Source organism: Papio anubis, chromosome 14 (genome assembly GCF_008728515.1).
Source record: "Papio anubis isolate 15944 chromosome 14, Panubis1.0, whole genome shotgun sequence".
Lineage (NCBI taxonomy): Eukaryota > Metazoa > Chordata > Mammalia > Primates > Cercopithecidae > Papio > Papio anubis.
In genome coordinates this window covers 26,749,323-26,883,723 of record NC_044989.1, presented here as the reverse complement: position 1 = coordinate 26,883,723, position 134,401 = coordinate 26,749,323, and the positions used below count along the sequence as shown (strand labels likewise).

The window sequence follows — 134,401 nt, the reverse complement described above, 5'->3', positions numbered from 1 at the left end:
AGGCACCATAACTCACGTCTGTAATCCTAGCACTTTGAGAGGCTGAGGTGGGCAGATCACTTGAGCTCAGGAGTTCCAGACCAGCCTGGCCAACATGAAGAAACCCCATTTCTACTACAACAACAACAAAAATTAACCACACGTGGTGGTGGTGCACGTCTGTGATCCCAGCGTGAGCTGAGATCGCGCCACTGCACTCCAGGCTGAGCAACAGAGCAAGACTCTGCCAAAAAAAAAAAAAAAAAAGGAAAAAAGAAACAATACAAAAACAACCCCAAGCTGGAGACAACCCAAAAGTCCATACAATGTAGTATTACGTGCTTACAGGGGTGCTATGTAGCAATGGCAAACAAATTAACCACAACCACACACATTGACAGAACAATGTTGATCAAAAGAGAGCAAGTCACAGAAGGAAACACTGATTCTCTTCGTTAAAGTTCAACATGGAAAAAATTAAGCTGTATTATTCTTGGCCCCATAGGAAGGTGGTAAAACCATGAAAAAAGGCAAGGCAATGATTAACCCCAAGGTCAGGATAGTGGCTCCTTGAGGGAAGAGGGTTGATGTTGTGGTCAGGGATTTGCTTTAAAAGTACCAGCACTATTGTAGTGGACATCATAGCGGTTCACTTTATTTATTTATTTATTTTCTCTTTGAGACAGAGTTTCGCTCTTGTCACCCAGGCTGGAGTGCAGTGGCGCGACCTCTGTTTACTGCAACCTCTGCCTCCCGGGTTCAAGCAATTCTTCGGCCTCAGCCTCCCGAGTAGCTGGGATTACAGGCACCTGCCACCATGCCAGGCTAATTTTTGTGTTTTTCGTACAGACGGAGTTTCACCACGTTGTCCAGGCTGGTCTCGAACTCCTGACCTCAGGTGATCCACCTACCTCGGCCTCCCAAAGTGCTGGGATTATAGGCATGAGTCACTGCGCCCAGCCTAGAGGTTCACTTTAAACATTACAAATGTGTATGTATTAAATGCGTGTATCTCATGGTAAATATTTTTAATCTATTGATATCATACGATGATCATTGGCATTGCTGTCTATTTTCAATATATTATTAAGGAGAAAAAGCAAGATGCAGAATAACATGTAATATGCCACCATTTCTAGTAAAAATGATGAGCAAAAGAATATGTCAGTACTTGTTTGCATATGCATAAACTATCTCTAGAGTACTATGGAAGAAACTAACAATGATGGCTGGCTGAGAGAGGGGCCAACAGGAAGGGAGACAGGGGTAAGAGGGGCCTGATCTCTTATCTCTCTATGCTTTTTTTTAAAAAAAAAATCTTTTTGATTTAGACATGGCTATCACAGAATTTCTATGCCTTTTTATACAATTTATAAAGGATAATATTTTAGTATTAATAATACAGGAACAATTCCTGTATTACTAATACTAAAATCCTTCCCTCCCTCCCTCCCTTCCTTCCTTCCTTCTTTCCTTCCTTCCATCTTTCCTTTTTTCTTGAGACGGGGTCTCACTGTGTTGCCCAGACTGGAGTGCAATGGTGCAATCATCACTCACTGCAGCCTCAACCTCCTGGGCTCTAGTGATCCTCATACCTCAGCCTCCTGAGTACCTGGGACTACAGGTGCACACCACCACTCTTGGCCAATTCTTTTGAATTTTCTTTGCAGAGATGCGGGTCTTATCTTACCATGTTGCCCAGGCTGGTCTCAGACTCCTAGGCTCAAACAATCTGCCCGCCTTGGCCTCCCAACGTGCCAGGATTACAGGTGTGAGCCATCGCACCCGGCCAAAGTATTTCTTAAAGCCCTATACATCTGGAAGTTTAAAAATACTCCTAAATAGGCCGGGCGCGGTGGCTCAAGCCTGTAATCCCAGCACTTTGGGAGGCCGAGACGGGCGGATCACGAGGTCAGGAGATCGAGACCATCCTGGCTAACACGGTGAAACCCCGTCTCTACTAAAAAATAAAAAATAAAAAAAATTAGCCGGGCGAGGTGGCGGGCGCCTGTAGTCCCAGCTACTTGGGAGGCTGAGGCAGGAGAATGGCGGGAACCCGGGAGGCGGAGCTTGCAGTGACCTGAGATCCGGCCACTGCACTCCAGCCCGGGCGACAGAGCGAGACTCCATCTCAAAAAAAAAAAAAAAAAAAAAAAATACTCCTAAATAACATCTGCATTAAAGAGAAAATCACACTGGAAATTATAAATCCTTTAAAAATGTACTGCAGCAGCCTGTAATCCCAGTACTTTGGGAGGCCGAGGTAGGTGGATCACCTAAGGTCGGGAGTTCAAGACCAGCCTGACCAACATGGAGAAACCCCGTCTCTACTAAAAATACAAAATTAGCCAGGCGCGGTGGCACGTGCCTGTAATCCCAGCTACTCAGGAGGCTGAGGCAGGAGAATCGCTTGAACCCGGGAGGCGGAGGTTGCGGTGAGCCGAGATTGTACCATTGCACTCCAGCCTGGGTAAAAAGAGAGAAACTCCGTCTCAAAAAAAAAAAAAAAAAATGTACTACAGCTAGAGCATCACATAGCAAAAACTGTAGCTTTAGATGGACTATCTTAAATGTTGAATAATCTGATGGGCAAAAAAGAAAATCTCATTTAATTTGCTTTGTTTGATTAGTATTGAGTTTGAGCACCTTTCACTCTTTTTCTCTTTTTTTCTCCTCTTCCTTTTTCTTCTTTTTTGATTTAGATTTTTCTGTGAACTTCCTGATCACATCCTTCATCAATTTAAAACATTGTCAGAACTCTGTGTATGTTTGAATAGTAATTTTGTGCAACAGTTTTTTCCCCTCACTCCCTTTTCCTTTAAATTTGCTTATTTTAGTATTTCTTTTAACGTAACTTTTAAATTTTATGAACGCAAATCTCTCAGTCTTTTATAGCTCCTGTTGTTTGTTTGTTTTTGAGATGGAGACTTGCCCTGTTGCCCAGGCTGTAGTGCATTGGAGCGATCTCGGCTCACTGCAACCTCTGCCTTCCGGGTTCAAGTGATTCTCCTGCCTCAGCGTCTGGAGTGGCTGGGATTACAGGCACGCACCACCATGCCTGGCTAATTTTTGTATTTTTAGTAGAGACAAGATTTCACCATGTTGGTCAGGCTGGTCTCCATCTCCTGACCTCGTGATCCACCCAGCTCGGCCTCCCAAAGTGCTGGGATTACAGGCGTAAGCCACTGTGCCTGGCCCAGCCACCGTGCCCAATCCAGCTCCTGGGTTTTGTATTTTGTTGAGGAAGGCGTTTGCCACCCCAATATTACTAAAATATTTAATATTTAAACTTTTGTCTTTAAATGTTTAATCATTTTACCACCTGTGTTTGATGTGATGGGGTATAAGATTCAATCTAATGTTTTTTTCCCCTTCCGTGGATAGCCAATTATCTCACACAATTTATTGAAAAAGCCAGTTTTCCTTCAAGGCCTTAAATGCCACCACTATCATAAGCTACATTTATATTGCAAAATCGAGTTATATTTATAAACTTTCTGTATATTTAGATCTACATTTTCATATATGGCAGGGAAAATTCCCACTCATAATCTTTTTAAAGATTTTTTTTTTTTTTTTTTGGCTGTTATTGAACATTTCTCTTCCAAAAGAGAATCAGAATTCTCCAATTCTAATTTTAAAACCCTATTAAGATTTTATTAGGATTGTATTAAACTTACAGACTAATCTGATTGTCTTGCATGACAAAAGCAGAGAAACTGCTTTTCCTGGATGACGTGAGTGCCACATCTGTGTGGCTTTCCATTCAATTTTTTATGTGTGAATTTTTGTTACTTGGTTTTGACAGGCAATCTCAGAGAGCCCTCGCTCTGTCTGAATTGTCCACAAGGGGTCCCCAATATCCAAAGTATGGATGGTGCTTATAGTGAGCTCCCCTCTGTCTTTGCATAGGCACTGTTATTTCAAAGTGGCAAGCAGGCTTGGATTATTAAGGCTCAATTAACTTGCATTATTTGCACGTAGAAATGCAGTAGTGATCCTAACCAACCTGGTTTAATCACCTTGACAGATTGAAAGAAGCTTTCCATTTACTCTGCAAAACATACTGACTAGTGGGCAAAGCCCACTGAAATCCCACAGCTAGTGGCTACTCTGAAGCAATCGCACACACATGACTCTCCTACCGTGTTGCCAAGAATCAGTTGTGTTTTTTCCTCAAATCTGGGTTTGCTGATTGTACAGGTATTCTAATCACCTTGTTATGAGGTGGGAGCAGAAGGCCAGGTTCCCCACAGAGCCCCCGTTAACACCCTGGGAAGAGCACCTCATTACGTTTGGGCAGAGGTGTTAAGTTCAGGCTCCCCACTAGTCTCTGCTGACACACCCTGGCTGGGGAAGAGTGCTTCCTACGTGGCCTCCAGTGACACTGTGGGTGTGGGACTGTACTTTCTGATGCTAGGGATTTCTATTCTGAACATTTTATGTAAATGGAATCATAAAATATGTGGCCTTTTGTGCCTGACTTCTTCACTTACCATAATGTTTTCAAGGTTTATCCATGTTGTAGCATACATCAGGACTTCATTCCTTTACAATGTAGATGTACTACATTTTGGGCCGGGTGTGGTGGCTTACGCCTGTAATCCCAGCACTTTGGGAGGCCGAGGTGGGTGGATCACCTGAAGTCAGGAGTTCAAGACCAGCCTGACCAACATGGTGAAACGCTGTCTCTACTAAAAATACAAAAAATTAGCCAGGGGTCGTGGTGGTCGCCTGTAATCCCAGCTACTTGGGAGGCTGGGGCAGGAGAATCACTTGAACCTGGGAGGTGGAGGTTGCAGTGAGCCGAGAGCATGCCACCACACTCCAGCCTGGGCAACAAGAGCAAGACTCCATCTCAAAAAAAAAAAAAAAAAAAGGTGTACTACATTTTGATAATTTTCTTTTTTCTGTTTTCTTTTTTTTGAGATGGATTCTCACTCTGTCACCCAGGCTGGAGTGTAGTGGCGTGATCTCGGCTCACTGCAACCTCTGCCTCTCAAGTTTAAGTGATTCTCCTGTCTCAGCCTCCTGAGTAGCTGGGATTACAGGCATGTGCCACCACGCCCGGCTAATTTTTGTATTTTTAGTAGGGACAGGGTTTCACCATGTTGGCCAGGATGATCTCAATCCCTTGACCTCATGATCCACCTGCCTTGGCCTCCCAAAGTGCTGGAATTACAGGCGTGAGCCACTGCGCCTGACTGATAATTTTCCATTCATGGATGTACTACATTTTGTTTATCTATTCATCAGTTCATGGACATTTGGATTGTTTCCATTTTTGGCTGTTACGAATAATGCCACAATGAACATTCATGTACCAGTTTTTGTGTGGACATGTTTTCATTTCTTTTAGTTATATACCTAGGAGTGGAATTGCTGGGATATATGGTAATTACATTTAGCCTTTTAAGGAATTAGCAGACTGTTTTCCAGAGTGGTTGCAAACTTTATATTCCCAGCAGCAAACTTACAAGTGTTCCTATTTCCTTTGGGAGGCCAAGGTGGGTGGAACACGAGGTCGGGAGATCGAGACCATCCTGGCTAACATGGTGAAACTCTGTCTCTACTAAAAATACAAAAAATTAGCTGGGCGTGGTGGCGGGTGCTTGTAGTCCCAGCAACTCGGGAGTCTGAGGCAAGAGAATGGTGTGAACCCGGGAGGCGGAGATTGCAGTGAGCGGAGATCCCGCCACTGCACTCCAGCCTGGGCGAAAAAACGAGACTCTGTCTCAAAAAAAAAAGTTTCTATTTCTCCAAATTCTTGTCAACTCTTGTTAGTGTCCATTTTTTTTTTTATCTTAGTAGGTATGAAGTTGTTCTCATTGCAGGGGTTTTCTTTCTTGTATTTTATTTTTATTTTTAGAGCAGTTTTAGTTTTTTGGTTTTTTTTTTTAATTGATAGGAGAGTACAGGGAGTTCCCATATACCTTCTCTCCCTGGGCACACAATTTCTCTTACTGTTTTTTTTTTTGGTTTGTTTTTTTGTTTTTTTGAGGTGGAGTCTCACTCTGTCACCCAGGCTGGAGTGCACTGGCATGATCTCAGCTCACTGCAACCTCCACCTCACGGGTTTAAGCAATTCTTCTGCCTCAGCTCCTGAGTAGCTGGGACTACAGGCATGTGCCACCACGCCCAGCTAATTTTTGTATTTTCAATAGAGACGGGGTTTCACCATGTTGATCAGGCTGGTCTCAATCTCCTGAACTTGTGATCCTCCTGCCTCGGCCTCCCGAAGTTCTGGGATTACAGGCGTGAGCCACCGGGCCTGACCTTTTTTTTTTTTTTTGAGACAGCGTTTCACTCTGTTGCTCAGGCTGGGGTGCAGTGATGTGATCATGGCTCACTGCAGCCTCAACCTCCTGGGCTCAGGTGATCTTCCCACCTTAGCTTCCTGAGTAGCTGGGACCACAAGTGCATGCCACCACGCCTGGCTAATTTTTAAATTTTTTGGAGATAGTTCACCATGTTGCCTACGCTGGTCTTGAACTTCTGCATTCAAGCCATCCACTTGCCTGTGGTCTATTTTGAATTAATTTTTGTATATGGTGTGAGGTAGTGACCTAACTTCATTTTTTGGCCAGCATGTATAAGGCAGTCCCAAAACCATTTGTTGAAGGGACGATTTTTCCCCATTCAATAGTCTTGGCACCCTCACTGAAAATCAGTAGACCATACACAAAAAGGTTGCTTTCTGAACTTTCAATTCTATTCTGTGGTAGAGAGGAAAAGGGGATGATAAGATTTATTTATTTTATTTTATTTTTTAAAGAATATCACTATTTATTTTCCCTCAGGTAATCTTCCTATGGCTTCAACATTTTCTCTTCAAAATCAGAAGAAAAATATCCCAAAGTTTAGAACTGGATCACTTGGCCCTTTCTCTTCTTATCTCCTCCCAGTTCAAAATGCTTGCATCTCTTAATGGCCAGCATCCTCTTGGATCTGCAGTTAGGCTCAACACATTCCAGCCTTAGCACAATCTTCTTTGTGGTCTTAGCCTTCTTCCGGAAAATTGGCTTTGTCTGCCCACCATAGCCACTCTGCTTCCGATCATAGCGCCTCTTTCCCTGGGCATACAAAGAATCCTTGCCCTTCTTATACTGTGTCACTTTGTGAGGCTGATGCTTGCCACACTTCTTACAGAAGGTTCTTCGGGTTTTAGGCACGTTGACCATCTTTGCAGCAGGGCTGTTGTCTATATGATGAAAACGAGAAACGGCGTCCCACACCCTCGCGTAGCGCAGCTCTCGCCTAACCAAATTTATTTTTGAATATCAACATAACATGTTTCCCTTTGGTTAGTTGTTTACCTGGTATGTTTTTCTAACTACTTCTTCTTCCTCCTCCTCCTCCTCCTCCTCTTCTTCTTCTTCTTCTTCTTTTTTTGAGACAGAGTTTTCTCTCTTGTTGCTCAGGCTGGAGTGCAATGGCACAATCTCAGCTCACCACAACCTCCACCTCCCGGGTTCAAGAGATTCTCCTGCCTCAGCCTCCCGAGTAACTGGGATTACAGGCATGCGCCACCATGCCAGGTTAATTTTGTACTTTTAGTAGAGATGGAATTTCTCTATGTTGGTCAGGCTGGTCTTGAACTCTTGACCTTGTGATCTGCTTGCCTTGGGCTCCCAAAGTGCTAGGATTACAGGTGTGAGCCACCACCACCGGCCTTGTTTTTTCTAACGTTTAATGCCACTTTGTCTTTATATTTAAATCTTGTGTCTTTTTTTTTTTTTTTTTTTTTTTTAAGACAGGGTTTTTCTCTGTTGCCCAGGCTGGAGTGCAGTGGCAAGAACATAGCTCACTGTAGCCTCAAACTCCTGGGCTCAAGAGATCCTCCTGCCCCAACCTCCCAAGTAGCGGGAACTACAGGTGCACACCACTACACCTGGCTAATTTACTTATTTAATTTTTGTAGAGTCAAGGTCTTGCTATGTTGCCCAGGCTGGTCTCAAATTCCTGACTTCAGGTCATCTGCCTGCCTCCACCTCACAAAGTGCTGGGATTACAGGCGTGAGTCATCATCCTGGCCATTCCTTTCCTTCTTTCTTTCCTTCCTTCCTTCCTTCCTTTATTTTGAGACAGGATCTCACTTTGTCTCCTAAGCTGTAGTACAGTGGCATGATCATGACTTACTGCAGCTTTGACCTCCTAGGCTCAAGCGATCCTCCCACCTCAGCCTCCCCAGGAGCTGGGACCACAAGCAAGTGCCACCATGTCTGGCTAATTTTTTATTTTTAGTAGAAATGACTCCCCCTCTGTTGCCCAGGCTGCTTTCAAACTCCTGGGCTCAAGCCATCCAGTGGCCTCAGCCTCCCAAAGTGCTGGGATTATAGGTGTGAGCTACTGCACCCAGCCAGGAAGTCCTTTCTCAGCTTGAAGCTCAGAAGTCATAAAATAAGTGATTTCTAAATTTCACTATATAAAAATTAAACATCAGACTAATTATTTTAGTATATAAAGAATTCCAACAAATCAGCAAGTAAAAGGCCTATACTTAATAAAATAATAGGCAAAAATGTAGACAGTTCACAGAAAAGAAAATACAGCCGGGCGCGGTGGCTCAAGCCTGTAATCCCAGCACTTTGGGAGGCCGAGGCGGGCGGATCACGAGGTCAGGAGATCGAGACCATCCTGGCTAACATGGTGAAACCCCGTCTCTACTAAAAATACAAAAAACTAGCCGGGCGTGGTGGCGGGCGCCTGTAGTCCCAGCTACTCGGAGGCTGAGGCAGGAGAATGGCCTGAACCTGGGAGGCGGAGCTTGCAGTGAGCCGAGATCGCGCCACTGCACTCCAGCCTGGGTGACACAGCGCGAGACTCCGTCTCAAAAAAAAAAAAAAAAAGAAAAGAAAATACAAATGTCTTTTAGTATATAAAAACTTCATCCCCTAGTAAGACAAGTGAAAAGCATACTACTATGAGATATTCCTTTCACCTCTCAGAATGGCAAAGTTAAAAAAATTTTGATAATACAATGCTGACCAGGGTGTGGCAATGCATTTTTGGCAGGAGTGCAAATTGGTAAAATTGCATTGAGGTCAATTTGGCAGTAGCCATCAACATCCCAGTATTTTTTTTTTTTTTTTTTTTTTTGAGGCAGAGTCTTGCTCTGTCACCCAGGCTGGAGTACAGTGGCACAATCTCAAATCACTGCAACTTCTGCCTCCCAGGTTCAAGCAATTTTCCTGCTGCAACCTCCCAAGTAGCTGGGATTACAGGTGGGCACCACCACGCCTGGCAAATTTTTCTATTTTTAGTAGAGACAGGGTTTCACCATGTTGACCAGGGTGATCTTGAACTCCTGACCTCAGGTGATTTCCCCGTCTTGGCCTCCCAGAGTGCTGGGATTACAGGCATGAGCCACCGTGCCTGGCCCAATATCCCAGTACTTCAGATGTGGCAATTCTGTTTTTAGCATTTTTATGCCACAGACTTACCCACACACAGGCACAAAGGTGTATATGGAAGGGTAATTATGACAAGGTTCTTTTTGTCCTAAAAAAATAACAAATTGGGAGGAAAATGACATGTCTGTCTCAGACTGTATTCTTGGTTGCAAGTGGCAGATGTGACTCTGGTTGGTGAGCTAAAAGTGACTTGCTATAAAAACAAGTGTTGAGAGGGATGAAGCATAGACTTGATGCTAAACCTCAAGAAATAAAGCCGCAAACCACACATAGAAATAGCCAGATGAAGAAAACACCCGGAATGTTGAGCTGCCACCAAGAACTCCAAGCTGCAATTTGGACTGCTGACAAGAACTTGACTGTAGCCACAACTGTAACTCATGCTGGGGCTACCAATAACCCTTCTGCAGCAGGAACTTGCTTTATAGCCCCTACTGCTCTCAAAGCTATAGCTTGTGGTGCACTCTTGCCAGCAAAATGGATGCCCTTCCCACAGCCCATTTCCTCCTAGGGACTACTTCTGATTTGGAAACTGGCAAGGGTGCAACTGGACAGATCTGGGGAACTTCAAAGGAGACTGAAGAGTGAGTTTTTCTAAAAACATTAGAAGCATTCCAAAGGAGCTGGTGAGGCAAGAAACATGACGCATGTCCATCACACTGTCTCTCAATAGGATATTGGCTAATACCTTGTCGCACATCCATGCATCAGAACTCCAGGCAGCCCTTGAACAGAATGAGATAGTTTTAAAAGTGATGATGTGTGAGAATCTCCAAGGTTTGGCCAATGCGTATTATGTTCTACCATTGGTATTAAAAAGGGAGCTATACATATTTATATGGTTGTCCACGTATACAAAACCCTAGAAGGATATGCAAGAATCTGATAATAATGATTGTTTCTAGAGAAGAAAAAGGGAGACTAGAAGGGAAGGGAGACTTATTGGTGTGAATTCTATATATGCTGTGTATATATATAATCTATGCAAAATTTTTTAAAATAAAATGTTTGTGGCCGGGCTTAGTGGCTCACACGTGTAATCCTAGCACTTTGGGAGGCCAAGGGGAGTGGATCACCTGAGGTCAAGAGTTGGAGACCAGCCTGGCCAACATGGTGAAACCTCATCTCTACTAAAAATACAAAAATTAGCTGGGCATGGTGACGGGTGCCTGTAATCCTAACTACTCGGGAGCCTGAGGCAGGAGAATCACTTGAACCCAGTAGGCAGAGATTGCAGGGAGCCAATATGGCGCCATTGTTCAGCCTGAGCGACAAAGCAAAAACTCCTCAAAAAAAAAAAAAAAAAAAAAGTTTGCCATATGTCAGAATTGTGCTGTTAAACATTCGATAAATTGCATTCATTTTAGAGTGTTTAGAAATAAAACAAATGAACAGTGGGTACTATCCACACTGTGATCAAAAGTGACAGCACAGATGCCATAGATGCTAATGATATCTCAGGATCACCAACCCCAGCTTCTGGGCTAAAGGTTGCCCTTCTAATGTCTACAATTGTGAAACAGCAGCCATCTGTCCCACAGAATTGGCCTGCCTGGCTAGCACTTCCTCATGAAGCCAGTTCAGATCTCTGAAGCTGTTAATGACAGCGAGGACACAGAGAACTGTTAGCAAGAACAGCCAATTCATCCTGTCTCCTGCCCACTTCTCAAAGTCTGTGGGAGGGTTTCTGTGATTCCTAAACTGTGAGAAGTTGAGACAGACCCATGCAACACTTTTGGACCAGTGGATCTTCTAATAATATAATTTTGTTTATTTGAGTGAGATAAGTTTCTTTAGCCGAGTTCTGGGTCTACTAACCACAGCAATTTAATACTTGTTGAGTGAGCTTCAAAAACTTTCAGCTAAATCATTGAGGGTGCTTTCAGCAGCACAAACAGAACACCCAACTAAAAGTGACTCAAACTGAGGACATTCATTATTTCCCATAAAAGGCCTGGAAAAGAGAATCCCCGAGCTGCCTAATTCAGAAGTTCCACAATGTCAGAGTTCTGGCTCAGTCTCTCTGACTTTCTCGTGACTTTCCCTTCCCGGTGACAAGATGATCTCCGCTGTTCCCAGCACCATATCTTCACGTGATGATCACTGAAGGCAGGAAGCATAAGGAACACACACTCTCTCTGTTTTTAATTAGGGAGGAAAATCTTTCCCAGAAGCCCTTGGAAGATTTCTCCTCTACTCCAATTGGTCAGAACTGTGTTATGAGCCCACCCCCAAACCAATCACTAGCAACGAAGAGAGGATTAACACTCTGCTCAATCGAAGTTCATCCTCAGTGCCTGGGGTTGCCTATTCATTGTTTATCTGAAATTCAGTTTTAATTGGGCATCCTGTATTTTTTTGTTGTTGTTGTTTTGTTTTGTTTTGTTTTTGTTTTTTGAGACAGAGTCTCGCTCTGTCACCCAGGCCAGAGTGCAGTGGCGTGATCCCGCATGCTCCGCCTCCCGGGTTCACACCATTCTCCGCCTCAGCCTCCTGAGTAGCTGGGACTACAGGCGCCCGCCACCGCACCCGGCTAATTTTTTGTATTTTTAGTAGAGACAGGATTTCACCGTGTTAGCCAGGATGGTCTCGATCTCCTGACCTCGTGATCTGCCCGCCTCGGCCTCCCAAAGTGCTGAGATTACAGGCGTGAGCCGCCCCGCCCGGCCAACATCCTATATTTTTATTGCTAAATCTGGCCAACCCTACAGGGGGACAACACTTCCATCTTTTCAAGGGAGTTCCAGTTTACACAGCCCAGCATTTTCACATAAGCATAAGGGTGGCTAGTATCGTGTGCGTGTGTGTGTGTGTGTGTGTGTGCTTTTTGGAGGCAGTGGTTGGGGGTGGGGTTGGAAGGGAGGCAGCAGGGTGAGATCAAAGATCACAGTTTTATAATATTACAGAATAAAATAAAAATGCTCAGAGTCGGCTGACTGAGATGAACAGGGACAGTGTTTTTAAAACTAAGATGTGTATAGGGCATGTTACCAGTTTACATTTGTGCCATCCAAAATTTTAAAAACCACCACCTAGTGTTCTTTAGCTTTGCTGCAGCACCCAAAAGAGAGTGAAACACAGGCCAGCTGCTTCCTGAGACCCTGGAGTTATCTCTGTTTGGAAGACACTTAATTGAGTATGACTGCCTTTTCAAAGACCCCTTGGGACTGAAGATCGAGGTGCTGTAGAAATGATGAGGAGGAAAGACAATGTTTCCTATGGGAGTCAATGCTATTTCAACACTATTTTTATGAGCTTCCATAAGGGGGTGATTACAATGTAGGTAATGAAAAGGCCTTTTTGGGTGCTGATTATATGTGTGAATACTGGGATGCTACTCATAGACATACAGAAACCCACAACCCTTTTGCCAGATCTCCAGCTTACCACTGTCAGTGGGCTGCCCCAGCTCTCACAGCCCCCACGTAAAACCACTTGTCTGTCAGACTGTGTGAACTCTGTTTCATCACAGCCCAAGTAGCACTGGCAATTCTGGCAGCCGGACTGGAAACCATGTGGCAGTCCTTTTAAGTGTGTCTCCCTTGGAACAGAAAAATCCAATGGCTTTCATGGAGACAATTATTGGGAACGTGACTGGTAAACACCTATATTTTCTGTCAGAGAACCTGGCCCCAGGCCGGGCGCGGTGGCTCAAGCCTGTAATCCCAGCACTTTGGGAGGCCGAGACGGGCGGATCACGAGGTCAGGAGATCGAGACCATCCTGGCTAACACAGTGAAACCCCGTCTCTACTAAAAAATACAAAAAAAAAAACTAGCCGGGCGAGGTGGCGGGCGCCTGTAGTCCCAGTTACTCGGGAGGCTGAGGCAGGAGAATGGCGTGAACCGGGCGGAGCTTGCAGTGAGCGCTGAGATCTGGCCACTGCACTCCAGCCTGGGTGACAGAAACAAGACTCCGGCTCAAAAAAAAAAAAAAAAAAAAAAAAAAGAGAACCTGGCCCCAGAGATAAACTTATATGCATTCATGAAAAAGTAGTATTCATTTCCTAAACTATATTTATGTTGTAGACTTGATTAAAGAAGAGCTTGTGGGCCGGGGGCGGTGGCTCAAGCCTGTAATCCCAGCACTGGGAGAGCCCGGGGTGGCCCGGGATCACAAGGTCAGGAGATCGAGACCATCCTGGCTAACATGGTGAAACCCCGTCTCTACTAAAAATACAAAAAACTAGCCGGGCGAGGTGGCGGGTGCCTGTAGTCCCAGCTACTCAGGAGGCTGAGGCAGGAGAATGGCGTAAAAACCCGGGAGGCGGAGCTTGCAGTGAGCTGAGATCCGGCCACTGCACTCCAGCCTGGGTGACAGAGCGAGACTCTGTCTCAAAAAAAAAAAAAAAAAAAAAGAAGAGCTTGTGTAAGTGAACACGAAAGACTGAATATGCATTTATCTGTTCCCTCCCAAATCCCCACTGTAATAACAGTAAAGAAATAAAAGGACCATAAACTCACAGGGTTAAAGAGAAGGGAAAAATTATGACAGGAGTCAAAATATGTCAACACAATTTTGGAAAATGAAAGCATATGGGCTGTCTTAGTCTGTTTTGAATTACTATAACAGAATACCAGTGACTGCATGGTTTATCAAAAGAAGAAATTTATTTGGCTCATGGTTCTGGAGGCTGGGAAGTCCAAGATTGAGGGGCCACCTCTGGTGAAGGCCTTCTCTTTTTTGGCTTTGTCATCCTGTGGTGGAAGGCAGAAGGGCAAGAGAGTTTGTGGTTGCATGTTTGTGTATGGTTGGGGAGGGAGGGAAGGAGCCAAGAGAGGGCTGAACTCGTTGAACTCTTTTTTTTTTTTTTTTGAGACAGAGTCTCACCCTGTCACAGGCTGGCATACTGTGGTACGATATCGGCTCACTGCAACCTCTGCCTCCCAGGCTCAAGCAATTCTTGTGCCTCAGCCTCCTGAGTAGCTGGGATTACAGGTGTGCACCATCACGCCTGGTTAATTTTGTATTTTTAGTAGAGACGAGGTTTCTCCATGTTGGCCAGGGTGGTCTCAAACTCCTGATCTCAGGTGATCCTCGCTGACCTCAGCCTCCCAAAGTGCTGGGATTACAGGCATAAGCCACCGCACCCAGCCCTGAACTCACTTTTATAACAAACCCACTCTTGGGATAATGAACCCACTCCCATGATAGTGACATTAATCTATTCATGAGGGCAGACTGTCATGACCTAATCATCTCTTAAATGTCTACCTTTTCATTCATTTCAAGAATGTTCACCTGTTCTCCTTGGAGAATGATTGTAATAGCAGCTTTAAAGTCTTTGGTAATCCCAACATTGGGGCTGGCATCTGTTGATTGTTTTCCCCTTGAGAACTGATAGAACTGATCAGATTTTCCTGGTTCTTTATATTCTGAATATTTTGTTCTGAGGCTCTGAGTTCTGTTATACCTTCTGGATAGTGTTGATTTTCCTTTTTCTTTTCTTTTCTTTTCTTCTTCCTTGTTTTTTTTTTTTTTTTTTTTTTGAGACAGAGTCTCGCTCTGCTGCCCGGGCTGGAGTGCAGTGGCCGGATCTCAGCATCTCAGCTCACTGCAAGCTCCACCTCCTGGGTTTACGCCATTCTCCTGCCTCAGCCTCCCGAGTAGCTGGGACTACAGGCGCCGCCACCTCGCCCGGCTAGTTTTTTGTATTTTTTAGTAGAGACGGGATTTCACCGTGTTAGCCAGGATAGTCTCAATCTCCTGACCTCCTGATCCGCCCGTCTCGGCCTCCCAAAGTGCTGGGATTATAGGCTTGAGCCACTGCGCCCGGCCTCTTTTTTTTTTTCTTACACAGGGTCTAGCTCTGTTGTCAGAGCTAGAGAGCAGTGGCGAGATCTTGGCTCATTGCAACCTCTGCCTCCTTGGCTACAAACAGTTCTCCCTCCTCAGCCTCCTGAGTAGCTGGGACCACAGGTGCAAGCCACCACTCCTGTCTAATTTTTTTTATTTTTTATCTTTTGGTAGAGATGGGAGTCTCACTTCGTTGCCCAAGCTGGTCTCTAACTCCTGGGCCTAAGCTATCCACCCACCTCAGTGTCCCAAAATGCTGGGATTACAGGCGTGAGCCACAGCGCTGAGCTGGTTAATGTTGATTTTCGTTTGTTTCTTTGTTTTAACAGGCCACCCACACAGCGAGATTCAGACCACAAGTTCTATGGATTCCCACATCAGTCAGTTCAGTTTTGGAAGACTTTGCTCTGCTGTTTGGGTCTGTCCCTCCGTGCACCACTCAGGGGTTGGTCTGGGACTTGGATGTTGATTTATATTTACATTTTAGTTTCATTCTCAGAGCCTTTGCTATGCGTCTTTGGGCATGTTCTGCACATGCATAGTTTAGGGGTGAACCTTGGAACTTAGATTAGTTTGTACACAGAATTTGAGATACTCTTCTCCAGCTGTCTCATGTCCGGGATTTCCACATCACAAATAAACAAATGAATAGAATAACATTTCAAATAATACCCAACAGGTTTTGGGGAGAGGGAGAGAGAACTGAACTAAGTGTTTTGAAGACTCACATGGAAGAATAAGTCTGAGAATAGATGGACACATTTTATAGAAGAATAGTGAGGTGGTCTTTGCCTTACTATATGGTAGAACAGACAGATGAGTAGCACACAGGAAAGTCCAGAAACAGATATAAACATGGAGAGAGAATGAGTATCTGACAAGGTAGCATTTAAATTCATGCCAAGGCTGGAAACAAAGCAAATAGATAAATGAAATAATGCTTAATGGAAAAATATATATATTTTTTTAGGGTCTTATTCTGTCACCCAGGCTGGAGTGCAATGGCGTGATCTCAGCTCACTGCAACCTCCGCCTCCCGAGTTCAAATGATTCTCCTGCTTCAGCCTCTGGAGTAGCTGGGATTACAGGTTCCCACCACCATGCCTGGTTAATTTTTGTATTTTTAGTAGAGACAGGGTTTCACCATGTTGGTCAGGCTGGTCTCGAAGTCCTGACCTCAGGTGATCTGCCCGCCTTGGCCTCCCAAAGTGTTGGGATTATAGGCATTAGCCACCATGCTCGGTCACTGTGCTGTTCTTGAAACATCTTTTAAAGACAGGGATCTTTGTGACAGGAGAAGTATATTATTCTTTATAGGTCAGGGGCATGCATGAAGCTCCACACCTGTGGAGATGAGGTTGCCACAAGCTCTTTCTCCTAGCAAGGCTGGACTAGACAAGCAGCTGCAACAGTTCAAAGTTCCTAGGACACACAGGGACAAGTTTTCAGCACCATTAGAAGTCAGTGTCAGGCTGGGCATGGGGGCTCACGCCTGTAATCCCAGCACTTTGGGAGGCTGAGGTAGGCAGATCACCTGAGGTAAGGAGCCTGAGACCTGCCTGGCCAACCTGGTGAAATCTCACCTCTAATAGAAATATACAAATTAGTTGGGCATAGTGGAACGTGCCTGTAATCCCAGCTACTTGGGAGGCTGAGGCAAGAGAATTGCTTGAATCTGGGAGGTGGAGGTTGCAGTGCGCTGAGATCACACCTCTGCACTCTAGACTGGGCGAAAGAGTGAGACTCTGTCTCAAAAAAAAAAAAGTCAGTTTCCCACGGGTTGACTTCCTGACGGAAGCCTGTTCTTGAGGCAGAGACAGTTGGCTCTTCCAAGTAGGAAAGATGGTTCTTGGGGAGTGTCTGTCAGATGTGGCCGAGTTCATGTCTGCCCACTAGCGTCTTTAGGTTCTTTCAGGCATCATGGAAAAGTAGAAATGCATCTGCAGATTGGTCCAGGGGGCACAAAGGACAAATCAGAGTCAACTGTGGTGGGTCTAAAGGTCTTGTTTTGATTTTACAAACCACGTATTTGGGATTCCTTCATTGATCATGTGGTGTCACTTGCTTGGCCAGAACATGTTTTAAGTGATGGAAAGGACATTAAATTCTGATGCTGGAAATGTTTAGTGAGAGTATTTTTCTTTCACCTCCATCCCCTCTGTGCCTTGCAGGTCATCCACAACAACCATGTTCATATATATTGCATGAGATAAACTCATTGTCTGTGTTGCCAGGAAGATTCCCATTAGCAGAATATTTGGGAAATGTGTGGTAACATTCTGAACGAGGGTTGCCAAACAGCCATTGCGCCAGATTATTTTTTCTGGCACTTTAGATACTTTTTTTTTTTTTTTTTTTTTGAGACAGAGTATCACTCTGTCACCTAGGCTGGAGTGCAGTGGTGCAATCTTGGCTCACTGCAACCTCCATTTCCCGGGCTCAAGTGATTCTCCTGCCTCAGCCTCCCAACTAGCTGGGATTACAGGTACCTGCCACCATGCGTGGTTAAATTTTGTAATTTTAATAGAGACGGGGTTTCACCATGTTGGGCAGGCTGGTCTCGAATGCCTGACCTCAGGTGATTCGCCTGCCTCGGCCTCCCAAAGTGCTGGGATTATAGGGGTGAGCCCCCAAGCCCAGCTAAATACTCTTTAATCACCTTTCCAATGTAAAAAAAATTCTCTTCAAATTAGTTTTTCTCCAAAATTGATAGTCATGCCAGGATATGGACACACACAAAATATTGCTTCAGTTGAACATATAAGGACTCAGTAGCCATAAGGGTGCATTTCAAAACTTTTGGATACTTTTTAAAAACAGTACTCTGTTTTTTTAGCCACTTTGTCTCTTTTCATATGTAATGTTCCTTTGTACATAACTATCTTTGTTGGTTCAGCTTCTCAAACTGAGCAGTGGTTAATTGCAGGGTCTTTCAAGCTGTCCAAATTGACATTTGATGTCATATCCAACATTCAAATAAGAATCCTTGTACTGGCTGGGCAAGATGGCTCATGCCTGTAATCCCAGCACTTTGGGAGGCTGAGGTGGGAAGTTCGCTTGAGCCCAGGAGTTTGAGACCAGCCTGGGCAACATAGTGAGACCTGATCTCTACTAGAAATTAAGCAAAAAATGTATCCAGGCATGGTGGCATGTGCCTGTAGTCCCAGCCACTTGGGAGGCTAGGGCAGAACAGGTCAAGGCTGCAGTGAACCGTGATTATACCACTACACTCCAGCCTGGGTGACAGAGCGAGATTTCTGTCTCAAAAAAAAAACCAAAAACAAAACAAAACAAAGAAAAAAGAAAAAGAAATTAAACCAAAAAAATAATTATTGTATATTGATCTTACCAGCTGTGATTTATTATTCTATGACTTAGGGCAACAGAAACAAATCTGAAGGTGTTCCCCTGCTGACATTTGTGAGTTCCCTGCCCCCTGCCCCAAACCAGACAAAGACATCACAAGAAAAGAAATCTACAGAACATCATCCCCTGTGAATACAGTGCAAAAATCTTCAAAAAATGTTAGTAAACAAAAACTAGCAGCTTGACTGAACACAGGTTCTAAAAACAAACAAAACAACAACAACAACAACAAAACACTAGCAGCACACAAAAAGGATTTTACACCATGACTGAGTGGGATTTATCCCAGGATTGCAACTGTGGTTCGGCCTATGAAAATCAATTTATGTGCTATGCCACATTAATGAAATGAAGGGGGAAAACCATATGATCATCTTAATAGATGCAGTAAAGCATTTTACAAAATCCAACACCCTTTCATGATAAAAACACTCAACAAACTAAGAATGGAAGGGACATTCCTCAACCTGATGAAAGGCACTTAGGAAAAACTCACAGTTAACACTATTATAATTAATGATGAAAGACTGAAGTTTTATTCCTAAGATCAGGAATAAAACAAAGATGCCTGTTACTGTCACTTTTATTCAACCTTGTACTGGCAGTTCTAGCCAGAACAATTAGGCAAGAAAAATATATATAGAAGTCATCCAAATTGGAAAGGAAGAAGTAAAACCACCTGCATTTGCATACAACATGATTTTGTACATAGAAAATCCCAAAGAATACACCAAAAAGACTATTAAAACTAAGAAACAGGGCCGGGCGCGGTGGCTCAAGCCTGTAATCCCAGCACTTTGGGAGGCCGAGACGGGCGGATCACGAGGTCAGGAGATCGAGACCATCCTGGCTAACATGGTGAAACCCCGTCTCTACTAAAAATACAAAAAACTAGCCGGGCGAGGTGGCAGGTGCCTGTAGTCCCAGCTACTCGGGAGGCTGAGGCAGGAGAATGGCGTAAACCTGGGAGGCGGAGCTTGCAGTGAGCTGAGATCCGGCCACTGCACTCCAGCCTGGGCGACAGAGCGAGACTCCGTCTCAAAAAAAAAAAAAAAACTAAGAAACAGGCCAGGCAGGTAGCTCACACCTGTAATCCCAACACTTTGAGAGGTGGAAATGGGTGGATAACTTGAGATCAGGAGTTTGAGACCAGCCTGGGCAACAAGCAAGACCCTATTTCTACAAAAAAAAATTTTGAAAATTAGCTGGGCATAGTGGCGCACACCTGTAATCCCAGCTGCTCTGGAGGCTGAGATGGGAGGATTGCTTGAGCCTATGAGGTGGAGGCTGCAGTGAGCTGAGATCACTCTATTGCATTCCAACCTGGGTGACAAAGGGGTACCCTGTCTCAAAAGACAAAAAAAGAAGAAATAAAAATTAGTAATACAATTACTCATATAGCATATTTTTGTCTTAAAATCACGTTAGGAAGTTTTTTTTTTTTTTTTTTTGAGACGGAGTCTCGCTCTGTCGCCCAGGCTGGAGTGCAGTGGCTGGATCTCAGCTCACTGCAAGCTCCGCCTCCCGGGTTTACGCCATTCTCCTGCCTCAGCCTCCCAAGTAGCTGGGACTACAGGCGCCCGCCACCTCGCCCAGCTAGTTTTTTGTATTTTTTAGTAGAGACGGGGTTTCACCGTGTTAGCCAGGATGGTCTCGATCTCCTGACCTCGTGATCCGCCCGTCTCGGCCTCCCAAAGTGCTGGGATTACAGGCTTGAGCCACTGCGCCCGGCCTGAAGTTTTTATTTCTATTCCAATAAAAACAGATGCATGAGAAGAAGCACCCCCTTTTCTCCTGTTCTCCTTTGCTAGATCAAGTCATCCAACCTGCTGAGGATAGCAAGGCAGAAAGACAAACTCATCAGTGGACCTGGATCTGTGATTACCTCATCAAGGCTCTGAGTCAATTGTGGACCACCTAGCCTCCAGACATCATCTTGTGTGAAACGATGGCTGTCCTTATTGTGTAAGCTATTTGGTTTGAGTATGTTCTGCCTAGCAGCTAGAAGCGTCCAACTGATGCCAATGCTTCTGGTAAAAGTCGTGATTAAAGCAGATAATGGTGTTAGCTGATGTGCTGATAAAATTGGAATCAGTACATAGCCAAGTCATGGTTCTGGTGGAAAGTATTCAAATAGATCAATGCATGCTTGGTGATGCTGGTGCCTGTCATCATAAACATCCATCCAGGCCATCATGATCATCTCCGAATGGTACAGGACTGAAGTCCAACTCAGGATCTACACACCCTGCTTATAATAATGCCCTAACTTCCTTTGAAGATGAAACACATTTCTCTGTGTTCTTTCAACTACTGTACAGAAAAACTTCCCGAGGAAACTCTTTGAACTCATATTTGTTTGCTTCTCATTAAACAAACAAACAGAAAAATTGGCTGTGTGCGGTTGTTCCTGCCTGTAATCCCAGCACTTTGGGCGGCTGAGGTGGGTGGATTGCTTGAGCCCAGGAGTTCAAGGCCAGCCGGGGCAACATGATGAAACACTGTTTCTACAAAAAATACAAAAATTAGCTGGGTGTGGTGGCATGTGCCTGTAGTACTAGGTGCAGGAGGGAGGCTACAGGAGGCTGAGGTGAGAGGATCACTTGAGCCCAGGAGTCAGACGTTGCAGTGAGCTGAGATCGCACCACTGCACTCCAGCCTGTGCAACAGAGCGAGACTGTCTCATAAAGATAAAAAATTTAAAAACTGGCCAGGCATGGTGGCTCATGTCTGTAATCCTACCACTTTGGAAGGCTGATGTGGGCAGATCGCCTGAGGTCAGGAGTTTGAGACCAGCCTGGCCAACATGGTGAACCCCTGTCTTACTAAAAATACAAAAATTGGCCAGGCGTGGTGGCTCAAGCCTGTAATCCCAGCACTTTGGGAGGCCGAGATGGGCGGATCATGAGGTCAGGAGATCGAGACCATCCTGGCTAACCCAGTGAAACCCCATCTCTACTAAAGAATACAAAAAACTAGCCGGGCGAGGTGGCGGGTGCCTGTAGTCCCAGCTACTCGGGAGGCTGAGGCAGGAGAATGGCGTAAACCCGGGAGGCAGAACTTGCAGTGAGCTGAGATCTGGCCACTGCATTCCAGCCTGGGCAACAGGACGAGACTCTGTCTCAAAAAAAAAAAATTTAATACATTTCATATAGTTTACAAGTCAAATAACCTAAAAAGGCATACACTTGAAAGATTCACTCTCTTGGTGGTGCGTAGCGCCTATAGTCCCAGCTACTTGGGAGACTGAGACAGAAGGACTGCTTGAGCCCAGGAGTTCAAGGCTGCAGAGAGCTGTGATCATGCCACTGCACTCTAGCCTGGGCAACACAGTAAGACTCCATCTCAAAAAAAATAAAAAAACAAGACTCACTTTCACCTATCCACCATCTGCTCCAGTTTCCACTAGAACAAGTAACTGCTTTTTATTGTTTGTTTGTGTGTGTGTGTGTGTGTGTGTGTGTATTCTATGCAAATAAAACAGAAATGACGTATGGTCTGGTAGCATAAAATACACACAGCTTTGTACTTTTCTTCTTACCCATTTAAAATCTTTCGCATTACTCTCACAGCAAAATATGAGAAAGAATTGTTTCCCATAGAGCATGTTGTGAAACTTTGAGTTTTTATCCATATAATAGGGGAGATGGTTTTTTGTTTTTTTTTTTTTTTTTAAGAAGGAGTCTCACTCTGTCGCCCAGGCTGGAGTGCAGTGGCACTATCACAGCTCACTGCAACCTCCACCTCCCAGGTTCAAGTGATTCTCCTGCCTCAGCCTCCCAAGTAGCTGGGGCTACAGGCATGCGCCACTGTGCCCAGCTAATTTTTGTATTTTTAGTAGAGACAGGGTTTTGTTGTGGTCACCAGGCTGGTCTTGAACTCCTGACCTCAAGTCATACACCCGTCTCGGCCTCCCAACGTCCTGGGATTACAGGTGTAAGCCACTGCACCTGGCTATAAGATGGTATTTCAGTGTAGCTTTAATCTACACTTCCCTTTATTATTAATGAGCTGGCCTCTCTCCCTGTGTTGCTAACTGTCCATTTGTATTCCCTTTCTGAGATCTGTCTGTTTATATTCTTTCTCCATTTTTCTATGGGGTTATTGGTCTTTTTCTTAATGATTTCTAGGAGCTCTTTAAATATTAGCAAGATTATCCCTGTGTTTATGACCTGAGCTCAAATACTCTTGTCCAGTCTGACACTTGCCTTTTGATTATGCGGATAGTGATTTTTGCCTTGCTGATTTTCCTCACACTATTTTTAGGTTTAGAAGTAGAACAGGGAGGGCTGGGCGCAGTGGCTCATGCCTGTAATCACAACACTTTTGGAGGCCAAGGTGGGTGGATCACCTGAGGTTGGGAGTTTGAGACCAGCCTGACCAACATTGAGAAACCCCATCTCTACTAAAAATAGAAAATTAGTCGGGCATGGTAGCACATGCCTGTAATCCCAGCTACTCAGGAGGCTTAGGCAGGAGAATCGCTTGAATTCGGAAGGTGGACGTTTTGGCGAGCCAAGATCGCACCGTTGCACTCCAGCCTGGGTAACGAGAGTGTAACTCCACCTCAAAACAAAAACAAAAAACAAAGAAGTAGAACAGGGAGAAGGAGCCAGGAAAAAGACTGAGAAAAAACAGTTGATTAGGAAACCTAGAGAAGAAGTGTTTCAAGAAAGATGGAGCTGGGAGTAATGCCAGAGGCCAAAGTGGAAGGATCGCTTGAGGCCAGGAGTGAGCTGCCAGGCTGGAGTGAGCTATGATCACACCACCGCGCTCCAGCCTGGGCAACAGAGTGAGGCCCCGCCTCTCAAAAAAAAAAAAAGAAAGAAAGAAAGGAAAGAAAAGATGGAGTAGTCAAATCAAATGATGCTAAAAACACAAACAAAAACATAGTGACACAGGACCACAGAAATCGACATCAGCTTTGGCAAAAGGGAGGCCACCAATAACCTTACCAGTGCTGTTTTAGGAGTGAGCTGGAGATGGGCTCTTGATTGGAGTGAGTGAGTGAGGAAAGACAATGGAGACAGCAACAATAGAGAGCACTTAAAATTTTCTTGCTATGCAGCAGGCCAGGGAAATGTGGTGGTAGTTAAGCTGGGGAAGGGGGGTCAGGAGTTTTGTTTAATGGGAGATACCATACTTGAGAGTGTTTGCATGCTAATATACATGGGAGAAATGATCCAGTGGAGGGAGAGAAGCTGAGGATACGGAAGGCAGAGGGAATAATTTTAGGAGTGAGACCCTTTGAAAGAGCAAGAGGGGGTGGAATTCTGGCCCTGGAAGAAAACAGGCCTCTGGTGGGAAGGGATGCATCACCCATGATGAGCCTGGACATGCCAGCTGGGAAATGGGCAGCTGTGGTAGCAGCCACACTGCACCTTGGTGAAATCATAGCTCACTGCAGCCTTGTGCGACCACAGCTCACTGCAGCCTGGTCTGAAAACGGGGGATTCCTGCCTGACTGCTCTTGTTTTCGTCAGGAAGTACGTGGTGATGGCAAGCTGAGAGGTTCTGAGGAGAGAAAAGACGGCGAGAAATAAATGTGTTAGAATGTAAGAAAGAAAACATATCAGGGAAGATTGTCACAGAGTGTTGAGCGCCTATTTGAGATTTTTGGTTGAGAATTTTGAGGCAGGCCAGTGAACACAATCGTGTGTTCATTTCCAGCAGCGTTCAGTGGAAGCGTAGACTGGGAAGACCATGCAGGGTCCGGACGTTGCGATGCAAAAACAGTGGGAGAGGAGTGGTAAGGGATAAGGATATTTGCAAAGCAGCAATTACAACAATGAACATAGAATCTGGGATGAATAAAGAGGAAGTAAGGACACAGGGAAGATGGTAGAAAGACAGAAGGAAGTAAATGAATTAAAGGCCTCAAGAAGACTGAAGAAATACTGGACTGCAGGCATGAGCCTGAGATGGAAGGGTAAGAGATAGGGATCACAATATCAAATCAGAATGCTTAAAATAGGGATTCTGAAAATGGTGTATTATTGGTTTTGACAAGGTTAAGGGTATGACCATAGAAATGGGTGGCTGAAGAAAATAGAAAATTGCATTTGAGGAGGTCAGAATCTAAGATCCCAAGATATTGGATAAATCATCCATTTGGGTGTTGAAACTAAAAAATGATGACAAGAATAGGATAGAGAGAAAGACAGTCAGATGCTAAAATCTTCAGTGAAATGGCCGGGCGTGGTGGCTCAAGCCTGTAATCCCAGCACTTTGGGAGGCCGAGACGGGCGGATCACAAGGTCAGGAGATCGAGACCATCCTGGCTAACACGGTGAAACCCCGTCTCTACTAAAAAATACAAAAAAACTAGCCGGGCGAGGTGGCGGGCGCCTGTAGTCCCAGCTACTCGGGAGGCTGAGGCAGGAGAATGGCGTAAACCCAGGAGGGGGAGCTTGCAGTGAGCTGAGATCCAGCCACTGCACTCCAGCCTGGGTGACAGAGCGAGACTCTGTCTCAAAAAAAAAAAAAAAAAAAAAAAAAAAAATCTTCAGTGAAAGACAGGGAATGACTCAGAATTTAGTAGAAGTTGCCACCAACAAAGGATATTGGGGGACAAACCAGAGGGTACAAACTCTAAAGCCCCTGGTGTTTTTGAAATAGGAGGGAGAAGAAATCATTGAAAAGCAGCAACGAGGAGTCAAATGGACACTTACTCACTTCCATGCCCACAAAATCCTGGGTTTGACTCTCCTTGGCATAAATGGGATCATGTCTAAATCGAGATCTGGGGTGCGGTTCATCCCTCTGAAACCACGCGGACTTAGCTGGGAGAGGACGTTGAGGTATTATTGCTAGAAGGGGAGGGAAGTCTTACAGTATGTTAATTTCTTGTACAGTTTTGTGTTGATGCTAAGAATCATTTCCATTACTTCTTTTGGTTCGGTCTCATTAAAAACCACTTGTTTGAGTTGTTCGGTTTAGTTTTCCTTCTGCAGATTATTGAGTCATTTAAAGGGATTGTAGTTTTCTCTAACTTACTAATGATGGGATATTCCCATTCAGAACAGGCAGCCAGGGTCTCTTGGACCAGGGTGAAACACCAGGAATTGGAAGATGAATGTTTCATCCTGGTGGGACACAGTTAAAAAGCTGCCCCGTCATGACCCTCCACTGTGTGGGGAGGGGGCAAGGAAGGGGTCTCCCTTAGTGCATGCATTGGGGGGCTCATGAATCAGTCAGAGCAGTCCCTCCTCATGTCTGTGTGGCAGCATGGGGGACTCCTCCATGATACAGCCGGTGGTGGGGCAGACCCTTGGAGTTCCTTCTCCAAGGGGATCCACGGAGGCCTGCCAGGTGAGTTCCCTCAGGGAACCTGAGGCTTGCAGCCTTTGTCCCAAGCTTCTAGGAGAAGAAAACTTGTCTCCACTGTGATCCTTGTGTTCATGCTCAGGGCGTAAAAAGGAAAGTGGCATATGGATCTTGAGAGAAGGCATGGCCTGAGGCACTGCTAGAATGTTCACTTTGGCTCTCCCATGGCTCCTGGGAGGATGTCGGGAAAGGTAGGGGATGAAGAGTACATGCAGGCCAGCATCTTCCCATCCCTGCACATCTGACTGGTCTTTTTTTTTTTGTTTTTTTTTTTTTTTTTTTGAGTTGGAGTTTCACTTTTTCACCCAGGCTGGAGTGCAGTGGCGTGATCTTGGCTCACTGCAACTTCTGCCTTCCAGTTTCAAGCGATTCTCCTGCCTCAGCCTCCCTAATAGCTGGGACTACAGGCACGTGCCACCACGCTTGGCTTACTTTGTATTTTTAGTAGAGACAACATTTCACCATGTTGGCCAGGCTGGTCTCGAACTCCTGACCTTGTGATCTGCCCACCTCAGCCTCCCAAAGTGCTAGGATTACAGGCGTGAGCCACCGTGCTCGGCCCTGGCTGGTCTTTAATGGAGCCTACAGACAAGCTGCACGTGGTGCCCAGCAGACCACACCTACCCCTCAGCCATACCCCAGCACCCACAGAAGACTCAATTCCCCTTTCGGATCTAACAGGTGTTGGAAAGAGGAAGCACTGTGCAGTGGCACTTCAGAAAAATCCATGTAGGTCTTTAAAAGAAGCAAGAAAGGGAGCTGATAACACTCGTTTTTCCTGAGGGAGGTATGATAGCCAGGCTATGCAAACAGGATCCCAGGAGATATCTGGTCCAGATCTGGAGGTGACATGATGTACCACTGTCGCAGGTATAACATGAATGCCTGCTGAATACATTTGACAATGCAAAGATAAGACATCAAGCCAGGAGCTCTTCCGGTTAATAGAGACTACTCTGCCCCAAGATAGGCATAGCCAAGCCCCAGCCCAGATAGTATTCCTGAGGGTCTTAATGGAACTGAATGGGTCCCACTTAAAAAGATAAATCAGGCCAGGCGCGGTGGCTCAAGCCTGTAATCCCAGCACTTTGGGAGGCCGAGATGGGCGGATCATGAGGTCAGGAGATCGAGACCATCCTGGCTAACACGGTGAAACCCCGTCTCTATTAAAACTACAAAAAATTAGCTGGGCGCGGTTGCAGGCACCTGTAGTCCCAGCTATTGGGGAGGCCGAGGCAGGAGAATGGCGTGAACCCAGGAGGCAGAGCTTGCAGTGAGCCGAGATAGCACCACTGCACTCCAGCCTGGGCGAGAAAGCGAGAGTCCGTCTCAAAAAAATAAATAAATAAATAAATAAATAAATAAATCAGAAAACAAGCTCACAGAATACAACTGGGGTGATAAAACATGCATCTGAATGGAGATAGAGGAAATTTCTATCCATTTCTGCCCAATCTAGTGCCTCTGAGCAGAACAAAAAACCTGGCAAAATCTAGAATTTATACACTAGGAAAATCTTAAGAAAATATTCTGGCTCTAAGAATAAATAAAAATAGACTTTAAAATAAGCAGCTTGTATTCTTCTGCTTTATTTAGACATAGATTTAAATGGTAGGAATCATGTACTTAACCTGGTTAGGAAAATTTACATCATGAGGCGTTTTTTTGGGTTGGGGAGGATGGACTGGGTTTGTGATAATTCATAATGTTTGCTACCCACCTGTCAGGCGAAGGACACTGAAAGATCATGGCCCATCAAGGCCTTAGGTCATGCTGCTCTGCTTGCAAATTGCACAACTTTCCTGTTAATTTGCTGGGCAACTTCTCTACGCATGTTTACAATCTGGTTAAAGAATCAGCTCTTGCAATGGTGTCATTAAATGCACACGTACACAATAGTGCCATAGTAACAACAAGGTGTCTCTGAGCCAGGTGCAGTGGCTCACGCCTGTAGTCCCAACACTTTGGGAGACCAAGGAGGGAGGATTCCTTGAGCCTAGGAGTTCGAGACCAGCCTAAGCAATATAGTGAGATTCTGTCTCTACAAAAAAATAAAAAAATTAAAAATCAGCTGGGCACGGTGGTGTCCCTGTAGTTCCAGCTACTCAGGAGGTTAACGTGGGAGGATCACTTGAGCCTGGGAAGTTGAGTGTGCAGTGAGCTGTGATTGTGCCTTAGGGACAACAGAGCAACACCCCGTCTCAAAAAAAAAAAGTGCCTCTGGAGCGGGAAATTTTCAAGTTCAGTTGCCCCAGCAACTGGGGAGGGTCATGAAGACTCTAGGAAAGACACTACTATTCCCATGCACATTCATAGGAGAGAAAAAAAGTCCAGCAGGTACCGTGTTCATAAAGATTGGCCTGACCCTAGCTGTCCCATGGCAAATAGTCACACCCAAGACTCTCAGCTCTCTTTGGCTCTGATTTGTTTCTGTAACCATGCCAAGATGCCACGGACAATCAACCAAGCGAGGCTGTGAGGATCTGCAAACTACTGCAGCCCTCAGCTTCCCTACTGAAAAGGGAAATAACTGGGCATGGTGGCACACGCCTGTAATACCAGCTACTTGGGAGGCTGAGGTGGGGGGATCCCTTGAGTCTAGCAGTTTGAGGCTGCAGTGGGCCGATTGTGCCACTACACTCCAGCCTGGGTGACAGAGTGAGACCCCCTCTCAAAATAAAAATCAAAATAAAAATAAGAAAAGGGAAGTAATAGTGTATCCAGTCCAGAAGCAGGTCAGATGCCAAAAGAATCTTATCTGGGCTGTTGTATGAGTCAAGGTCTAATTATGAACATAAAAACCACACCAGTTATTATAACAAAGGGAATTTAATGATAAGGACTGCAAAGGCAAAAGAGAAATTCCAAGGAACACAGAGGCGGCAACTGAAGGACGTAGTGACCTCCCCAGAGCGGTGGGAGTTAACGAAAGAAAAAGGAGGGAGTTACTGGAAGCTAGAAGCTTGGAGGAGCCCTGCAGAAGTGAACTCAGGCTTCAGAGCACAGAATGCTGTATAGCTGGTGCTGGCATCTTTGAGGGGGCAGACTAAAGGCTTGTACTTTTTTTTTTTTTTTTTTTTTTTTTTTTTGAGACAGAATTTCGCTCTGTCTCCCAGGTTGGAGTGCTTTGGTACGATCTTGGCTCACTGCGACCTCCACCTCCTAGGTTCAAGCGATTCTCCTGCCTCAGTTACCTGAGTAGCTGGGATTACAGACATGTGCCACCATGTCCTGCTAATTTTTGTATTTTTAGTAGAGACAGGGTTTCGTCGTGGTCGCCAGGCTGGTCTCCAACTCCTGACCTCAAGTGATCCACCCGACTCGGCCTCCCAAAGTGCTGGGATTACAGGCGTGAGCCACCGCTCCCAGCCAAGGCTGGTTCTCAGAATGGGGAAAAAGTTGAAAACTTAAACCAAGTGAGGCTGCCGAGTTAAAGAACTGTTGCCACTTCGACAGTGGCAGAAGAAGGAAAATGCAAGAAGCAAATCCCCGCTCCCCGCTCCCCGCTCCCGTCTTGCGGGCTTCCTCTAGCACCCTCTATTGGTGGAGCCCAGCGAAGTGCCGGCTGGCAAAGCAGAAAGTGGTTAGCAGAACCTCAGCCCCAGCACCACAGGAAATAAAAGCAGGGTTCCAGCTTGGGGCTATCAGAAATAACGCTGTTATGAGTGCTGTCATGCATATCTTTTTCTTTCTTTTTTTTTTCTTTTTTTTCTTTTTTTTGTTTGAGACGGAGTCTCACTGTCGACCAGGTTGGAGTGCGGTGGCACAATCTCAGCTCACTGCAACCTGTGCCTCCAGGACTCAAGCGATTCTCCTGCCTCAGTCTCCTGGGTAGCTGGGACTAAAGGTGTGCATCACCACGCTTGGCTTATTTTTTGTATTTTTTAGTAGAGATGGGGTTTCTTCATGTTGGCCAGGCTGGTCTAGAACTCCTGACCTCAAGTGATCCGCCCGCCTAGGCCTCCCAAAATGCTGGGATTATAGGTGTGAACCACAGCGCCCAGCCCTAGGCGTGTTTATACCCTGGATTTAACAGATACAGATATTAACCATTCTGGTGGGTGTGTTGTAGTATCTCAAGGTTTCAGTTTGCATTTTTCTAATAACTAATGAAGTTGAGCATGTTCAGCCATTTGGATATCCTCTTTAGAAAGGTGCCTAAGGCCGGATGCGGTGGCTCCCGCCTGTAATCCCTGCACTTTGGGAGACTGAGGCAGGAGGATCCCTTGAGCCCAGGAGGTTGAGGTTGCAGTGAGCTATGATGGTGCTACTGCACTCCAACCTGGGTGACAAAGAGAGACTCTGTCTCTTCAAAAACAAACAAACAAGCAAACAAAAAACTGTGTTTCTAGCCCATTTAGCTATTTACTATTGAATTACCAGTCTCTGTCTTATTGCTCTGTGGGGATTTTTAATACATTCTTGATAGAAGCCCTTTTAAATATGTGAATTATATGGCAAATAGTATCTTCTCCCAGTCTGTGAACTTGTCTTTTTCACTCTCTCAATGGTATCTTGTGATGAATAGGTGCTCCTTGGCCAGGCGCAGTGACTCATGCCTGTAATCCCAGCACTTTGGGAGGCCAAGGTGCGTGGATCACAAGGTCAGCATATGGAGACCATCTTGGCTAACACTGTGAAACCCCATCTCTACTAAAAATACAAAAAATTAGCCGGGCTTGGTGGCAGGCGCCTGTAGTCCCAGCTACTCAGGAGGCTGAGGCAGGAGAATGGCGTGAACCCAGGAGGCAGAACTTGCAGTGAGCTGAGATCGCCACTGCACTCCAGCCTGGGTGACAGAGCAAGATTCCATCTCAAAAAAAAAAAAAAAAAAAATTGGTGCTCCTAACTTTATGTAGTATAATTTATCACTCTTGTCCTTTAGAGTTAATGCTTTTTGTGTCTTCTCTAAAAAAAATTTCCATATTCCAAGGACATGAAGGTCTTGCTTATAATCTATTCTTCTTGTTATATTTTTCATCTCCTTCTCCCTATGAACTGAATTCTGGTTAATTTCTAAAGATTCGTCTTCTGATTTGCTAGATCTATTTCTTTTTTCTTTTTTTCTTTTCTGTCACCCAGGCTGGAGTGCAGTGGCATGATCTTGGCTAACTGCAACTTCTATTTCCTAGGCTCAAGTGATCCTCCTGCCTGAGCCTCCAGAATAGCTGGGACTACAGGCGTGTGCCACCATGCCCGGCTAATTTTTCTGTATTTTTGGTAGAGACAGGGTTTCACCATATTGCCCAGGCTGGGCTTGAACTCTTGACCTCAAGTGATCCGCCCTCTTCAGCCTCCCAAAGTGCTGGGATTACAGGCATGAGCCACTGTGCCCAGGCTGCTAGATCTATTTCTAGCAGTTTCTAATCATCCACCGAGTCTCTAATTAAAATATCATATTTTTAATTCCTAGAAATTCTATTTTTTCCCAATTCTGCTGGGTTATTTTTGACAGCCTCTTATTCCTGAATTGTATTTTCAAAATTCTCTTTCCTTAAACCTGTTAAACATCTTTACTGTATATTCTATGCCAAAACATTACATGATTTGCAGTCCTCTCAAGTGTGATTCTAGAGTTCAGTAGTACGGCTATGGCTCATTTAGAGTGGCGTGCCTCCTTCTGACTTATAATTGTTTGCTGTAAGCTCAAGTTTGTTGGAATTGTATCCATGGGAATCCTCCAAAGCATGGATGTATTTATTACTTATTTTTATTGTTTTGAGCCAAGATCTCACTCTGTCACCCAGGCTGGAGTGCAGTGGCGTGATCATGGGTCACTGCAGTCTTAACCCCCGGGGCTCAAGCAGTCATCCCGCCTCAGCCCCCTGGGTAGCTGGGACTACAGGCATGTGCCACCACGCCCGGCAAATTTTTGTATTTCTTGTAGAGGTAAGGTTTCACCATGTTGCCCAGGCTGGTCTTAGACTCCTGGGCTCAAGCCATCATCGGTCTGTTTCAGCCTCCCAAAGTGCTGGAATTAAGGCGTGAGTGGCCGTGCCTGGCCACTGCATGGGTTTAAAACGTGTTCCTCCAGAGAAGGTTTGCACCTGCTTGTGCCTGGAAACACTACTAAAGCGAGCCCACTTTAAATTTTTGGCCTCCCCAACAACAAAAAATGTAAGGGTTTGGAGACTTTTCTCCTCCCTACCCAGAGTCAAGACCTCTCTGAGCAATTATCCCCATCCGTCTTTGCCTCACTGAGAGTGTTGCCTTTTGAGAATCCCAACTTTGTGACAGTCTCTGATCCAACTTCACATTTTGAACGGGCCCTAGGCGTTGTCTCCTGTCCCCAGGTGTGGCCTGTTAAGACCCAGGCCTTGGGCACCAGGAATTTGCAGATATCGCAAAGGCAGCACTGACTTGAGTGCTGGCTTACCATTTTTGGCTATATGCGTCCTTTTTCTTTTCTTTTCTTTTCTTTTTTTTTGAGATGGAGTCTCGCTCTGTCACCCAGGCTGGAGTGCAGTGGCACTATCTTGGCTCACTGCAAGCTCCGCCTCCCGAGTTCGTGGCATTCTCCTCCTTCAGTCTCCCAATTAACTGGGACTACAGGCGCCTGCCACCACGCCCGGCTAATTTTTTGTATTTTTTAGTAGAGATGGGGTTTCACCGTGTTAGCCAGGATGGTCTCGATCTCGTGACCTCATGATCTGCCCACTTCGGCCTCCCAAAGTGCTGGGATTACAGGCGTGAGCCACCGCGCCCGACCTCCTTATTCTTTCTCTTATTCTTTTCCTTTACTTTTCTGCCAGCCCAGCAACACATTTAAAAATACGTTTTTACGATTTTAGCCATCACTTTGAGTGTTCTGTACCAGGAGGGTTTCTCTGAACATCTAGTCTGCCATAGTGTCAGAAATGGGTGTAGGCTTGGGCTTTGTTACAAGCAGTTTTTTTTTTTTTTTTTTTGAGACGGAGTCTCGCTGTGCTCCCAGGCTGGAGTGCAGTGGCGTGATCTCAGCTCACTGCAAGCTCCGCCTCCCGGGTTCACGCCATTCTCCCGCCTCAGCCTCCCGAGTAGCTGAGACTACAGGCGCCCGCCACCACGCCCGGCTAGGTTTTTTTTTTGTATTTTTAGTAGAGACGGGGTTTCACCATGTTAGCCAGGATGGTCTCGATCTCCTGACCTCGTGATCCACCCGCCTCGGCCTCCCAAAGTGCTGGGATTACAGGCTTGAGCCACCGCGCCCGGCCTACAAGCAGTTTTTAAAGGCAAAAAAGGGGACAAGGAGTGGGCTGATACAAAGTTGTTTGTCAGGAATTCTCATTGGTTTACAGAAATAACATTGATTAATGATTGGCTGTACAGTGTTGAGCTATAGCATGTGGGTTATAGAGGACCAGAAGTGGCAGGAAATGGAAGAACAAATCTTAGAGGAGCCAATTTGGGGAGATTTTAAGCTTTCTAAAAAGCCAGTTAAGTTTTACATTTTCATCAGCAAAATCATGCCAACAAGAAAGCAAACAGGGATCGAACGTTTTTTTTTAAAGGGGTGTCAATCGACTGAAAAAAATTCCCAGAAACAGAATCCAAAACAGAAAAAGCAAAAAGCCCCCAGCCCCAAATATAGCCTGGGTATTGGCTTGTAAACAGAAAAACCAAACTCTGAAATATATCAAAGAGGTTGATTCTGAGCCGACATGAGTGACCATGGCCAGGGGAATAAATAGTCTCAAGAGGTCCTGAGAAAGTGTGCCTGAGGAGTCAGGTTACACTTTGGTTTTATACATTTTTGAGGGACAGGAGTTACAGGCAAAGATATAAATCAATACATAAAAGGTGTACATTGATTTGGCCTGAAAAGTTGAGGCATCTTGAAGTGGGAGCTTGCAAGTCATGGATGGGTTTTAGAAATTCTTTAGTTGATAGTTGAGAGAGTTAAGCTATTGTTTAAAGACTTGAAATCAGTAGAAAAGAATGCTTGAGTTAAGGGAAAAGGGTCAGACCAACTTGGTGGCTCATGCCTGTAATCCCAGCACTTTTGGAGGCTGAGGTGGGTGAATCACTTGAGGTCAGGAGTTCAAGACCAGCTTGGCCAACACGGTGAAGCACCCTCTTTACTAAAAATACAAAAATTAGCCGGGCCTGGTGGTGCACGCCTGTAATCCCAGCTACTTGGGAGGCTGACGCATGAGAATCCCTTGAACCTGAAAGGTGGAGGTTGCAGTGAGCCGAGATCATGCCACTACACTCTAACTTGGGCAACAGAGTGAGACTGTCTAAAAACAACAACAACAAATAAAAAAGGGAGTCATTGGTGCCAAGGCCCTTATTATGGAGATGAAGCCTCACAGGGAGCAGTCCTCAGAAAGAATAGATGGTAAATGTCTCTTTTCAGATTTTTAAAAGTGTCAGCCTCTCAGTTAATCTCTCCTAGATCTTGGAAAGGCCTGGAAAGGGAAGACCTAGTTGCAGTGATAGAGATTCTCTATAGATACAAACTTTCCCCACAAAAGACAGCTTTGCAGGGCCATTTCAAAATATGCCAAACAAATATATTTTGGAGTAAAATATTTTTATTTCCTTCAGGGCCTGTTATCTGCCATGTGGTGCTAAGCCACAGTCAGGTTGGAAAGTATGCCATAGTATACTGCGTTAATTTAAAAAACCCAGTTAACGAGATTTTATGGTTTGTTGGGTATGATTTAACCCTTGCCTTTCATGGCCTCTAGCAATTTCTAATCCTTCACTGAGTCTTTAATTAAAATATCATATTTTTAATTTCTGGAAATTCTATTTTTCCCCTAATTCTGCCTGGTTATTAGATTTGTTGGAAATAAAGCTCAAGTCACAAAGGAAATGAGCACTCAGAGAACTTCTCAGCAAGGCAAATTTTACTCGTTTTTTTTTTTTTTTTCAGACAGTGTCTCGTTCTATTGCCCAGGCTGGAGTGCAATGGTGTGATCTCGGCTCACTGCAAACTCCACCTCCCAGGTTCACGCCATTCTCCTGCCTCAGCCTCCCGAGTAGCTGGGACTACAGGTGCCCGCCACTGCACCCAGCTAATGTTTTGTATTTTTAGTAGAGACACAGTTTCACCGTGTTAGCCAGGATGGTCTCGATCTCCTGACCTTGTGATCCACCCACCTCGGCCTCCCAAAGTGCTGGGATTACAGGCATGAGCCACCGCACCCGGTCAAGGCAAAATTTTACTTCTATAGAAGGGTGCTACTGCATGCAAGGCAGAGGCAAGGGAGCACAGTGAACAAAGGAGAGCAGGCGTTTTTATCCCTAACGCAGACCCTGTTCCTGTGTCCTCCCCCCATTGTCTGGGGTCAGACCACACAATCTAAGCTAATTCCAATTGGCTAGTATTGACATCATCGAAGGAGGAAAGAGTGGCCACTTGACGGGAAGGACGGGTACATAGGTGACAGGACATGCTTGGATGTGTTTGGATGCAACAGAGATAGGGAGGGCTGATGAATGGACGGGTAAGATTACTTTCAGAATAGAACAAAGAATCAGGAACTGAAACCTTTGAAGAGAAACTGTTTGTACCTAACAGATTCTTGTTCAAAATTTGGTATCTTAGGCCAGACGTGGTGGCTCACACCTGTAATCCCAGCACTTTGGGAGGCCGAGGTGGGCGGATCACCAGGTCAGGAGATTGAGACCATCCTGGCTAACATGGTGAAACCCTATCTCTACTAAAAATACAAAAAAAATTAGCCGGGCCTGGTGGCGGGTGCCTCTAGTCCCAGCTACTTGGGAGGCTGAGGCAGGAGAATGGCATGAACCTGGGAGGTGAGGCTTGCAGTGAGCTGAGATCGTGCCACTGCACTCCAGCCTGAGCAACAGAGCTAGACTCTGTCTCAAAAAAAAAAAAAAAAAAAAAATTTGGTATCTTATTGCCACAAAAACTCTCTTTTGCCAGTCTTATAATCCCTATTTTAACCACAATGCTTGTCAGTTGTGCCTAAACACCAAAGGGGAGAGGGGTATAACAAGCCGCATCTGACCTCACGTCCCACTGTAAACCAAAAATAAAAGTCTAAACCCCCAGCCATCTGAATGGACTCCTCCTGTCTGTAAAGGGCATTCCAAAGTTAACCTGAAACACTAGTTCAGGCCATGATGGGAAGGGGGTTCAGACATGCCTCATGATACCCTCCTCCCTTTTGGATTTACTGATAGAACAGGATCTTTAAGTTTGATAAGAAACATGTATAATCTATTCTCTCCGAACCTGGAGGCTTCACCTGCATCATAAAACCTTGGTCTCTACAATCCCTTATCTTAACCTGGACATTTCTAAGCCTTTAGACAGTAACTTAACTCTTTCAGCCAATTGCCAATCAGAAAATCTTTAAATCTACCTATGACCTAGAAGCCCTCCACCAGCTTCTAGTTGCCCTGCCTTTCTGGACTAAACCAGTGTACATCTTACATGTATTGAGTGATGTCTCATGTCTCCCTAAAATGTGTAAAGCCAAGTTGTGGCCCAACCACCATATTCTCAGGATCTCCTGAGGGCTGTGCCACAGGCCATTGGTCACTCATATTTGGCTCAGAATAAATCTCTTCAAATATTTTACAGAGTTTGACTCTATTCCTCAACATCATTATGGCTGGGAATTCAGTTTTTCAGGTTTCTCTGGGGTCTCCTTGGCCAAGAGGGGATCTATTCAGTCAGTTGGGGGACTTAGGATTTTATTTTTCGTTTACAAACTTCTAGTTAGGCTGACTTCTGACCACGGAGCTCTTAAAACATTTTTTTTCAAATCTATTATTACTAGATTTCATCCAGGACAAAGAGAAAGTAGGTCTGTCATTTAATTTGCATGGTTTTAAAACCAGCTTTTTCCAATAGTGCATGCAAATGAATTATTTTAGGCATTTCAAAGGACCCCCATTTTGACCACTGTTGCTTATGACTATCCCTGGGTTATGTGGGTCCATTTTCCTAGATATTTACAAGAGGACACCCCATTAGGTGTTGTACATAAACCCAGTTGGTGTCTCCAAGAAAGGCTGCCTCCTTAGAGAGTCTTTGGAGTTGGATGATTTGTTACCCCACGTTAAAAGAAAAACTTCAGCCGAATTAAATTTTAAGGAGTTTAATTGAGCAAGGAACGGTTTGTGAATCAGGCAGCCCCCAGAATCACAGCAGATTCAGAGAGACTCCAGGGATGCCTCATGGTCAGAACAAATTTATAGACAAAAAAAGGGAAGTGACATACAGAAATCGCAGTGAGGTACAGAAACAGCTGGATCGGTTGCAGGTTGGTGTTTACCTTATTTGAACACAGTTTGAACACTTAGCAGTCTATGAGTGGTTGAAGTATGGCTGCTGGGATTGGCCAAGACTCAGTTATTGTTACAGGCACATACTCCTAAGTTAGATTTTCAATCTTGTCTGCATTTTTTTTTTTTTTTTTTTTTTTTTTTTTGAGACAGAGTCTCACTCTGTTGCCTAGACTGGAGTGCAGTGACACGATCTCGGCTCACCACAACCTCCGCCTCCCAGGCTCAAGCGATTCTTCTGCCTCAGCCTCCCGAGTAGCTGGGATTACAGGTGTGTGCCACCACGCCTAGCTAATTTTTGTACTTTTAGTAGAGATGGGGTCTCACCATATTGGCCGAGCTGGTCTCAAACTCCTGACCTCAAATGATTCACTGGCCTTGGCCTCCCAAAGTGCTGGGGTTACAGGTGTGAGCCACTGCAAACCAGCCTTGTCTGCCTATTAAGCTAGGTTACAGTTCGTCCGCAAGGACTCAAATGTAGAAGTATGGAGTCCTTCTCAGGCCATATTTAGTTTGCTTTAACACTCATAATTTAGAGGGCTGAATCACTCAGGACTAAGCTCTGGGGAATGTTGTGGTTCAAAACATGCTGCTTGTGAGTGTAGCTCCTCAATATGTCACCAATGAGTTGGGTCCACTCTTTATGTGTCTTAGAAACTTGGAGTCCCTGGAGGGTCACAGAGGGCTCACTAGTGCTAGGTGACCAGGCTTCATGTGCATTTGCTGGCAGAGCAAGAGATTGCAGATGTTCCTCTGAGAGAGGAAACCCTGTAAGGCCACTAGATATCATGGACAAGAGTCCAACACCTTCACCATGTCTCTAATTATTTAGAGCACTCTCACAGTTCAGAGGGAACAAGAACCTTTCATCTTTAGAGTGAAGAATCCATTCACTCTCGTTAATTAGGAAAAATAGCTTCAAAAGAAGTTGGTCGGCCGGGCGCGGTGGCTCAAGCCTGTAATCCCAGCACTTTGGGAGGCCGAGACGGGCGGATCACGAGGTCAGGAGATCGAGACCATCCTGGCTAACACGGTGAAACCCCGTCTCTACTAAAAAATAAAAAAAAATTAGCCGGGCGAGGTGGCGGGCGCCTGTAGTCCCAGCTACTCGGGAGGCTGAGGCAGGAGAATGGCGGGAACCCGGGAGGCGGAGCTTGCAGTGAGCTGAGATCCGGCCACTGCACTCCAGCCCGGGCGACAGAGCGAGACTCCGTCTCAAAAAAAAAAAAAAAAAAAAAGAAGTTGGCCATAGGTGAAACACGTCCAATTTCCAAAATGAAAGGTCACAATGCAACAAGACCTCAGCTGAAAATGAAAGCAAACCACAGTTCTATGTGTTGGCAGAAAACAAAATCTTGATCCCCTGTCTTCAATCGGAAAGTCGGAGACAGAGACTTTCATTCTGAGAGAGTCAAAAGAGAAACAGCCCAAATTAAAATCTGGACTTAACCAAAGAAAGGGAGGTCCAGATTCAGAACTCACTTGCAATGCCAGATGGGACTTCTGAAGACAGAGACCACAGTGGATTTGTGCAGGTACTGAGCACCACTTCCAGAGAGAAACACCAGGTGGTCAGGGCTGAGTCACTCCAAATCCTACTGTGTCAGTTATGTTGATCCAAAGGAAAAAACTGAGGCAAAATTACATAAGTAGAGAGTTTTGTAGGGCCAAGTTTGAGGAAGGCAACCCGGGAGTGTGTATTCAGGGCAATTTGAATCCAATGTCCCAGGTTGCAGTCCTCAAACTTGGCCCAAATAAACTCTCTACTTGTATTAATTTTGCCTCAATTTTTTCCTCAATATTTCCAAAAAATATGTCATTTGTAGGCCAGGAGTGGTGGCTCACGCCTGTAATCTCAGCACTTTGGGAAGCTGAGGAGGGAGGATCACTTGAGTCTTAGAGTTTGAGACCAGCCTAGGTAACATAGTTAGACCCCGTTTCTACAAAAAAAATTTTTTTTAAATTAGCCAGGAGTGGTGGCACACACCTGTAGTCCCAGCTACTCAGGAGGCTGAGGAGGTGGGAGTATCACTTGAGCCTGGGAGGTCAAGGCTGCAGTGGGCTGAGATAATGCTACTCCACTCCAGCCTGGGCAACAAAGGGAGACCCTGTCTCAAAACACAAAAATAAAAAAATTAAAAATCATACAAAAACCAAATGTCATTTGTGCAAAAGTCATTTTTACTCCAGCAGTTGGTCAAGTATGCTTTACAAACCCTGAGTGTTCTCTTTCCTGCACTGTTTCTTCATGTCTGCTTAGACTGTCTCTGGGGAAACACCTATAGATTTCATGGTTGCCATAACTGAGCACAAATTGAATGAAAGCTCTGCAGAGAGAATGGCAGTTATTGCATTAGGTAATGCGACCATTGCCCAGGACCATGTCAAATTGGGAAAAATAAAGGCTTTGAGAGAACTGAGCAATCCTACCAATACTCTTCTATTAAGACTTTTTTTTTTTTCACGATTTTGCAATTTAGGAAGAGCTATGAGTTCTTTCAGACTAGATGATCTCCTTGGCTTGGGATGTAAATTTAAGCAGAAAAGGTTCTGGTAAAGAAGCCAAAGAGGATATTTCAACAAAGCCAAGCATGGTGGCACAGGCCTATAGTCTCAGCTACTCTGCTTTTGGAAGGCAGGAGAATTGCTGGAGCCTAGGAGTTTGAAGCTAGCCTGGGAAACATAGTGAGACTCCCATCTCAAAAACAAAACAAAACAAAACAAAAACAAAAAACAAAGGGCCGGGTGTAGTGGCTTATGCCTGTAATCCCAGCACTTTGGGAGGCTGAGGCAGGTGGGTCACCTGAAGTTAGCAGCTCGAAACCAGCCTGGACAACATGGTGAAACCCTGTCTCTACTAAAAATACAAAAAAATTAGCCAGGCATGGTGTCACATCCCTGTAGTCCCAGCTACTCGGGAGGCTGAGGTAGGAGAATCGCTTGAACCTGTGAGGCAGAGGTTGTGGTGAGCTGAGATCATGCCTGGGCAACAAGAGCAAAACTCCGCCTCAAAAAAAAAAAAAAAAAAAATTAGCCAGGCATGGTGCTGGGCACCTGTAATCCCAGCTACTCAGGAGGTTGAGGCAGGAGAATTGCTTGAACCTGGGAGGCAGAGGTTGCAGTGAGCCAAGATTGCACCATTGTAGTCCAGCCTGGGTGACAAGAGAGTAACTCCGTCTCAGAAAAAAAAAAAAAGACTGGGCATGGTGGCTCACACCTGTAATCCCAGCACTTTGGGAGGCTAAGGTGGTTGGATCACTTGAGGTCAGGAGTTCAAGACCAGCCTGACCGATATGGTGAAACTGTCTCTACTGAAAATACAAAAATTAGCCAGGCATACTGGCACATGCCTGTAATCCCAGCTACTCGGGAAGCTGAGGCAGGAGAATTGCATGAACCCAGGAGATGGAGGTTGCAGTGAGCCAGGGTCATGCCACTGCATTCCAGCCTGGGTGACAAAAGACTCCATCTCAAAAAAAAAAAAAAAAAAGAATGCACCTGTTCCTTCTCAAGGACCCCAGAGCTCCAGGGGCCCAGTCAGCCATTATGCAGTTAGCTGATATGTGACACAGAATCTGTGACATGGTTTGGCTCTGTCCCCACCCAAATATCATCCTCGATTGTAGTTCTCATAATCCCCACGTGTCGTGGGAGGGACCCGGCAGGAGGTAATTTAATCATGGGAGTGTTTACCCTCAGGCTGTTCTTGTGATAGTGAGTGAGTTCTCATGAGATCTGATGGTTTTATAAGGGGCTTTCCCGCTTTTGCTCTGTACTTCTCCTTGCTGCCACCTTGTGCAGAAGGACGTGTTTGCTTCCCCTTCCGACATTATTGTAAGTTTCCCGAGGCCTCCCAGCCCTGTGGAACTGTGAGTCAATTAAACCTCTTTCCTTACTAAATTACCCAGTCTCGGGTATGTCTTTATTAGCAGCATAAGTACAGACTAATACAATCCATTTTCATCCAACTGGCCCTGGACCCAGAGCTGCTGAGGCACTAAAGCATGATACAACTGTCAAGTGATTTAGGCTGACTCGATATACTCAACTTGCTTTTCTGCTTTCACCATCATCAATGTGGAGGGTTGTTTCTGTTCTGATTACTGGATCGTACTTTTTGGTAACTTTTCCAAGTTTAAAGAAAAAGCAATTGTCTTTGGCCCTACGTAACTTCTGACATATTTAATGGCAGAGGCTCTTAGTTCCTTCTTCTCTCCCCATCGTCTCACCAGAGCTCAGCTCCTACCTCTTTTGAGTATCTCCTGGGGTTACTCAGAACCCTGGAGTGGGTCCTTGCCCTCTGTTCCGCTGCTCAGCAGCTGACTCTCTTGCTGTGTTGGGGATCAAACTTTCTCTCCCGTGGCAAAGTGTGGGAGGTAGGACCCGGGAGAGGGGAGGCGCCTACCACATTCCCAAGGCAGCCTGGAGCACAGAGTTGGGGGAAGTAGGGAAAGTAGGAAACCTAGAGTCTACCAAGAGGCCACAGATCCTCACCCTGGGGCTGCCCATCCACAAAGCTGGGAAGGTGGAGGTTTTTTGGAGGCCACTTGCCAGCCAGGGCCTGTGGAGCTGCAGCTGATGGGCAGCCTTGTGGGGGTCGGCGGACCTGGAATCAGCTCACCGATGAGGGTGTGGGTGAGGGTGTGGGTGAGGGTGTGGGATTGCAGTGCAGAGGACTACCAAGGGGCTGAAAGAGGGCTTTAAGGGACTCTGTCGCCTGGGGAGAAAGGCTCCTGCCCTCAGTTCTTGGGTGTCAGTAGCTGTCAGGCTTTTCTGCTGGGATTTAGGAGGGGGTCGGGGGCTGGGGCTTCTGGGGCCCAAGGGAGGACATGGGGCTCACTGCTGTGGATGGTTCCACGCAGAGACTCAGAAGCACCTCTGCCTTCAGGGGGAATGCGAGGCTGGTGTTGCCTCACATTCCCAGTGTTGCCGAACACTGGGAACCCAGTGTTGCCGAAGCTCCTGTTCCTCCTTCCCTTGTCCTGTCAGAAGAGGCTCCACGGCAGGAGCTACGGCCAGGTAGTACCTGCTGTCCAAGTGACGCCTCCCTGCCTTTCTCCGCAGATGCCACCGACTCTTCAGGTTCCCTTCCACCCCTTTTCGCTCCCCCTGCCCCTAGTGCCTCTTTCTCTCTCTCAGGATCAGCTAAGCATGTGTCCCACACGGCTGTCTCAGGTTCTACCCACAGGGCTGCACTGGCTTGAGGGGCAGAAGGATCTCAGGGCTCAGAGGAGCTCAGCCCCGGCCTGGGCTGGTCAACTCCCCTCCCCAGCCCACCCTGTGCTCCCCACTAGGCTGTGCTCTCCCTCCTGCACCCAGCCTTGCTGGGCTCCCTTCTAGCGGGGACCTTTTCTGCATGAATCCTATCACCACCTGTCGTTCACCTTCACCAGCTCTGTGTTTGCAGGACCACCTTGTGGACACCGGCCTGTTTCCTGAGAAGCTGAGGAATGGTGTGCTGGAGTACAGCAGAGACAAGGAGGCCATAACTCTGGCTGGCACGCCCCATCAGGGGAGCAGCCCACCCTGTGTCCTCCAGGAGACCTCCCTGTGATAGTGACTCAGGACTCCGCCTCTGTCCTCACTGTGCCAGGCACTCCCCCTCAACCCAAGTCCTCTGTCTCTGGACCAAGTAGAGCTGTCTCAGTACAGGGGTGAGCCGGCGGGCAGGCCACGGGCTTTCCTCGACCATCGACAAGCTATTCTAGAGTTGATGTTCTCATAATTTTTGTTCTCAGAACCCCTTTACATTCTTAAAAAAAGTAGGGCCCTGAAGAGCTTTTGCTTATGTGAGTTATATCTATCCATAACCATCACATTATAAATTACAATAGAGAATTTTAAAAATATTTATTTAAAAATAACACTGATGAATCCATTTTATGTGAACATATATAAAATTTTTATGCAATATTATTGTTTTCCATATAAGAAGAAAATATTTAGTGAGAATGGTAGTGCTTTTCAGTTTTCGAAAATATCTTTAATGTCTGTTGTAATAGACAGCTGGAGTCTCTTATCTGCTTCTTCACTCCATTTGTTGCAATATCACATGTCATGTGGCTCCTGGAAAATTCCACTACACTCTTGAGAGAGTGAGAGTAAAAAATATAAGTAACTTATTTTTTGTTTGTTTGTTTGAGAGAGGGTCTCACTCCTGTTGCCCAAGCTGGAGTGCTGTGGTGAGAAGTGGTAAGAACATGGAGTCTTTCTCTTTCACCTAGGCTGGAGTGCAGTGGTACGATCTCGGCTCACCGCAACTTTTGCCTCTGGGGTTCAAGCGATTCTCCTGCCTCAGCCTCCTGAGTAGCTGGAACTACAGATGCCCACCACCATGTCCAGCTAATTGTTCTGTATTTTTGGTAGAGACGGGGTTTCACCTATTGCCCAGGCTGGGCTCAAACTCCTGACCTCAAGCGATCTGCCCTCCTCAGCCTCCCAAAGTGTTGGGATTACAGGCGTGAGCCACCATGCCCACCTTGTTTTGTTTTTTTGAGACGGAGTCTCGCTCTGTCGCCCAGGCTAGAGTGCAGTGGTGTGATCTTGGCTCACTGCAACCTCTGCCTCCTGGGTTCAAGCGATTCTCATGCCTCAGCCTCCCAGTAGCTGGGATTACAGCTGCCACATCCGGCCAATTTTTCTATTTTTAGTAGAGACAGGGTTTTGCCACATTGCCCAGGCTGGTTTTGAACTCCTGGGTTCAAGAGATCCACTCGCCTCCGCCTTCCAAAGTGCTGGATTACAGGTGCGAGCCACTGTGTGCGGCCTAAAATTATAAAACTATCAAAGTAGTTTTGGCCACTTACAGCACCTTAAGGGCCTCAGAGACTCCCAGGGTTCCTAGACCATACTTTGAATACCTCTGAGCTGGAGCAGGAGTTAGCAAACTTCTATTAAGGGCCAGAAAGTAAATATTTTAGGCTTTTCAGTCTCTAGTGCAGCTATTTGACTCTGCAATGCTATCAGAAAGGCAGCCATAAATAACATGTAAACACTTGGGTGTGGATGTGTTCCAATAAAACTTTATTTACAAAAATACACGGGGGGCTGGGTTTGGCCTACTGGCCATAGTTTGCCTACCTTGATCTAGAATAGAATAAGCGTTTAGGGGCCCTGGGTTTAGAGCTCATGCCAAAAAAGGGAGAGGACAGTGCCACCTGACTCACCCTAGCCAGGCTCCTCCCAGAGGAAGAGAAAAAGAGTCTCAGAGAAGGCTAGATCCTCTACTTCTCCAGTTCCCAATTTGGTAAAATCCAGTGTCCACTGTATTACTTAGAAATCACCAGGCCAGGTCTGCTTCTCCCACAGCCCCATCTTTTTTTTTTTTTTTGGAGACGGAGTCTTGCTCTGTCGCCCAGGCTGGGGTGCAGTGGCCAGATCTCAGCTCACTGCAAGCTCCGCCTCCGGGGTTTACGCCATTCTCCTGCCTCAGCCTCCCGAGTAGCTGGGACTACAGGTGCCCGCCACCTCGCCCGGCTAGTTTTTTTTCTTGTATTTTTTAGTAGAGATGGGGTTTCACCGTGTTAGCCAGGATGGTCTCGATCTCCTGACCTTGTGATCCACCCGTCTCGGCCTCCCAAAGTGCTGAGATTATAGGCTTCAGCCACCGCGCCCGGCCCTTTTTTTTTTTTAGATGGAGTTTCACTCTTGTCACCCAGGCTGGAGTGCAATGGCATGATCTCAGCTCAATGCAACCTCTACCTCCTGGGATCAAGCAATTCTCCTGCCTCAGCCTCCCGAGCAGCTGGGATTATAGGTATGTGCCACCATGCCCAGCTAATTTCATATTTTTAGTAGAGAGAGGGTTTCACCACGTTGGTCAGGCTGGTCTTGAACTCCTGACCTCAGATGATCTGCCCCCTTGGCCTCCCAAAGTGCTGGGATTACAGGCATCAGCCCCATCGAAGCCTCCACCCTGCCATCCTGTTCCTCAGAAAGCACATGCTCTGTGGAGGGAGCCAGCAGGGAAGTCTTGTTCCCCACCTCTACCTCCATCGCAGTCCCAAGTCCTGGGGATGGGGCAGGTGGTACAGGAAGACCAAGTGGGCCAGGCCAGTCCCCTGTGGAGCAGCTGAGCCTCCAACTCCTGAGCCAGGCCACCCTAGTGTCATTTGTCATCCATACTCAAATGTTTTCATCCATATTTTCTTTTACTTCTTTTTTTTGTTTTCTTTTTTTTCCTAGATGGAGTCTTTCTCTTCGCCCAGGCTGGAGTGCAGTGGCGCGATCTTGGCTCACTGCAATCTGCCTCCCGGGTTCAAGCAATTCTCCTGCCTCAGCCTCCCAAGTAGCTAGGATTACAGGTGCCCACCATGACATCTGGCAAATTTTTGTATTTTTAGTAGAGAAGGGTTTTCATCATGTTGGCAAGGCTGGTCTCGAACTCCTGACCTCATGATCTGCCCGCCTCGGCCTCCCAAAGTGCTGGGATTACAGGCATGAGCCACCAAACTGGGCCGTGTTTTTCTTTCTCGCTGCAGAGACAAAGGGGCTACTCCTGGTTCTGGTTCATTGGCGAATCCAAGTCCTGACATGTCTCAAGGGCATTACTGTGCTTGTCAGGGAGGGAGGGCCCAGTCCATCCTCTGGTTATTCCCATCCATCCCCTTGGCTCACCCTGCCCTCTTCCAGGCCTCTTTGCTTGCTGGCCTGACGGGGCTGGGTCTCCGTGGCTGGAGGAGATGGCCTCTGCCCCGCCCCCCACGACTGTCCTGGGCACAAATGAGAACAGCTTTGCCTGGAAAGGGCCCAAGACAGCCTGAGACACTTGTTGTGATGGGACCCGCCTCCTGCGGCCCTCCACCTGTGTCATCCTTCCTGTGCCCTCCTTGTCTCCACCAGGGTCATGCAGTCACTCCAGAGGGCTCTAATGTTACTAAGCAAAGGCCTGAGTCTGAGCAGGGCAGGGTGGGGCAAGCTCCAACCCAAAGTCTACTCTATCATCAGGGGAAGTTCTATGCTATCTGAAGAACCCCGACACACACCCCAAGCCAATTTCCCTCCACCCCCAGGACAACAGTGTGCCACCAACTGAGGAGGAAATGTATCTGCTTCTCTTCCTACCACCCCTGTGAACTCAACCAGGAAGATACTGCTGTTTGGCTTTAAAAATAGTACATTCTAGCTGGACTTTTATGGTCTTGTGAAGAACACTGTGCTCATGCCCTCCCACACCTGGCCTCTGCCCCTGCCTGGCCCTGTCCAGCTGCCCACATCAGCTCTGCACAAGTTTTCCAGGGTCCCTCTGCAGAGACTTGGTTCAAGGCAGATTTATGAGTTCAGCCTTGGCCGAGGCATTCTCCCCATGGCTCCCGGCCACATTCCAGCTGTTCTCCCACATCCCAGGCAGCTCGGGGCTGGGATGTTCTGTGTCTCTTTTTCTACCTCTACCACAACTGGCTCAGTTGCACCTCCAGCCCTATTTCAGTTCTGCCCTGGCCAGCCCTATGGAGGTACAGGGTCCTGTCATGCCAGAACCCAGACCCTAACCATTCCCAGCCTGCCTAGAGCTCACTTACATTCATGATGACAACAATGGTGTGTGTCTAAGGATAACCTTGTTGGGACTCTAGTTGGTCATGCCCATCCCCTCTCACTCTGAAGGGCTGATATTTAACCGAAAGGTAATTTGTTCCCTGTCTGGACTTCAGGTGCCAGGTTTGAGGCTATATCTGATCTGGAAAATTATTTTCAGTGTGTGTAGATTCTATGATTAGTTCTCAAGTTATTTCTTTAGGGCCAGAGATGATGCCTGCAATCCCAGCACTTTAGGAGGCTGAGGTGGGAGGATCACTTGAGGCCAGGGGTTCAAGGCCAGCCTAGGCAACATATCAAGACCCCATCTCTACATAAAAAGAAGAAGAAAAGAGTGGAAGAGTGCAGGAGCCAAGAGAGAGAGAAAGTGTAGTGGTGAGGGGCAGCTTCTGGAGAGGCCCATACTACAGATACTACAGAGGCAGGAATCCTGAATTCCTCACTATCTCTCTAACATCAGGTAAGCATCTCATGATGCAATTAGAAAGCACATTCCCTTCTTCAGTTTTCTTCTGGCTGTGTGACCCAGCCCAGATCTGTTTACACTTGCAGCTACCAAGAGCCTATCTGGTCACCTGGCTTTCCCATCAGCACCTGGGGCTGGTGCCATCCCAGGCCCCTCCCTCTGCACCTGTCTTCGTTATCTGCAGAGGGTTTGTAGAAACCTTAGGGGAAGAAAGTTAGGGTGGTTCCCTAGCTCAACTTTGAGCCCAATTATACCTCTTTCTCTCCCACTTCCCAGTAGCTGTCACAGAAGAGCCATGGGGAAGTCCCCTCTTGGGGACCAAGGAGGAGGCTCTCCATCCTATGCCCCTCTGGGTACTGTTCGTCACAGAAGTGCTACTGCTTCTCTTGGTCTGCATGCTGGAACTTGGGAGCTGAGTCTGAATCAAGTCTGATGGCTGAGAATCAGAGTGAAGACTGGTAGGGGCTGGTAGAAAATCCAGCTCCCTAAGCATGAATCACAGTCTAGGAGAAAAGGCAAGTGTGATAATTATTTGTCACCAAGAGCTAGTGAGAGTGGCGTGGCAGAAAAGAGAGCATCTGCCTCTCCAGGGACTTGGGATCCCACCTCTACGTCTCTTGTTCTTTGGCTGGCGGTGCTTGCTGTGGTGGAGTCAAGATCAGAGTACCCCAGGCCTCCAGCATAGAGACGAGATCGCATCGGCCACTTCTGCAAGACACAGATTGAGAAGTGAGAAATGCTGCTCTTGCAGCCCGTCATAGTCCAGGATCCTTGACACCCAAAACCCAGCCTTCTCCAGCATCCCTCCCTGATACCTTCCCCAGCCATCACGCTCTGATCAGGGTCATCTTCATGTACAGCCCCACACATTTTCCTGATCACCCAGAGCCTGGATGAGAGACACAGGAGGAGCCATCTGAGGAGGGAGAGGGCCCCAAAAATAGCAGCCCTCTGTTGGGAGGGAGGTGAACAGAAGATCAGGTGGCCTGGGCAGAGCTGGCAACAGCCAGAGGCTGGGCAATGGGCAGAGCAGCAGAGCCAGGAAAAACTCCAAGCCGGGCCCTCCAAGGATTGCCCATCTTTCCAGCAGAAGCATGAGCAGTCCCAGAATGCACCAGGTTGACTGCCCTGAGGTCACCCTCCTCTTCACAACCTCTCCACCTGGGGGCTGAGGGAGCTGCTTCCTGGCCAACTGCTCCACCCTGTGGATGTGCTGGAGTGCTGGACCTAACCGGGCCCTCCTTGGTTCATCCTTCAGCTTAGCTGTTGATCACCTACTACAAGCAAGGGCCTTGCCTTGGTCACTATTTTACAGCTAAGGAAACTACTATACCACGCCAGGACCCTGCACCACCACTGACATTTCAGAGTTCCCCCACTTAGTCTCAAATTCGCACATTTTAGCTATATTTGCATTGAAGAAAAAAAATCAAGTTTCAAGACATTTCAGAACTATGACATTTAGGGGAAAGAGATGGTGAAAAGTATCATAAAAATAAAGTTGAGAGGTGAGAGGATCACTTGAGCTTAGAGTTTGAGACCAGCCTGTGGAACAAAGTGAGACACCGTCTCTACAAAAAAAAAAAAAAAGAAGGCCAGGTGTGGTGGCATGCGCTTGTAGTCCCAGCTACTAGGGAAGCTGAGGTGGGAGGATTCCTTGAGCCCAGGAGTTTGAGGTTACAGTAAGCTATGATTGCACTACTGCACTCTAGCATGGGTGACAGTGAGACCCTGTCCCAAAAATAAGTAAGTAAATAAATAAATAGCCGGGTGCGGTGGCTCACACTTGTAATCCCAGCACTTTGGGAGGCCGAAGTGGGTGGATCACCTGAGGTCGGGAGTTTGAGACCAACCTAGGAAACGTGGTGAAATGCTGTCTCTACTGAAAATACAAAAATTAGCTGGGTGTGGTGGTGCATGCCTATAATCCCACCTACTCAGGAGGCTGAGGCAGGAGAATCACTTGAACCGGGAGGCTGAGGTTGCAGTAAGCCGAGATTGCACCACTGCACTCCAGCCTTAGCAACAGAGTGAAACTCTGTCTCAAAAAAATAATAGTAAATAAATAAATAAATAAGTTGATACCACTGCAATGTTATCCTCAGAGGGCAAAGATGACCCTTCCTTTTTAACACAGTGCACTCTTCACTTCCTTATGGCGCTGTCCCTGTAGTCTGTTTAGTGGCTATGAGCATGGGGTCTGAAGTCAGACACCCCTGGGTTCAAACAGCATTCAGCCTCATAACCTCCCTAAGCTCAGTTTCCTCATCTGTAAAGTAATCCTCATTTGGCTTTTGCATGGATTAAAAGACAAAAATACACTAACGTACTTAACCCAGCTCCTGGCCTATCTTTAGCACTCAACTGTTAGCTGTTATTGCAAAGATGATTAATGTTCATTAGACTTTCCATTTTGTACCTTGGAAGAGAAGTAAGGCTCATGTTAGCTTCTATTTTACATGTAATAAAACTGAGGTTGAGAAAAGCTAGGTTGCAGTCTGGCAAGCGGTGCACACCTTCCCTGTACTGCTCCCTGCTAACTCCCCCAGCTTGGTTGCTTCTAGAATGATGGTCCCTCAGACCATTGTTCTCCTGGAGGGCAGATCTCTCCTGCAACAGAAGCCCAGAAAGCACCAAGGCAGGCACAATGGGGTGAAGCTGCATGGGGATCTAGGACTCTCCTTGGTACAATTTCCTTTCCTAGGACCCAGACTTGGAACCTGCTCTTTTTTTCCCCATGACTCTAAGAACCCCAGAGTCTTTCCCTCCTCTTCAAGGAGGTACATTCCCATGAAGTCATTTCCAGCCACCACCCCATGAGAAACCCAGGGTCAGCGCAGCCCCAAGGGCCAGCCTTGGCTCCTCTCTCTCTCTGAGACAGCAGAAGAAATTGGCCCCGATGTCAGTTCTGCGCAAGGCAGGGAGCCCAAGGCCAAAGTCCCCCTCATTCCAATCCCTTTCTCCAAGGCCCTGGGCATTAAGATCTGCCTCTCAAGTCCCAGGGCTTGTGACCTACCTTGAGAGGGTGCAAGTAGCGGAGTCCACGCAGGAAGGGTGGCCAGGCGGGGCCAGGCAACTCGTGGCCGAGCGTGCGGGTGAGGTGGGCTATGTAGCTGGCGGCGAGCACCAGCACGTCCAACTTGGAGAGCTTGGTGTCGGGCGGCACGGCAGGCAGAGCAGCCTGCAAGGCCAAGAAGGCCTGGCGCAGCGTCCTGACCCGGTTCCGCTCCCGCGCGGCGTTCTCAGGACAGGCCTCGCTCTGCACAAAGGGCCCCAGTGAGTGTGTGTGACTTGGACTCCCAACTGCCCTGACTTCTGAGAGCATTTGAGTGAAAGGTCTCCTGCCAGAGTAGGAGGGTGTCTAACAGCAGGCACCAGAGGGCCTCTGCCCTCCTTTGTCATCTTCAGCCCTGCCCTGTTTCACAGCTGAGGAAGTTGAGGGAAGGCCTGGGCAGGGGTCAGATGGCTGCAGGATGGCAGAGCTTGGCTCAGAACCCAGAGTCCTGTGTTCTCTCTACTACTCCACTCATGCCTCCTCAGAGCCTTTGTCCTAAGCCCAATCTGAATCCTGCTTATCAGGGTGCGCTGGGGCCAGGGGCAGTTCAGAGACACACCCTGTTTGGGAGGGCTGACCCTTGACCTAGCCAGGTCCTGAGACGACGAGGCTGCTGTGAGAAAGAGGAAAGACACAGAACTGGGGTCAAAGCACAAGGCTGAAGTCCCAGTCCTACAGTGGCTGCTGCTCAGTGACCTTGGGAAATTCACGTCCCTCTTCCTGGCCTCAGTTTCCTCAAGAGAAGTGAGTGAGTGCAGCTCAGAGAGCTCTGATCTATACCATCCACCCAAAGCATGACACCTTGGAGTCTAAGGGGCCAGTGTCCCCTCTCTTGGGCAGGAACGGTAATACTGAGTGAGGCTCTGCCATCGGAGGTGGCATCTCCCCACCCTCCAACCCCTTCCTCCCCTGGACCCCTCTGCAGGTCCAGGATTTCCTTACCCTGCCAAGAGCCAGGCCCCCAGCCCTGGTCCCTCGAGGGCCAGGGGTAGCTCTGCTCCATCTCTGATTGCTCCAGCTTCTTTCTTCCCACGGGTCCTGCCTTGTCCTGCTGAGGCGGCTCCTCTTCCTGTCAGCGCCTGGCAGCAACCGTGCTTTGGCCTGAGTCTGGCTGTGGCCCACCCCTGGCATGGCTGGCGGCCCTCTGGCCTTCCTCTGTGACATGCCACCCCACTGGGTTATGGGGCTGCAGCCCACAGAGCAGAAACACAGTGCCTGAGGAGGCCCTGGACTCAAGCTAGCTGGCTTAGGCTGGTCATCCAGCCAGTAATGTCTACATCCGAGGAAGCAGGCGCCAACTCAGTCCTGTGTGCTCCCTGCTCTGGGAAAACCGCCCACCAGGCACAGCCCCCGCGAAAAGCCTCCGCCTGCCTCCCAACCCGGCTGAGAGGTGGGGGTGCTGGATGCTGGGAGTGGCCAAGCCTTGGGAGGAGGCCCATGCTGAAGAAAGCAGGAGGATAGTGGGGAAGGGAGCTCCTTTCCGGCCATGCCTAACCTCAACAGTGGTCCTATGGTGGACCTGTGACTTCAGCTTTGGAGCTCTGGTCCATGGAGAAGACTTGAACCTCCTTCCTCTGCCAGAAGGCTGCCTGCATACATCCCTGAAAGGCCTTTCCTCCCCCGCCAATGAACGTGACATTCCAGCCACAGGGTGTGATTTGCCATGCCCTAAATATGCCTCCGATTTCTACTGTGCGTTTACATTTACCTTTCCATGCCTCAGAATACCTTCCTCCAGCTCCACCAGGAGGTACTGCCCATTCTTCAGGTCTCCGCCTTTCATTCATGAAGACTTCTTCAAATCCCGCAGGCCCAGAGCCCATGGGTTCCTGTGTGATTGGTAGGACCACAGCCTGGCTAGTTTCCCAACAGTTCAATGTTCATAGATTACTGTGTGCCAGGCACTGTGCTAAGCATCTTATTTATTTATCAGAGCAACCTTTTAATAAAAAAAGAGACTCAGTTTAGATGTGTGGGAACTGAGATATTGGGAAGTGAAATAACTTGCCCAATGTCAAACATCTGTTAAGTGGTGGGGTGGGATGAAAACCCAAGCTGTCAGTTGGACTTGGAAGGCTACCCCTCACCTGATGTTAGCCTGCCTCCCATAGGTTACTCACACGTCTGTCCCTGTGCTAGACATGAGGTCTCTGAAGGCAAGGACCATGGCATTCCTGAGTTGCATCACATCCTCCAAGAGCTAGTTAGGAGAAGGTGGGCTGAAGGAATCGCGAATCTGCCACAGCAGCCCCTTCTGTCTTTCAAGGACCTCTGCCTGTAGCAGAATCCAGTCTGCATGTCCCTTGTCCCCCATTCTTGAACCCCAGGGGAGATCAAATAAGTGAAGAGAAAGTAAAAAGGTGGATGTACAGTGAGAAAGATATGCAGCCCATCACAGAGAAAGGGAAAAAGAGGCCAGGTGTGGTGGCTCACGCCTATAATCCCAGCACTTTGGGAAGCGGAGGCAGGCAGATCATGAGGTCAAGAGATGGAGACCATCCTGGCCAACTTGATGAAACTCTGTCTTTACTAAAAATACAAAAAATTAGCTGGCTGTGGTGGCGCGTGCCTGTAGTCCCAGCTACTTGGGAGGCTGAGGCCAGAGAATTGCTTGAACCGGAGAGGCAGAGGTTGCAGTGAGCTGAGATCGCACAACCACATTCCAGCCTGGGTGACAGAGCAAGACATCGAAAGAAAAGAGAAGAGAAGGGAAGAGAAGAGAAGAGAAGAGAAAAAAGAAAGATCAGTAGAAACAACCTGCATGTCCATCAGTAGGGAAGTCATTAAATAAATTTTGGCATCTCCATACTATGAAATAATGTACAGGAATAAAAATAATGACAGACCTTTGTTAAATGACATGAAAAACTCTTCAAAACATATAGTTGTGAAAAAAGCTAGTTGTAGATCAATATATACAGTAAGATCCCAGCCGTGTAAAAAAAAAATACACCAAAAAATAAAAAATAGAAATGTAAAGTTTTTTGTGCTTATATGAACATATGAAAAAGGAGATGGAAAAGATGTGCATCAGGCCGGGTGCGGTGGCTCACACCCATAATTCCAGCACTTTGGGAGGCAGAGGCAGGTGGATCACCTGAGGTCAGGAGTTCAAAACTAGCTTGGCCAACATGGCGAAACCCTGTCTCTACTAAAAATACACAAATTAGCCAGGTGTGGTGGCAGGTGCCTATAATCCCAGTTACTCGGGATGCTGAGGCAGATGAATTGCTTGAACCAGGGGGCGGAGATTGCAATGAACCGAGATCACACCACTTCACTCCAGACTGGGCAAAAGAGTGAAACTCCATCTCAAAAAACAAACAAACAACAACAACAACAACAAAACCCAAAAATTATCTGGGCATGGTGATGCATGCGTGTACTCCCAGATACTCGGGAGGTTGAGGCAGGAATCACTTGAACCCAGGAGGCAGAGGTTGCAGTAGGCTGAGATCGTGCCACTGCACTTCAGCCTGGGTGACAAAGTGAGACTGTCTCAAAATAAAATAAAATAAAATAAAAGCAGTGCAGCTACCCCTTTGCTCCCTCTTGGATCGCTCACTCTGGGGGAAGCCAGCTGCTGTCGTGATGATATCCAAGCAGCCCTGTGGAGAGGCTCATATAGTGAGGAACTGAGGCCTCTCACTGACAGCCACCACAACTTGCCACCCATGGGAGTGAGCCACCTCGGAAATGGATCCTCCAGTTCCAGTTTGACCTCAGATGACTGCAGCCCTGGCTGTCGGTTTGAGTACAACCCATGAGAGACCCTGAGCCAAGAACACCCAGCTAAATTGTTCTCGCCCGTAGAATTCCTGATTTATAGAAGCCATAGAAGATAATACATGTTTATTGCTGTTTAAGTTTGGGGGTAATTTGGAAGCAGCTATAGATAACTAATGTAATATGTGTTACTGAAACCTGTGCATTGTTGTATGAATAAATTTTAAATTTACACAAATGATAATTGTATTAGCCAGGTGCAGGGGTGCATGCCTGTGATCCTAGCTTCTCAAGAGGTTGTTGGGGCAGAGGGGAAGATCACTTGAGCCCAGGAGTTCCAGGTTATAGTGAGCTATGATCACGCCACTGCACTCCAGCCTGGGCAACAGAGATAGAATCTGACTCAAGCAATCCTCCCACCTATCTTAAAATTACAGGTTTCAAGCAATTAGGTAGAAAATCAATAAGGATATAGAAGACATGGGAAACATTATAAACCTACTAAACCTAACAGACATCAAATAACACTCAACAACACAATACTACACATTCTTCTAAATTGCACATGGAAGATTCTCCAGAATGGATCATATGTTAGAGTCTCCAGAATGGATCATAAAACAATCCTCAACGGGCGTGGTGGCTCATGCCTGTAATCCCAGCACTTTGGGAGGCCGAGGTGTGCAGATCACCTGAGGTTGGGAGTTCAAGACCAGCCTGACCAACATGGAGAAACCTCATCTCTACTAAAAATACAAAATTAACTAGGCGTGGTGGCACATGCCTTTAATCCTAGCTACTTGAGAGGCTGAGGCAGGAGAATCACTTGTACCTGGGAGGCGGAGGTTGCAATGAGCCGAGATAGCTCCATTGCACTACAGCCTGGGCAACAAGAGTGAAACTCCATCTCAAAATAAAATAAAATGAATAAAACAAGCCTCAGTAGATTTAAAAGGACTGAAGTCATACAAAGAATATTCTCCAACCACAATAGAATTAAATTAGAAACCAATAACAGAACTAACTTTTGGAAATTCACAAATATACAGAAATTAAACAACACATCCTTAAATAATCAGTAAGTTAAAGAAGATATTGCAAGGAAAATTAGAAGATACTTTGAGATGAATGTAAACAAAAACACAACATACCAAAATTATGAGATACAGCTAAAGCAGTGAAAAAGAAGGAAAATTTATAGCTGTAAATGCTTATATTAAAAAAAAAAAAAAAAGGGCCGGGCGCAGTGGCTCACGCCTGTAATCCCAGGACTTTGGGAGGCCGAGGCGGGCAGATCACCTGAGGTCAGGAGTTCGAGACCGGCCTGCCCAACATGAAAAACCCCATCTCTAATAAAAATACAAAAAATTAGCTGGGTGTGGTGTCAGGCACCCGTAATCTCAGCTACTCGGGAGGCTGAGGCAGGAGAATCACTTGCAATGAGCTGAGATTGCACCACTGCACTCCAGCCAAGATTGCGCCACTGACAAGAGCGAAACTCTGTCTCAAAAAAAAAAAAAAAAGTTAGCCGGGTGTGGTGGTGCATGCCTGTAATCCCAGCTACTTTGGAGGCTGAGACAGAATTGCTTGAATCCGGAAGGCAGAGGTTGCAGTGAGCTGAGATAGCGCTGTTGCATTCCAGTCTGGGCAACAAGAGCAAAACTCTGTCTCAGAAAAAAAAAAAAGAAAAAGAAAAACAATAGAGAAAATTAGCAAAACCACCAACTGGTTCTTTGGAAAGATCAACAGAATTGATAAAACTTTAGATAGATTGACAAGGAATAAAGGAGAGGGGACTTAAATAATTTTTTTTTTTTTTTGGAGACAGAGCCTCATTCTGTCGCCCAGGCTGCAGTGCAGTGGCATGATCTTGGTTCACTGCAACCTCCGCCTCCCAGGTTCGGGCGATTCTCCTGCCTCAGCCTCCTGAGTAGCTGGGACTACAGGCGCACCCTACCACGCCCGGTTAATTTTTGTATTTTTAGTAGAGATGGGGTTTCACCATATTGGCCAGGCCAGTCTTGACTCCTGACCTTGTGATCCGCCTGCCTCGGCCTCCCGAAGTGCTGGGATTACAGGCGTGAGCCACCCTGCCCGGCCTTAAATTATTAAAATAAAGAATTAAAGAGGGGAAATCACTACTGACCACACATAAATGAAAAGGATTTCAAGGAAATACTATGATCAACAGTATAGGCCAACAGATAATTTACATGAAACAATTTCCTAGAGAGATATAAAGTACCAAAACTGACTCAAGAAGATATAAAAAATCTGAAAATAAATGAAACAAGAGATCACATTAGTAACTTTAAAACTCTCCACAAAGAAAAGCCCAGAACCAGATGGCTTCACTGGTGAATTCCACCAAATATTGAAATAATAAAGAATTAATACCAACCCTTCACAAACTCTACCAACAAATAGGAGAGAACACTTCCAACTCATTCTATGATTGTTCCCTGAAAAAAACTGTATATGTAAAGTGACCCTCAAATGCTGAAGGAGCCGAGAAGCCAAAGAAGGCAGACAAATCCAGTTTGTCAGTATAGGGTGATTAATTAGGAGGAACTTACAGATGGAAGCATGGTCCATGGGTGGCTGCAAGACAGGTAGATCTCTGAACCTCAACCCCCAAGACCCAGGGCTTATATCATGGGGAAAAATAGACACATAGTCTGGAAGGAATGTGTAGGTGGCTCAGAGAAGGCTGCAGGCATCACACCCTATGACAGATGCCACAGCATCAAGGATTGTTTTGGAGAAAAGGCAAAATTTACAAAGAATAGGTGTTCCTACCTAAAGAGTAATACATCAATTAGATATTTTGGAGTCATTCCCAGACTCAGGGTTAGTCAGAAGTTACATGACAGATTAGCATTTAAAATAAAGTCACTCTTGTCCTCACAATAATGTCAGTTTTACACCAAAATCAAAGACCTCACAAGAAAACTACAGACCAATATCCTTTATGAATATTTACACAAAAATCCTAAACAAAACACTAACAAACAGAATCCAGCAACATATCGAAAGAACTATACACCATGTCTGAGTGGGATTTATACCAGGAATGCAGGGTTGGCTTAATACCCCAAAATCAACTAATTTATATACTATATTGCTAGAATAAAGGACAACAACTACATAATCATCTCAACGGACGCAGAAAAAGTTGTTTGACAAAATTCAATACCCCTTAATGATAAAATCATTCAGCAAACCAGAAACAGAAGAGAACTTTCTCAATTTGATGTGAGCCCAAAAGTATCTAAGACAGGTCTCAATCAATTTAGAAAAATTGATTTTACCAAGGTTAAGGACATGCTTGTGACACAGCCTAGGAGGTCCTAATGACATGTGTCCAGGGTGGTTGGAGTACAGCTTGATTTTATACATATTAGGGAGACATGAGACATCAATCAATATGTGTAAGATGCACATTGCTTTTGTCCAGAAAGTCGAGACAACTTGAAGTGGGGGCTTTCAGTTTATAGGTGGATGAGACAAACAGCTGCATTCTTTTGAGTGGTTTTTTTTTTTTTTTTTTTTTTAGACAGGGTATCACTTTGTCACCCAGGCTGAAGTACAGTGGCACAGTCTTGGCTCACTGCAGCCTCCACCTCCAGGGTTCAAGCGAGCCTCCTGCCTCAGCCCCCCAACTAGCTGGGACTACAGATGTGTGCCACCATGCTCGGTTACTTTTTTTGTATTTTTTGTAAAGACAGGGTTTCGCCATGTTGGCCAGTTGGTCCCGAGCTCCTGAGCTCAAGTGATCTGCCTGTCTTGGTCTCCCAAAGTTTTAGGAGTATAGATGTGAGCACCCATGCCCAGCCACTTTTGAATCTTTGATCAGCCTTTCACTGAATATACAATTTACAAGTGAGAGGGGGCTAAAGGAACAGTCACTTAAGCCTTAGTCTGGATCAGTGAATCTGCATTTTTACATAAACAATAGGACAGAGGAAGCAAATCAGGTATGTGTTAGTATCAGGTGAGCAGAGGGATGATGACTTTGAGTTCTGTCCTTTAGCCTGCACCTGTGAAGATAAGCTATGGATTTACATTGCCAAGGTGAAATTCAACAGAACTGTTTGACCTACAAGGAATTTCCTTGTGGGCAAACTGTGAAGGAGGTAGGTAGTTTTTTAAAAATCTTTTTCTTTCGTTTTTCTTTTTGAGACGGAGTCTTGCTCTGTTGCCCAGCTTGGAGTACAGTGGCATGATCTCGGTTCACTGCAACCTCTGCCTCCCAGGTTCAAGCGATTCTCCTGCCTTAGCCTCCCAAGTAGCTGGAATTACAGGCTCACGACACCATGCCCAGCTAATTTTTTTTTTTTTTTTGTAGAGATGGGGTTTCACCATGTTGGCCAGGCTGATCTCGAACTCCTGGACTCAAGTGATCCACCCGCCTCAGCCTCCCAAAGTGCTAGGATTACAGGTGTAAGCCACCGCACCTGGCCACTTTTTAAAAATCTTTGTAGCTATCTTATTTAGGAATAAAATGGGAAGCAGGTTTGCCTGATGCAGTTCCCAGCTACTCAGGAGGCTGAGGCAGGAGAATTGATTGAACCCAGGAGATACAGACACAAAAACCCTTCAAAAAAATCAATGAATCAAGGAGCTGGGTTTTTGAAAAGATCAACAAAATTGATAGACCACTAGCAAGACTAATAAAGAAGAAAAGAGAGAAGAATCAAATAGATGCAATAAAAAATGATAAAGGGGATATCACCACCGATCCCACAGAAATACAAACTACCATCAGAGAATACTACAAACACCTCTATGCAAATAAACTAGAAAATCTAGAAGAAATGGATAAATTCCTGGACACGAACACCATCCCAAGACTAAATCAGGAAGAAGTTGAATCCCTGAATAGACCAATAACAGGGTCTGAAATTGAGGCAATAATTAATAGTCTACCAACCAAAAAAAGTCCAGAACTAGATGGATTCACAGCCAAATTCTACCAGAGGTACAAGGAGGAGCTGGTAACATTCCTTCTGAAACTATTCCAATCAATAGAAAAAGAGGGAATTCTCCCTAACTCATTTCGAGGCCAACATCATTCTGATACCAAAGCCTGGCAGAGATACAACAAAAAAGAGAAGTTTAGACCAATATCCCTGATGAACATCGATGCAAAAATCCTCAATAAAATACTGGCAAACCGAATCCAGCAGCACATCAAAAAGCTTATCCACCATGATCAAGTGGGCTTCATCCCTGGGATGCAAGGCTGATTCAACATACACAAATCAATAAACGTAATCCAGCGTATAAAAAGAACCAAAGATAAAACCACATGAATATCTCAATAGATGCAGAAAAGGCCTTTGACAAAATTCAACAGCCCTTTATGCTAAAAACTCTCAATAAATTCGGTATTGATGGAACGTATCTCAAAATAATAAGAGCTATTTATGACAAACCCACAGCCAATATCATACTGAATGGGCAAAAACTGGAAGCATTCCCTTTGAAAATTGACACAAGACAGGGATGCCCTCTCTCACCACTCCTATTCAACATAGTGTTGGAAGTTCTGGCCAGGGCAATCAGGCAGGAGAAAGAAATAAAGTGTATTCAATTAGTAAAAGAGGAAGTCAAATTGTCCCTGTTTGCAGATGACATAATTGCATATTTAGAAAACCCCATTGTCTCAGCCCAAAATCTCCTTAAGCTGATAAGCAACTTCAGCAAAGTCTCAGGATACAAAATCAATGTGCAAAAATCACAAGCATTCTTATACACCAATACAGACAAACAGAGAGCCAAATCATGAGTGAACTCCCATTCACAATTGCTTCAAAAAGAATAAAATACCTAGGAATCCAACTTACAAGGGATGTGAAGGACCTCTTCAAGGAGAACTACAAACCACTGCTCAACAAAATAAAAGAAGACAAAAACAAATAGAAGAACATTCCATGCTCATGGATATGAAGAATCAATATTGTGAAAATGGCCATACTGCCCAAGGTAATTTATAGATTCAATGCCATCCCCATCAAGCTACCAATGACTTTCTTCACAGAATTGGAAAAAACTACTTTAAAGTTCACATGGAACCAAAAAAGAGCCTGCATTGCCAAGACAATCCTAAGCCAAAAGAACAAAGCTGGAGGCATCACACTACCTGACTTCAAACTATACTACAAGGCTACAGTAACCAAAACAGCGTGATACTTGTACCAAAACAGAGATATAGCCCAATGGAACAGAACAGAGCCCCAGAAATAATACCACACATCTACAACCATCTGATCTTTGACAAACCTGACAAAAACAAGAAATGCGGAAAGGATTCCCCATTTAATAAATAGTGCTGGGAAAACTGGCTAGCCATATGTAGAAAGCTGAAATTGGATCCCTTCCTTACACCTTATACAAAAATTAATTCAAGATGGATTAGAGACTTAAATGTTAGACCTAAAACCATAAAAACCCTAGAAGAAAACCTAGGCAATACCATTCAGGACATAGGCATGGGCAAGAACTTCATGTCTAAAACATCAAAAGCAATGGCAACAAAAGCCAAAATTGACAAATGGGATTTGATTAAACTAAAGAGCTCCTGCAGAGCAAAATAAACTACCATCAGAGTGAATAGGCAACCTACAGAATGGGAGAAAATTTTTGCAATCTACTCATCTGACAAAGGGCTAATATCCAGAATCTACAAAGAATCAAACAAATTTACAAGAAAAAAACAAACAACCCCATCAAAAAGTGGGCAAAGGATATGAACAGGCACTTCTCAAAAGAAGACAATTATGCAGCCAACAGACACATGAAAAAATGCTCATCATCACTGGCCATCAGAGAAATGCAAATCAAAACCACAAGGAGTAAAACTATCTCTACTGACAGATGACATGGTCTTGTATATAGAAAGCCACAAGCAATCTAGTAAAAAAAAAAAAAAAAAGAAAAGAAAAAAGAAAACATTAGCATGAATAAGCAAGTTTAACAAAGTTGAAGAATACAAAAACACAAATAACGATTGTATTTTTACACACTAGTAATAAACAACCCAAAAATGAAATTAAGAAAATAATTCCACTTAACAATAATATCAAAAACAATAAAATACCTAAAAGTAAGTGTAGTAAATGTAATAAAAGAAGTTCAAGATTTGTGCACTGAAAACTACAAACACTGTTGAGAGAAGTTAAAGAAGACCTAAAGAAATGCAGAGACTGCCCAGCAATTTGGTGCAGGCCCGTAATCCCAGCACTTGAGGAGGCCGAGGTGGGAGGATCACTTGAGTCCAGGAGTTCAAGACCAGCCTGGGCAACACACGGAGACCCAGTCTCTACAGAAAATACAAAAGTTAGCCAGGAGCAGTGGCATACACCTGTAATCCTAGTTACTTGGGATGCTGAGGCAGGAGAATTGCTTGAACCTGGGAGGCAGAGGCTGCAGTGAGCTGAGATGGTACCACTGCACTCCAGTCTGGGTGACAGAGGGAGACTCCGTCTCAGAGAAAAAAAAAGGGAAAGCAAGGAGCTAAGAGTTGCCAGCGAAAACTTCCTGGGGTAGGGGTAGGGTGGGGGCAGGGTAAGGGGACATGTTGCGGAGGCCTGGGGTCGTGGGCTCATGTGTCCATGCCCTACCCAGGGACTGGTCGCTGGAGGTGAGGGTCCAGGGTCCGGGAGTCTGGGGCCGTGTGACCCGGGGGATCAGTGGCCAGACGTGGGTCTCCAGGTGCCGAGGTGGAAGTGCCGCCCGCCTGCTGGAATGTCACCCATGGGAGGTACCTGCTTGGCAAGTGCAGTCAGCGCAGTTCGGTCTGCCCAGGCAGGAAGAAGTGGGGAAGGAGAGAAGAAAAGGAAGGAGGAAGAGGGTTCTCAGTGATTTCTTCAAAAGGAGCAGAGGGAGCAAGGGAGCCACCTGGGAAAAGCCCGAAGTACCAGCTCACCTGGAGGAGGAGACGGCTCTGCAGTACAGTGTGGAAGAGAAACCATTAAATCAAAAACAAATCACCTCTGGAGGAGGCAGCTTCTAGAATGGAGGGTGGTGGATACACAGAACCTTTCTGGTACATTTGACCGTGGACTCATGGAAATATTTTGCGTAACTTAAAAAAAAATTTAACGCGATTCCTAAAATTGATACCTAACAAGCAATTCCATGTTATGGACCTTTGAATCAACTCAAACGAACAAACTGAGAACAATTACAAAGCAATTGCAATAATATGGGCAGTGACTGAATATAGGCATTGTACGTTTTATTGTAATTCTGTTATTGTGATCTTACTTCTTCAAAAGACCCTTTTTAGAGATAACTACAGAAATATTTCCAGATGATATCTGATGTCTTGAATTTGTTTCCAAATAATTTGAGGGAGAGGGTGGAAAATACAGATGAAACATAATGGACTACGATCTAGTAATTATTGAAGCTGGTGATATGTACACGGGGTTTCATTATATTATACTTTTATTTCTACTTTTGTATATGTTTGACATTTTTGAATAGCAGATTTTCAAAATGAAAGGAAAAATTGTCTTCAGAATCTACTTACTAGAGATAACTACCAAATTATAAAAATGATAGGGAAAAGGATGTGAAAGAAAAATAGAAACTTGGTTCTCTAAACTCACAACACCTAAGTATCAGGCCTCTGAGCCCAAGCTAAGCCATCATATACCCTGTGACTTGCACGTATACATCCAGATGGCCTGAAGTAACTGAAGAATCACAAAAGAAGTGAAATTTAAATGGCCTGTTCCTGCCTTAACTGATGGCATTCCACCACAAAATAAGTAAAAATGGCTGGTCCTAGCCTTAACTGATGACATTACCTTGTGAAATTCCTTCTCCTGGCTCACCCTGGCTCAAAGAGCTCCCCCACTGAGCAGCTTGTGACCCCTACCCCTGCCCACCAGAGAACAACCCCCTTTGACTGTAATTTTCCTTTACCTACCCAAATCTTATAAAACGGCCCCACCCCATCTCCCTTTGCTGACTCTCTTTTCGGACTCAGTCCACCTGCACCCAGGTGAAATAAACAGCCTTGTTCCTCACACAAACCCTGTTTGGTGTCTCTTCACACAGATGCGAGGGAAACTAAGGGGAAGTTAAGCATGAGAACTGAGTCTGCAAAAAACTGCCTTCCTTTTGTTCCCAAACAGATAGCTGTAATTTCACATACTTTAACTTATGTAAAAATGTAGATTTACTGGTATGTAGATTTACTAAAAATGTAGATTTACTGATTTACTTCCCCGGTCCTTCACTGAGTGCTAATCAGAACTTCAAAACAATGCAACCACTTGCCTCATTGCCTACCCAGCCTCCTTTGTTTTTTTTGTTTTTCTTGTTTTTTTTGTTTTTGGCCTCCCCCTCTCTGTCTCTCTCCACCTCTGTCTCTCTTTCTTTTTTAAGACAGGGTCTTGTTTTGTTGCCTGAACCCCTGGGTTCAAGCAATGATCTTGCCTTGGCCTCCCAAAGTGCTGGGATTACAGGCGTGAGCTACAGTACCCAGCTTCTGCTTGTTCTTTCTCTTGTAAATATTGAAGTTCCCCAAACCCTCAGATCCCACTGTGCACAGGTCTCAGATCCTACTGTGACTTGTGTTTCTTTTCCCCTAGTAGGTCCTCATCTTCAGCAAAATAAACCTCTAATTGATTGAGATCTGCCGGCATCACTTTTTGGTTTACAAGGATAAGTAAGAATATGGTGATGTAGACAGTGGCAAACTCTACAAGGACAAATGAGCAAGTCCGTCCACAGAATGGCTCCAAGGAAAAAGACCGAGGTGGCACCTATCCATTAAAATAAAGTTAAGGGATTTATCAAGGATTCACAAAATGCATGGGGCACATTTGACTTGTTTTGTTTTAAAATGCTGAAATAATATTAAATTGAGATGGGGTATTACCATGTTGCCTGGGCTGGTCTTGAACTCCTGGGCTCAAACAATCATCCTGCCTTGGCCTCCCAAAGTGCTGGGATTATAGTCATGAGCCACCCTACCTGGCCTACATTTGGCTCTTGATTCAAACAAATTGGTAAGCATTTGTAAGACAATAAAGGATATTTAAACATTGACTATAAATTTATATTTATTTTAGGTGTGAAAAAATTGTGCTTATTATTTAAAATGAAAGACTTACATTTCTGGCTGGGCGCGGTGGCTCACGCCTGTAATCCCCGCACTTTGGGAGACCGAGGCAGGCAGATCACTTGAGGTCAGGAGTTCGAAACCAGCCTGACCAACATGGAGAAACCCTGTCTACTAAAAATACAAAAATTAGCCGGGCGTGATGTCTCATGCCTGTAATCCCAGCTACTCAGGAGGCTAAGGCAGGAGAATCGCTTGAACCTGGGAGGCGGAGGTTGTGGTGAGCCGAGATCCCGCCATTGCGCTCCAGCCTGGGCGAAACTCCGACTCAAAAGAAAAAAAGAATTAAATTTTTGAGATATATTCTGCAACAGTTATGAATAAAATGGTGTGATGGCTGGGATTTGTTTGGAAATTACCCACAAGGAAAGTAGGCGGGACATAGAGAAAAATTTTCCATGACTGGTAACTGTTGAAGCTGGGTGACAGGCACATGGGAGTTCATTTTATTTTAGTCTTTACTTTTGTATTTGTTTGAAACAGTCCATAATAGACGTGGTGACTCATGCTTGTAATCTCAGCACTTTGGAAGTCCGGTGGCGGGGGTAGACCAGGAGGTCAGGAGTTCGAGATCAGCCTGGCCCACATGGTGAAACCTCGTCTCTACTAAAACTACAAAAATTATCTGGGCATGGTAGTGAGTGCCTGTAGTCCCAGCTACTGGGGAGGCTGAGGCAGGAGAATCACTTGAACTACAGAGGTGGAAGTTGCACTGAGCCAAGATTGTGCCACTGCACTCCAACCTGGGCGACAAAGCGAGACTCCATCTCAAAACAAACAAACAAACAAACAAAAAAGAAAGTCAGAGTCTTGCTCTGTTACTCAGGCTGCAGTGAGGTGGCATAATCATGGCTCAGTGTAGCCTCAAACTCCTGTGCTCAAGGGATTCTTCCACCTCCCCCTCCTGAATTGCTAGGATTACAAGTGTGAGCCACTGTGCTCTGCTCAGCTGACTTAAAAATAGAGAGATTATCCCAGATTATCTGGCTGGGCCCAGTGTAATCACAAAGGTCCCTAAAAGTTGGAGAGGGAGGCAGAATAGTTCAGAGTCAGAGGGAGATGTGACTATGGCGGAATGGTCATAGAGATACAAGGATACTGGCTTTGAAGCTGTAAGAGGGGGACCACAAACCAGGGACCACAAACCACCAGAAGATGGAAGAGGCAAGGAAATGTACTCTCCCTTACAGCCTCCAGAAAGGAAGGCAGCCTGCCGACATCTGGATTGTTAGCCCAGTGAGACCCATGTTGGACTTCTAATCTAGAGAAGTGTAAAATAATGAATTTGTGTTGTTTTAAGCTGCTAAGTATGAGGTAATTTGTTATGGGAGCAACAGCAAACTAATAACACTAGTCAACTGATTTTTCACACGAGTGCCAAGACAATTCCATGGGGGGAAGGAATAGCCTTTTTGTTTGTTTGTTTTTGAAAGAGGGTCTCCTTCTGTTGCCCAGGCTGGAGTGCAGTGGTGTGATCTTGGCTCACTGCATCCTCCAACTCCTGGGCTCAACCCATCCTCCCGCCTCAGCCTCTCAAGTAGCTGAGTCTACAGACATGCACCACAACGCCAGGCTAATTTCTTTCTTTCTTGTTTTTTGGGAAAGATGGGCCTCACTATGTTGCCCAGGCTAGTGGAAAAGTCTTTTCAACAAATGGTGTTGGGACAACTGGATATCCACATACAAAAGAATTAAGTTGAACTTCCACCTCTCACCATATATAAAAATTAACTTGAAATAGACCAGGTGTGGTGGTTCATGACTATAATCCCAGCACTTGGGAAGGCCAAGGCAGGAGGATTCCTTGAGCTTGGGAGTTCAAAGTGGCAGTGAGCTATGATTACACCACTGCATTCCAGCCTGGGTGACAAAGTGAGACACTGCCTCTAAAACAAAACAAAACAAAACCCCTCAAAATAGATAACAAACTTAAATGTAAGAGCAAAAACTATAAAAGTCTAAGAAGAAAACACAGAGCAAATCTCTGTGACCTTGGGTTAGGCAATGGTTTCTTAGATAAGACACAAAAAGCAAGCAAGAAAAGACAAAATAGGTAAATTGGACTTTATCAAATTTGGAAGCTTTTGTGCATCAAAGGAAACCATCAAGAAAGTAAAAAAAATAACCCACAGAATCAGGGAAAATATTTGCAAAACATGTATCTGATAAGGGACCTACATCCAGAATATATAACAACTTTTATAATTCAATGATATGAAGATAAAAACCTAATTAAAAGATAGGTTGATCAGATGCCTGTAGGTTGGTGGCTCATGCCTGTAATCTCAGTACTTTGGGAGGCCAAGGCAGGCGGATCACCTGAGGTCAGGAGTTTGAGAACAGCCTGGCCAACAGGGAAAAACCCCATCTCTACTAAAAACACAAAATTAGCTGAGTGTGGTGGCGGGCATCTGTAATCCCAGCTACTTGGGAGGCTGAGGCAGGAGAATCGCTTGAACTCGGGAGGCAGAGGTTGCGGCGAGCTAAGATCGTGCCATTGCACTCCAGCCTGGGCCACAAGAGCAAAACTCCATCTCAAAAAAAAGATAGGTCACTAAAGTTGGTATACAACACCTCACTGCTAAATCTGACTGGCTTTTAAAAAGATAGGCTAAGGATTTGAATATACAGTTCTTCAAAGAAGATAAATATCCCATAGCACATGAAAAGATGCTCAACATCATCAATCATTAGGAAAATGTAAATAAAAACCACAATATCATACTGTTTCACACCCACTAGGATTGCTAAAATAAAAAAGACAGGCAACAACATGTGTTGGTAAGGATTAAAGAAACATTGGAACCCTTATACCTCGCTGATGGGATTGAAAATTGGTACAGCCAACTTGGAAGACAGTTTGGTAGTTCCTCAAAATGTTAAATATAGATTTACCATGTAACTCAGTAATTCTGCTCCTATGTATCTAAAGATAAATGAAACCATATGTCCACATAAAACTTGTAGAAAAATGTTCATAGCACTATTCATAATTGCTAAAAAGTAGAAAGAACCATGCCAGGCGCAGTGGCTCACGCCTGTAATCCCAGCACTTTGGGAAGCTGAGGTGGGCGGATCACCTGAGGTTGGGAGTTTGAGACCAGCCTGGCCAACATGACAAAACCCTATCTCTACTAAAAATACAAAAATTAGCCGGGCATGGTGGCCTGTGCCTGTAGTCCCAGTACTCGGGAGACTGAGGCAGGAGAATTGCTTGAACCCAGGAGGTGGAGGTTGCAGTGAACCAAGATTGCGCCACTTCACTCCAGCTTGAGCAACAGAGTGAGAATTCGTCTCAAAAAAATAAATAAATAAATAAATAAGTAGAAAGAACCAAAATGTCCATCAATTAATTAATGGATAAACAAAATATGGCATATCCATACAAAGGAATATTATCTGGCAATAAAAAGGAATAAAGCAATGATACATGCTACAACATGAATGAACTTTGCAAACATGTTAAAAGAAGTCAACAAAAGACCATATATTGTATAATTCCACTTATATGAAAAGTCTAGAATATGAAAACCTATAGAAACAGAGTAGATTGGTGGTTTCCAGAGGCTGGGGTAAAAGTGGGGACCAACTGCTAATGGGTACAGGACTTATTTTTGGGGGGACAAAAATATTCTACAACTAGATTGTGGAGGTGGTTCTACACCCCTGTGAATATACTAGAAGACATTGAATGGTACATTTTAAATGGGTAGATTGTATGGTATGTGAATTATATCCCAATAAAGCAGTTAAGAAAATAGTTATTAAAACATATAATAGGTATATCCCAAGGGGGAGAAAGGTGTGGTGCATGAGCTCAGCCCAGACAGGCTGTGTTGAGTGGGGAGAGCAATGGATGAAGGAGCTGGTTGGAGCTGTAAAGTGCATAGGCCAAGAGTAGAGGTGGGGGCTGGGTCTTGAAGGAGAAACTGAGTGCACTGAAGAATTCTGCCTGCTTCACAGCGTTATCAAGGGCCAGCCTTTGGATGATCTCTGGAAGAAGGTTCCAGAGCCTCAAGGAGGAGATTCTATGATGTCAGCACCTGACCTTTGTGACATACCCACATGCTGCCAGGGAGAACTGAACTCAGGGAATGGGGACCCTAGCTCCCATTGGGGGCGGCAACCCTGGTGCCACCTCTTAGACAAAGTCCCAGTCTCCCAGAGGCTTTTACCAGCTGGCCCCATTCCTTCTGCTGCTGGGTGTAATGAGCCATCTCTGTCTGGGCCAGGGTGAGCTAGAGGACATCAGCACTAGGGGCAACAAGGGGTCAGAGGAACCAGAGTGGCAGGACACTAGGATGCTTGCAGAACCCCCGAGTCAGGATTAGGAGAATAAAAACCTGTACCACAGGCCTCCAAATGACTGAAGGAGGACTGAGGGCAAAACTCACGGCTCAGACAGAAACCCGGCTCACAGTGCGTTTAGTGTTAGATGCTGGGGACAGAGAAAGGTGTATCCACCATTTGGTGACTCTGCTCCTCTCTCCCAGGTCCGCTCAATGCTGAAGTGCCTGTGAAACACAGCCCAGAGGAATTCTCATTGGTAAGAGCTCCCGGCACCAGAACACCCTTAATTCCTGTTTCTATCTCAGCCCCTAGCCCCCAAACCCCTCCTCCAATCCATCCTACCCTCCCTTCCTCCTTATTCCTCTCCTCCCCACTTCTCACCTTCCCTGGAGCATTTTGCCAGCTCTTTTGATCCCAAAGGTGACATGGATTTAAAGTCTTGGTGAGTTCAGCTTGGAACTAGGGACACGAGGCAGAGCCAGAAATGGACCAATTCTCCCAGTGTCTTGGGTTCTGTCTTTTCTCTCCAGGTCCTATGGGCTTTGTCTTCCTCTCTGCCCCGCCCAGATAATCGCTGTTGCCCCTCCGCTCTCAAGAGGCAGCTGTGATTCTCCATCCCCACACATCCCTCATCAATGGCTGACTGCAAAGAAGTAAGAAGCCAAGCTTAGGTTCATGCTCATGCCTGAACACCCAGAGAGCCTGGTGCTGGAGGTCTGGGTGTCCCCTTGGCCTGCCACTAGCACCTGCACCCACACCAGGCTGGAGCCAAGCTCTGCGCACAGAAGGTGGCCTTGATTTCTCAGGCACAGCTGACCTCAGAGATACTGGTCCTGACTCTGCCAGTTATCTCATACTTAGTCTTGTTGCCCCAGTTCCTTCTGGATTGAAGGCGATGTTGCCTCAAAACAAGGACCAGGTTCTGCCACAGACCTCAGTGCTCCCCGGGTGCCCCCCTTGGGGCTTCTCACAACTTGTGGACTCCTCTCCTCACAACCTACAGCCTCTCTCTGCCCATCAGTCCCTCCGTCCCTCTCACCCACCGTTCTTTTCCACTCAGTCCCATCATCCTTCCTCCCCTCCACCAGCATCCCCCTCTCCTGGCTTCCAATTTGGCTCTTGTGACCCAAATTCTGACTTTGTGCCACATCCCTGTTCTCCCTCTCTCCCAAGTTCCCCCACTTTCTTTCACCAGAACTACCTCTCTCTCCCCAATCCACGTGCATCGTCTCCCTCCAACCACTGGCTGTACCCCTCTCCTCCTCTGACCCCTTCCTTCTCTCCCTCCCAGCCCCAGAACTCCTCCCTTCCCCACTCACCTTGCCAGTCTCCTTCCCACCCTGAGGACCTGCATAGCTCCACGCTCACTTCCCCAGGCCCAAGTCCACCTTCTCAAAGGCTCCACTCTAACAGGCAGACATGGCGCTGGCATCAGTACAGGGACACCGGGTCCGGGTCCCCTGGGGTAGTGGAGAGATGCGTGCCAAGCGAGAAGGATCCTGCACAGTTCAGGGACCCAGGGGCCCTGGCCCAGGCCCTGGTGGTCCAGCTGGGGCACCGCCGCATCGCACACGACCTGCGGCTCCTGCTTTTGCAGCACCTGTGGCTAGGCAGAACCGGCCAGGCCCCAGTCGTGGAGTATCCTATATGCCTGGTGTGCCTCCGGCCCCGCAGCCCCTCCTGCCCCCTCCCCAAGTACAGGACTGGACCCCGGCTGCTTGCCTTCCCCCAACTACTGCCCTGTGTGGAAGGCCAGGAATCTGGGCCACTCCGGATAGGCATCGGCTTCGGCCTCCGCCTGCCCCAGGGCCAGGCCAGGGCCTTGCATCTGCTGCCAGAAAAAAGGCCGAAGGAAGTAGGGCCTCAGGGCAAGGATCCTCAGGCCTGTGGGCATCCATCGCCAGCATTTCAGCCTCCAGCAGCTCAGGCCCGGGCCGACCCAGCCCCAGGCACACCCTCCCAGACCAGGAGCTTCAGGTCTGCAGGCCTTCAATCACCAAACTCTCCACGATGTTTCTCCGGGCCTCCACCTCGGGCACCAAAACAGGCCACTACCTCCCCGAAGCCCAGGCCTTGCCCTGCCCCAAAGAGGCCAGTTTCTCTGGAGCTCATTCTCCAAAAGTCATCAGTTTAGTTCCAGAGCCACGGAGGCCCCCTGGAACACCCCCTCCAAACCCCACCCTCCCAACCAGGCCCCAGATCTCGGGGAGTCCCCGAGACACCCTGAAGGGCTGGCTGGCAGGAAGTCAGGTGTGTTCTCCTGCTCTGAACCCTGGGAGCCCCTTGTGGAGTCTGCTGTCTCCAGGCTGAAGAGGACCAAGGGCACCAAGACCCCATTCAGCCCTCCGTGTAGCTAATAAAATCTGACCCTGTGAAACTTGTGTTTGTGTCCTGCTGAGTCCACAGAATAGGTAGCTATAACTACAGGAGTGCCAGTCTCCAACAAGACCCTTGGTGGCGGGGAGGGGGTGGTTCACGCCTATAATCCCAACACACTGGGAGGCTGAGGTAGGAGGATCGCTTGAAGCCAGGAGTTTGAGACCAGCCTGGGCAACATAGCAAGACCCTGTCTCTCCAAAAATAAAAATATAAAAAAATCAGCTGAGTATGGTGGGGTGTGCCTGTACTATCAGCTACTCAAGCTACTCAAGAGGCTGAAGTGGGAGGATCACTTGAGTCCAGGAGTTCAAGGTTACAATGAGCTATATCATGCCATTGCACTCCAGCCTGTGGTGGCACAGAGACCTCTAATCCCAGCACTTTGGGAGGCCAAGGTGGGCATATCATTTAAGGTCAGGAGTACGAGACCAGCCTGGCCAACATGGTAAAACTCCGTCTCCACTAAAAATACAAAAATTAGCTGGGCGTGGTGGCAGGCGCCTGTAGTTCCAACTACTCAGGAGGCTGAGGCAGGAGAATCACTTGGACCTGGGAGGCGGAGGTTGCAGTGAGCTGAGATCAGGCCACTGCACTCCAGCCTGGGCAACAGAGCGAGACTCCGTCTCAAAAAATAAAAGAAAAAAGACCCTGGAGGATGGTGTCAAAGGAAACAGAGAGGCTAGAAAGAGCAGGTGCCATGTATCCAAGGAGGACAAGGGACCCACAAGGCCTGGGGACTTAAGATATGCAGACAGCTTGGCCACGCCCTTCACACATCTAATGTAACTCTGTGGGACAGATACTAGCATCACCAAAGATGAAGCCACTGCACCACTCCTCTGGGTGCACCTTAGTTAATCAGAATGCAGGAGGGGTATCTCCTTTCAGGGAAGGACATCCCTTGTGCTCACTCTCAAGAGTGCACAAAGGTCACAAATCCGAGGGAGGATGGAGTGTCAGGCGCAGAAGATACCTGCCCTGCTGAGGCCAGCAAAGCAGCTGGCCACCCACCAAGCCACCGGCCCAGGAGTGTGAAGCCTTGAGAAAGGGAATGGCGGACACTACCCCTGCCAAAAGTGGGGGATAGGAGTTAAGGATGACAGAGGCATCCCCATACGAGGAAGCAGTGGATTCAGCGTTTGAATTCAGGTTTATTTTTAAGTTCATGCTGCCTCCATTAAGAAGCAAGAGACTCTGGTGGTTTCTGGTGTGTGCCCTCCGGCAAATCACTTCCTCTCTGGGGTAAGCTGCAAAGGCCTGTGCTCCCAGGAGTTGGTGTATCACTCACCAAGTGGGAACAGTCCTAATTCGAGGATTTCATGTGTGTGAGAGACAGGGTCTAGCTCTGTCACCCAGGGGCTGGAGTGCAGTGGTGACATCACTGGTGGTCGAGCATAGTGGTCGAGCTCACTGCAGCCTCGACCTCCCAGTCTCAAGTGATCCTCCCGCCTGAGCCTCCTGGGCAGCTGGGCCCACAGGTGCCACGACATTTGGCTAATTTTTAAATATTTTGTAGAGACGGAGTCTCCCCATGTTGTCCAGGCTGGTCTAGAAAGCCCAGGCTCAAGCCATCCTCCTCTCTCGGACTGTCTGAAAGTGTTGGGATTAGAGGGGGATTACAGGCATGAGCAACCATGCCTGGCAGAGGATTTTTTTTTTTTTTTTTTTGAGACGGAGTTTCACTCTTGTTGCTTGCTGCCCAGGCTGGAGTGCAATGGCAATGGCGTGATCTCGTCTCACTGCAACCTCTATCTCCCGGGTTCAAGTAATTCTCCTGCCTCAGGCCCCCGAGTAGCTGGGATTACAGGCGAACACCACCACAGGCGCATGCCACCACACCTTTGTATTTTTGGTACAGACGGGATTTCTCCATGTTGGTCGGGCTGGTCTCGAACTTCTGAACTTGTGATCCGCCCGCCTCGGCCTCCCAAAGTGCTGGGATTACAGGCGTGAGTCGGATTTCTTTATTAAAGGTTGACCCTTATCAACCTCCACTGGCTCCACCTCCTCCGCGCCCCGGGGCGCCCCGCACAAAGATGGCGAAGTCAGTGCTGGGCGACTGTGCCTCCGCGCCAGGGGTGGAGAACCGAAGCCCCGCCCCGGGGAAGGCGGCCCCGCCGGCTAGTGCTGACTCGTGTCGGTGCTCCTGCGCCTGCGCGGAGGGAGACGCGGGACAGGTGCGCGTGCGCAGTGTGCGTCTGCGAGAGCGACTTAGACGCACTCGAGCTGAACCTCGGCTGCCTGCGGGTGGTCAGGGTTTTGGCAATTCTCCGGTGTGAGAGGGGTCGGGTGTGCTCCCAGCGGCGACGGGGCCGAGTTCACCAGCGGCCGGGGCAGTAGTCGAAGGCCCGGCCCGTTATGTCCTGGGTGCCGTGGTGCGGGCAGTGAACGCGCGCCGGGCGGGATGGGCCGACGCCGGGCGCCAGAGCTGTACCGGGCTCCGTTCCCGTTGTACGCGCTTCAGGTTGACCCCAGCACTGGGCTGCTCATCGCTGCGGGCGGAGGAGGCGCCGCCAAGACAGGCATAAAGAATGGTGTGGTGAGAGCTCAGAGCCACTGGGGCTGGGTCTTGCTGTGGGCTGGCGGCGATTCCAGGGTGGCCGGGGGTCGCGGGGCGGGCCACACTCCAGCTTCGGGCCCTGCCCACTTCTGTTGGGAAGACCCGCTTGCCTGACGCCCCGGCGCGAATTTCAGTCGAGAACTCAGCAGGCAGAGGAGAGGCTTTTAAGGTAAAGTGAAAGCTGCACACAGCTGCAGAGCCGGCAGGAACGCTTCAGCTCCGCCTCGGAGCAGCTCCAGGGCTCTTATTCTGGCCTTTTCCCGGAGGTCTTGCCTGCCCTCTAGCAGCGGCGAGAGTGGTGCCTTTGGGTTTAGGCTAAGTTCCTTCCCTCTTCTGAGCTTCACCCTGTTCTGTAAAATGGAGGTAATAATCCCAGTCCTGCTCAGTGTAGAGATTTGTGAGGCCCAAATGAGAGAAAAAAGACTCGAGAACCCCTTGTGAACTATAACGTGCAGAAAGTAAAGGGGTAAGACATCAGACTGTTCCTAGACGTGCTCTCTGGGCACCCCTGAACTTGCTCATCCGGGTTCCCCCTCCCACAGCACTTTCTGCAACTAGAGCGGATTAATGGGCGCTTGAGTGCCTCCTTGCTGCACTCCCATGACACAGAGACACGGGCCACCATGAACTTGGCACTGGCTGGTGACATCCTTGCTGCAGGGCAGGATGCCCACTGTCAGCTCCTGCGCTTCCAGGCCCATCAACAGAAAGGCAACAAGGCAGAGAAGGCAGGTAAGGAGCTCTCTCCCTTTCTACCCGCTTGGGGAAAGGGTTGAACGAGTAAGGTCACTCTTATCTTGGTGTCTTTAAAGAAGTGGGTCTGGAAGTAGGGTTTTGGTAGCAAGCTAGAAGCTGTATGGGCACCTGCCATGGAGAGAGGGGCCAGTACTCCTTACTGTAGAAGCCTAGAACCTGGCCAAGTGTTTGTGTTACAGGTTCCAAGGAGCAGGGGCCTCGACAAAGGAAGGGAGCAGCCCCAGCAGAGAAGAAATGTGGAGCGGAAACCCAGCACGAGGGGCTAGAACTCAGGGTAGAGAATTTGCAGGCAGTGCAGACAGACTTCAGCTCCGATCCACTGCAGAAAGTTGTGTGCTTCAACCACGATAACACCCTGCTTGCCACTGGAGGGACAGATGGCTACGTTCGTGTCTGGAAGGTGTGGGTTTGCGGGGTTAGGGAGGATGAATGTCAGTAACAGCAAGACCAAAATTGTGAGAAGCTGAACGTGGCATCTGGGAAACTTGTGAATGAAGCTTGCATTGAGGGGCCATTAGAAGGGAGTGGCGTGGAGATCAGTCACAGTGTACTTGCTGGACACCTGAGTTAACTATGGTGGTGGTTTGGCTACAGGTACCCAGCCTGGAGAAGGTTCTGGAGTTCAAAGCCCACGAAGGGGAGATTGAAGATCTGGCTTTAGGGCCTGATGGCAAGGTGAGGGGGTGGGGGTGGGAGGGAGGTGGAGAAGGAGAGAGGAGGTGCTTATGCTGCTTGCCCAGTGAGTGGATCCCCTAACTGTCCATCCTTGGAATCTTTATTCCTGACTAGTTGGTAACCGTGGGCCGGGACCTTAAGGCCTCTGTGTGGCAGAAGAATCAGCTGGTGACACAGCTGCACTGGCAAGAGAATGGACCCACCTTTTCCAGCACACCTTACCGTTATCAGGCCTGCAGGTGTGAAGACTTTGCGGGGTGGCTGAAAGAGGCATAGCCCAGCTGTGGTGGGGGAGAGGGAAAAGACTGGGGTGGGAGAGCTGGGGAGGAACTTGTTGAGTTTTACCTCAGGTCTGACCAGGGTGCAGGTGGTGCACAAACCTCTGAGGAGGGTTGGGCAGGCCCCAGGAGCTGAATAGCTCCTCATCCGGCCCCCAGGTTTGGGCAGGTTCCAGACCAGCCTGCTGGGCTGCGACTCTTCACAGTACAAATTCCCCACAAGCGCCTGCGCCAGCCCCCTCCCTGCTACCTCACAGCCTGGGATGGCTCCAACTTCTTGCCCCTTCGGACCAAGTCCTGTGGCCATGAAGTCATCTCCTGCCTCAATGTCAGGTATGAGACATTGCTGCCTTGGCTAGGTGGGGGTCCCTGAGGGAGCTTGGAAAGGAGTCCTGCCTGGGTCCCCGCAGACCGGGATTGGGGTATGAGGGTTGCTGCACAAGCCTCCAGGACAACGAGCACTTTATTGTTTGTTGCAGTGAGTCTGGCACCTTCCTAGGCCTGGGCACGGTCACTGGCTCTGTTGCCATCTACATAGCTTTCTCTCTCCAGGTAATGGGTGGAGGTTGGCATGGCCCTGTCGGTGGACTGTAGGCCTGTGTCTACCCTGAGTGTGCAGGAAGGAGTCTGGCCCGTTCTATAGAGGGAAAACCTGGGGGTGGGGAGCATGCTTTCCAGAAAGACAGTTCCCAGCTAGGCCTTTCCTCACTCGTTTTCCTTCTACCCGCAGTGCCTCTACTACGTGAGGGAGGCCCATGGCATTGTGGTGACGGATGTGGCCTTTCTACCTGAGAAGGGTCGAGGTCCAGAGCTCCTTGGGTCCCATGAAACTGCCCTGTTCTCTGTGGCTGTGGACAGTCGTTGCCAGCTGCATCTGTTGCCCTCACGGCGTGAGTCATTGGGTGGGGCAGGCAGGCACCACTCCACCTTTAACTGGACCAGAAACATGCCCCCCGGGGGCTAGGCTCTTGTTGGTGCCACTCCCCCTTTGAAGGGTTCTGGTTTTCAGGCTGGGAAGCCCCTTTGCCTGCTGACCTCTCCCTTTCCCTCCTGCAGGGAGTGTTCCTGTGTGGCTCCTGCTTCTGCTGTGTGTCGGGCTTATTGTTGTGACCATCCTGCTGCTCCAGAGTGCCTTTCCAGGTTTTCTTTAGCTTCCCTGCTTCCTGGGAATCAGGAGCCTGGACACTGCCATCTCTAGAGCAGAGTGGAGGCCTGGACTCCCTTTGCTCACTCCATTCGGGTCCACAGCTGAGGCTGCCTCTGATAAGATGAATGGGCACTGCCTTCCCTTCTAGTGAAAAGGCTTGGTTATGGCCCTGCCTGACTCTGGGCCCCAGGAACCCTGCCTTCATCATCTGTGGATCCATCCAGAACAGTGGTGTCTGAAGCCCAAGCCATACTCCCTGCCTCTTTCCTTCTGCCTACTAGAGGCTCGAGAGTTGAGCTTGTCCTTTCTCTAGAAACATGTGAAGATGCCCAAGAGCCTGGAGGCACTGCTGTCCTTCCTGCAGAAACAGTTTCTCCTCCTCCCCTCACAGCCTTGGGGCCAGTTCCCCTTCACATTGAAGCCCCTGGCATTTGCTGGGGAAGGGACTGGCCTGGTACTTGCTGCTGGGGCAAAAAGACGACTTGGGTAGTAATCTGGGGGTTCAGATGGGTAGCACTAAGCCAGCCGGCCTAAAGATGCAGTAAGTTCCTAGATAGTCTAACCTTGAGGAAAGGGAAAATGAACCTCAGCCCACTAGGCAGGAAAAGTTGATATTTAATAAACAAGGAAAGAGTGAACTGAGACCCCCAATGGTACTCTTGTCAGCTATTTCTGTCCTCAGAAGGCGAGAGAGCCCAGAGGTCAGGCAGCCCCTCTGGGGGCTGGAAGATGGCTCTGGCGTACTGATGCAAGAGGCGGCTCATGTAGCAGTGCTGCCATGGGAGCAGCCCTTCCGGGAAGCCGACATGGCCACCCCGGCTGTGATGAGCAGCGCAACGTAGGGGGAATGTTGGGCGGCCTGTATGGGAAGGGCTAGGAGAGGGTCAGGGGTCAGAAACGGCCTTTACTGGGAGCCCAGGCTGTCTGTCGCGTCCCTCATGGCCCATTTTCCTTGGGGCCAAAGTGTCCCGATTCAGAGTACTCACCACCGACGGGGGAGAAGGGGTCATCTGCTGCATTGAGACAGAGCACAGGGATCTGGATGGCATCTACCTTGGTTCTAGGGCTTGCTGCTTTGTAGTAGGTAACACAGTCTTGATATCCAAAGGCCACAGATGTGTAGCGCTCATCAAACTGGCGGATTGTGCGGGCCTGCAGGTGTTACCGTAGGATAGGCTAAGATGATAAAGAATGGGAAGATAGTGGAAGACTCATTTGGGGGGGCCCAGGGGCATGGCTGAAGATTATACCTGTAGCACAAAGTCTATGTCCACCACCTTTTCAATCACCTTTCTGTTTCTACAAGAGTACACAAGAGTTTGGCTTGACACCTGGACCTGACCCCCCGCCCCCAGGCCCTGTCTTACTATCTCATGTGTGAAGAAGCCCAGAGAGAACTGACCGAGCACTAGGAGAGCTTGGAGTGTCTGCCATCCTACTCTACTGCCTCCTCCCACTTGCCACGACCCTACCGTTGCACAAGCTGGCAGAGCGCAGCAGTGAGGGGCCGATTGAAGAGCAGTGAGTTGAGCGGGGTTTCCAGGGAGCGGGTGGTCTCAAAGGAATCCCAGCATGCAGACAGAGTCAGTGCTGCCACCAGCCCTGCAGCCTGCCCGGCCTGTGCCAGGTGATTCAGCACCAGTATCCTGTAGAATTGGACAAGGGACCATGAAAGAAGGGTTTGCATTAATGTGAGTTGGGACAGAGGGAGGGGACATGGAGGAGGAAAGGAAGACTGGGCCTCTGGGTTAAGCCTAGGCAATCTTTACCCTCCAAAAGAGATGCCCACGGCTAGCAGTGGAGCTTGGGGATAGCGGTGCTTTATGTGGTTCACGACTGTCTGTAGATCTTCAGTATTGCTGGCACAAAAAGCCCTGTGGGTCTGAGGGCAAATCAGATCATTAGGTAGGGAGGGAGACCGTGGTCAGAAGGTGGAGGGGAAATTGAGGAAGGAGAGGTAGGAGGTAGAGCCCCAGCGCCAAGGATCTCTAAAGGGAGTGGGTGAAGGGCTACTATGAGGAAGGCCGCTACTCACCCGCAGTTCCTCCCCACGGCAGCCCCGGTTGTTAAACACGACAGCCCTGTGGCACACAGGTACATCTTAGCTAGATTCTTCTTAGCCCCTCTTCCCTTTCAGTAGTCTTCAGAAAGACCCCTGTCCAAAGATTCCCTTCGTGTAGCATTCTTCATATCTATCAGTGTCCAGATTGATTTCTCCCTAGTACACGTTCTCAGATGCCACCCCACTCCGGGGCTGCACCCGTCCTTACTGGTAGCCATCCCTCAGAGCTTGGTTAACTAGGTGCAAGATGTATGTCTCCTGGCTACTCCGGTGATGCCAGGAAGCAGCAGCACAATGGGCTGGGTAGTAGGATCAGGGTCTTGGCTGCTGTCAGGCTGCTTGGCCCAGTCTAGCAGGAGCTGGCCTCCATCTGGTGTTTGGAGGATGTCACTGGTTTTGGAGGAAGAGGCACACAAAGATAACAATGTAATTCAAAAGCTTTGTCCTGTGCCCCACCCATAAACAAGTCTCATAACTTCCCATCAGCATCCTCTGAGGGTGTTTTTCATGTAAAACAGTAAGGCTTGACAATGTGGGGTGGGGACATAAAAGATCATGACCTGATGGCCATGCAATTATATAGCCCTTCCATATAACATCCACTCTCATTGTACCCTCAACACAGGGATGTAGATGAGACAGATTACCTACATTTTAAAAGTGGTAAATAGATTTTCCCTAGATACCTGGGGTTTCACGTTCACCGTGTTCTGTCCCTTCTTACCTCTGATAAAAGACTAGGGGCTGAGACTGCAGGAAGACTTGGAAGATGCTTTGTAGTCGCCCCTCAAAACACCACAGCGTTGGGTAGAAAGTCTCCGTGGTGATGGAACAGTGTTGCTCCAGGAAGGCCAGAAACTGGCCCAGCCACCAGCCGAGGCCTCTGTAATCACACAACAGTCTGCCCCACTTCCCTGACTTTTGCACCAAGCTAATGAGGCACCCAACACCAGAGGGTGAGAGGGCCCCTCTCCAGAGGACAGCCGGGAGGACCCTGCTTTGTCTGCACGTGAGATACTCAGCACAGCTCAGTTGAATGGCCAAATCTCTGATAATATACTCCAGCTAGAGCCCCTAAAAACCCAGTCTTGGAGTGTCACTGTCCAGAATTGACCCTGAACTGGGAGCTGCTGAGTTGACTGAGTGCTGACTTTCCCGCTCAGCCTATCCATGCCCCAAACCCATTTTGGAGACAGCAGGTAATGTAAATAGCCAGGTTCAGTGGTGTGCACCTGTGGTCCCAGCCACTTGGGAGGCTGAGGTGGGAGGATCGCTTGAGCCCAGGAGTTCAAGGCTGCAGTGAGCTATGATAGCACCACGGTTCGCTAGCCTGGGCGACAGTGAGACCCTGTCAATAAATAAGTGCCCAGCTGATCCCCTGCAGAAAAAGTCGAGGTTCTGGTCAGGGGCTGAAGAAATGCAGCACCATTCAATCTTCAACCTTTACTTTGCAGTTGAAAATGAAGCTGACTGGGCGCAGTGGCTCGTGCCTGTAATCCCAGCACTTTGGGAGGCTGAGGCGGGTGGATCATGAGGTCAAGAGATGGAGACCATCCTGGCCAACATAGTGAGACCCTGATTCTACTAAAAATACAAAAATTAGCCAGGCATGGTGGTGCATGCTTATAGTCTCAGCTACTCAGGAGGCTGAGGCAGGAGAATCACCTCTGCACTCCAGTCTGATGACAGAGCAAAACACTGCCTTTTTTTTTGAGACAGAATCTCTCTCTGTCACCCAGGCTGGAGTGCAGTGGCGCGATCTTGGCTCACTGCAAGCTCCACCTCCTGGGTTCATGCCATTCTACTGCCTCAGCCTCCCGAGTAGCTGGGACTACAGGCGCCCACCCAGGCCGGCCTAATTTTTTGTATTTTTAGTAGAGACGGGGTTTCACCGTGTTAGCCAGGATGGTCTCAATCTCCTGACCTCTTGATCCGCCCGCCTTGGCCTCCCAAAGTGGTGAGATTACAGGTGTGAGCCACCGCGCCTGGCCTAAGGGGCTTCTTTCTACCAGGGACCTTATCTTCTCTTACTTGTGGGGCCCCTGCTGTTAGATTGTGCTTTAAAGGAAGAACAGCCCTAATGTGAATCGATGTTTTTCTTGCTTCGTGCCAGCCAGGGGGAAGGTGACAAGGATGAAATAACAGGGACAGATGAGGTCAGTGGGCACTGAGCCCTGACTTTCAGCTTCTCTGCTGTATTCTGGACAGACCTCAAGTGAATGAGAGAGCCTAGCCACGTAGAAGGCATGTGAAGGAGGAGTATGCCATAGGTTCAAGAATAGAAACTGCATATCTGCAATGAGTCCTAAGGAACATGAAGACCAGGTTTCTATCTCCAGTATAGTCCCCATACTCTACATGGGCAAATGGCAGAGAGGCCAAGTTGATAGTGCAACTGTTGGGAGATGTGACTTTCAACCCTAGTCCTTAAGCCCTGGAATTATGACAGCTGTCAGTCGTGTGCAGGCACTGGACTAAGCCCAAGCTTATGAGATATTTTATAAGTGAAGAAGTTATGACTGACAGATGTTAAGTGGTTTGTCCAGTTACACAGCAAGCAAAACAAAATTACTAACTATGACATTACCACCAGTACTTGTAGGTAAGATTTGTTGAGTGCTCATTAAGCTCCAGGCATTGTGCTAAGCACTTCACACAAATTTTGTCTTGTGATTTTCACAATGGTTTCATGAAATAGGTTGTATTTGAATGCTGAATAACTTGTCAAAGGTCAGAAGCATGCCCGAACTAGTTAGTGGCAGAGCAGGAGATTCAAACCCAGGTCTCTCTGACTCTAGAGCCTGCACTGCCTAGTCACTGTTGTGTATTGCCTCCTAATTGCCAAGATTTTGAGTTGCTATCCATTTTTTTTTTTTCCCTTGATACGGAGTTTTGCTCTGACACCCAGGCTGGAGTGCAGTGGTGTCATCTCAGCTCACCACAACCTCTGCCTCCTGGGTTCAAGCGATTCTCCTACCTCAGGCTTCCGAGTAGCTGGGATTATAGGCATGTGCCACCATGCCCGGCTAATTTTTGTATTTTTAGTAGAGACGGGGTTTCTTCATGTTGGTCAGGCTGGTCTCGAACTCCCGATCTCAGGCGATCCTCACACCTCTGCTTCCCAAAGTGTTGGGATTACAGGCGTGAGCCACCGTGCCCGGCCCTAAGGAAGACATTTAGTAAACAATAAATGCTAATGTAGAAAGCTCTGAAAATATGGAAAAGTCTCGGTAACACTAAAGGCTCCTGTAGACCTTTTTAAAGGACTCAAACCAGTAGGTGTCTTGTTAGACTCAGCTACCTAGAACAGAGTTTAATGAAGATGAAAATATTTGGCTTTTCCTGGATATGTAAATTATGTATTTATCTAAATTTCAGTGAGAAAAATCTCCAAATTCATCAAAATCAACCTCTTCAAACTTTCTTATCACACTATATGGAGAGCCTGGAACATAAAACAGGGCTGAATGAGCAAGGACAGTTAGGGTCATCCATCAGTTCTGGGCTAGGCCAGTTTCTGGCCTCAGCCAGCCCTTAAGGGAAGGGAGGCCCTACTAAGCTATTTGGGGGGTGGGTGGTGGTGGGAGTTAGCCATGACCCCACAGACCTCTGGTTCCTTCCTTCAGTGCAGCTGAAAGACTCAGCTAAACCACCTAAAAAGGAACGCAAAGTGTGCACATCTCTGACACCTCAGGATGCCTTCCAACCCACTTTTCCCAAATGCTTGTCCACATCATAGAGAGCAGCACCCTCCGGTGCCCAAAAGGCCCAGGTGGCACGGGGAGCACATGGGATGCAGAGGCACTAGGGAGGCAGAGCCAAGTCTCCATTCGGTGGGAGCAAATTTAGTCTGTGGGGAAGCCCAACCATTCCAGCTCCCACCAAGGGCTCAAGCCCGTGTCTGGAAGCTGCCCCTACACCCAAACCCGCCGGCCAGAGCACTGGACCCGCACCCACCTGAAGGACACATGCCCAGTAGTAGCCCAAGTAGAGGGCAACGGCAAGAGCCAAGGGCAGAGAAAAGGTGTTTGCCCAGGTGCCATTCTGGCGGCTCAGGAAGGAGTTCAGCATCTTGTGTTGGGGGCTTCCGACCCTCAGGCTCCTGGCTGGCCCCGGCTCGCCGGCCGCCTGCCATAGGCAGCCTGTGCAGGTCCTGTCCCCGCTGCCGGCCGTTCGCGCTGCCCGCCCCGCCCACCGCAGGTGCCGGCGGCTAGGCGGCGAGAGGCGGTGCTAGTTGGTCGCTGGGCTGGGCGGCTGCGCCTAGTGTCCCGCGCGGAAGTAACTCGAGCGACCTGCGAATGGCCTCCCGCCCTCCCCCACCTTCTGCTTCCCCTCCGCGGTTCCTGGCTCTGGAGCCCGGGACAAGCGGCCTCCCCCAGCTGCCATCTTGGTGCGCGGCATCTCCAGCTCCCTCAGACTCTTCCCCGGCGACGCCCTGAGTCCAGCAGCCTGGCCAGAGCCCCTCAGGCACTCGCAGTCAGTCACACACAGGACACAGCTACTCCCACGGTGACGTTCTGCTGTGTCACAGACTACAGTCATTCACAGTGACCCTCACCAGTCACTGTCCGACTGTGACACCCCACACTGTCACACAGCTTTCAGATGCTCAGTGTTGGCATTGCACACACATGCAGCTTCCTGCAGTGTCACTCTGTGTTGTCTCATACAGTCCCTGCCACACAGTCCTCGAACAGTAGATAATTTGCTCACCACCCGCTCTCTACCAGGCACTTGATGCAGACCCCCACTCCATGTTACTGTCCCTGTCTTCATTGAAATATGGGGGGTCGTCTACTAAGAGTAATGACTTTCAACCTTGACTGCAGATCGGAATCATCTACGATTTTTAAAACTGCCAGTGCCCAGGCCCTACCCCCGATACACTTGGTCTGGAGAGGAGCCTAGGTATCAGTATACCGTAAAGCTTATAGGAGGTTCACAAGTCATCAGGGCTTAACAGAGTCCACACAAAGGAAGTACCAGTTGTCATGGGAGCACTGCGGGGGTGCCCGGACTTCATGGGAGGGTGTTCTAGCAGATGGGGCAGCATGGGCAAAAGCCTGGAGGTGAAGGATGTCTTAAGGGAACAGAAAGAAATTTGGTGTGGCTGGAACATGTGGGTGGTCAAGGACCACATAATTGCTGCAGTTTATCCTAGGTCAGAGGAAAGCCATCCTAGGGTTTTAAGAAGGGAAGAGTGACATGAGTTATGTTTTAGGAGAATCATTCAGTTGCTGGGAGAATAGATTGGAGGAGGAGGAAAGTAAAAGCAAAGAGGCCACTGGGAGGCTGCTAACAGAACACCAGGCTCAAAAGATGCCCGGACTGGAGTATACCCAGGAGAGGAGTGACGAGCTTCAAGATCAGAGGCACAATTGATAGAACCTGGTGGTAGACTGGAGGCAGGGGAAGAAGGAGGAACACGGATGGCCCCCAGGTTTCCGACTGCACAGACATAAAGTGCCCATCCCTGGGATAGGGAAACAGAGGAGAGGAAGATTTGAAGAGGAAGATGATGCATTTAGACACAGACATGTAGAGGATGGGGTGCTGGTGAGTGTTTTAACTGCGTTTCCTTAGGTTCTGTATTTGTCTCTTTGGCATCCATAAATCACAGGGCCAACCTAATGTCCAGGGTTATTTACATCTCCCTGCAATCCAGAGCTCATACTCTGAGTCACTTCCTTTCTCTAACTTTCACATTCCAAGCCAGTATCTCCCCTGCCTTAAATCAACCCAGGACCAGGTAACTAGTACCAGTCCCTGTGCCCCAGAGTGCTCTGGGATTATTCAAACTAGGCAGCCCCAAACCACTTCTCCGCCTTACTGGGAGAAGTACACCCCAGTAAAGGCCTGTACCTTCCCCTCGCTCCTTTCTGCCTCCTGTGTGACACTGGCACTTCCCCCTGTGACTGTGCCTTTTGTTTCTAGGGGAACTGTGAATAACATTAAGCTTTTCTTTCAATGGCAGTGACCTCTTCATGTCCTCACTCAGCCACCTTTGTAAATTAAGACTCAGGCACAAATTTGTAGGATATTCAATGCCTGAAGTGGCCTGGGGCTTAGAGATTGGAGTTGGAGAATTGGTAATCATCGGCATTTAGGTGGTATATTAGTTGGCAGTTTGCTCTAAGAAAGCACTACAAACTGGGTGTCTTAAACCAGGGGTCCCCAACCCCCTGGGCTGCAAATTGGTACTGGTCCATGGCCTGTTAGGAAGCAGGTAGCATAGCAGTAGGCGAGCAGGGTGAGCAAGCATTACCGCCTGAGATCAGTGGTGGAATTAGATTCTCATAGGAGTGCAAACCCTATTGTGAACTGCACACAGGAAGGATCTAGGTTGCGTGCTCCTTATTAAAATCTAATGCCTGATGATCTGAGGTGGAAGTTTCATCTCAAAACCATCCCCCTCACCCCCAACCCTTCTGATATGTGGAAAGATTGTCTTCTCTGAGGCTGGGCACCGTGGCTCACGCCTGTAATGCCCAATGCTTTGAGAGGTCAAGGCAGGCAAATTACCTGAGGTCAGGAGTTCGAGACCAGCCTGGCCAACATGGTGAAACCTCGTCCCTACTAAAAAAAATACAAAAAAATTAAAAATAAAAATTAGCTGGGTGTGGTGGCGCACACCTGTAATCCCAGCTACTCGGGAGGCTGAGACATGAGAATCACTTGAACCTGGGAGCTGGAGGTTGCAGTGAGCTGAGATAGCACCACTGCACTCTAGCTGGGATGACAGAGTGAGACTCTGTCTCAAAAAAAAGAAAAGATTGTCTTCTCTGAAACTGGTCCCTGGTGCCAAAAAGGTTGGGGACTGTCTTCAACAACAGAGATTTATTGTCTCACACTTCTGGAGACTAGAAGTCAAGATTGAAATATCAGTAGGGTGGGTTCGTTCTGGGAGCCATGAGGAATAATCTATTCTGTGCCTCTCCCCTGGCTTCTGGTGTTTTGCTGGAAATCTTTGGCACTCCCTGACTGGTAGAAGCATCACCCTGATCTCTGTCTTCATCTTCACAAACATCTTAGTGTGTTTGCGCTGCTATAACAAAACCCCACAGACTGAGTCATTTACAAACAACAGAAATTTATGCCTCACAGTTCTGGAGACTGGGAAGTCCAAGATCCAGGCACTGGCAGGTTCGGTGTCTGTGAATGTCTGTGCCTCAGAGATGGTGCATCTGGGTTTCCTCACGTGATGGAAGGGACAGAAAGGCAAGAGAGCAAGAGGGCTGAACTCTCTCAGAAACCTCTTTCATAAAGTCATTAATCCGTTCACGAGGGGAGAGCCTTCATGGTTTCATCATGTCCCAAAAGGCCCTACTTCTTTTTGTTTTTTTTCAGAGGCAGGCTATTGCTCTGTCACCAATGTTGGAGTACAGTGGCAGGATCACAGCTCACTGTAACCTCAAATTCCTGGACTCAAGGGATCTGCCTGCCTCAGCCTCCCAAATAGCATGGGGCTACAGGCATGCACCACCATGCCTAATATTTATTTATTTATTTATTTATTTACTGTAGAGACATGGTCTCACTATATTGCCCAGACTGGTTGAAAACTCCTGGCCTCAAGAGATCCTCCCACTTCAGCCTCCCAAAGTACTGGGATTACAGGTGCGAGCCACTGTGCCCAGCTTCCTCCTCTTAATATCACCACAATGATGACTAAGTTTCAGCACATGAATTTGGGGGGATATTCAGGCCATAGCAATGTTCTTCCTATATGTGTGTCTGTGTCCACATTTCCTCTTTTGATATGAACACCAGTCATATTGATTAAGGGCCCACCCTACTCCAGTATGAACTCATCTTAATTAATTACATCATTATTTCCAAATAAGATCACAGTCTGAGGTATTGGAAGTCAGGACTTCAACATATAACTTTGTGAAGGACACGAGTCAATGCATAACAGTGATGGGAGCTAGGTGAGCAAATGAGCACATGAGCAGATGGAGAGTGAGGAGACGGCCCAGAGGAGCTCTGATGCTAAAGAAAATGGAGACCTTTTTGAAATGACCAGAGGTAGGAGAGGTGTTGCTGAAATCAGCGGAATCCGTGATCTAAAGAGGCAGTGACTAGCAGTATTTATCACTGGGAGGACAGGATGAGAGTGGGCTTGTCGCTGTGATGACAGTGTCGCTGTGACGACAGTGTCGCTGTGACAGAGTGTCACAAACAACTCAGGAAGAGTTCACCCTGACACCCCAATACATATGCCTCTAACACTCTGCACTGCCAGACCCCTGGGCAGTCAGTCACACGTTGGCCATACCCTGAAGCGCACACTATCATTTATTTTTTATTTATTTATTTATGTTTTGAGACATAAATAAATTTATGTCTTTGTCACCCAGGCTGGAGTGCAGTGGCGCAATCTCGGCTCACTGCAAGCTCCACCTCCCGGGTTCACACCGTTCTCCTGCCTCAGCCTTCCGAGCAGCGGGGACTACAGGCGCCTGCCACCACACCCAGCTAATTTTTGTTTTTAGTAGAGATGGGGTTTCACTGTGTTTACCAGGATGGTCTCGATTTCCTGACCTCCTGATCCTGCCACTTCGGCCTCCCAAAGTTCTGGGATTACAGGCGTGAGCCACCGTGCTTGGCCCCTGAAGCCCACACTATCACACGGATGCACAGTCACACAAAATACTCCCTACCATGTCACACATTCCTCATACACAGAGCCACACATGCCAGCCACAACTGCACATGCTAATAGTGTTAGGTTCCATTTTGTCACATAGGTCTGGGTCCCTCAGGCAGAGAAAGTGGCAACCAAAGCATGACTACAGTTAAACATACTTCTGATGCACACTGGCCTCACTGTCTCTTGGTCTCTCTGTACTCATATGTGTGCACACAGGCATACGCACACATCCGCGCACACATACACGCTCACACACGTGCATCCTTACACACGCTCACACGCGCACACACGCACGCTCACAATGTCACACGCGTGTGCGCACACGCACACGAGCACACTCACGAGCACACGCGGACCGCACACGCGCACATGCGCACTCACACGCACACGCGCGCGCGCAGCCCCTCCCGCCGCGAGCGCAGCGAGGGCGCTGGAGGAGCTGCGAAGGGCCGGGTCCGGCGAGCGGGGCGGCGGCTGGCACTGGCTCCGGACTCTGCCCGGCCAGGGCGGCGGCTCCAGCCGGGAGGGCGACGTGGAGCGGCCACGTGGAGCGGCCCGGGGGAGGCTGGCGGCTGCAGGCGAGGCGCGGGCGGCGCAGCAGCCGGGAGCGCCCACGGAGCTGGACTCCCAGCGCGGCGCGGCGCCACAGCAGGTGGGTGAGACCCCGCCCCGGCCGCCGGAGACCCGAGCCCATCACCGCCAGCCACCGAGGGCCGCGCGGGGGAGGTGGCCTCCAGCCTCTGGTCCAGATTCCGAGAGCGCAGTCCCTCTGCATCCCCTGCGGCTGAGACGCGGCAGGAAGCAGTGGCCCTTGCCCCTGTGTCCCCTGAGGGCAGGTGGAGGAAGGGACTGGAGAGCGAACCTGAGACTCCTTGGTGTGATGTTGGGGCTTCGCAGTTCCCCAGGCGCTTCCCCCAGCCCCGCATTCCGTGTTCCAGCAGTCCTGGGGAGGGGCAGCTGGCGGGAGCTTTCCCCCTCTTTCGGCGGGGAAGAAATGGAGCGCTAGGGAGGGCCCGAGGCTGTCGTCCCCTTGGAAGTGGCCGAGGGAACCAGCTCCCGGGTGTGGGCTCCCCTAGTCCTGTAGTCGCTGTCTCCTTTCTTGGGGGATGGGTGCTGGGAGGCACAACGGCGCCACAGGGATAAATTAAGAATTAAGGGAGAGGATTCCACTCAAAATTTTAGTTTCTCAACAGTTCGACTCTACAGGAGATGGAACTGCCGGCCTGTGAGGTGCTAGGTTCCTGTCCTGGAATGATTCAAGCAGAGGCCATTTGACAGGGTTGCTGTGGAAGAAATTTTTGCACTGGATGGGAAGTTACCCAGGATAACCCTGCAGGGCTCCTGCCATGGCCCAGAGGCTCTGAAATACGCCAGCAGCACCTGCTTGGTGCCAGGCACTTACCCTGTTTTCTCATTACAGCCTCCTCAAACCATTAGGAGACAGATACTGTTATCGTCATTTTTAATATGCAGATCCCAGGGCTCAGAGAGGTTAAGACACCTGCTTAGGTCCCACAGTGAGCAGTATCAGAGGCAGGATTTGATCAGAGGTCTAACCTGTAGGGCGTGCTCTCCTCCCATGCACTGGTGCAAAGGCTTGAAGAACTCTGGGCCCGGAGGGTCATTGTGAATGTGTGAATGCGCATGTGTGACATAGCTTTATTAAATTACATGGCAACTGTTAACAGTTATGGTGGCTTTCATGTGTTTATTAGGGTAATTATGTTCATGCACATTATAGAAAATGGTTAGGGATATTTTTATTGGACAGGCAGTGGTTCAATAACTTTTATTTCTCTCACTTACAAAAGCTTTTATTAATGTTTAGAAATGTCTAAGTGTGAACACATCACACTAACCTCATTACACATTACATGAGGTGCCTTAGCCTTTCCTTAAACAATTGAGGTGGGTTACTTGTACTAAAATGTCACAGTTGGAAGCATTACTTAAGAGAACACTGGCCAGGTGCAGTGGCTCATGCCTGTAATCCCAGCATTTTGGGAGGCCACGGTGAGTAGATCACTTGAGCTCAGGGGTTCGAGAACAGCCTGACCAACGTGGTGAAACCCTGTCTCTACTAAAAAATACAAAAATTAGCCAGGTGTAGTGGTGCACACCTGTAATCCCAGCTACTTAGGAGGCTGAGGCAGGAGAATCGCTTGAGCCTGGGAAGTGGAGACTATAGTGAGTTGATTTTGCACCATTGCACTCCAGCCTGGGTGACAGCGTGAGACTCCATTTCAAAAAGAAAAAGAGAGAATAGGCCTGGCGTGGTGGCTCATGCCTGTAATCCCAACACTTTGGGAGGCCGAGGTGGGTGGATCACCTGAGGTCAGGAGTTCTAGACCAGCCTGGCCAACATGGCAAAACCCCATCTCTACTAAAAATACAAAAATTAGCTGGGCGTGGTGGTACATGCCTGTAACCAGCCACTAGGAGGCTGGAGTGCAGAGAATTCCCAAGGAACCCAGGGGAGGTGGAGGCCAGATGAGCCGATCGTGCCATTGCACTCCAGCCTGGGCAATTAAGTTTCAGAATTCCCAGTGAGCTTGGGAGGAACAGATGAGATCATCCATATCATTAGTGAAAGAAACTCTACTAAAATACAAAATTAGTCGGCGAGAGTTTTGAAGTTCAGTTGATTGGAGTTTATAGCGAGTTGAGATTCTGCTGGTCGCACCTGTGCCTTGGCACAGAGCAGACTGCCTTCAAAAAAAAAAAATCTTGGCTCATTGCAACCCTCTGCCTCCTGAGTTCAAAGCAATTTCTGTGTTCCTAGCCTCCCAAGTAGTTGGGATTACAGGCACGTGCCACTGTACCTGGCTACTTTTGTATTTCTTTTTTTTTTTTTTTTTGAGACGGAGTTCGGCTCTCACGCCTAGGCTGGAGTGCAGTGGACCGACCCCTCAGCTCACTGCAAGCTCCGGCCTGGTTTACGCATTCTCCTGCCTGAAGCCTCCCGAGTAGCTGGGACTACAGGCGCCGCCACCCGCCCAGCTAGTTTTTTGTATTTTTTAGTAGAGACGGGTTTCAATTGCATAGCCAGGGATGGTCTCGACCTCCTGACCTCGATCCATCCGCCTCGCCCAAAGTGCTGGGATTACAGGCTTGAGCCACCGTGCCCGGCCGTTTTTTGTATTTTTTAGTAGAGACAGGGTTTCACCGTGTTAGCCAGGGTGGTCTCGATCTCCTGACCTCGTGATCCGCCCATCTCGGCCTCCCAAAGTGCTGGGATTACAGGCTTGAGCCACCGCGCCTGGCCTAATTTTTGTATTTTTAATAGAGATGGGGTTTCACCACGTTGGCCAGACTGGTCTCAAACTCCTGACTTCAGGTAATCCTTTCACCTTGGCCTCCTAAAGTGCTGGGATTACAGGTGTGAACCACCACGCCCGGCCTTTTTTTTTTTTATTTAATGACATCTTGCTGTCATCCAGGCTGGAGTGCAGTGGCGTAATTATAGCTCACTGCAGCCTTGAACTCCTGGGCTCAAGTGATCCTCCTGCATCAGCCTCCCAAGTAGCTGGGACCATAGATATGAGCCACCATGCTGTATAATTAAAAAACAATTTTTTTCTTTTTTTGTAGAGATGGAGTCTCATTTTGCTGCTCAGGCTGGTCTCAAACTCCTGGCTTCAAGCAATCCTTTTGCCTTGGCCTGCAAAATACTGGGATTACAGGCGTGAGCCACTGTACTCAGCCCAGTCACTTGTATTTTTGAGGTGGATTACAGCCGAATGCTAAGGTTGTCAGGAGGGCCCAGAACATTCCAGATTGAGGATGGAACAGGTTGGGCAAAAGCACTGAAAAAAGTGAAAGTGGAAAGTATTTTAGGAGACTCCAATAACTCCTTTGTTTGAAGCAGAGTGCTATCCTAATGCAGCACTGGAAGATGAGTCAACAGTAACTTGATATCTGATTGTAGAAGGCCTTGAATGCCCAGGTGAAGATTCTGGACTGTAGTAGAAATAGGGAGCCATTGAAGGTTCTAGAGCAGTGGAATTCTAGCAAAGGAAGATTTATCTGATGTGGGTATGGAGGGTTCTTTAAGTGGAGAAAATACCAGAGACAGGGATAACATTAAAAGGCTTCTATATTAGTTTGTGCAAGAAGTAATTCATTATCCATTTAATGTTCACTGTAACCCTGTGAGGTAAATATTATCTCCAATATGCAGATAAGGTAACCGAAGTTTAGTGAGAATAATTAATTTACCCAAGGTCACAGGACAGTCAGTGGTGGAGCATGGTTTAAAAGTAGATCTGGCTGGTTCCAAAGCTCTGTTTTCTGTCCATTAAACAATACTGAAGAGTTAAATATATGAGGGGTACATAGGACCAGGAAGAGGAGAGTGCTAGTCATTCACGGGGTAAGACTCAGGACCAGGTGCATAATTTGCAGGGCTCGGTGCAAAAATGATTGAGAGTTTCAAGATAGTGACAACAGAGCATTAGCCTAAGCACAAGGCCCCTCTGAGAGCAGGGACCTTGTGACTGCACAGGACGCACACCCATGAAGCCAGCCCTTACATGGTTGGTCTTCCAATTACTATGGCAGTTTGACAAACCACCTCAAAATGTAGTGGCTTAAAAGGATAATGGGCCTGGCCTGGTAGCTCATGCATATAATCCCAGCACTTTGGAAGGCTGAGGCAGGAGGATTGCTTGAGCCAGGGGGTTTCCGATCAGCCTGGGCAACATCGTGAAACCCTGTCAAAAAAAAAAAAAAGATAACGTTGACATGGACTTTGCACGTGAGTGCAGGCTGTGGAGACAAGCACATTTCTACTGCATTCAGTGTTGGCGGGGGCAGCTCAGAGGCTGGGGTTAGAATCTGGAGCTTAGCTCTCTCCCCTGTCTGCTTATTGGGCTGGGAAGATTTGAGCTGGAGGCTTCTCAGGTATCTCCGTTTCTAGGTGGGTTCTCCACACTGTCTCTTCCGTCGGGTGGCTTCAGGGATGCCAGGTTCCTTCCATGATGGCTCAAGGTTCCAGAGGTGCATGTCTGTGTGTCAAGTGAGGGGGAGAACCACAACCAGGCATAAGCTAGGTCACTTATTACCCGGACTTGGAAGTCATGTAAGCATCATTTCAGCAACTCATTAGAAGCCAGTCACTAAGACCAGATCATATACAAGGGGAGGCGAGTTAAACTCCAAGTTTTGTGGAAAGGAATGTCAAAGAATGTGTAGACAGATTTTTTTTTTTTTTTTTTTTTTGAGACGGAGTCTTGCTCTGTCACCCAGGCTGGAGTGCAGTGGCCGGATCTCAGCTCACTGCAAGCTCCGCCTCCCGGGTTCATGCCATTCTCCTGCCTCAGCCTCCCGAGTAGCTGGGACTACAGGCACCCGCCACCTCGCCCGGCTAGTTTTTTTTGTATTTTTTAGTAGAGATGGGGTTTCACCGTGTTAGCCAAGATGGTCTCGATCTCCTGACCTCGTGATCCGCCCGTCTCGGCCTCCCAAAGTGCTGGGATTACAGGCTTGAGCCAGCGCGCCCGGCCGTGTAGACAGATTTTTAAAGTGGCGTAGCGAGTGACAGGATGAGTGGATCTGAGGGGTGCTTCCCCTTGAGGCCTGGGCAGCTCCCCACAGAGTCATCCTTTGGAGTTCACAGACATCCTCCTTTAAAAGGCACCTGACGGCCGGGTGTGGTGGCTTATGCCAATAATCCCAGCACTTTGGGAGGCCGAGGAAGGCGGATCACGAGGTCAGGAGATCGAAACCATCCTGGCCAACATGATGAAACCCCGTCCCTACTAAAAATACAAAAATTAGCTGGGTGTGGTGGCATATACCTGTAGTCCCAGCTACTTGGGAGGCTGAGACAGGAGAATTGGTTGAACCTGGGAGACGGAGGTTGCAGTGAGCCGATATTATGCCACTGCACTCCAGCCTGGTGACGGAGCGAGACTCCGTCAAAAAAAAAAAAAGGCACCTGCTAGTGCGTAAGATCATGTGAAGCCTGGATGATGAGTTTTGACAGCTCTGAGGGGTTTAAATTACTCCAGTGCCTCCTGTTGGCATGGGTCCTAGAAGTAAGCAAAAGGGGTGGAGAAAGCAATTTGAGAGGAGCCAGGTGGGAAGGGGGTGTGTGAAGCCACTGGGGCCGTGCAGATGAACTCTTGGAAGGAAAAAGGCCTCATTGTAGATCAGGCACCGCACTTTACACATAGTGTCTCATTCATTAAACCCTCACCGCAGCCCTGCCGGAGGTGCTGTCCTCAGCCCGCATTACAGATGGAGAACCTGAAGCACAGAAAAGCCGCACAGCTAGTAGGCTGTGGAGCCCTGATTTGAACACAGGCAGCCTGAGGTCAGGGCCCATGCCCCCCAACTTTGGGCCGTACCACCTATTCCACACCAATTCTGTGTTTCGCTTGTTTTAACATTTGTATCTTTTCTGACTTACATATTTGCAAGCTTTAGGGGGAAAAAGAAAAAGTAATTCGACCTTAAGCGATTAGCTTAGTGATAAGAGAGTGCCCCACATATGGCAGGTGTTCAATAAATATTAAAGAAACGAATATTTATCCTTATTCTATAAACTTATATCTAACTTGCCTTCCCTGTGGATGCTTGCCCTCTGGTCTTTGTCATGTGGCAGCTGCTAGTGCCTTCTGTGGTATTCTCTGTGGCACCCAGGCCAGGGGGCCAGACCTTCTGGCATTCTCCTGGCCAACTGGCTCTCTCAGCCATTAGGCACCCCTCCTTCCACCTTAGAGACTGGAACCCTCAGCTGACCTCAGCCCCCTTCTTCAAACCAGCAGCACTCTAGATACAAAGAACTAGGAGAGGCAGCCCGCTCTCTGCCCATTCACCCAGACCCCCCTTCAGCTGCTGCTTCCTCACCTCTCAGGCACCCTGTAGGCAGGGCCTTCTCTCTAACCTTCCTGGAAACAAGGCGCTCATCTCTGCAGCTCCTAGACCTCCATTCAGTACCCATGGGGTTTCTAGGGAGATTTCTGTCTTCTACTCCCTGCTGAGGCCCAGGTGGTGGAACCTCACCCTTCTGGGGACCTGGGAAGCCTCCACACACTAGCTGCAATTCCTTCAGTTCTCTGTCACTTGTCTCCTCGAACTTGATTTATGGTATCTTTCATGACACAGAAGTTTAAACTTTTGATATACTCAAATCTGCTCATTTTTTCCTTTTAAACTTTCTGAGTTGATTTATTATATTTAATGGTTCTATAGCATAATATGGTTTGTTTAGCCATTGCCTAAATGTTAGACATTCAGGTTGCTTACATTTGTTTCACTAAATTAATAGCACAGCTATACATATCTTTGTAATTTCTTTTCCATTTATATTCTTACAGGAATCCCCAAGACGATATTGTTGGGTCAGAGTTTTAGGAAATTAATACACATTTCCAGACTGCCCTCTAAAAACATTTCAGGTTTATAGTTCCAGAAGCAGTAAAGGTTCATACTCACTGATTCAGTTACCTTAGTGATTGTAACACTATCAAAGCTTGTTATTTCTTTTTGCATCAGTTTTGCTATTAAGTTTTTCTAGGAAATTGGCCATATCCTCTAAGTTTTCAAATCTCTGCTGTTTCTTATGTCCCTATTTTCATTCTTGATATTGTTTGTGCTTTTTCATTTTTTTTTTTTTTTAGTCTTTGGTTTGTTTTTACTTTTTTCTGAAGTGGGGTCTCACTCTGTCACCCAGGCTGGAGTACAGCAGCACAATCACAGCTCACTGCAGTCTCAACCTCCTGGCTCAAGTCATCCTTCACCTCAGCTTCCCAAGTAGCTAGGACTACAGGCATGCACCACCAAGCCCAGCTACTTTTTTTAAATTAATTTTTTGTAGAGATGGGGGTCTCACTATGTTGCCCAAGCTGGTCTCCAACTTCTCGACTCAAGCAATCCTTCTGCCTCAGCCTCCTGAAGTGCTAGGATTACAGGTGTGAACCACAACACCTGGCTGTCTTTGTTCCTAATTGAAATTGCCAAAGGCTTGTCTATTTTACTAGGCTTTTCATTTGTTTCTTTGTGTATGTGTATTTTATTGTAGTAGTCTTTTTAAAGAAACAACCTTGTTTGACTCTGGTGCTCCTCTTTATTCTGTTTTTAATTTCTGCTATTATTTCATTTATTTTAATTTCTTTAAGTGTAGTCTTACTTACTAGTGGTTTTTTTGTTTTTGGGTTTTGTGTGCGTGTGTGTGTGTGTGTGTGTGTATTTTTTTAGAGATAGAGTCTGGCTCTGTCACCGAGGCCAGAGTGTAGTGGTACAATCGCAGCTTACTACTGCCTCAATCTCCCGGGTTCAAATGTTCCTCCCACCTCAGCCTCCCCAGTAGCTGGGACTACAGATGTATGCCACCACACCCAGCTAATTTTTTTTTTTTTTAATTATTTTCTGTAGACTCAGGGTGTCACTGATTTGCCCAGGCTGGTCTCAAACTCCTGGGACCCAAGTGATCCTCCCACCTCGGCCTCCCAAAGTGCTGCAATTACAGACATTAGCCATGCACCCAGCCTTTACTTTTTATTTCTTCCTTTTCCTCTTTTCCTGCTTTTATTTCTTCTTTTTCCTCTTTTCCTGCTTTTATTTCTTCTTTTTCCTCTTTTCCTGCCTTTCTTTGATTTCATTTTTTAAAATTCCATTCTTTTTTTTCTACTGGTTTGAGGCTATACATTCCAGTTCTGATTTTTTAGTGGTTATCCTTAAACTTTTAACATGCATAATTTTTTTCTTTTCTTTTTTGAGACGGGGTCTTGTTCTGTTGCCCAGGCTGGAGTGCAATGGTGCGATCTTGGCTCACCGCAACCTCTGCTTCCTGGGTTCAGGCGATTATCCTGCCTCAGCCACCCGAGTAGCTGGGATTACAGGCATGCACCACCTTGCCCGGCTAATTTTGTATTTTTAGTAGAGACGGGGTTTCTCCATGTTGGTCAGGCTGGTCTTGAACCCCCAGCTTCAGGTGATCCACCCACCTCGGCCTCCCAGAGTGCTGGAATTATAGGCGTGAATCACTGTGCCCAGCCTTAACATGCATATTTAACAAAGTTCATCAATATGTCTACTCTCTTCCCAAACAACCATCTTTGCTTTACATGACATTGTCCAATATTGTAGTTCAGACCAGCTTTTTTACCTCGTATATTAACATAATTATCATTGTTTAACAGTCTATGTTTATTTAGATTTAGCCACATACTTTCTGATTTCTTTGCTCCACGTGTTTTCTTGCATTTCAAACCTTTTTTTTTTTTTTTTTTTTAAGACAGGGTCTTGCTCTGTTGCCTAGGCTAGATGACAGTGGTGTGATCACAGCTCACTGCAGCCTTCATCTCCTGGGCTCAAGCAATCCTCCCACCTCAGCTTCCTGAGTAGCTGGGACTACAGGCACACGCCACCATGCCTGGCTAATTTTTTCCTATTTTTTGTAGAAATGGAGTCTCACTATATTGCCCAGGCTGGTTTTGAACTCCTGGACTCAGGAGATCCTCCCATCTCAGCCTCCCAAAGTGCTAGGATTACAGGTGTGAACCCATATCCAGCCGAATTTCCTTTAATGAAGGAATGTTGGTGGCAAATTCTCTAAGTTATTTGTCTAAAATTGTTTTTACAAGGTAGGAGGATTGCTTACACCTAAGACCAGCCTGGGCAAGAAAGTGAGACCCTGTCCTACCAAAAAGAAAAAAAAAAGGCTGAGCATGGTGGCACATTCATGTCGTCCCAGCTACTTGTGAGGCAGGGGTGGGAGAATTGCTATGATCCTGCCACGAGTTCCAGCCTGGGCAACAGAGTGAGACCCTGTCTCTAAATAAATAAATAAATAATTTTGCTTCACTTCATTCTGCAAGATAATTTTGCTGAGAATAGAATTCTAGAATATAAATTTTCTCCCCTCTCTGAACACATTAAAATACTATATTACTGTATTTGGGCATCGTTGTTGATGTCAAGAAATCAGCTATTAGTCTAATTACTTTTCCTATGAGATGACTTGTCTTTTCTTTCTGACTGCTTTTACAATTTGTTTTTTCTTGAGTGTTCTGTTTTTGAACAATAGGTCTAGGTGAGAATTTCTGTTTATTTAATCTGCATTAAATTGTTGGGCTTCCTGGATTGGCATAGTCCAGTGTTTTGCAACCTACTGGAAAAATGTCAGCTATTGTTTCTTCAAATACTGCTTCTTTCCAGTTGTATCTCTTATCTCCTCCATCCTCCATGCCACTTAACCTCTGTTTTACATTTTCTATGTCTTTGACTCAATGAACTGCACTCTGGATAATTTATTCAGATCTATTTTCCAGTTCATTAACTCTCATATCAGTTGTGTCTAATCAATTTAACTCACCCATTGCATTTTTATTTTTATTTATTTTTTATTTTATTTTATTTTTTTAAGACAGAGTCTGACTCTGTCACTCAGGCTGGAGCACAGTGGGGCGATCTTGGCTCACTGCAACGTCCGCCTCCTGGGTTCAAGCGATTCTCCTGCCTCAGCCTCCTGAGTAGCTGGGATTACAGGCTCGTGCCACCAAGCCCAGCTAACTTGTGTATTTTTAGTAGAGACAGGGTTTCACCATGTTGGCCAGGCTGGTCACCCATTGCATTTTTAAAATCAATCTTTTATTTCTAAAAGTTATATTTGTTTCCTCTTCAAATCTACTTGGTCATTTTTATGCTCTCTTCTTTCTTTCTTTTTTTCTTTGAGACGGAGTCTCGCTCTGTCGCCCAGGCTGGAGTGCAGTGGCCGGATCTCAGCTCACTGCAAGCTCCGCTTCCTGGGTTTACACCATTCTCCTGCCTCAGCCTCCCGAGTAGCTGGGACTACAGGCTCCCGCCACCTCGCCTGGCTAGGTTTTTTGTATTTTTTAGTAGAGACAGGGTTTCACCGTGTTAGCCAGGATGGTCATGATCTCCTGACCTTGTGATCTGCCCGTCTCGGCCTCCCAAAGTGCTGGGATTATAGGCTTGAGCCACCGCGCCTGGCCTCTTTTTTTTTTTTTTTTTTTTTTGAGATGGAGTCTTGCTCTGTGGCCCAGGCTGGATTGCAGTGGTGTGATCTCGGCTCACTGCAACCTCTACCTCCCAGGTTCAAGTGATTCTTCTGCCTCAGCCTCCCAAGTAGCTGGGATAACTGGTGCCCACCACCACGCCTGGCAATTTTTTGTATTTTTAGTAGAGACGGGGTTTCACCGTGTTGGCCAGGATGGTCTTGATCTCCTGACCTCGTGATCCACCCGCCTTGGCCTCCTAAAGTGTGGGGATTACAGGCGTAAGCCACCACGCCCAGCCTCTTTTCTTTTTTTAAACACACTGTTGCTGGCTGGAAAACTCTCTTATTTCTTCCTCATAGTTTCAAGCTTCCCTTTAATTTCTAAAAACGTGTGAACTATATCTGCTGTATATTCTGTGAATAACAATTCCAACACAGTTTTTCCAAGTCTACTTTTCCCTGCTATTGTTTTGCTGGCTCTTACTCACAGTGTCTTATTTCCTTGTATGTTTATAACGTTTTGGCTGTGAGTTCATATTCCTGGAAACTTTACCCATGGAAATTCTTTGAGGCCTGGATTAGAGTTGAGTTCCTCCAGAGATGGATGTTTTCCTCTCTCAGTCATCTGGGGGTGCCATCAACCAGGTTGCACTTCAAAATACGTTACCTACTTTAGATATTCTGAACCATACAGGTAGCATTAATAATTCTGGCTTCAAACCCACATTAGAGGGCAGGCATAGTGGTTCATGCCTGTAATCCCAGCACTTTGGGAGACTGAGGCGGGAGGATCACCTGAGATCAGGAGTTCGAGACCAGCCTGCCCAACATGGCGAAATCCCATCTCTAGTAAAAATACAAAAAAATTAGCCAGGCATGGTGGCAGGTGCCTTTAGTCCCAGATACTCAGGAGGCTGAGGCAGGAAAATCGCTTAAGCCCGGGAGGTGGAGGTTGCAGTGAGCTGATACCACACCACAGCACTCCAGCCTGGGAGACAGAGTGAGTGAGACTCCGTCTCAAAAAAACAAAAACAAAAAACCCACATTAGATCAGGCTTGTTATAGATTGTCAGGGAGAGTTTTTTTTTTTTTTCTCCCTTCCACCCAGCACCAAAACCAAGAAAGGCAAAATTCTTTGCTGCCTTTCTTCATGACAAATTTATTTTTTGTTCATGTTCAGAGTATAGCTGTTTGGAATCCCAGCTTTACATAGGGAATCTCCTGTTAGTCTCTGCATATCAGGTGGGCCCAGGCTTCACCTCTGGTCTCCTTTCCAGCACAAGTGCTCTGACAGGCAGCTCAAGTTCACCTGGGTCGGGTTTGGCAGATACTCCTAAGGCAAAAGCTGATGTCAAGCTCACTTTCCCCCTAGATTACTGTTTTCACTGCACATTTGTACTGTTGAGGATTTCTTGCCAACCCAGTGCTTTTGAAAAGATACTTTCTATTTTTATCCAGCTCAGTGGTTACTTTCATTGGGATGTTTACTGTCACACTGCCAGAAGTGGAGGTCTGAATGTTTTCTAGTCCGTCCTTTTTCTGGGCTGTGTCCCTTTAAGGGTTTCATGTTGCTATAGAGATCTCAGTTCCAATAGCCTACCTTCAACGGGCCCAGGACCTTGTTTTCTCTTCCAGGCACAACGACTAAAACCCTAGGATTTATGTTGCCAGCTGATGTTGGTGAACACCTTTAGGGCAGCGGTGGCTTCAGCATCTTTTTTTGGTCACTGGGGCGTATAGACCCCAACAAATTATGTATATTCACTTTATCCGTTGGGACCAGTTGTATGCATAGAAAAATGAAGACAGGCCAGGTGCGGTGCCTCACACCTGTAATCCCAGCACTTTGGGAAGCCCAGGCAGGCAGATCACCTGAGGACAGGTGTTCAGGACCAGCCTGACCAACATGGTGAAACCCTATCTCTACTAAAAATACAAACATTAGCCAGGTGTGGTGGCACGTGCCTGTAATCCCAGCTACTCGGGAGGCTGAGGCAGGAGAATCTCTTGAACCTGGGAGGCAGAGGTTGCAGTGAGCTAAGATCACGCCACTGCACTCCAACCTGGGTGACAGAGCAGGACTCCTTCTCAAAAAAAAAAAGAAAGAAAGAAAGAAAAAGAAAAAGGAAGACAGGTTCTGTGACTCTAGGTAGCTTCATCTTCTTGTGGACTTCCATGTTTAACTGGTTTTCCCTTAAATTAGCTTAAAAAGGCAGAATTTTTGTTTATCTTCCCATTAGCCAGGTGCTCACCTGCTCTACCCCTCATGTCTTAGGAAATGGAAGTCCACTCTGGCAGTGGTTCTGAACCTTATTAGGGTCATCGGATGCTTGTAGAATCTGCCCAAAGCTATGAACCGTCCTCTAGGAAAACCCAGTGCCAGCCAGATGGGGATGTTCCTGATCCGTTGCTAGACCGTCAGGCGTCTGACAATTTTTCTTTCTAGAGATGGGCTTGGGGTCTGGGGCCTTGGCTTTGGTGGGCTTCTGCTTCCTCAGGAACTCACATTACCTGTACCTACCCTGGGATTCATCAGAAAGCTTTAGGCTCTGTTTGATTGGTCCATTCTATCCTTGACTGTTTTCATATAGTCAAGTGGTTGATTTTGCCAATGGGCCTAAGCCATGTCAGTCTAAGGGGAAGTTTTTGTTTTTTCCTTTATAGTGGGTCTGATTTTCCTAACTGCATTTAGCAAATAGCAGTTCCTGGGGCCACTATTGGTCTGGCCCTGATTTATTGTGTTTTCAGTTTGTACTTGAGTTTCAACCTATTTCAAGAAGTCTGTGCCTCTTTTGATTTGTTCTTCAGTGGGTTTTTAATAAACACAAGCAGTCCATTTATCTTTTTGCCTGTGTTTAAGTCTTGGTCTTTCTGTGACTCCCTGCATTTCTAACCTGGCCTTTTTCTTAAACTCTCTGCACTCCTTTCCATCTGTAACATGAATGGGCTGAAGGAGTTCAGACATGCTTGCGCTGCACTTTTCTGGGCACCTCGGCAGTTGGTGGGGAGCAAGGGAATGGGCCGTGGGGTGGGGATGCGCCCCCCAGCTCTGCTTCCGCCACAGCAGGCCTGCCTTTATGTGCTTTATATATGAGAACTGGGTGACATTTATTTTGAGCACGGTTCCATGGGGGGATCCCTGCTGTCTGTGTGTGAGTTTTCCCTGAGCAGGAGTCCTATCTTGTGGGGCGCAGGTGGAAGCAGGGAGAAAAGGCGCTTGTGTCTAACTCAGCCCATCTCTGACACGGTGGCAGATGCCCCTTTCCCCCAACCCCTGATTCTCTTCCTTGTTCCAGTTCCAGGAAGGATGTTACCTTTGATGATGAGAGTGGTAATCCTGCTGCTGCTCCCCACGGGTCAGGCTGCCCCAAAGGATGGAGTCACAAGGTAACAGGGTTATGAGAACAGGGCTGGGAGGAGGGAGAGTCTCTAGAGAATCCAAGGGTGTGGTGGGCCCTCCGGGAGGCAGGAGACTAGGGTGTAGGTTCCCTGATCTCTGTATCTCTCCACCACCAGCCTCCTGTCTTGTGCCTGTCAGAGTGCCACAAAGTGGGCATTCAGTATATGCTTGCTGGACCCATTTGGAATCAGGGAACTCAGCTCCAGTGTGTCATGCAGCACAGGGAAGAAGCTATGGCACCAGGGCAGTGGGGGCTGCAGTTGTTTGTTTGTTTGTTATTGTTTTGTTTTGAGACTGAGTCTCACTCTGTCGCCCAGGCTGGAGTGCAGTGGCATGATCTCAGCTCACTACGACCTCCACCTCCCGGGTTCAAGCAATTCTTCTGCCTCAGCCTCCCAAGTAGCTGGGACTACAGGTGCCCACCACCATGCCGGGCTAATTTTTGTATTTTTAGTAGAGACGGGGTTTCACTATATTGGCCAGGCTGATCTCGAACTCCTGACCTTGTGATACACCTGCCTCGGCCTCCCAAAGTGCTGGGATTACAGGCATGAGCCACCGTGCCCGGCCTGCAGTTTTGTTATCAAGACCTTAAGGTGGGCCGGGTGTGGTGGCTCACAACTGTAATCCCAGCACTTTGGGAGGCCAAGGCAGACAGATCACCTGAGGTCAGGAGTTTGAGACCAGCCTGGCCAACGTGGTGAAACCCCATCTCTACAGAAATAAAAAAAAATTAGCCGGGCATGGTGGTACATGTCTGTAATCTCAGCTACTGAGGAGGCTGAGGCAAGAGAATAGCTTGAACCTGGGAGGTGAAGGTTGCAGTGAGCCAAGATCAAGCCTCTGCACTCAGCCGGGGTGACAGAGCGAGACTCCATCTCAAAAAGAACAAAAAAAGACCTTATGGTGGGAACACCAAAGAAGTAGAGATCATTAGCATGTCATTTCTATGTTATCTGAATACTTTCTGAAGGTTTTATTTATAAATACTGTGCAATGGGTATGCTGGGTAGAAGGGGAAACAGCCACAGAACAGCCACAAGGGCTGGTAGCCGTGACAAAAGTCGCTGCAACCCCTGCCAGCTCTCTGGCATCACAGGTCTGGATTGACTTGGGCAAACAGTTAACTCAGTCCAGAATTAGGAGCACATTTGGAGCTTGAAGGACTGACAAAGAGATCCTGAGCAGCTTAAAACCGCAGAACCAACAGATATATCCTGTCCTTGAAAAAGTATAGGTCAATTTTATGTCATGGAGCAAACTGGGTCTATATAAAACTGAGCAGTGCCATCGGGCTCCACTAGAGACCTGCCCCTCGGCTCCCAGCATCGAAGGGGAGGGGTGCCGTGACCCATGTTGTCCTGCCACTCACTGGGCTGTTTTCTTGAATCTCTAACTTGTGTCTAGTAGGTGTGGCCTCATCTGCCTTTACCTAACCAGATGTTTTTATTTGGGTTTTCATTTAAAGTCTAAGGTAGCCAGCTGCAAAAACAGAGTCTGAGGGAGTTAAGGATTTGGTTCCAAGGAGACCAGAAGAGCCTACTCCCTACAAGGTTTTTGGAATTTTGGGGGCAACTCCCTTTGGGTCTGGGGAGAGAACTCTGCCAGGAGATTGGAAGGCAGAAGGTTGACAGGCTGGGCCCTCAGGGAGGCTCTCTCCAAGGGTGGTCCTCCCCTTCCTCCTCCAGGCCAGACTCTGAAATGCAGCATCAGCTCCTGCCCAACCCCTTCCAGCCAGGCCGGGAGCAGCTCAGGTGAGTAGGCTGAGCTGGGGGTGCTTTCAGGGAGACGACCAGGCCCGGGGCTGCAGACTCACCTCTCCCGGGCTGATTCTCCACTTTTCTGACAGACTTCTGCAGAGCTACCTAAAGGGACTAGAAAGGACAGAAGTGCAGCCGGAGCATCTGAGCCGGGAGCAGGGTGAGGGGCTGGGCTGATGGGGCCGGGGACGGGAGGCTCTGGGCAGCCAGATCTGGGACTGACCTCGGCTGCCCCATTGACTCCTGCCTTCTCCACCTCCCCAGGCACCTCTTCTAATCCAGCTTCTCTTCTCTAGTTCTCCTCTACCTCTTTGCCCTCCATGACTATGACCAGAGTGGACAGCTAGATGGCCTGGAGCTGTTGTCCATGTTGACAGCTGCTCTGGCCCCTGGAGCTGCCAACTCTCCTACCACCAACCCGGTAAGCTCTGCTGGTTGGAGATCCCCCATAAAGGAGACCCAGTGCTTTGGGGTTTTGGTCTTTCTCATCATAACTCTTTTGGTGAATCCTCTGTAAAAGGAGGGCTCAGAGCTTACACGGCAGGGATGCAAGGGTGGGTTGGGGAGGGTCAGGACCCCTGGGGAACATCCCTGTCACTGGAGACCCCACAGTGACTCTGCTTCCACAGGTGATCTTGATAGTGGACAAAGTGCTCGAGACCCAGGACCTGAATGGGGATGGGCTCATGACCCCTGCTGAGCTCATCAACTTCCCGGGAGAGGCCCCCAGTCACGTGGAGCCCGGAGAGCCCCTTGCTCCATCTCCTCAGGAGCCACAAGCTGTTGGGAGGCAGTCCCTGTTAGCTAAAAGCCCATTAAGACAAGAAACACAGGAAGCCCCAGGGCCCAGAGAAGAAGCAAAGGGCCAGGTAGAGGCCAGAAGGGAGTCTTTGGATCCTGTCCAAGAGCCTGGGGGCCAGGCAGAGGCTGAAAGAGATGTTCCGGGGCCCGGAGGGGAAGCTGGGGGCCAGGCAGAGGCCAGGGAGAATGGAGAGGAGGCCAAGGAACTTCCAGGGGAAACACTGGAGTCTAAGAACATCCCAAATGAGTTTGAGGTGCACATTGTTCAACTGGAGAATGGTGAGATCTAGATCTCGAAGATACAGGTACCCCACGATGTCTCAGTTTCAGAACATAAGCCCTGAAGCGGGCAGGGGAATGTATGCTGGGACAAGGACCACCTCTGTGCCCCCTGTCTGGTCCCAGTAGGTATCAGGTCTTTCTGTGCAACTCAGGGAGACCCTAAGTTAAGGGGCAGATTGCCAATAAAGAACTGAATGAATTCATCCCCCCGGGCCACCTCTCTACCCGTCCAGCCTGCCCAGACCCTCTTAGGGGAACGGGGGTTGGGGACACCAAAAGGACAGGGATGCCGCCTTCCCAGTGTTTCTGGGCCTCACGGTGCTCCGGCAGCAGACCGCATGGTGCCAGCCATGGCCAGCTGCAGAGGACCCAGTGAGGGAAGCTCAGTCTATCCCTGAGCCCCAAACACTCTCTGGTTCCCCCTCAGCTGGTGTTCAGACACCCCATGCTCTCCTGCTGCTCAGGGCAGGTGGCCCCATCACCCTGTATCTGCCCCCACCCCCAGTAATGTTAATCATCACTAAAACTTTCTGAGAGCCTCGTACACATCAGGCATCATGCTGGGCATTATATATATTACATGATTTTATCCTCGCAATAATTCTGTAGCCAGGCAGAATTGGCTCCATTTGACAGATGAAGAAATTGAGGCGGATTGTGTTAAGCGCTGTACCCTAAGGTGACATGCAGCTAATTAAATGGCAGATTTGAATCCAGGTCTGTCTGACTCTAAAGCCCTTTACATTATATGCTCTTTACATTATAAGGCCTTATCCACTCTATATTGGAGTTGGCCCCAATTCCAATATGTGTTCCAGATCCGACCTCCCTGAGGACAACACTCTATCTTGGGTCACATTTGTGGCTGAGGCATCCCCTTAATTCCAAGGTGGGCTCCACGGGTGAGACTTTCAGGCTCTGGGGCAGTCAGCGGGAGGAGATATTTTTGGACAACAAAGACGCCACCAAATCACAGGTTGGTGGGCAGGGCAGAGGAGGCGCCCCACCCCCTCGCCCCCCACTGGCCTGTCAGTTTGGCTCAGTCGTGTGGACTCCCAGCTTCTGAGCTATGGGAATAGAGTCTGCACAACACAGGGCCCCAAAGAGCTCTCATGGCTTCTGGTTCTTTGGCAGGTTCGCTGGGTATGGGCCACTGAGTGTCCTCCCCAGCCAGGGCAGAGCTGGTGGCAAGCCTGGGGCACTTCTTGCTGCTATTGCCCAGGCAGCCCCTCCTCTGGGCCTGGGTGGAGAGGTTAATTTGGGGAATGGACACAAGGAGGGAGGACTGGAGAGTCAGAGCCTCAGGAATGCCCAGCCAGAGCAGTTCAGACATCGAGGACAGAAGCTGCCAGGGGAAGCTGGCTCTGAGGAAGATTTATTCGCTCTGAGGCTCTGCAGGGAGAGACGTGTGGGGAACACAGGACACAGGCAGAGTCCTCCCCACAGCCTGCATCTGTCCCCTGAGCAGGGCAACCTGGATGCCAGGCTGGATGGAGGGCAGAAGGCGATGCAGCCGCAATGTCAGCCTCCATAGTGTGCGGGGAGCCGGCACCTCCTACCGCACCGGCTCTGACACGATGCCATCAAAGCCCTGCTGGCCACACTTCTTGCCGGCCACCTGGCATCCGAATCTCAGTGCTTCCTGCACGCTCCTCCCTGGAGGAGGGACAAGTAACTAGGTCAGCCAGGTGTTTGGGGCAGGGACAGGTCCCAGTCCTTTTCCCCTCCTGCTGCCATACTCACCCTGGGAGAGGCTGAAGATGACGGAGGCATTGAAGGTGTCTCCAGCCCCCAGGGTATCCACCACGCGGGGTGGTGGGAAAGCATCCGAGTGGATCAGTTTGCCATCAGGGCCCAGGGCGTCGGCGCCCTCCTCAGCCCAGGCACAGACAAGCACAGCCCTGCAAGACAGCTCCACTCAGCTGGGTGTTAGCCCACTCCATCCCCCCAGCCATGCCCCCAACCCCAGGGTGGACCCCTGGAGTCCAGGCTCATCCTGTACCCCCTAGAGCCCCTTCCTGGCTTCCCCGGCTCACCCTTTCCTCACACGACCATACAAGCCCCTCAGGGCTTCCCCTGCTGACTGGAACCCCAAGTGCTTGGCCACATCTTTGCTGACAAACACCTGTGGGCAGTGGAAGAGAAGCTGGTGGTCACTTCTAACTCTTCACTCACCAACAGCAGCCTGGCGTTCCCCCATTACAACACGACTCCCCTAACACGTCCACATAGATCCAAACAGCATCTCACTGTCCCACGGGAACGTGGTTTCCTTTTTTCTTTATTTTTTGTAAAGACAGGGTCTCCCTGCGTTGTCGAGGCTGGTCTCGAACTCCTGGCCCCAAACCATCTTCCTGCCTCAGCCTTCCAAATTTCTGGGATTACAGGTGTGAGTCACCGCACCCGGCCAGAAACACATTTTTATTGATGCTTATATATAATAGAATACCTAAATTGTGAAACAAAAGCCCTGGTCCGTTTGTTCTCGGATTAGTGGATTGAAAACCACAGAAAGCCTTGAGCGCCACCTTGGGGTGGAATCTACCACGCCGTGCTGGCTCCCCGGAGCAGTTTTGCTGGGTTTTCCAACTGTGTCCTGTAGGTATGGTTTCTTCATCTAGAAAGCAACGGGGCTCCCTCAACCCTACCTACACTTTAGAATCTCCAGAGGAAGTTTTGGTAAAAACAAAAAAAACCACCGAAGCCTTAACTCTACCCATGCCAATCAACACCAAGATGGTGCGGGCTCAGGCACTGCAATCCTCCTGCCTCAGCCTCCTGAGTAGCTGGGACTCTAGGTACACACCACCCTGCCAGGAATTTTTTTTTTTCTTTTTTTTGTATAGAGACAGGGTCTTGCAATCTTGAACTCCTGGGCTGAAGTGATCCTCCTGCATTGGCCTCCCAAGGTGCTGGGATTACAGGTATGAGCTACTGCTCCTGGCTCATTTCTTTATTTTCATAGAGACAGGGGTCTCACTATGTTGCCCAGGCTGGTCTTGGACTCCTGGCATCAAGCAATCCTCCTACCTCAGCTTCCCAAAGCACTGGGATTACAAGTGTGAGCCACTGCACCTGGCCTGCATTCATCTTTTTTAATGTGCAGCCAAGGTTGAGGACCTTGGCTGGATGGTCTCCAACCAACTTCTGCTATGATGCTGGACTTATCTCCCAAATTCCATTTACATCCAGCCTTTTCAAAAAGAGACTCATGTAAGTCTCCTTCCCACCCTCCCCTCACCCCTAGCAGCCCCCACAACCTGCCAGACACCCCTGAGTTGGAAGAAACCTCAGAGAACAGTTGTGTGTCCTCATTCTGCAGAGGAAAAGACTGGGGAGCCCCAGAGAGGAGCTGCTTCCACACAGGCTTGCCCTGTGGCTGTCTAGGCCCTACCCAAGCCCTCTGAGTATTCTTACACCCATGCACCCACCTGGGGCGGAGACATTCTACTCCTTGGTCACTGCTGAGGCCTGCACTGGAGTCCAAGGCTAGGGGTCTACCTCTTTGCTTTAACCCCCATCCCCCATCTTCCAACGCCACCAAACCAGGAACCACTATTCCAATTGTGGTAGGCAGGATTAAAGGACTCTGGCTCCCTTTAAGAACCAAATTAGCCAGAAGTGGCAAAGAGAGGCTGAATGGGGCACCCACCACGTCTCCGTAGCCAAACAGCTGAAAGAGCTCCTCTCGTGGCTTCTCCACTTCCACGGACACCCGGATCTTCTGCTCTGGAGGCTGCCTGGTGTTGTGCGCGTCTATCCGCTGCAGCATCTTCACCTGCTCCGATGCATTCCGGCCCTGGGGCAGGACAGGGCAGCTCAGGACTGCTGGGCACTGCCTGGTCAATCTGGCTCATTCTTCCTGCCCTGCTGAAACTCTGGGTGCGGAGGGAGAGGGCCTCGGGGAGGCTGGGTTAGAACCCCATCCTAAATTACAAAATTCAGAGCTGTCGTGGACCTTGAAGATCTATCAACCCGCTACTCCATTCCACAGATGAGAAGACTAAAGAATAAAAGAGACACTGAAAGACCTACCATAGGTTAAATGATGGAGCTAGAACTCAGGACTTCTCAGGATTTCCTCCCACCCAGACTCCAAAACCTCTCTTGGAGTAAAGGCTCTAGTTCTCTTTATTTGGGAGCTGAGTTAGGCCCTGTCCTTCCTGCTTCCCCAGAGGTAATGGGTCAGGCCCTAAGCAGTCAGACGTCCGCCAGAGGCAGAGTTGGAGGCGGTGGGGCAGCCCGTAGCACAGAAAGCACAGGACTTTGCCTGGAGCCAGCTGTGCCTATGTTCTGCTGTGTGACCTTGAGTAAGTCACTTAATCTTTCTGGGCCTTAGTTTCCTCACCTGCAGACATAAGGAAGGATGGAGAGGGAATGAGGGGGTTGGATTCATTTATCTCTAAGGTACTTCATGGTTCAAAGAAACCAAGGAGGCAGAACATGTGGAGGAGGCTGGCAGGTTGAGCCCCTCAAAACACAGGTAAGGCAGGGCTTGCCTCAATGTGGATCCACTTGAACTGGGTCAGATCAACCTTCTCAAAGTCCGTAGCAGACACATCTGGCAGGCTCCTAGGTCACAGAATGGAAAGGACAGAGAAGAAGGAGCATGATGGCGTCAGCCAGGGCCAGGATCTCTAACTGGCAGTTGTGGACCCTGTGCCTTCACTGCCAGCAGCAGGGCAGGAAGCTGGATCCACAGCACAGGATTCTCAGGCTCAGCTCCAGAGTGGTCACTGTTACAGTGTGCTGGGGTGCCCCTTCCTGAGTTTGAGGTTATGATTAAATTATCTCAGGGTAAACTGAACAGCAATACGTGTCAACTGGCCAGGTCTGTGTGCCTTGGAGACTGCATCTCCCAGAATGCACCAAGAGTGCCAAGCCTACACTTCCCAGAATCCCTTGCAGCAGCACGTGGCTCCCACTGGCAGAGCCCTGGGCAACTATAAAGCCCATGACCCTGTGCCTGGGCTTCCTGGTCCCCCTCACTTCTGGCGCTCCAGCGTTGGGGTTTACCTATGGCACCCCTGTCCTGAGTTTAGTAGCTCCCTGTTGCATCCCTGAGGTCAAAGTAGTTAGCACTAGAGGAAGACTTTGTGTTTGGCTGGTTTAGGAAAGGAGATCCCCAATAGGGGTCTGCTCCTGAGCCAGAGACCTCAGCTCAGCCAATGTCCCCACTCCACGTTCTATAGCCGAGTCCTTCCTCTTAACTATAGCTGTGTGATCTACCCGGCCCTTTTGGAGGCTGCTTCCTCACTGATAAATGGGGCCGAAACCCCCAGCCTCCCTGCAGGCTGCTGTAGTTGCAGGTAACGTGTGTGAATGTGCCTGGACTGAGGCCAGTGGGCAATAAACATTTCTCCTCAGAGCTCCTCTCCTGTAAATAGCTATGTTGCGTCCTTGATCAGGGTTACTACAGATTGTTGCTTAACAAGCATTTGACTAGGATTGCCCAGTGTGAAGGTCACCTGTAGCACATATACCTGCCTACTCACTCACTGCACATATGGAGCCCAGGGATGGCTGCCCCTCCTCCAGGTCCAGCAGTCAGGCTGGGCAGTAGGGACAGCCTGAACCTCAGGGCTGCTGGGCTTGGGCCCTCTCAGCTGTAACAGTACCTGGCACATACTAGGTTCTCAGAAAACTAAACCTCTAAAATCCTGCAGGAGGGAGTCTGCGAGGGATAAGGTTCTAGGCCCATGGGGCCTCTCTTGAGTGGCCTGGGACCCAGAAGGGAAGGATAGCCCCTTCCCCCAGGTCAGCACCATGTTAGACGACCCCAATCTGCTGACCCACGCAGGGTTCCCTTTTCCCTCCTTCAGCAATGGCTGTGAATGGTGTGTGGCATGTGTGGCCTGGCTTCATCATGCCGAAACCTTTGGGGGGCTCATCTCTTTTACACACCCAAACCCCAGCTCCTTGGTGCCATGCTGCAGGCTGGCAACTCTGGGGCTGACCCTGGAAATCCCAGTGGGCCCCCCCAGCCCTTCTTAAGAAGGGTTGACTCCCATCTCCCACCCTTCTGTCCTGAGAACAGTTTCCCCGCACCCACACCCAAGCTGCCAATTAACTATTTAATAATTATGGAGGAATCACATCATAAATTACATTTTATATAGGCCTGCCTGCCCTTCTGTGGTGTTGACCAAGGCCAAGTCACCAGGCACAGCAAAGCCCATCCCTTCCCACCTCACTTTTCCCCTAATTAAAAGCAATTAGGAAATCACTGGACATTTTGGCAGGGGAGCAATTTCTGGTACACAGAAGCCCCAGAGGGGGCAGTTGGGATGTGCACGGTGGCGAGTAAGGGAACTGATTGAGCCAGCTGATTGGGGGGTTGTAGCGGGGCGAGGCCAGGGGGCCTTACGTGTCATGGAGCACAATGGTACGGTTGCCATTGGAGTTGTTGATGATGCAGCAGGAGCTGGGGGTGTCCCCCTTGCTCTGCCAGGCCACCTGAGACACGTCCACACCCCGCCGCCTGAAGTCGGCCACCAGGAAGCTTAGGGTGGAGGCCGGGCCAGGAAAAGGGTAAGGAGACACAGATTAGAGCCTGCAAGTGGCCTTGACCTCCAATAGGAGTGGAGAGAGGGTGCTGGAGCACACGAGCCTCTAAGAGAAGAAGAGTCCTGTTCTGGGAGTTTTGGTGACGGCGGCAGCAGCTGGCAAGGCACAGACAGTTGTACAAACCTGTCGTAGTATAGGATGGTGCGGCTACCACTGGCCTCGTTGATGATGACCGTGGCGATGGGGACGGAGCCCGTGGTCTGAAAGACCGTGTAGCGTAGGTCCACAGAATAGCGGCGGAGGTCATCCAGGACAAAACTGCCAGGGCGGAGTAACCCGAAGCGGGTGCGGTTCGACAAGGGTTTTGGGGACTGGAGGGTAGCTGGCAGGGCCACTAGGGACCCTGAAAGGCAGGGGTGCAAGCAAAGGGGCTGGGAGAGAACTAGGAATCATATTCTTGCCACAGGTAGTGCAACAGGGCAAGAGATGCAGGAGTGCAGAGCCTGGAGTTCAGAGAGAGAAACACTAAGGGCCATCCTTTTAGGTCTTGGCTGAAGCATGCTCCAATCCTGACTGTTTTTCAGTCCAACTCAAGCTGGAAAATATTTGCTCCTGTTCGTAAAGCTAGACAGGACCCTAGAACCTGTACCCTGTTTGAACCAAGCAGGTGGGGGCACCGTGGCTGGTTTCCTGCAATGCCCAAGCAGGATTAATAATTAATCTCCAAGGCAATACTTTGCCCCCAGCTGTCCTCCACAAGCTCATCCATGGTGCTGTCCTCTCTGAGTCCCTCCTAGTCCTAATGCTGTGATTCCTCTCACTCTCTGCCTGCCTCCAGGAGGCCCAGCCTGGAAGTGGTGCTGCCTTGGTGAGCCAGCTCACTGCTCTGTCCTCCTGCAGTCAGGTGAACCCTCCTGGGCAATTAGCTGGCTCCCCGTGCCTGATGCCATTCAGTGTGGGCCTGGTCCAGGACTCTCTCTCAGAGTGCCCTCCACGCAGAGTGAGCCCCAGGGCAAGGACAAGAGGTCAGCCCCAGCCCTTCCAGCCCTCTCTGGACATGCACTGTTCTGTGCTCAAGAACTGGCAATTATGCCCAGCAGTGCAGCCACCATCCTGGCCAGAGCCCGCTTTCAGCAACACCAAAGCTGGATAATACAGATTTGCATGAAGATACCAAGTCAGGGCATCATCCCTTCACTTACAACTCCCTTAAATATAGTAGCTTTCCCAAAGCATTGGAAATATGGTTTGGTTTGCCAAATAACGTTTGCACCCCAGTGCCTGGGACATGGTAGGTGCTCTCTAAATGTTTGTCAAGACATGGGGAGAATTCTGAATAGCCCACCCATCGGCATGATTGCTGTGTAAATGATAGTCGACCACCCTAAGCCAGAGCCACAGTCCTGCCTCCAGCTCAGAGGAAAGGAGCTATTGAAGAGGTTTAATGAGTCACCAGCCCTTGGCTCTGAGCCGTCCTGTCCCATCTCACAGGGCAGATTCTCTCCCTCTATTCTCTTCCTGCCAGTTCATCAAGGCAGGGAGTTTGGCTGTAGCTCAGGTGGGTGGACTCTGCCAGCAGCCCCCTTCAAACCAGGGTTCAAAGGGCTGCCTTTCACAGGCCAGCAACCTGGCAGCCTGCCCCGGTGCCCACAGTGTGCAAAGTGTGGGCCTCACCTCCTGATAAGTGCTTGCTGAGTCGGCAGCGCCAGGGGTCAAAGGGTTCTGAGGTCCCTGCAGCAGCCAACATGGAGGGCGTGCATGAGCCACTGAGGGCTATAGCCCTGACAGCCGGGGAGCTGGAAGGTGTGGGTTCTGAGCCCAGCTTTAGCACGTGGTTTCAGGGTGTCCTTGAACAGGGTACTCTCACTGCTTCAGTGAACAACAGGGACATAAGCACCAGCCCTGCCCCTCAGCTGGGACAGAAACTACGGGCCTGGACCTGGGGGCCGTGGATGGTGGCCATTCCTGAGGGAGGATGGGTACTGTGTGTCCCTAACTGTCTTCTGCCTCAAGCACGGCCAAGATAAGGGACTTAAGATAAGGCAAAGGAAAATCCACCGCAGAGTCTGCAGGAAGCAAGGAAGGAGAAGGGAAGAGGCTGAAGCAGGCTCCAGGAAGTGTCCAGGAAACAAGCTGTGGCAAGGAAAGCTTCACAGGGGCAGCATCAGCCCTCAAACCACAGAGAGGCCGCGCCAAGGCAGGGCTGAGAGTCTGGTGCTCCACTGTGCCCCCTCCCCGCATTTCTGCCAGACACAACCCATTTCTAATCCCCCACCCACCCAGGGTGGACACATCTTTCTTCTCCCCCCACGATGCAGGCAGGCCTTCCCCAGTGGACTCTCCCTCCTGGACTTACTCAGCAACATGGCCAGGGGCCATTGAGCCCATGAAGGCACAGGGGGCTCCGAGCAGGGAGAGAACGGTGCAGGAGTTGGACGCGTTGCCTCCTCGTTGCCATCTCTGGGACAAGCACCTGCAAAGCACAGGGAGGGTCCCTGCAGCCCCAGCAGGCTGGTCCCAAACACAGTCCCCTGTATAGGGGCCTAGAGAATGTGACAGCTGGGGACTCTTCTCAGAAATCATCTAGGCCACCGTCTCACTTTGTACCTGGGGCAGCCGAGGCTGGCCAAGGGAAGGAGCTTGGCTGACAGTGGTGTCTACCTCCCCAGCCGAGGCTAAATTCAAGCTCACAGCAGTTCCTTTTGATATTTCCATCTATTCCTAGGGCATCAGGAAACCACTCACTTGGGTCCATCACTATTTGAGAGCCCCACTAACTCCAGGTCATCTCCTCCTCACCTTTTACCCCAGTCAGAGCTGCTCTGGAGGCTGCACCTTTGGCCTCCTCCTTGAGTACTGGAGCACCTCCAAGGACCTTGGGGACTAAGTGCCTCTTCCCAAAGGTATCACATTTACATCTACCCCTGTCATAGGAGTGTCTACTTCAATAGAAACTGCAGAGCTATAAAATCAAATGAGTAAGACAGGACAGCAAACCTGGACGTTGGTCATTTAAGAAGTGGCAGCAGGGAGCACTTCTCCATCTTTACTAAGAACCGATCAAAAGGAAACTAACAAGACACACATGAAGGGCTACATTGTCATTAGCGGCAAAAATGATAACTTTCACATACAGGGTCAAAGCACCGATCCTCTCACAGTGTCACTGGAGCCCAAATGAGAAGTCATTGATGAATGTTATTACTTTTGAGGTAAGAATGGTGTTGTTATTTCTATTGTGCCAGATCCAATAATAATAATAATTGTGGCAGTTTACAATAAAAGGAACAGTACCAAAGAACCACTAATTAAGAGAAAAAACTGAACCAGAATTTTTAGGCCAAAGCATATTTGTACACAAAACTTCAGTTTTGGGAAAAGGGGAGCATGATGTCATTAGAAAAAAATTATAGTAGGCCAGGTGCAGTGGCTCATGCCTATAATCCCAGCACTTTGGGAGGCCAAAGCAGGAGGATCACTGGAGCCCAGAAGTTCAAGACCAGCCTGGGCAACAAAGGGAGATTTTGTCTCTAAAAAAAAATTTAAAAATTAACTGGGTGTGGTGGTGCATACTCAGGAGGCTGAGGCTGGTGGAGCGTATGAGCCTGGGAGGTTTAGGCTGTAGTGAGCCATGATACTGCACTCCAGCCTGGGTGGCAGAGTAAGATCCTGTCTCAAAAACAACAATAACAACAATGACAAAGGATAGTAATTTTTTTTTTTTTTTTTTTTTGAGACAGAGTCACTCTGTCACCCAGGCTGGAGTACAATGGCATGATCATGGTTCACTGCAGCCTCAACCTCCCCTGCTCAACTGATCCCCCCACCTCAGCCTCCTGAGTAGCTGGGATTATAGGTGTACATCACCATGCCCTGCTAATTAAAAAAATTTTTTTTGTGGAGATGGAATCTCCTTATGTTGCCCAGGCTGGTCCTGAACTACTTGGCTCAAGCGATCCTCCTGCCTTGGCCTCCCAAAGTGCTGGGATTATAGGTATGAGCCACTGCACCCAGCTGGTCAAAGATTTTCAAGCTGGCTGGGAGCGATGGCTCACAACTGTAATCCCAGCACTTTGGGAGGCTGAGGTGGGAGGATCACGAGGTCAGGAGTTCAAGGCCAGCCTGGGCAAGATGGTGAAACCCTGTCTCTATTAAAAATACAAAAATGAGTCAGATGCGGTGGCAGGTGCCTGTAATCCCAGCTACTCGGGAGGCTGAGGCAGGAGAATCGCTTGAACCCAGAGGGTGGAGGTTGTAGTGAGTCGAGATCACGCCACTGCACTCCAGCCTGGGCAACAGAGTAAGACTCTGTCTAAAAAAAAAAAAAAAAAAGAAAAGAAAAGAAAAGAAAAGAAAAGACTTTCAAGCTAAGCTTTATAGAAATTTTTATGAAAAGAAAGGAGGAATCTTGAGGGATCTGTGACTTGATCAATAGTGAAGGACAAAGCTGACGTGGGAACCCAAGTTTCCTGACACCAAAGCCATTGCTATTTACTCCGTATTTTAAAACTAAAAGTAGTTAGGCCCAAGCTTTGATGAGGTTTCTAAGAAAGGGTATAGAATTTTACTCTGGGACGGCCAGGCGCGGAGGCTCATGCCTGTAATCCCAGCACTTTGGGAGGCCAAAGTGGTTGGATCATGAGATCAGGAGATCAAGACCATCCTGGCTAACACGGTGAAACCCTGTCTCTACTAAAAATACAAAAAATTAGCCAGGCGTGGTGGCGGGCGCCTGTAGTCCCAGCTACTCAGGAGGCTGAGGCAGGAGAATGGCATGAACCCAGGAGGCGGAGCTTGCAGTGAGCAGAGATCGCGCCACTGCAGTCCAGTCTGGGTGACAGAGCGAGACTCCGTCTTAAAAGAAAAAAAAAAGGAAAGAAAAAAAAGAAAAGAATTTTACTCTGGGGAAACCCTTCAAAGTCACACTGATATTTCCTGTGCAGAAATGCTCAGCTGAAGGCTGGGCACGGTGGCTCACGCTTGTAATCCCAGCACTTTGGGAGGCTGAGGCAGGTGGATCACCTGATGTCAGGAGTTTGAGACCAGCCTGACCAACATGGAGAAACTCCGTCTCTACTAAAAGTACAAAATTAGCCGGGTATGGTGGCACATGCCTGTAATCCCAGTTACTTGGGATGCTGAGGCAGGAGAATCACTTGAACCCAGGAGGCAGAGGTCGCAGTGAGCCAAGATCGCACCATTGCACTCTAGCCTGGGCAACAAGAGCGAAACTGTCTCAAAAAAGAAAAAAAAGTGCTCAGCTGAGCAGGGGGATGCTTTCTGGAAGTCTCTCGTTGGTATGGACTCTGGGAGGCAGGGGACATGTCCCAGGGGTCTGGCTGAGCTCCAGGTGGCAGCTCCCTAGAGTCCCCAACTGCCTGTGAAGCACAGAGACCCTGGGACAGGCGGGGCTGAGACACCCAGGAAGGTCTGGGTCCCCACTCGGATGTGCTTCTCTGGGAGGCACAACAGTCCAGGAGCCAGGCTGCAGGGAGCCAGAGCCATGGGGCTGTGGGGGAGGCAAGGCCTGGAGGGCAGGGAGCATGATGGATTGGGGAGGGGCTCTTTAGAGAGGGACCTCTCTCAGTGCCCACCTTCAGAACCTGCCCCATCAGTGTGGGCGCTAGCAGGACCTCCTTCCCCTACCTTCCTGACAAAATTAAGCTGAGAGGAAATGGGACTTCAGCTCTGACAGAGGTGCTGACTCTTTCCCCAGGCTCTCCATGGTCCTCGGAGAACCCATGGCCCTGGAATTTGCACTGTTCCCCTGAGATGAACCCAACTCCTCACTGAGTGCCATGTCCTGGGGCTGCCTTGACCTTGCACAGCGGGTTAGATCCACACAGTGGCATGCCTGTGCCCCTTCCCCACTGTCCCTGCACCCCTGGCAAGGGGCCCTAACCTCTGGCAAACCAAAGTAAAGGGTCAACTCCAAGAACAGCAAAGGGACAGGGTATACAGGAGATGACAGAGGGCAGGGACCCTGGACTCCATGCTAGGAGCTGCAGATGCTGCTGTGCCACCATTTAACTCTGTGGCCTTAGAAAACTTCTCCAAATCTTCAGCTTCTTTATGTATATAAAAGATTTCACTGATCTTTACACAGTTTCCATGGGCTGCTGGGAGGAGAGTATAAAATAATATATGTGATGGTGCTTTGTGACCCCAAAGCCTGGGGAGTGCTGGGGTCTCTCACCTCAGTTAGCCTCTCAGTCATCAGTGCTGTCGTGTCTTTCTGGAGTTCAGTCTTGAACTGCCTCTTATCCAGTTCTTAGCTGGGACAACTAATATAGCCCAGGAGCAATTCTCAGTGTTCTAAGCACTCACTGACTGCACCAAGAGAAAGCTAGTGTCCCGCCCCACAGAAATGCCTTCACAGCATTACAGCGTAACTAATGGTGGGGCCCTTAGCAAGAGGAAATACAAGAACCAATAAGCCGGGTGTGGTGGCTCATGCCTGTAATCTCAGCACTTTGGGGGACTGAGACGGGCAGATAACTTGAGGTCAGGAGTTTGAGACCAGCATGGCCAACATGTCTCTACAAAGAAAAGCCCTGTCTCTACAAAAAAAAAAAACAAAAACAAACAAACAAACAAAAAGCCGGGCATGATGGCATATGCCTATAATCCCAGCTACCCAGGAGGTTGAGGCAGGAGAATTGCTTGAATCCAGGAGGCGGAGGTTGCAGTGAGCCAAGATCGTGCCACTGCATTCCATCCTGGGCAACAGAGCGAGACTCCATCTCAAAAAGAAAAAGAACCGGCCGGGCGCGGTGGCTCACGCCTGTAATCCCAGCACTTTGGGAGGCCGAGGCGGGCGGATCCCGAGGTCAGGAGATCGAGACCATCCTGGCTAACACGGTGAAACTCCGTCTCTACTAAAAATGCAAAAAATTAGCCGGGCGAGGCGGCGGGCGCCTGTAGTCCCAGCTACTCGGGAGGCTGAGGCAGGAGAATGGCGTGAACCTGGGAGGCGGAGCTTGCAGTGAGCCGAGATCGCGCCACTGCACTCCAGCCTGGGCGACTAAGCGAGACTCTGTCTCAAAAAAAAAAAAAAAAAGAAAAAGAACCAACAAATCAGCTGGATGCAGTGGCTCACGCCTGTAATCCCAGCACTTTGAGAGGCCAAGGCAGGAGGACTGCTTGAGCCCAGGAGCTCAAGACCACCCTGATCAACATAGTGAGAAACCATCCCTACACAAAATTTAAAATACAGCTGTGATGGTGACGTGCGTGTGTAGTCCCAGCTACTCAGGAGGCTGAGGTGGGAGGATCACTTGAGTCTGGGAGGTCAAGGCTGCAGTGAGCATGGTTGCGCCGCCACTGCACTCCAGCCTGGACGACACAATGAAACCCTGTCTCAAAAAAAAAAAAAAAAAAAAAGAACCAACAAGTGACTTCAGTTTCCAGCAGACAACTGAGAAGGATGTTTCCACTACTAAACAGTGTTCACTGACCTTTGTGAAGAGGACTTCTGGTAAACTCCTCTTGGAATTTAGCACCAGGAAAAAGCTTGCCGGGGCTCATGAATCAGTTCTATCCATACATAAACCATGACATCTCATGTTTGCCTCCAGTACCAGCAAGCCCTGAGCTATAGTCAAAGCTCAAATACCACCGTCTTAAATGTTCTGCAACAGTGTAACTGTACATACTTTTTACTGTAAACTACCTCAAATCTTTCTCAGGAATAGGTGCGAGATATGTGTGATAAATAAGTTAGAAGTAAATGTTGATGAGAGGCAAGTGGGTTTAAAAAGAAGCAGCAGAAGCAGGAAACGGGTCCTGCACCTTGATAGCTGTGTGCCCCTGGATAAGCCCCTTCGTCTCTGAATCTATACTTGCTTATCAGTAAAATGGGGATCCTGATGCCTGACACCGTCCCTGAGTTGAAATGGAAATTGGCTAACACAATGCTATTAAATCCTGGGTCGTCTTATTAAAGACCTCATTCCTTCCTCTCTTCTCTCATACTGGGAGCCCCCCCAGGACTCCCGGGTAGAGGGCGCCGGTCCGGCCTTGAAGTTGGGCTCTCAGGGCCTCACTGCGGGGTCTCTGCAGCCTCGGTCGCTGGCACAAATGCTGGACTGCAGCAGCCGCTGGGGTCCCCTAGGGGACCTGGGCGCCCCTACCTTATCTCTGAGTCCTCCTTAGGGTACTTGTCCACCAGGCTGATGACGTCCAGCACCACTAGCCCCACGCACAGGATCTGCTTCTCTTCCATGAGGCTGATCCCAGAGCTTCCTGCCCGCCCGACTGACGGGTTCCTCCTGGCCTCTGCCTGTTATCCAGGAGGATGGTGTCCTCGCTCCCAGCTGCCCTGGCTCCTCCTCCGCGTGGGAGCTCCTCCTCCAGGGAGCCACCTGCAGCGGCGAGGGGTGCAGGAAACGAAAGGAGCTGGGCCCTTGTTCCCGACACCCGAAGACCCAAGCTGGCCTGGGAAAGCCAACCCGGAGGTCTTGGCCCCCGGTCTTCCCGTAGCAGGTTGCCTGGGCCTGCAGATGGCAACGCCTCCCACTTCTCAGCCTCAGTTTCCTTGCTTGTCAGATGGACTCGGAGCTGATGCAAACCTTTCTAAAGCGCGGCTAAGCGATCTCGAGAATGCAAAGAGAAAATGCGCTGGAAATGCGCTACTTGCCCCGCCCTCTGCTGCACCTGCGTCTCGGACTCCCGACCCTGGACCCGCGAGGTAGAGCTGGGCCTGCATCTGCAGCCCTGCCTGAAGACCATGGTCGCGGCTGCCCCGCCCCGCCCGGGTTAGTCCCAGCCGAGGCCACGCCTCCGCCGCGGAGAAGCGGGACCCGCCGGGCGGGCGGCAGCCTCACGTGGCGGGAACGCCGAGCGCCCCCTGGCGGACGCCGGCGAAATGGGCGGGACGCTAGGGAGATGTCTCAGAAGCCGGACAGGCGCCGCTTGCTGCCTGAGCCAACCGCCAGCAGCCCCGAGCCGGGTGGAGGCGGCGAGCGCAGTGCGGTACCCGGGGTTCCCTCCGGAGGCCACGGTCTCTCCCGCCCCGTGCCCTGTGCACGCCTGGCAGCCCCCGACCCCGTACCGGAGCAGAACGGTTCGTTTAGTTTTTTTAGAAAAACCAAGTGTCTTTATTCCTGGATCGTTTAGTACGGCGGTGGGCGGCGCCCGCGCGGGGGAGCCTGGAGCCCCAGGGACTCCGCCTGGAGGGCCAGTGGAGGGAGCGGAGGGTGCGAGGATCGGCTCTTCCGCAGGCCGGCCCTGGAGGGGTTCCGGGGGTATCGCGCCAGGCCAAAAGTCTCCATGGGCGGCCCCGGGCCTCCCTGAGCCGGCGCGCCCCGGGCCTGGGGAGAGGCCCCTCTGGGCGCGGTGCCGCTGCGGGCCCGGGTGCGGCGCTCGCCCAGGGCTGGGTGCTGCGTCCCAGGCGGGACCCCGGGAGCCTGCCGCCCCCGCTGTCTCTTCAGCCGGCGTAGACACGTCGGGCGGGACCCCAGTCTACGCGTGTTCAAGCTCTGGGTCCCCATAGAGCAGGGCCCCGCTGAAGATGGTGAGCGGCTCCTCCGAGTGCGCCAGCTGCCCCATGACCAAGTCGACGCAGACCGTGTCCCCGGCCTGCAGCGGCAGGATGAGGCTGAAGACGCCCAGGGTGCCCGGGCTGGGCTGGCTCTCGGCCACCGGCTTATTCTCCAGGCCCTCGGGCTCGTAGCCGCCGGAGTCTACGCGGGCCACGCCCTGGTTGGAGCGGGACAGCACGGCCTCCACTTTCTCGTGCCGGTGCCCAGTCAGCACCGCGCTCAGCAAGTAGCGTCCGGCCAGTGGCGCTGTGAACACGCCTGGGAACAAGGATAGCAGTCAGGGGGGCCAGGGAAGCTCCGGGGAGCGCACCAGAACTCCTGGACTCCGGAGGGACCCGCTGGGTCTTTTCCCCTCACTGGAATGCAAGCAGCAGGGAACTTGGGGCTTTGTTCACTATGCATCCCCAGCCCTTAAAACAGTGCCTGGGCAGGAGCAGACCCTAGTAGAGATCTGCTGAATGAATGAATGAATGAATGACTACTACTTCTCCCCACTGGCTGAGAATGAATAAATGAAGAAAGAGCCGAGGTCTCCCCAAATCAGAGAATGAAAAGATTCACACTGTCGGAAGAGGCAAGAATGGGAAGATAACACTGCACACCTTACCCATTTCTCCAACTGTTCAACCCAGCCCCTCCCAGGCCTACCTGTCTCTGGATCATAATAGCCTCCATCATTGAGCAGGACTCTGTCAAAGGGGACCGTGCCTGGTTCAGACCGGGGCAAACTCAGGGCAGCTGAAAATGCCACTCGGGGCACAGGGGCTGCTGGTGCCCCCTCCACTCCTGAGCAGGAAGGGTGGGTGTTAAAGGGGATGCTCAGGGCAGAGTGCCAGCCCCCTTCCCCTGCTGGATCCCCAGCCCAGGGCTGCCCGAGGACCTCCATCCTCCAACCCCTAGTCGCTTCTCCCCCAAGAATCAAATGAAAGGTACTCACCCTGTTCACCTTGAGGACCTGTGAGAAGAGGAAAGGGAGCAGTGAGAAGTAAAGCAGCTCTCACTAAGTCACTCAGCAAACATCTGCTGAGGCTCTCCTGTTGTGCTGGGTGCTACATGGACTTCAAAGAAGGAATTGGGGTATCAAGAAAAATAGGAATAGGTAGGGTCCATTCTGTTCAACTGCTGGGCCATCCCAGCTTTTCACACCCCAGTCAGCCATAATAGACTCAGCTTTAGTCTCCAGTACTGCAGTGGGGCCAACATTATCCATTAGCCTCCTATTACCCATTAACCAAACACAGTGACTATCACAGTTCCTCCTCACTTTCCTCTGATTTTCCCTATCAGTCAAGTAGGACCCAATTCCCCTTGTCAAGTTCAGAGTGGAATGTCAAGCCTGGGGCTGCCAGAGGGGGTCAGGGTTGGAGGGTGGGCAGTGGCAACCCTGACTGCAGCAAGGGTCTCAGTGCACATACCTGGTGGCCCGATGGGCCCCTCTTGCCCGTCCTTGCCTGGCGATCCTGGAGGTCCAGCAGGGCCTGGGGGCCCCTGCAGCCCAGGAGGCCCTGGGGGCCCAGCCTCTCCTGCAGGCCCTACAGTGACAAAATTGAGTTGAAAGAGGGCCATAAAAGGAATTTCCAATGGGTAAGGAAGGTGGGTGGTGGCTTCATGAACAGGGAGAAGATAGATGGAACAGGTGGAGCTTTGCAGACTGAGGGGGCAATGGGGTCCCTTGCTGCATATGCTGGATCCCTGGCTGGCACAGCAACATCCTCTCTCCACCCACAGGCCTAGTGAGCAGCCAGAGGGAGGGCAGGGAGCTAGGACCTTGCATCCTCTCTTGCAGGCAAACTCTAACACCTGGAATAGTGGTTGGGGCTGCAATTCATGCTGGGAAAAGCAAGGAGAAAGCAGATGAGTTGGAAGCTGGGCTGGGGGAGGGGGAAGAAAAATAAGGGGCTTGAAAGGGGTCCCCTCATGCCTTTTGTCCCCTCACCAGTGAGGTCCTTCAGGCTAAGCTGGTGCAGACGGTCCTCCAGGAGCTGCAGGGAGCTGTTAAGGGCACCGAGCCGCCTGCCCAGACCCGCCTGTCCCCCCACCAGCTTCTCCAACAGGGCTGCCTGCGTCTGGCTGGTGGTGTTGGTTTCCCGTAGCCCGGCCCAGAGCCCAGCCACGTGTCTGGAAAGGCCCTCGCGCAGGCCCTGCAGTCCCCCAGCCACAGTGTCCAACCGTTCACAGACACCCTCAAGACGGCCCAATCGCCCCTCTAGGCTGGGGCACTGGCCGGCCTGTGCCTGTCCCTCCTCCAGGCCTCGGAAGCGCTCCTCACTCTCCGTAGCATGCTCTGTGGCCTCCTGCTGCAGCCTATTAATCTCAGAAATAATGCGGTCCTTGGTGGCCCCCAGGTCAGCCAGATCAGCTCCCTGGCCCTCCACAGTGGTCTGGAGCTCATTCAGTGAGTCATTGAGGGAGCTGAAGGTGAGAATAACCTCAGAAAGCTCTCCTTGCAGGGCCTGCAGGGCTGAGCCTGAGCTGCCCCCAAACACGCTGAAGCCGTCCAGGGGCCCACGGCTTGGTCCCCCAACACCTGGACCAGCCCCAGGACCCCGAGGAGGCAACAGGGGGCAGGAGCAGCGCTCCACACCATCCCGAAGGCGGCCTAGTTCCTCTTGAACTCCACCACAGGCCCCACATCCCTCATCCCCATGGGCCTGCAGCAGCCCCTCCAGTTGGCCTAGCCGGGCCGCAGTGAGATTCAGCCGTAACGTGAACTCTGCAGCTGTCTCGTCCTGGGCATCTACACGATCCTGGAGCCGGCCCACAACCCCTTGTAGTCCCTCCAGCATGGCCTGCCGGGCCTCCCCCGCTGCTTCCACCGTGTGCAGGCCTGAGCCCACCAGCCGCAGCTGTCCCTCACTGTCCAGCACCCTGCGTTCCAAGGCACTGAGGATCTCGCTGACCTGAGAGTCCTGCTCCCCAGGGGCCCCAGAGCAGAGCTGCCCGCATGCCTGCATGGCCCCTGCCACCTGCTCCTCCAACAGATCCAGCCGCCCCCCCAGCTCCCCGCTCACATTGGCCAGCAGCGACCCCAGCTGCTCTAGTCGGCCCCGGGCAGCAGGCAGCCAGTGGCTCAGCCCCCCAGGAGCCCCAGGCCAGCTCTCCTCCTGCTCCTCCGAGGGGCCCAGGGTGGAGTTGAAGCGGTCCTCCAGGCGAGACAGGCGGGAGGCCAAGCTGGTGTAGCCTGGGGGATGGCCCCCCTGCCCCGCAGCTCCTCCCAGCTCTGTGCCTCGCCGCCCACTCAGCACTGTCACTGAGCCGGCCACCACATCCAGCCTGCGCTCCAGCTCTGCCAGTCGCCGGCCCAGCTCTGGAGAGCAGCATTCCTGAGGGGGCCTGCGTCCCACGGCCAGCCCGGGGAGGTGCCGTTGCTGCTCCTCCACGGAGGCCAGCAGCTTCTCCAGCGCTCGCAGCCGCTCCCTGTCCTCCTGCTGCTGCCGGCGGAAGCCATCCAGCCCAGCCAGGCACACAGAGCAGGACTCCTGCAACCGCTGCTCCAGCTGCCGCAGCAGCTCCTCACTGGGGCCCGGAGGGGCTGAGGCTGGGGCTGGGGCCCTGCTGCTCCCACTGCTGCTGCTGCCGCCATGATGGTTGTTGAGGTGACCCAGCTCCTGGTCGTGGGTGGAGACGCGGGTGTCCAGGAGCTGCAGCTGGTGCTGGATCTCGTTGAGGGTTTCATGCACCCCAGGGCGGGCAGCCGCGTCAGCTGGCTGCTGCCTCCCGTTGAAGGCTGTCTCCACAGCCCTCTGCACATCCTCTGCCAGGCGCCCGCTCAGTCCTTGCAGGACGCCCCGCAGACCTTGCAGCTCCTTGGTCAGGCTCTGCACCTGTTCCTCCAGCTGCTGCACCTTCTCTGACTCCCCAGGACCTAAGGAGAGGGGAAGGCAGAAGGCAGAGAGGCTGGACCCCAGAGCTCAGGGCCCCTGCTCACCCCAGCTCCAGCAAGGGCAAGATGCCCAGGCTGGCTCTGTCTCTCCTTTGGGTGATTTTGGCAAGATTGAAAAAAGGAAACTCCATTCACTGAATGCCTCTAGGCCAAATTTGAACATGACTCTGTTCTCCAACAACTCCCCTGGGGAGATACCATGAACTCTTCCCATCATATAGGCTGGGAAACTGGACCAGAGATATTAGGAGCCTGGCTATGGATCACAGGTTTAATAAGTGGCAATGCTAAGTTTCAAACCTCGACCATCTATCCGGCCCCCAGGTCCATGTCCTTTCCACCTGCCCAGAGTGCCTCTTAACTTCTCGGAAACTCTTTCCTTTTCTGTGAAAGGATAATGACACTCTTCTGTCATGGGGCTGTCAAGAGGGGCGAAATGGGAGTGTAGGGGAGGCACTTTGGATGCCACAAGAGCAGCTACCACTGGGTGACACTTCCTTCCCTGCAACACCATGGGGACAAAGAAGAGGCTCTGTGGACGGTGAGAGTTGGCCAGGAGTTCCTGTTTGCATAATTATAGTACGGCTATCTCGGGGCAGGGAAACAGCACATCCGGTGTGCAGCAAGCAGGAGGGAAGGCAAGCCACAGGGACTGCTGCATGCTGGGACCTGCGGTCTACAGAGGCTACGGAGGGGTCTGGGATCTGTAGTCAGGTGCAATGCATGCTAGGATTTGTAGTCTCAACTGTCTGTCCCCATGGACCAAGCTTCTCAAAGGAATGCCCCCTTCTCCTGCAGCTGTTTGAAGGATCTTGGCCACATGTGGGCGTGTGCGAGCACCTTCTCTTTCTCAGCCTTCTTTTTCTGTCTCTCCATCTTTTGCGTGCTCGCTGTCTCACACACAAACACCAAGAGACACACACACACACACTCACACATACACACGCGCGCGCGCGCACACACACACATACATACACACACACACACGGGCAGGGAATCTCTGCGATCTCACTAACTCCCTTCTGCCCCTCTCTTCTTTCTGGCATAGAGCATGGGGGATTCCCCCAGCAGCCTGGCCCCACATTTCCCATTGCATCGGATCACCATCTGGCACTTGCCGCCCTCGCAGCAGCTCCCACGCTCACCTTCTCCCCCCAGTCCACTGAGGGGGCTGCCCGCACTGGAGCCAGAGAGGTTGGGGCGGGCAGGCCGGGGCAGGGGCTGTGGTGTGGAAGATGCAGGCCCCAGCGCTGGAGCAGGACTCTCAGCACAGTCATCGCCCCCGTAACCCTGACAGCACCTCCACTCCATGTCGGTCACTGTCTTGTAGGCCACACGGTAGCGAGGGCGGAGGAAGCGGCGGTACCTGGCAGAGGCAGAAGGAGGCCTCTTTATTCCTCCCTGTATTGTTAGTGACCCTGGTCCCTGTCCCAAGGGGTGGGCAGCTGCTGGTGGGCATGGCCTGTCCCTCAGGCTGGGTCCCTCTTACTGTCCAACATGTGGCCTTGCTCAGCTGACAGCTGTCAGCTTTTTGGTCAAGGGCTAAATCCCTGCTCTTCCTTCCCTTGCCCTGCGCTGAAACCTTGAACTCCTCTGCTTGAGCCTGAGCCATCCCAGAGAAGGCATCTGGGGCTGGCGCGTGAGGCAGGTTTGCCCTCAGTCTCCCACCAGCCAAACTATTGTCTCAGTATCTCCTCAAAATGGCTGCGACCCTAGACCCTGTCCTGCCCTTGCTCCCTACTTTGTACAGACTCCCTGAGTCAGCCACCCACCATCTGCCCTCACCCAGTTCCCACCGAGGGCCCATTCCCCGGCCCTGGGACTCACATGATGCTTTGGGGACACTGGGGTTGGCCCCAGGCACAGGGCTGGTACTTGACATATGTCTCCACTCCATCCTCAAGGACACAGCTCACTGTCCGGGTCACCACATAGGCACACCAGTTCCTGTAGGTACAACCCCCTCTGGGTCCAAGGACCAAAGATACACGTCCTGGAGGAGGGCCCAGGGGCTACCAGAGGGGCTGAGGAAGGCTCCAAAGATGCAGGGCCCTTGGGGATCAGTGAGAGCAAGGACTTTGGCAGGGCCACCCTCCCTATCCCCCACGCTTTCCTGTGTAGCAGGGGCAGATAAAGACTTTTCAAGATGGGGAGTGGTGCAGAATGGTAAACCACAACCACAGAGCAGTCAGCTGGGGAGCCTCTGAATGTACACGATCACGTGTGTCCCTTTCTGGGCCTGTCTCAGTCCCCAGTTTGGCATGCCGTGTGTGCACAGCCAGGCTGGGCCCTGTGGGTGATCTGAACACTGGCTTCCACCTCACCCCTCCGGGAGAGGACGGGCAGGCCAGCTCGGGGTTAAGTAGAGAATAAGCCATTGATGAGCCTGCCCCTCTTGCAGTTCTATACTCCTGGCCCCATTCATGCCGGCCTCTGATCTGTGTCTGGCTGAAGGGCTGGAGGGAACATAGTGGGAGTGGTGTCAGAATTATGGATACTAGATGGGGCCAAGGGAGCCCTGGAAGGGGACAAAATGTCTCCCTGAGGCTCTGGGGCTGGGATACAGAGGGCAGCTGGCAGGAAGGCCTGGCCTGCTCCCCTCAGGGCAGCTTCCCTGGGTATGTAACTGCAGGGCCCCATGGGGGCATGTGGGAGCAGACCCCCTAGGTGACCCAGGGAGCATATGTGTTCAGGGGGTCCTGGAAAAGGTGCCGTGGGAAGGTGGGCATGTGAGGAGCCACCTGATGGATGGGCTTCTCACTCCCCCTCTGCCCTGCATTAGGGGACACAGCCCAGGGCAGAGAGCCAGGCGGAGGTGGCATTCTGAGCCCCTTTTCACCACCCAAGCCTTGGGCTGGGACTCAGACTCTTACCTGTGGCGGCTGGCTGGCCGGGGGGCGCTCTGGGCCTGGGGCCCCCCGGGGCTGAGGGCCCCGCCGGACCCCGTGTAGAGGCTGTAACCTCGAGGAGGGTAGCTGGCGGCCCCCGCAGCTGCGGTCAGCAGGCAGCAGAGGTAGCAGCTCCAGAGGGTGCGGGGGGCCATGGTGGGGCGCTCCACAGTGGCCCTCAGAGACTCATCCTGCCCAGCCACTGGCTCCTCTGCCGGCCCCAGGGATGCTGCTGCTCCACAGGACAGCGTGAGCCCGTCCTGTCCGTCCCAGCTTCCTGCCGGCAGCCCCTGTCCACACGTCTTCTCCTTGGCTGCCTGGCCTGACCCCTCTCCCCTCCTCTTTCCTCCTCAGCTCCTGTCCGTCCCTGCTCGGTTCCTTCCGCTCTTCTCTTCACTTCTGAGGGGGTTTGTTTTCTGTGCCCCCTCTGGCCTCTGGTCCCTGCCCCTCTCAGGAGCTGCGGCTCAGAAGTTGCGTCCTGGGCTTCCGCCCCCTCGTCCCAGCTGGCCCTCTTCTGGTCTCCCTGTCCTCTTTCCCTGATGACCGGATCCTGGGGGTGACAGGGCTTTGCCCCTGTGGCTGTTCGGAGGCACGAGAGTGGCCGTGGGGCGGGCCCTGGCCTCCTCCTCCCTGCTGGCTCCCCTCCCTTCCCCCCTGTCTGGCTGGCGGTCCTGCCTCCCCCTTCCTCCCCCCACCTCTCCAACCATCGTGCGCCACATCTGCTTCTTGTTAACTCCGGGAAAGAGGGAAAAAAAAGGAAAAACAGAAATGTGGAGTTGCCGCCGGGCTTGAGGCCAGCCTCTCAGATGGGCCACATGGAGCCAGGGCCAAAGCTGGGAAGGAGGCCCAGGGCTGGTCACTCCGACGGGGAACGGGAGCCAGAGTCGCAGCTCCTCTGGGGCTGGAGCAGGCCTCCCGTGGGGGAGAGGGCCCCAGAGAGGGAGCCCAGAGGGGAAGGCGGGATGGAAGGACTGGACAAGGGAGAATGAACTTGGAGAGCTCAGCAGGACTTCACTCACCATCTAGTCCAGCAGTCTCCTTTTAGAGATGTGAAAATTGAGGTCAGAGTGGGAGAGTAACTTGTCCAAGGTAACACAGCAAATCAGTGGTAAGGCTGAGAACACACACTAAATACCAGGTCAGTGACTTGGGAGAAAGGAGGAGAGGAGAATGTGCTACTGGGCCAGGAAGGAAAAGGAGTCCTTACTCCACTGAGGCAGATGGGAAATCCACAGACGACAGAAGAGGAAGAAAGGGCCGGGTGTGGTGGCTTACGCCTGCAATTCCAGCACTTTGGGAGGCCAAGGCAGGCAGATCACAAGGTCAGGAGTTCAAGACCAGACTGACCAACACGGTGAAACCCTGTCTCTACTAAAAATACAAAAATTAGTCAGGCGTGGTGGCGTGCGCCTGTAATCCCAGCTACTCAGGAGGCTGAGGCAGGAGAATCGCTTGAACCCAGGAGGAGGAGGTTGCAGTGAGCCAAGATCGCGCCACTGCACTCCAGCCTAGGCAACAGAGCGAGACTCTGTCTCAAAAAAAAAAAAAAAAGAAGAGGAAGAAAGGCACCTAACAATGGGGAGCAGGCTTCTGTCAAGCAGGAGAGGGCACGTGGGCAGGAAGACAAATAACCTTTCTTAAAGGGATAAATGAAAATGGGTCCTGGGCTTGTTTTGGTGACGGTCAGGCCATAACTGGGTGGAGGTGGGGTGAGGTGAATCGGGACCGACCTCTAGAGCAGCAGAGGCAGTCAGTGCCTAGTCTGGAGGTGAGTCTGATAGCTCTCAGTGACAGGCAAAGGGCCGTCAGCCTGACCTGAAAGTTCCACCTGCGCCATCTTGATCTAAAAGCTTGGTCCCTGTCACCACCTGACCCTCAGTGCTTGACCAGGGTCTCCAGGTGGTGGGATGCTTTGGAGAAAGAAACAGAAGCACAAGACAGAAAGGAGACAGGAGAATGCTGTGTGCCAGGCACTGCGGAGGTGCCCAGGTAGCAAAGGCATAGGTAAGACTCAGACGCTGTCCACTTAGGAGCAACTGAGGTTGTTGGAGAATGGGACACAAGCCCCCAAACAGAGAACTATCACAAGCCAGGACAGAACAAGTGCCAAGGGGCAGGAAAGAGGGATGATGTATGTTCCAGCTAGGAGGAGGGAAAAGATAGCTGCCTGAGGGAGGCAGTCAAAGGAGAGGCTGGAAAAGACAGAAACTGAAGAGCATTGGGGCGGGGGTGAGGGTGGGGGGCAGGAGTCAAGAACAGAGACAAGGCAAGGAGAGAGATTTCAGGCTCAGGAAGAGTTGTCTGCCTCAGTCTCCTCAGCTATAATGAAGGAATAACAGGACTCTCCATCCCACTTTACGAGGATTAAGTAAGTCAATGCGTGTAAACATTCTAGAACAGTGCCTGGCAAATGGTAAATGCTCAATCAACGTTAGCTCTTTTTTTGTGTCAGGAAAAAATGGGACCGAAATTCAGAGAAGTAGATTGTGGAAATTAGGGAGAGGCTCAAATGACTGGTTATGAGGTTGTATTGCAAGTTTTTGAGTAGAAGCATATACGCATACACAAAAGAAGATATTATGAGTGATAATATTGAATACAGTGTCAGAGCACAGGCAGTGTAGCCCCAGCTCCTCCTGTCACTATCTATGACCCAGCAAATCCCATGACACCACTGGGAGTCTATGTGTCATCTGAAGTTCCTTCCAAATTCTTTTTTTTTTTTTTGAGACGGAGTCTCGCTCTGTCGCCCAGGCTGGAGTGCAGTGGCCGGATCTCAGCTCACTGCAAGCTCCGCCTCCCGGGTTCACGCCATTCTCCGGCCTCAGCCTCCCGAGTAGCTGGGACTACAGGCGCCCGCCACCTCGCCCGGCTAGTTTTTTTTTGTATTTCTTAATAGAGACGGGGTTTCACCCTGTTAGCCAGGATGGTCTCGATCTCCTGACCTCGTGATCCGCCCGTCTCGGCCTCCCAAAGTGCTGGGATTACAGGCTTGAGCCACCGCGCCCGGCCGTTCCTTCCAAATTCTACGTTGCAAAGTGATGCAGTCTTGGGCTCTGGTGGTGACAGTGACCATGAATAGGCAGGGAACGTTGTAACTGCGTGGTGACTGCCTGAGTAATGAGGAACGAGATGAAGGGAGACACAAGAGAAGATTCCAGATGGGGAAGTCGGGAAGAGAGCAGGTTTGGAGGAAAGAAAAGTGATCGTAGTTTGAACATACTGAATTTAAGATAAGAGTAACACATCCTAGTGGAAACCAGTGTCCAGGATGGTTAGCAATGGTGGACCATTGATTCTTCCAACATATGCAGGGTAATAGGTGGAAGCCATGAGAATGAATGCCATCAAATCATCAATGCAACTCTGAACCATCTTACCTCCGACATCCTATGACCCAGAATGTGATCTTGATGGCTAAGAGAAATGTTTGTGAAAAGACAGGGTCAGGCTGGGTGTGGTGCCTCAAGCCTGTAATCCTAGCACATTGGGTGGCTGAGGTGGGAAGATCACTTGAGGTCAGGAGTTTGAGACCAGCCTGGTCAACATGGTGAACCCCATCTCTACTAAAAATACAAACATTAGGCCAGGCACGATGGCTCATGCCTGTAATCCCAGCACTTTGGGAGGCCGAGGTGGGCAGATCCCATAAGGTCAGGAGTTCGAGACCATCCTGGCCAACATGGTGAAAGCCCGTCTCTACTAAAAATACAACAATTAGCTGGTGTGGTGGTGTGTGCCTGTAATCCCAGCTACTTAGGAGGCTGAGGCACGAGAATCTCTTGAGCCCTGGAGGCGGAGGCTGCAGTGAGCCAAGATCACGCCACTGCGCTCCAGCCTGTGCAACAGAGTGAGACTGACTCAGGACAAAACAGTGGGGGTGGTGGTGAAAATGCTGGAACAAACAGAAACGGAAATTTGTAGTTGCCCCTTAGAGCCCTGGGTATCAGCACACAGGGAGATTTGAAGGAAATGTTCACAGGAGATCCCGATTTCAAAGAAGTTGTCAGTGGAAGGCTGCAGCTTTGTCCCTGGTCTCCAGGCTCTGGCTCTGGCCCTGGCAAGAAGCCAACCCACTTCCCCTCCAGATTGCCCCAGCTATTGCTATGGGTTTTCTTTCTCTGCTCTTCTCCCTCTCCTTGCCCTTAGGAGGCCTCTCGCAACCTGAAAAGTCACCCCAGCCATCTTGTCACTGCCCAGTTGTTACCCATTCCCTCTCCTACACTCTGAAGTTCAAAAATCTGTGTATAATTTAAGCGTATCAGGTAAAAAATATTGGCTTTGAAATATAGTTGCAGTAGTTGCATTTCATTTGCTTTTATGTGATTAGGAGACAAGACCTAGGAGCTGTCATGAATGTTTGTGAAATCACAAAGGTATCAGTGGCTCTGAGTTCACCAGTGAGGACGCTTCCCCTTGCTGGCTTGAGTGGGCAAACAGGCTGCAGTGGAGACTAAAGTTAGAGTGCAGTGGTAGTGGTGATGGTGGCAGTGACATTCTGGTGGTGGTATCGGCAGGCAGCCATAAATTTCCAAAGCAATTGGTGAGAGTTCTTGACCCCCCAAAAAGCTAAGTTCCTGGTGGCACTAGGACATGATCTATTTTACAACCTATCCAAATTGGGTAATTTCCAAGGATCTAGTGCCAATTGGCCCTACGAGGCAATTAACTCATTCATTCAGCTTCAGTGACTGAGCAATGAGTTCATGACCAGGGTCAGGACAGCCGTGGGCACCAGCAATAAGGAGCATTTTATGTCTAGCCTCTCTGTCAGAGGACTGAATATTGAGAGGGAAAATGGGGGGAATAATACGATTTGGGGCCTGGTGCTGTGGCTCACGCCTGTAATACCAGCACTTTGGGAAGCCGAAGCAGGAGGATCACTTGAGGTCAGGAGCTGGAGACCAGCCTGGCCAGCATGGTGAAACCCCATTTCTACCAAAAATACAAAAATTACCTGGGCGTGGTGGCACACTCCTGTAATCCCAGCTACCCAGGAGGCTGAGGCAGGAGAATCGCTTGAACCTGGGAGGCAGAGGTTGCAATGAGCTGAGACTGCATCACTGCACTCCAGCCTGGGTGACAGAGCGAGACTCATCTCAAAAATAAAAAATAAAAATAAAAATAAAAATAAAAAAGGTGATTTGGACCTTGGGTCATGCCAATCCACATGGGAATTCAAGTTTGTGGGGAGTCTTGAGCAAAAGCCCACTTTTCTCCAAAGAGATACACTTTACTTTTCCTTTTAGCTTTTCCTCCAGGTTTAATACTTTAGTAGCCCACCTCCCTGAACCCAGTCCCCCTTCTCCCGGGTCTTGTTGCTTTCTCACTCCTGAGCCTAATTCTGGCCAGTCCTTTCCTTGAAAATGTCACACTAATCACAGAGATTGCGCTCCACAAGTGCCCCCCAGTCATTTCCCTCCACATCCTCCCAAATCCCCCCAGGATGAGGCTGTGCCTGTCTCACTTCCCAAATAGTTTTCTATCCAAGCTTGGTTCGAGATATGTCTGTTCTTAGTTAAGTCTAGTTCAGTCTCATAGACTGTTTTTTGTTTCAGTTCTTCCAGGCACTGGGCCAAATGACCCATTCAAGGCTGATAAAGACTCACTGACCTAGGCACAGGAAGTTCTGTGAGGTGAATGAATTTCTGGGTGGTCCTAAAATAAATCCTTTCCCTCTTGTGCCTAACCCTAGGACAACCTACTGAGTCCAGTCTGACCTGGAACATGGAGTGGAGGTAGGAGGAAGAGGTGACACTGCTCTTTCACCAGTTTGTAGAAACTTGGTGAAATCAATTACCTGCTGGGCCTCAGTTTTCTTCCCTTTTTTTTTTTTTTTTTTTCCTGAGACAGGGTCGGTCTCTGTTGCTCAGGCTAGAGTGCTGGAGTGCAATGGTGCAATCTCGGCTCACTGCAACCTCTGCCTCCTGGGTTCATGCAAGTCTCCTGTCTCAGCCTCCTGAGTAGCTGGGATTACAGGCGTGCGCTACCAGCTAATTTTTGTATTTTTACTAGAGACGGGGTTTCACTATATTGGCCAGGCTGGTCTCGAACTCCTGACCTCAGGTGATCCATCCACCTTGGCTTCCCAAAATGTTGGGACTACAAGTATGAGCCACCATGCCTGGCCAGTTTCCTTCTTCATGATTCTGAAGGCCCCTTTCGGCTCTGATAGTCTAGAATACTATGCACCTGGGTCAATTGGTTTTAAGCACTTCCAAGGCTTTCTTTCATGTCATTCTCAGTCTAGAAAGTTTAATTTCCAGGGCTGGCCTAAAGGTAGAGCTTATTTTTAAAAGGGAGGGCTAGTTCTGATTCAACAGTAGACCCAAGTGTTTGGTTGGACTTGGATCTGCTTCAAATTTCCAGGAGACATGAAGCATAATGATGTGTAATCCTTAAGACCTAGACCCTTACTCTCCCAGAGGGGAGCTGGAAACAGACTGCTAACTGAGAGATGCATAAGGGAGTACCTGTCTGGGGTTTCACCAGTGTTATGTGGAGGGGACTCGGCTTTCTAAATATGAAGCTTCTGGGAAATATTGAGTGGGGGCTGGTGGTGAGGTGGTGGTGAGGTGGGGGGAGGCCAGGGGAACTACAGACTCCTAAGGGCAGGGATTATGTTTAGGAGTCACCGGGCTGAAGCCCTGGGGGACAAACTGTTGATGGTCCCAGACCAGGGAAGCCACTTTGGGAGAGTGCATCCCCAGCTCCGTGCACACGGGCGGCAAACTGGTCCCCTGTCCCAAGCTCATAGCATCTCCTGTAGAGTTTTCTTTGGCTCCGAGAAGCAGAGGCCTCCCCTGAGCCCTGGCCCCCCTCTACCGCAAAGCAACTGGCTTCCATTACCCCTGACAGCTCCAGAGCAACAGCCCAGCCCCCGGCCCCGGCCTGGCTCGGTGCCGTTCCCTTTTATGGTGAAGTTGAGAGAAAGCATGGAGTGAGGGGGGAGAAAGTTCTGGCTGGGCATAGGCTTGGAGAGTTCCAGGGTGCCTCTCCCCTCGCCAGAGACCCTCGGGTACCCGCAGCCACCGCTCTTCGTTCTCTTCGGCGACCTAATCTGTTCTGAACCCAGGACCCCTCTTGCTTGTCCCAGCCCTTCCTCCCCTTCTCCATTTCTCTCCTTCTCCCTCCCTCACATCCGGGGGGTGATTTCCCACTTGGCCGAAGTCCCACGGTTTGGGTTTTGATTCCGGGAGGGTCCGCCCTATTTCCGACGCCCAGCTCCAGGGGTAGCGTGGAGGGAGGGAGCCCGGCTAAGATCCTGGTCAGATCACAAAAGGCAGGATGGTTCTACTTGGTTGCATGTGGGTCACAAAGGTTGGCGCCGGAGAAAGGAGCACCCGGCAGCCCCAGCCCTGTCCCCATTCTACAACACCTCCCACTCCTGTCCCCGCCGCCCGAGCCAGGGAGAGGGCACTGAGGGCAGGGCCCAAAGGAAGCACCTGGTTGGGCCGGGCCGGGAAGCGAAGGGTGGGCAGCAGTACCGAGGGCCGGGGCCGGAAGGGGGGTTGGAGTATCCCG

General features: G+C 49.3%; 8 protein-coding genes across 14 annotated transcripts; 3 read left to right on the top strand and 5 right to left on the bottom strand.

Moving 5' to 3' along the window:
* Positions 1 to 6,751: 6,751 nt before the first annotated feature.
* LOC116270257 (60S ribosomal protein L36a) lies at positions 6,752 to 7,237 on the bottom strand. The gene has a single exon (XM_031655033.1). The coding sequence runs from the start codon at positions 7,158 to 7,160 to the stop codon at positions 6,840 to 6,842; it is 321 nt and encodes a 106-aa protein (XP_031510893.1). The 5' UTR covers positions 7,161 to 7,237; the 3' UTR covers positions 6,752 to 6,839.
* Positions 7,238 to 38,366: 31,129 nt separating this feature from the next.
* TCF23 (transcription factor 23) lies at positions 38,367 to 52,670 on the bottom strand. 2 transcript variants are annotated; one of them, XM_009183846.4, is made up of 4 exons: positions 51,124 to 52,670; positions 50,143 to 50,385; positions 47,733 to 47,834; positions 38,367 to 38,528 (listed from the first exon to the last, which is right to left on the bottom strand). In XM_009183846.4, the coding sequence occupies exons 1-4, from the start codon at positions 51,343 to 51,345 to the stop codon at positions 38,496 to 38,498; spliced, it is 600 nt and encodes a 199-aa protein (XP_009182110.2). In that variant the 5' UTR covers positions 51,346 to 52,670; the 3' UTR covers positions 38,367 to 38,495. The 2 variants fall into 2 exon arrangements, with proteins under 2 accessions (XP_009182110.2, XP_003908449.2); XM_003908400.5 differs by lacking the exon at positions 38,367 to 38,528 and having other exon boundaries at positions 45,503 to 47,834.
* Positions 52,671 to 68,100: 15,430 nt separating this feature from the next.
* On the top strand, positions 68,101 to 70,719 carry PRR30 (proline rich 30). Its single transcript, XM_003908399.4, has 3 exons — positions 68,101 to 68,281; positions 68,542 to 68,594; positions 68,869 to 70,719. Exon 3 carries the CDS (start codon positions 69,234 to 69,236, stop codon positions 70,470 to 70,472), a length of 1,239 nt encoding a protein of 412 aa, XP_003908448.1. The 5' UTR covers positions 68,101 to 68,281; positions 68,542 to 68,594; positions 68,869 to 69,233; the 3' UTR covers positions 70,473 to 70,719.
* A 2,153-nt stretch (positions 70,720 to 72,872) lies between these two features.
* PREB (prolactin regulatory element binding) lies at positions 72,873 to 76,777 on the top strand. 2 transcript variants are annotated; one of them, XM_003908396.4, is made up of 9 exons: positions 72,873 to 73,256; positions 73,820 to 74,009; positions 74,213 to 74,433; positions 74,628 to 74,708; positions 74,823 to 74,947; positions 75,146 to 75,319; positions 75,466 to 75,538; positions 75,717 to 75,876; positions 76,043 to 76,777. In XM_003908396.4, the coding sequence occupies exons 1-9, from the start codon at positions 73,122 to 73,124 to the stop codon at positions 76,135 to 76,137; spliced, it is 1,254 nt and encodes a 417-aa protein (XP_003908445.1). In that variant the 5' UTR covers positions 72,873 to 73,121; the 3' UTR covers positions 76,138 to 76,777. The 2 variants fall into 2 exon arrangements, with proteins under 2 accessions (XP_003908445.1, XP_021780381.1); XM_021924689.1 differs by lacking the exon at positions 75,717 to 75,876 and having other exon boundaries at positions 76,043 to 76,096.
* ABHD1 (abhydrolase domain containing 1) lies at positions 76,729 to 82,378 on the bottom strand. Its single transcript, XM_003908398.4, is given in 12 exon segments — positions 76,729 to 76,953; positions 76,956 to 77,006; positions 77,120 to 77,285; positions 77,384 to 77,432; positions 77,606 to 77,779; positions 77,903 to 78,015; positions 78,169 to 78,214; positions 78,404 to 78,461; positions 78,464 to 78,585; positions 78,920 to 79,054; positions 79,056 to 79,078; positions 82,153 to 82,378. Coding segments are annotated over 12 exon segments (1,209 nt in total). The 5' UTR covers positions 82,267 to 82,378; the 3' UTR covers positions 76,729 to 76,795.
* A 4,841-nt stretch (positions 82,379 to 87,219) lies between these two features.
* CGREF1 (cell growth regulator with EF-hand domain 1) lies at positions 87,220 to 104,260 on the top strand. 2 transcript variants are annotated; one of them, XM_003908395.5, is made up of 6 exons: positions 87,220 to 87,500; positions 101,111 to 101,201; positions 102,903 to 102,968; positions 103,064 to 103,134; positions 103,271 to 103,395; positions 103,604 to 104,260. In XM_003908395.5, exons 2-6 carry the CDS (start codon positions 101,122 to 101,124, stop codon positions 104,063 to 104,065), a joined length of 804 nt encoding a protein of 267 aa, XP_003908444.1. In that variant the 5' UTR covers positions 87,220 to 87,500; positions 101,111 to 101,121; the 3' UTR covers positions 104,066 to 104,260. The 2 variants fall into 2 exon arrangements, with proteins under 2 accessions (XP_003908444.1, XP_009182109.1); XM_009183845.4 differs by lacking the exon at positions 87,220 to 87,500 and adding an exon at positions 98,832 to 99,628 and having other exon boundaries at positions 103,604 to 104,065.
* A 369-nt stretch (positions 104,261 to 104,629) lies between these two features.
* On the bottom strand, positions 104,630 to 119,313 carry KHK (ketohexokinase). 4 transcript variants are annotated; one of them, XM_003908394.4, is made up of 9 exons: positions 118,697 to 119,313; positions 112,921 to 113,037; positions 110,748 to 110,882; positions 110,425 to 110,559; positions 108,557 to 108,629; positions 107,710 to 107,856; positions 106,094 to 106,182; positions 105,801 to 105,958; positions 105,404 to 105,713 (listed from the first exon to the last, which is right to left on the bottom strand). In XM_003908394.4, exons 1-9 carry the CDS (start codon positions 118,786 to 118,788, stop codon positions 105,613 to 105,615), a joined length of 1,047 nt encoding a protein of 348 aa, XP_003908443.1. In that variant the 5' UTR covers positions 118,789 to 119,313; the 3' UTR covers positions 105,404 to 105,612. The 4 variants fall into 4 exon arrangements, with proteins under 4 accessions (XP_003908441.1, XP_003908442.1, XP_003908443.1 ...); XM_003908392.4 differs by lacking the exon at positions 110,425 to 110,559 and having other exon boundaries at positions 104,630 to 105,713; XM_003908393.4 differs by lacking the exon at positions 110,748 to 110,882 and having other exon boundaries at positions 104,630 to 105,713.
* A 325-nt stretch (positions 119,314 to 119,638) lies between these two features.
* On the bottom strand, positions 119,639 to 127,519 carry EMILIN1 (elastin microfibril interfacer 1). Its single transcript, XM_003908391.4, has 8 exons — positions 126,863 to 127,519; positions 125,817 to 125,936; positions 125,135 to 125,355; positions 122,043 to 123,971; positions 121,522 to 121,638; positions 121,044 to 121,061; positions 120,755 to 120,892; positions 119,639 to 120,364 (listed from the first exon to the last, which is right to left on the bottom strand). The coding sequence occupies exons 1-8, from the start codon at positions 127,030 to 127,032 to the stop codon at positions 120,027 to 120,029; spliced, it is 3,051 nt and encodes a 1,016-aa protein (XP_003908440.2). The 5' UTR covers positions 127,033 to 127,519; the 3' UTR covers positions 119,639 to 120,026.
* Positions 127,520 to 134,401: the final 6,882 nt, after the last annotated feature.

Bases quoted from the DNA above. Each gene is read 5' to 3' on its own strand.
- EMILIN1 (XM_003908391.4), bottom strand. From the start codon at position 127,032: ATGGCCCCCCGCACCCTCTGGAGCTGCTACCTCTGCTGCCTGCTGACC. The intron at 125,356-125,816 runs GTGAGTCCCAGG...TGCCTCTGCCAG, and splicing joins CAGTGTCCCCAAAGCATCAT to GTACCGCCGCTTCCTCCGCC. The intron at 123,972-125,134 runs GTGAGCGTGGGA...CCCTCTCCTTAG, and splicing joins CAGTGGACTGGGGGGAGAAG to GTCCTGGGGAGTCAGAGAAG.
- KHK (XM_003908394.4), bottom strand. From the start codon at position 118,788: ATGGAAGAGAAGCAGATCCTGTGCGTGGGGCTAGTGGTGCTGGACGTC. The intron at 107,857-108,556 runs GCAAGCCCTGCC...GTCCTGCCCCAG, and splicing joins TCAAGTGGATCCACATTGAG to GGCCGGAATGCATCGGAGCA. The intron at 105,714-105,800 runs GTGAGTATGGCA...TCCCTCCTCCAG, and splicing joins CATCTTCAGCCTCTCCCAGG to GGAGGAGCGTGCAGGAAGCA.
- TCF23 (XM_003908400.5), bottom strand. From the start codon at position 51,345: ATGTCACAGAGGAAGGCCAGAGGGCCGCCAGCCATGCCAGGGGTGGGC. The intron at 50,386-51,123 runs GTAAGGAAATCC...CCCTTTGTGCAG, and splicing joins GGGGCCTGGCTCTTGGCAGG to AGCGAGGCCTGTCCTGAGAA. The intron at 47,835-50,142 runs GTAGGTCACAAG...TGTGTCTTGCAG, and splicing joins GCTACTTGCACCCTCTCAAG to AAGTGGCCGATGCGATCTCG.
- PRR30 (XM_003908399.4), top strand. From the start codon at position 69,234: ATGTTGCCTCAAAACAAGGACCAGGTTCTGCCACAGACCTCAGTGCTC.
- PREB (XM_003908396.4), top strand. From the start codon at position 73,122: ATGGGCCGACGCCGGGCGCCAGAGCTGTACCGGGCTCCGTTCCCGTTG. The intron at 73,257-73,819 runs GTGAGAGCTCAG...CCCCTCCCACAG, and splicing joins CAGGCATAAAGAATGGTGTG to CACTTTCTGCAACTAGAGCG. The intron at 74,709-74,822 runs GTGAGGGGGTGG...ATTCCTGACTAG, and splicing joins CTTTAGGGCCTGATGGCAAG to TTGGTAACCGTGGGCCGGGA.
- CGREF1 (XM_003908395.5), top strand. From the start codon at position 101,122: ATGTTACCTTTGATGATGAGAGTGGTAATCCTGCTGCTGCTCCCCACG. The intron at 101,202-102,902 runs GTAACAGGGTTA...TTCCTCCTCCAG, and splicing joins CCAAAGGATGGAGTCACAAG to GCCAGACTCTGAAATGCAGC. The intron at 102,969-103,063 runs GTGAGTAGGCTG...CTTTTCTGACAG, and splicing joins CCAGGCCGGGAGCAGCTCAG to ACTTCTGCAGAGCTACCTAA.
- LOC116270257 (XM_031655033.1), bottom strand. From the start codon at position 7,160: ATGGTCAACGTGCCTAAAACCCGAAGAACCTTCTGTAAGAAGTGTGGC.